Source organism: Nyctibius grandis, chromosome 4 (assembly GCF_013368605.1).
Source record: "Nyctibius grandis isolate bNycGra1 chromosome 4, bNycGra1.pri, whole genome shotgun sequence".
In the NCBI taxonomy this organism is placed as follows: Eukaryota; Metazoa; Chordata; class Aves; order Nyctibiiformes; family Nyctibiidae; genus Nyctibius; species Nyctibius grandis.
In genome coordinates this window covers 6,414,057-6,557,907 of record NC_090661.1, presented here as the reverse complement: position 1 = coordinate 6,557,907, position 143,851 = coordinate 6,414,057, and the positions used below count along the sequence as shown (strand labels likewise).

Here is a 143,851-nt window from a genome sequence, read left to right as displayed (position 1 = left end):
TATAGGAAGAGCTTGAACTAAACTAATCAAGTCCCTTAGCCCTTTTGTGTCACGTTGGCCTAGGAGTCTTTCCCAAAGCATCTAGTTTCACTTTGTGCGATGGTGGTGAATCCTTCAGCTGTGGCTGTGGTACTGATTTGATCCAAGTTACTTCACCTGTCATAATTACTACCATCAGTGGACCCTACTATATGATGATGAGGGTGGTGAGACACTGGAACAGGTTGCCGAGAGAAGTTGTGGATGCCCCATCCCTAGAAGTGTTGAAGGTCAGGCTGGATGAGGCTTTGAGCAACCAGATGTAGTGAAAGATGTCCCAGCCCATGGCAGGGGGGGTTGGACTAGATGATGTTTAAAGGTCCTTTCCAACCCAAAGCACTCTATGATTCTATGACATTATTAGTTGAGCAATGCAGTAGATCTGATACACACAATCACTTGTTTATCTGTTATACCCACTGGCGAGGCTACCGTAGGGGAATGAGACTGTCTCTTGGAAAAATTCATTGAGAAGAAATATATTCCTGTTGTGTTCCAGAGACCAATTTTTTCCTCTTTGGATACAGGTTCTCCTGTTTGACTTGTCCTATATTATCACCACATATATAATGTCTCAGTAATGTTTCTTACTCTGCCAAAACTTCTTAATCTGTTGCCTTTAGTTAGGCTGGTATGTTGAACGCAGCTCTGGATTTTGTTCTGCTAACTGGTCAAATCCTTAGAAAGCGTCTGCAGTCGTGAAAGTGTTTATAATGTGGGTACGATTTGCATATGGCTCTATCTTTGTTTCTGGGGATCTTTCCTTGTAGATATGTCAAGTGCTATTTTTCCAATGGCAGTAACAGCATTTTAAGCTATGGTGATCTTCTCAAAAGGTCATATTAAACTTTTTACACCTACAAGCAAAACCCAAAGTTGCCTCCTCTGAACACACTTGCATTTAATATTATTAGTACCCAAAATCTGCTGCCCTGTGGTTTAGGTGCTACTGCTGTTCGTCCAGTAGTCCTCTTGAACCTCTTTGTGAGGAAACTGAATTCTACCTCTGATGAGAGATGGTCAGAGGGCATCAGGAGCGGGGCCACGTCAGTTAATCTAATAGAAAATAATTAACTTCTTATCAAGATTTGCATCACATGAGAAATAGCCATCATTTTTCTCATGTCTGTGGCTTGCTACCTTAGGTCCACATCCACCACAGCAGGGAAGGTTTGTACTGTGTTCTTGTCCTGTGGGGTAAGCCCTTCACCACCACCATCTACTCCGCTAGCTCAGCGCTTCCTCCAGGCCAGTCGACTTCCTACAGACTTTAGGGTTTAGGTGTTTACTGCCCCTCTGTGCTCAGAGATGATGGTGCCCACCCGCGTGGTCTGCTCCCAGGGCTGGGACCTGCCCGTGCTGGGGCAGGCATGCTGTGACGCGTGCCCATGCAGGAGGTACGTCACTCTGCTTACTGAGTCGTTTTCATAGACGATTCTCCCTTTTCCAGCCACTGGCACGGCATGTTCGGTATTTGAAGTAGTTTGTTGCTTCTGACGGCTGCTTGGTTAAACGTCATTTATTACACTGCACCGATGCTCCCCATGAAGCAGCCTCTGAGGTGCAAATCCTACAGCTGTGCCTTGCATAAAATACAGGTGAAGCCCTTGACTGGTGGAACGTAACAGGAAAAATAAACGGAGACGACTTCCAAGCTAAAAACCTTAACCACCTCAGAAAAATCCAATAAGTGTTTATGCTCTTTCCTTTTAAGCAATTCAGTCTGCTTATTTTAAACCCAGAGTTAGTACGGACATGTCCTGTAGAGCCATAAATCAGAGCGGTCTGTCTCTGTGCCAGTACGAGATGGATGCCTGCTTCGTGTTAATGAGTATTCAAACTGTACTCAGGCTCTGAAAAGCAGTGTCGAAGCGCAGGGCTGTCAAGGCACGGTGCTGAGCGTGTATCATCTGGTTCTCTTCATCCCGTGGAGCAGGAATATACCAGCAGCTGCCTTGGCCGTCTGGCCCCGGAGAGGCTCCCAGGCTGCTCCAGCGCGGCTCCGTAGCTTGTTCAGTGCCTCTCACTGAGCATCTGCTTGTTACTCGCCCAGTAACTATCCCTTAGTGTTTTCCTTCCAATTATTTCCATTTCCTGGATCCTGTATGATTGCTCACATACACGTTAGTTCCATTATGTGCATGGCTGGGGCAATTTCTGCAGCTCCCCCGTGTAACTGGTGTGCCCCCGCTCCACCAACAAGCATTTCTGGTGGGTTTTTATTGCTGCGAACCTGGTGCACAGCTGCTGGAGGATGGCAGAAGCCTAGGTGAAAGGAGCACAAGGAGCATAACCATCTTTTCCCAAAACTGAGCCTTTACTGAAATGCCAGGTACGAGAGCTAAACTTTCCCTGAGGCTGTGAGAGTTCCCTGATAAGATCCTGCTGGATAAAGACATGGGGCAGGCTCGTTCCTCGCCTCACGAAATGAAATTAGTGGAGGTTTCACAATGTATAAAATAACAGAGAAAATACGCCAGTGGGTGGCAGGGAATGGTGCTTAGTCACTGGATATTAAGCAACGCAGGGCAAGACAAACAAGGGCTGCAGACTCTTTGGGGATGACACGGCAAGGAACCATCTGGAGGCAAGTGGGAGCCCTCGCCTGACGCACGCAGGCACAGGCGTCTGTCACCGCAGTCCTGCTCCGGCCCAGGGCAGGGAGGGAAGAAAGGAGAGCAACTCAAAGGCAAAATGGCTAAATGCATCTCAGCAGAGTCTTGTTACTCACCTGGGGAAGGTAACAGGAAAAGACAGAAAAGTTTATCTTAAAACAGAGCTAGAAATGCAGCCGGCTATTCCAACAAATCCTGATCTTATTTTATTTTTTACTTTATTTTATTTAAGACAGACATATGTCTTTTATTCAGTAAAAATTAACATCACCCGGATTTCTATCAATGTGGAAATTTTTTGGGTTTTTTAAACCTTATAATGGACACTTTATTGCTAAATTTCAGCTCAGGTATTTAAACACAACCTTCAGTATACCTTCAGCTACATATTTTTTTTTTTTTATGTTCCCTTCTGAAATACTAATATATTCAGGCATGAACAGAGGATGTCCTCAGATGTCTTCATCAGAAAACATTAAATGCTAAAGGTATGTGGTAATTAACTTGCGCTTAGAGAACTTCCTATGAAGCTGTTGCATAAATCCAAAATTACAGCAGCCAGAATGACTTCAGAGTTTATTTCATTACATAAATATGCATCAGCAGATCCTGACTTTTTACTCCTGTGGACAGAAATAGTCAGAGTTTTAGCTAACATTTCTTACGTGTGGTTTTGGAAGAGCATAATGTTATAGATGCTAGAAACAAGAGAGAGTCCTTAGTTACCACAGAAGCTGGGTAGCAAATTGGCTTGGAAGGAAAAAAAGCATATTCTGAGAAATTGCCATTGTCAGACTTGCTAACTGTCGGGCTTCTGTGGAGAAAAGCACCAAGAAGTCTTCTGAAAACAAGTTAGAGACAATTTTAGTACGGATTTCTTCAGCCTCACACAGCCAGGCTCTGGGCTGTGAAATAAATTGAACGTGGCTGTGCTCAGTGTGAAACGGCACGTGCAGAGAAAACAGCCATGAAACGGCCATTTGAACGCACGAAGGTTTATTGAGCATATGAGGGCCCCTAACCTTCCTCTAAATTTAAGTGCCATTGGATTACAAAAACCCCCTCTGAAAACAAAATACAGCCTCCCAACATTAGGCCACAGCAGCATTTCCAGGCCCTTAAAATGTTTTGAATTGAGTTAAAAGGTGCCCTTGCTGTGCAGCTCTGGATTTTTGGGTGCCCTGCTCTTGGGGAACACCCATGTGTGAGATGGCATCATGCCTCACCTGAACCCATGACCAACTCAACTCCACACGTACCGCTCCCAGCTTTCAAAGATTTAGGAAAGCAGGCCCTTAAGGAAACGTTGTCAACAGAAATACAGAGAATACAATTGCGCTGCTGCCCCACAAACACACCACTGAGTAAACAGCAATGAGAAGTGATACCAAAATAACCGAGGGGTCACCACCTACCCAGTCACCCTGTGTGTGGCAGGAAGGAAATGGGCTCTTTTTCCCAAGCTTTCTCAGCAAGCTCAGCATACTACTCCTTCCTTACCTGTAAAAAATCACTTTAAGCCCATAGCAATGAACATCCAACACTTTCTTAGAATGGCTTGGTCTTTTTGCCACAATTTAACCCATCAGCTTTTTACCAGTACCTGATACATAACTGAACTCCTTCCTCTGCTTCTGTCTATCTGTTTTGGTTTTGTACCTTCACGTGCAGCTGGTCTATTTTGACTCACTGGCTTACTGAATTTATTTTGCCTTTAAAAGAGAAATAGTTTGGAAAATATTTTGGTACACGTCTCTTGGGTCTAGCTAGAAATGGTAGATCAACCTTTTCACATAAATAAGAAAAGAATAAGTGCGTTACTAACCAAATTTCTATTCCTTAGAAATATGTTTACTACTAAGTTGCTGGGCTCGAGCAAGAATTTCTGGTCAAAACAAGAGGTATGAGAAAGAGGGGAAACGATGGAGCAGTTCCGGAACAGGCAATATCCTCATGATTACTTTATTCACCCGGTAAGAGGTAGCTTAGAATCCTAATTTGGAACAAGAACTAGGTTGGGGGGCTATAGATATTTATATGATTTCTGTAACTGCTGGTATTCTTACTTCTTCTTTGAATGGAGCTATTTAATTTTGCCTATATACATCAATATACATTGAGCCAAAGACTACAAATTACTCTTAGTTATTTTCAAACAAAAAAAAAGAAGAAAGAAATCTGTGATTCTTGTAGTTGGTTTTGATCTGCACTGTAACAAAAGCAAGCATTTAAGAGGGTAGGGGCAACTTACAAAAAGGCAATGGATGGTAGAAAAGCCTTACAATATACACTAGCCCCATGGTTAGTGTGCTGACCTCAGATGTGGCACATGCAGGTTTGACTCCCTGCTTTGTACCACATCTCCTAGGGAGCTTCCTAGCCTCAAACTTCCTAGATATTCTGGAGTCTCTTTCTCTCATTCTGGTTTATTGTTAAAAATGTTAAGCATCTTGGTTTCATCTTAATGCAAATGAAATTAAGTGCAAAGCCTTTTTAGTTTGTTTGTTTTTTATTTAAATTAAATACCAATTTTTCCAACCAAACCTGCTCCTTCACATTCACTTCTAAACACATCAGACTCTTGCTGGAGTGCCAGAGACCGGGTCTGGTTTTTCTAGTTTTTCCTCTTCTAGAAAATCCTTTACACTTCAAGCACCACAAACCTTTTAATCCTTCTTTTAATATTTGAAACGTCTTATGTAACCTTTAATAAAAGTGTGGATATAGAAATCTGCATCGTACTGCCTACACTTGTGGGTGGTAGCTTGGAGTAGGACTTCTTGTTGTTCTCTGCTACCAGCATGTTTTGTAAATGAGGAGGAATATCTCGGACTTTGGGCTCAGGTAGGGTGTTCTTCACAATTCTCCGAGCAGAAGGGATTTGTCCCGGTTGTTTTGGGAACAAACGGACACAAAACAAGATGAAGTCTATCACTGAGTATTTTGGAGCTGAGTCAGGCTCAGTACTGCCTTACCGCACGCCAGAGGGTTGGTAAATCCAGCCACTGACGGACCCTTACTCCTCTCAGATTTATCCATCATCAACCCCATAATAAGTTTGTGTTGTTAATGCATATGAATACTCTTTCACCCTGAGGACATCATAGAATAACATACGGTAACCTGTTTAGGATGATGATTTTGAGGACCATTACACCTGCAGAGATGGGACAATTCACTATGTGTTAGACCATTCTGTAAGTTTTAACGTGCGGTGAGTTTTAATGATAAAAGTATGTGCTCACTGTAAAAAGTGTGGATTTGCACTATGAGAACAAATATAAAACAATAAATCTCACCATTATGATTATGCTCAATATTAAAATGTCTTTCCTCTTGCAGCTAACTCACCTTTTCTTTTTTTTTTTTAAGCCAGAATCTCCATAGCATCAAGACATCTAAGCCATAATCCAAAGCACAATGCTACTGAACATTATTGAAATCTGCTTAATTAAAAACTTCTCCTTCTGAGAAGTTCTCCTCAGGAGGAGAAATGCTTTTGAGAGAGGTCTCTGGGCACTGCAAGCAACCTGCAGAAAAGCAGGACTCCTCACATCTACTCCACGGGAGTCCCTGGGAGCTTCCTAAGCATTTTCTGACAAGCATAACAGAAATAGGAAGCAAGGTTTTGTCTTTATGAGATTCCCATCTGGAAAATAGAGGAAAACTCAATGGATAAATAAAATGTGCCTGAATTCAAAGATTCTTGCCAATTTGGCAAGATGGTCATTGGCCAGGTTGTGACTATTGTTGTGTATTATAAAGTACACGCTATTGTTGTGTATTATAAAGTACACGCTATTGTTGTGTATTATAAAGTACACGCTATTGTGTATTATAAAGTACACGCTATTGTTGTGTATTATAAAACAAGACAAACTGAATGTGTCTAGATGTATATTGTCTCCAGCTGAATGTTGTCAAAAACCCTTGTGCTCTAAAATCTATGTTGTCCTTTAATAGCATGCATTATCTTTAATGATGCAGTTCTTTTAGCTGTGGAGGAATAGTAGCGGCAATTGGACAAGCTTAGCTGTCCTCAAAGTGTGGCATTCTCTATTTTTCTTGTGTGGCTCAGTGCAAAATCCTTTTTTATTTCTTGCTAAACAGAAATGGCAGGGTGTGGAGAAGAGGCGGTGTGTTTGCACTCGAGGATGGGAGCTGACTGTACTCCTTTTGAACCACTATAAATTACTAAGAGCAGAAGAAGGAGATGAAAGCTACCTATAGCTCTCCCTGCATAGCTGAGAGATGGTTTTATTGTATTTTATTATATTTTTTATTTTATTTTAATATCAGGGCCACGTATTTGTCATCATAAAACTCATAGCACCCAAGTAAAGGGCATAAAGCCTGGATCTCATCAGGGTTTGTATATGTAAATTTAGGGTTTCTATATGTGTATTTACTAACACAATCTTAGGGAAATCTTCAGGTCCAAGATACATTCAGGGCTCCGGATCAGTTTATCTGCTGATTTTTTTTTTCATTTTTATTTTCCTTCATGTTTTTAAATGAAAGCATTTTACTATTGCCTCCTGACTTTTAAGTGTATTTACTCAGTATACAAAGACTTTTAAAATATGTTCATAAAGTTTACTTTCTAATTGTGTGAGTTATTCCCTTGCAGATGTCCCTGCCATGATGGGTATTTCCATTCCTGCTCTGCCATATTTAATGTAGTAAAGCTGAACTACTTGCGGATGAAGGTGATTATTGGTTGTTGGAAAGCTGCTAGAACGGCTTCACAGAGGAACTGATGGAAACTCGTTTGAGACCACTGGAACCGAATGTTGCCAGGACAGTGTAAGAGGCTCTAAAATCATAAAAAGTAGAGTTAAAATGCAGACATCAGTCCTGAGGACCTACCTGTTGGAGGCTTATGTAGCTTAAAAAGCAGGTGTGTTCAATCAAAGGTTAAAAGTACGAGGCAGAACATGGACTTAGGTCTTCTGAAGAGAACAACTATTTTATCTGCTGTCCTGCAAGGAGAAAGGGCAACTATGAATAAAAGTAAGGCTGGTGTTCATGAGCCTTGGAATTATTAGCTCCAAGGCTTTTTGTCAGGAGGGGAAGAAGACAAGGGGTTAGCTCGCAACAGGCTTTGTTTCAGAAGTTCGATGGGGCTAAGGAAAGTGCTTACCCTGAGCTGGAAGCACACCCCGGCTTCACCATAGGAGAGGTTTGTCTCCCGAGTCACATTTAGCACCTGGGGGAAGATGGGCAAAAAATAATTCATCCTACAGAAAAATGGATAGTGTGGTAAGTTGAATTTGATTTGCCAGAATTGAGCTTAAGATGAAGAAGGGAGGCAAGCGTGTGATTTGCCATTACTGGTGCTTTCTGCTCTGCCGATAGACAAGGGAAGGACTGTCACTTGCTAGGGACAGTCACACTGGGAAAGCTGCTTTGGAGAGCCCAGCTGTCTGACTGTGCGTCACGCAGGGGCTAAAGAGAGGCAAAAAATGGTTCCTCAAAAAGCACAGTGGGCTTGCAGGAAATCCAATCTCTTGCTGTTTCAGGAACCACGTCATGACCTCTTTCAGAAATGAGCTGATCTTCCTTGTAAAGGCATGTTTGGGGGGGGTTTCGCCTGTTTCAGCTGCAAAGCTTCCTCAGAATCAGGTTTCGTTAATGGCAGGGAGCTTGTTGATAATTCCTAACTTTGTCACTGGCCAGTCTGTATCTCTTTGTTGTCATATATCTCTGTTGCCCTCCCTCAAACTCTAGTATATATTCCCCAATATACTCAAAGAAAGTAATCCTCTTCTCACCCCTCCTTGTAAGTTAGGCTCTCCTTTCACCTAATCATCCAAGCAGCTTTTCCTCCCATCTGTTACAAATCACTGTTTTAAACATGTTTGACAGGAGCAAGAGACAGTGGAGGTCTTTTTTTTTTTTTTACAAAGGTTGGAGGAATCTGTTTTCTTTCGTGTTACAGGAACTTGTATCTCAACTTCTGGTACTAACTCTGATTTTGAAGTTTTTTTCATGCTGGGACTCTTCAAATGGGTGCTCCTCAGCAGGTCAGGGACATCATGCAGAAGAATTTTCACTGAATTGCAAGGCTAAAACCTATGGGGCATGCATCACTGAAACCACAGACCAAACAGGACCTAGGGAACACCATCCCAGTCTGTAAACACTAATGCACTGCTCTGATTAAAGTGTTTACATCATAGGTGCATAAACCCATATTAAAATGTTTCAGAAGTGCCTAGGTTGCCAAATCTCACTGTCTTGAAGCGGGACTTAGGTTCTTCCACCATTTATTTGCTTTTGATATTACTTGAAGTTCTAAATTTCATGAATTTACAAGCTGCCATGGAAATTCATTTTGTCATAGGCTGAAAATAAGGAGCAGTTGCATGTACTCATAAACCCCTTTTATTGGCTTCCTACACAAATTTAATTTCAGTCCTTCGGCTGAAATGTAAAACACAAGGAAGTACACTTTAAGAAAATTAAAACCCCATGTTTCTAAAATGTGCAAATGCAAACAAATAAATGTGTTTCAAATTTCATGCTGTACCGATCACTAAAATATGGCTTGACAAATCATATTACGAATTGAATCGCTGCTTCCATTTTTTTTTTAAAAAAATAATTTTAAATGTCAAATCAGTTGTAATCCTTTATTCTTTGAGCACAGAGAACACTTTTCTCACCAAACTACCAAATATTTTTCCCATGTGCATCATGCTCCCCATATGTGTAACTACAAAACAGATCAGAAGGAAACAGGAAAAGATAAAACCAGACAAAAAAGACATATTTCTTCCTTCAAAATATAATCCTGAATGCAGAATCTGGAATAACTAGCAGCCTTGTAGACTCAGAAACAATTTTAATATAAATGATATTGTAACCTGGGGCCCAAGCCTGCAAACATTAAAGAATATAAGGTTATTTTATGCATGTGAGTAATTCCTCTTGAGAATATTTGCAAGATTAGAAACCAGAGTAATGTGATAAAATAGTATGGAAGGGCATTGTGTTACATCTGTGCAGGATGTACCAGTTAGATACCACTAACATAGTCTATATAATATTAGTCAGACTCACTGGCTTTGTAAAGATGACAAGATCAGATACTTTAACAAAACAAAATTAATCTCTCTCTAGCACTGGCAGGTTGGCACCTTTGACAAGGAGAAGAAAGTAGCTAAAGACTCCGTTTTGGGAGACAATCACTGTATATTCTTCAGTATATAGAAGGTAAGCTCTGAAAATCCTTACTGATGTGGAGAAAATATATTAATGGTATATATCACACCACATAGACAAAGCAGTAGCCTACCTACTTGTTAGCTGTTCAGAGCAGTCCAGGCCTACTACTATTGCAATTAACAGCAAAACTCCTGGGATTGTAGGAACCAAACCCTGCCTATATTGTCACTGCAGCTATAAGACACCAGTGAGCCAGAGACTTAAGGGATAACAGGGTTGTGTGCATCTGCATCAGCAAGTGATCTGGCTCTATGCAAGTCTACAGGAAGATAATGTTAATTTTTTATTATTCAAATGTTTATAAAGGAAATTTTACGTATACACTTTAAGTGCTTTTCTCTGCGTTTTAAATGTGCAGTGATGTGCAACAAAACACTTCCAGAGCTCGTTAAACTTCTGTGATATTACTAAAACCACAGTCAATGTCTTTGAAACTTACATTCCTTTCTGTACAGGAGGACCTCATTATGTGGAGATGGAGAATCTGCTGGGGACCCTAAATGGTGGATCCATTTCTGTAAGCATAAACAGTTTGAGAGTAATTTCACTTTAATGTTATGTTAGCAGTTTGTATCCATTTTGTTACAATCAGACCTTTGAGAAGTACTATTTACACATCATTTTTGGCCAAAAACACTGGAGGAAAAAAGTCTCTTTACAAAGCCAGAAATGTGTTACCCACCATACAGCCAAGTCTGTCTGCTCTTCAGTGTGAAGTCCTAAATATATATCTTAAGTACATTCACATTTTCTCACTTGCACCAGAGCAAGAACCACTTTACTGAACTTGAATGGTCTTCTGGGGTTTAGTCCAGCTCCCGCTTAGGTCAACGGGACACATTTAATGACTTAAGCAAAGCTTAAACAGAACCGTTTCAGATTTTAGGGGTCAAACCAGTGCTTTCTTGAGACTTTTCTGATCCCAGTGAGATTTCTTCTGAGATAGCTCATCTAAAGGTACACAGAGACATGGTTCATTGCAGAAGGACTAGCCAAGGAACACTGGAGTCAGTGAAAGACTCAAATGCAGCCTGAGACAGCAAAGAAATTACCACGATGCAGGGAAAAAAGCCAAAAGGTGAAATTAAATTCCAGTCCAAACACTCACAAGGTCCTGAACAGCACAGATGCTTATTCTGTACTGTGACGCTTGCCGATCATAACAGTTCATCTGCTCAGGACAGCTATTCTCAAAAGATCTGAAACAGCAAACTTTGCATTGCCTGATGAAGACATACAATGTAAGATTTCATATAACACTGATGAGTGTTGGTTCCTGCTCAGTTGTTTTCTTCTGTAAAGAGGAAAATCTCTCATACGTACTGGAGAAATAATATATAGTAGACTAACATAAAGTCTACTCTGTGTTATAAAACACTGAAATTATTACATACAGCTAGTCGTTGTCTAATATGTAGTAAAAATATTTTCCTACGATTATTTTTGTGTGATTTTTTGTGTTTGTGTGTGGTAAACAAGATCTGGAAAGTTTTCGTTAAGTCTCTTTATGAAAGGCTTTGTGGATATTTGTATTATATTTTAGGGGGAAACATTCTCTCCTTACAAACTACTCCCTTGCAGTGCAGTCTAAATTCAATAAAAGCTGATCTTTGGATTTCACTGCTAACTCACGCCTGTGTTTGTGCAGGGGACACACTGAATTTGTGACTTCCACCCCTTTGCTACTCAGAAAGCCCTGCCAAGTTGATGTGGGAAGAAGCGCATACTGCAGAGGCAGCGTTTCTTCTTTTGACCACCCTTCCCAGAGGCTGAGGCCACATGTTGCTTCATGAAGTGATGCAAAGCAGAGGGAGGAGACTCAGCATGTTTATACTCTTCTATCAAAAGGCTGTTCTGACAAATTTATTTTGGGTAGCTTTAGTTCAACGCTAGTTCTTTTTTTAAAGTAAACTCAAAGCTTTAAGGATTCAAATAACTTTTCATAGAGTAAAATGAGATTTTTTTTTTAATGTTGCCATCTGTTTGCCCACCACCTTGTCTTGTAAACTACTTTAACAGGACATTAAGCAAACCACTTGAAATGCAGGCAAATGTTGCTAATGCAACCTTTAACTTCTCTCTGTGACTGTACAGAAAGACACAACTTCATAGCAGTCTTTTCCAAAACATTCCTGTCCCATTCAAGGTGAAATTAAACAGCCTGTGTTTCTTCTGAAATTCACCAGTTAACACAATTTCATTCCCTGAATGATTTCAATTGTGTACCAAGGAAACTGTGCTTATTATAGGTGACAATGGTGCCAGCTGTATTATTGTATAATAATTGTATTATGTATGGTCATAATTATTGTATTATGACCACTTGCATATGGGAAGTGGTAAATTCTGTCCAGGAGGTTTTGTTTCTGCATAGAATACTATGCTATATAATAATACTATTAATATATAATTATATATTAATATAATACTATTTACATCTAATAATACTATTCTATTTTGTAAACAGAAGTTTGCTGTCCTTCAAAACGTAATAGTGAAGGGGTTCCTGCGTAGCTGTACTACAGAGTGCATGCTTACTACAGCATACAGTAAGGTGAGTCCGTGCCATCTGTATGAGGCCTTTCATAGAAACTATACATTTTATTAAAAAGGAGCATTTGCAAGATCGAGTATTTTCCTCTGGAAAAAAAACAGCAGAAGCATTTATTTATTTCTGAGTATTAATTGTAATTAACATTTAGATGCATCCAGCCTTTTCATCTATAGAAAAGGCCAGGGGAGATGATAATGACAAGATTTCCAAAAAAACTGAGTAACAGGCAGGGCTTTCTTGTATGCCTGCTACGCGCTCCCCCGTTCATCAGGAATGACTAGAAAATTTCAGAGACAACTCACATAGTCAAATTTTCTGTGGAAAAAATAATTGGCGTGGAGATTAGGTGGCACATACCAAAACGCTGGACTCTCTACATGTTAATCAGTGTGTGAGAGATTAATCAAAATACATATTCTGTAATGTGTAACACAGCAAAAATCTCTTCTGTCATATGAAGACAGAAGAAATTGCTAGTATGTGCATGACCAAAAAGGTACGAAGTTCTTCAATAGGTATAAAAGCCTGGACTTTGACGGGGACAATAGCAATCAATCACAGTGTGTGGCAGACCATGAAACTCACTCTGGACTAGGCCAATGAATCAAAGTATTGCTGAAATTGCAAATACTAATGCAACTGTCAAAGATTTAAAGTGATTAAATTCAGCGGTATTAAAGCAATAAAATTCTACCAACATGGTATTCCTGAGGCAGAGGGATGTCTTAATAACCTAAAATTTGAATTTGCACTCTCTTCTCTGCCCTGAATCATAAATAAAAGTCCTATCATGGTTAATTTGGCCTTTCAGGTTTCCAAGGCAGACATTGTTCTTTGTGGACAGCAGAGACCCCTCTGCAATTTTTATAAGCATATATTGTGTCCTGATACCCATTTCAGGCCAACTTTTTTTTCCCCACATTGGTGTACTGTGTTACATGATTGCCATTTTCCCCTTAAAGGTAACTGGATGCATCCATACCTTCTACAGCAATTAGCTAGGTAATTATTTAAGTAAAATTCCTTTCAGTTTGGACTTAATGTTTGCCTAATAATGTTAAAAGCTCTTTGAGATCATTCTTGACCATAAATGCTCTGTGTGTGTGATTTGTACTATCTGTGCATTAAAATAATGCACTAACTAGCACTGTTACACTTCTAAAGATGTTATTGGGATGATGAAATTTTAGAAAACTGTGCTCCAGTGTTTTCTATAGCATCTGAAGAATCTTCTAGTCCCTCCTTGTGACTAAATTCGTGTCAGCTGGATGTGAAGGAAAATATTACCTAGCTATAAGACCACTATGGACTGGTCCTGTTAACACAAGAACACCTATACACACGTATAGGTCCATACACAGGGAAAGTAATTTTCCAATAGAACGAAGAGATAAGTTTACACACTGATAGAATTGTACAGAGACAAAGCCAGCCACAATGCATGTGCACTTTCTTACTCTTCTGATGGCTTTTTGGGTTTAGCACAGCCAGTAACAAAGTATTTAAGCTAGACCAAATCAAGGTATTCTTGTGTAAAAAAAAAAAGTCCATGTGAGAGAGGTCCATGAGAACAGCTGTGAACAGTGTCTCTTTCTCATGCGAAGCTTGAGCCCGAACCTTACACCCAAGCAGAAGCCTGAAGGAAAGCGAACAAAGTTTCCTGAACCACTCTTCTCCCTGCATTTTGCCCAGCTAATCATAAGAGTATATCCTGTCATATTTGCATTCGCTCCACCTGTGTCTAATGTCTAGGATAAAAGAGCCCCATGTTTGGCTGCCTGTTAAAAACTATCATAAAAATATTAAGACTTTACTAATTAATTTATAAAGAAAGCATATCCTCTTACTCAGTTATAGATTAACTTCTTATACACTAAGACCTTTCACCTAAAACAAACTGTGCTTTCATTTTAAGTTAGCCTACAGTAGAGACTGAATTCCTTTTTCTCTTGGACTGGTAATGCAACGATTTTCCAAAGACGACGTAGGCTATATCACTTGATTATTGATAATCCTTCAACAGTAACTCTAGAGTGTCACCGCACACACAAAAACCTGCAGGATGTTCTTGCTCCCAGAAGCCCTACTGACATATGCTACAGCACACAGCACCAATATTTCATGTGGCATTAAAGTGCAGCTGCTAAAACTTAGACTAATTCATCAATGAAGATATAAGTAGAGTAACTCTGGTAAAAATGTCACAAGCTTGAGTGACACAGACAAATGGGTCTGAATGAATAATTTCATTACAGTTAGCAAAATACATCAATTGAAGTTTAATGCTTAGATCTTTCATGCTTCTCAGTCACTACTGTGCAAATACATTTACCTAGTCATTCAGGAGGAGTACCCCCCACTCTTTGAGAATCGCTTCTGGGACCTGTTTTTCCTCCAAACGCTTACCAGGATAGGGATTTCCTGACTAGGATGTGCACAAAGTTTGTCATGTTAATACTGAAACTGTCAGTATCCACCTCTGTTTTGAATTTTTCTTGAGAAAAAATATAGCATGCTACAGACTCAGCAGTTCATTCCCTTCTAGTGGGACAGGATTAGACTTCTGACTTACGCAGTGGTTATTTCTTTAACTCAAATACATTTTCTTATTCTTGAAGACAAAAAAAATGCGCTAAAATACCTCTGGCTTTGTAACTTAAGACACCACTGCAAAATTGTGGCAGTCCAGCATAAATACAGCAGTGCGCTTAAATGTTACCTCAGAAAGGAAAAAGCAAATGGATATGCATGTTTTTTCTTTTTCTATATAACCTGTAGCCTTATTTTCCTTCCCTCTGGTTGTAGCCTGGCACTGGCATTCCACCTCTTCCATTGGAATATGAAGCCTGTCATTCTTTGGTTCTCCTGGAGGACACAGAAAAGGCATACATCCCAACTTTTAGCTTTTTTATTAAAACAGATAGCAATGTCAAATTTTATACCAAAGTTTTCTTTCTCTCAGATATTTTTCAGTTGGTTGAGTTCCACAGGTGTTACAAAAAAGCAAACACAAAACATAATAAGCAGTCACTTCGACGACTTCTTTTACATTCTTTTGTAAGATTATAACCCCACTAGTTTTCCTGCTATCCACAGAACTTCTGGTGTAGAAAGACCTAGCTTTCTCAAGTAAAAGATATCAGAGAAATTAAGTTTCTTTTTGGAAACAAATAACAAAAAAAAACAAGTAACTATTACATTATCAACATTCTTCACAAATCACAAATTAGAAACCCAGATTTTGTTGATTTTTTTTTTCTGCAGGTATAAATCAGTGCAAATTCCTGGAGCAACATGGTTTAAGTTGGACAGCACTATGAAGTAGACAGTGGAAGCACTACATATAATTTGCTTTTCAGATTTTCTTATTCTCCTAATGTCATTGTCCAGTTCACTAGGTCTACAGGAAAGTTAAAGCAGCTGCTCTAACTTCTGAATATTTAGTCTTTACTGAAGTCAGAATAATGCTACTTTGAAGATATCTTTAAACATGCCTTTTTATCACATCGTTTGGAAAAACCTTAAGATTTATGAAATATTGCTGAACACATTTTTCTCCATTGGCTCATCTGTCCAAAATTAGAGCAGGCTATTTAAAATTTCAATCACTTGTAAGAGAATGGTAGTTCCTGCAGCCACTATGGCAGAAACATCTGGATTTTATTCCAGAAACATTCTACAGTTCCAGCTGCTAAAACACTTTTTTCTCACTGGAAACTAGTCTGTGAGGATTTAATTTTGTTCACCTGCAAAATTCCATTCGTGTGACCTTTTCATTGAAACGCACATGCAGCATCCTTCAAACTGAGAGGAACTGGCATTAAAATGAATCACAGAAAGGAAAGACCACATCACTGTCACATTAGCTGACACTTTGAGACCTGTTGAGATCGATTCTCTTTCAAAGCAAAAAAGCATAAAACGCAGACAAAATCAAAGCTGAACATGAGGAACAGAATGAATTAAGAATATACAAAGACACGTCCTGAAGTAGTCCCCTACTCTTTTCCAGAAAAAGCCTCACAATGTGTCATATTTAGAATCATAGAAATAGAATCACAGAATGGTTTGGGTTGGAAGGGACTTTAAAGATCATCTAGTTCCAACCCCCCTGCCACAGGCAGGGACACCTTCCACTAGACCAGGTTGCTCAAAGCCCCATGCAACCTGGCCTTGAACACTGCCAGGGAGGGGGCAGCCACAGCTTCTCTGGGCAACCTGTTCCAGAGTCTCACCACTCTCACGGTCAAGAATTTCTTCCTAATATCTAATGTAAATCTCTAAATGTTAAACCCTCTTTCAGTTTAAAACCATTCCCCCTTGTTCTATCACTACATGCCCTTGTCAAAAGCCCCTCTCCCACTTTCCCGTAGGCCCCCTTCAGGTACTGGAAGGCTGCTATAAGGTCTCCCCGGAGCCTTCTCTTCTCCAGGCTGAACAGCCCCAACTCTCTCAGCCTCTCTTCATAGAAGAGGTGCTCCAGCCCTCTGATCATCTTCGTGGCCTCCTCTGGACTAGTTCCAACAGCTCCATGTCCTTCTTATGGTGGGGGCCCCAGAGCTGAACACAGTACTCCAGGTGGGGTCTCACGAGAGCAGAGTAAAGGGGCAGAATACTTGTCCTTGCATCGATCTAATAGGGAAGGTGAATGCAATACATTAACCCCACGCATAGATTAAATTGATGCCAAACAAGAAACGTAAAGCACATGCTTCACCATTTCCCACAAGCAGCACGATGTTTATATATATTCCATCTCCAGGGGCACGCGGGGAGATACGTGCTCCCTGTGTGGTGTTTTTTGCCTGTAAAGAGTCCTCGGCAATGTCAAGGGGTGGGACAAAAAAAAGGAGAGGGCGTTCTCTGGGGACCCTGCCCAGGTTCTGGCCGGCCCCTCGGGAGCGCAGCGCCAGCCGAGGGCACCCGCGCCCCCCCACACCGCCGGGCCCCGCCGCGGCTCTGCGCTCCCCATGCGCCCCCGCGGTGAACGCTGCGATGCCTCCTGCGCCGCTCACAAGGCAGCTGCGGGCTGCTACCGCCATTACCCCCGCTGCCGCGACCGGCGCCGCCATACCGCCCCGTCGGCGCCAGCCCCGCCCCGCCCCGCCGCCCTTCCGGCAGCCCTGCGTCACTTCCTGTGCTGGCCGTAGCGAGGAGAAGATGGCGGCGTTGGGCGAGCCGGTGCGGCTGGAGCGAGGTGAGCGCAGCTCGGGCCGCGGGACGGGCGCTCCTGACCGCCTTGTGCCGTGGGCGAGCTGGGGCGGTGGAGCTGCTGGCCCACCTGCGCCTGGCCCTGGGGCGCGTTGCCGGGGGCCTGTCCCGAGCTCCTGAGGCGGTCTTCCACGTCCCTCCCCGGGCCTGAGGCCTCAGGGAGCGGCGCGCTGCGGCCGCGGTGGAGGCGAGAGCGGGCGGCGGTGGTGGTGCTGCCCTGTCCGGCCCTCTCTGCCGGAGACAGCCGGGGAGCAGCCGAGCGGTGGCTGATTTGAAAAGGTTTCCCTTCGGTAGCTGCTTTGAACAGGTTTCCCTTCGCCTCTGGTTCTGTCAGTGCGTTGGTGGGACTCGCTTCTTCGCCTTGTCTTTATGCAGCCCGCAAGGATTTTTCTCGCCCGTCAGTTTGTGGCTGGGTTTCCATGGACGCACTCGCCCCAGGCCTTCTGTAGCTGCGTCTGCTGTGCCTTCGCTAGTGTCAACGCTTCTGCCAGCTCTTAACTCAGCCTGCTTACTCCCTGTTTGTGTTTCTCTCCTGGGAAAACTTACTCTTGAACAAAGCTGAATTCTTAGCTTTAAGTTCAATCTGTTAGGCGGTGTCTTAGCAACAATAATTTACTTGTTTTTATAGAAGAGAACTGACACATGCAGGATTCCTTCAACACTTGTTCATGGTTCTGCTCAACTCTATTACCCTCTCACATCTATGTTTTCATCCCGATTTTCCAGTTTATAGTCTTCATTTGTATTGTTAATACTGTGCATGTGCAGTGTGTAACTAGAATTAGTAGGGAAACAGATAAAACACAAAACCTAGTTGTGTCTTTTTTCTGCAGTATGTCTGTGGTTTTTATCCAGGGCTTTTAAGAAACAATGATAAACTTCCTTCAGGGTGGTTCTTCAGAACTGTGCAAGGTCCACAGTAGCTCAGAGAATACAGGCCTGTATAAACAGTATATACAATTGGTTTATTAGTATGTATTTAGGAAAATAGGGATGGGAAAATGGAATTTAAATGGGAAAAGAATACTGAGAATGAGAAATCCTGTTCTTGAAAAGGAAGGCAGTTAAGTGGAGTGTAGGTGACTGGATGAACTGTTTTCCTACTGCCATTCCCATTGGGACTACCACCTTTGCTCACAGTGCTAGATGCTTTTCTGTAGATGTATAACATGCTGTATGTACCCACTTTACTGTGTTTGGTACTATCACGTTACCTACCACAGAATTCAGTTTTTCTGTTTCCCTAACCCTCTTCCCTATTCCACAAGTGAAGCACTTGAAACATGTGAGAGAAGGCCTGTGAATAGGGACTTATGTAAGAACTTTTCTTCCCACTCTGCAGCTCATCTACCCTCCCTACTCCAAAGCTTGTTAATTAGGGCAGCTGCTTTGGCAGTAGATTAGTTGCTCTTGGTAGGTCTGCTGAGTTAAACCTCAGGCAGCATCCTCCTCCACCTCATTACCCTGCCACTATGCTCTATCCATGAAAGCAAACAAATCTGCAGAGTTACTTGGGATCAGTGGAACAAAGGAGCTATTTAGTCTTCTGGCATATTGGTCTCTTTAAGAAAAGAAGAAAAAAGGGAGCACAATGTAATGGACCTACAAAAGCAAGAGCTTTATTTACAGAAATAAATACCCTCTGTTAATTGTATGAGGTTGACTGCAGATAACCTGATGATGAATCATCATCAGCTTGAAAGTGAGCATCACTAATGTTGTTGGCATATAATATAAGAAAAGAGAGAATAGTGTAGAAAATTAGTTGATTTAAAATGGTTACCATATGCTTATCATCAGGGCAATTGAAAATTCTCTCTGTCTGTTCTATCCTCTAAGCCATATTGCAGACACCACCCCCCAAATTCACTGGAGTGCAGGGGTGAAAAAACATTTAACATTTCAAAGTTATTCTTACGGTTTGGTGGTGATGTGTGGTAACTCTGCGTACACCTTGGAAATCCAGACTGTTTGAACACAAGCAGCGGAGGTGGTTAATCAGGAGTATCTATGAGGACACTGCATTTTTCCTTGTTCTGTGTTTTGTTCACACATATGCTTGGAGTGTTGGCATCTGCTGGCTTTTTTTCCATATTCTTTTAGTTTAAATGTATCTTTTTTTTCAGAACTTCAATCCAGTATCCTGTGATCACAAAAAACAATTTGTGAAGAACAGGCAACTGATTCAAAAAGGATGAAAAGGTTAAAAGAAAATATTTTTTTTAATTATGTCTAGATTCCATATCACAGTGAGTTTATGTTTTTTTAATCACTTACCTCTGGAGTTATTTCTACATTGTTCCTTGTTGAAATCCATCATGGAAACAATTATGTAGTGTTCATTTCGGTCTCTGGTTTGGAACAGCTGGCCGAACTATAGTGTTAATATTGCAAGGAAGACAGCTTTCAGCTGACCGTACCCCAAGCAGTAGTTCAGGAGGAAGCAAACTACATCAGCAGAGCAGTCAGCAACTACCCATTTCAGCTCTTAGGAGATCCAGGCAGGAAATATATCTAGTTTATTGATGAAACATGGAGGTCAGAAGAGAGGAGAAATTAGCAAATGGAGTTCTGGAGTCTTGATTTCCGCAGCTGCTCTTTGGATCAGTAGATTGCCGTCACCCTTTAAAATTTCTTGCAGTATCCTAATCAAACTGTTAGATAACAAGTTCATGCACCTTACAGCTTAACATGGTTCATGGGCCACAGACTCAAGAACGGCTGCGTAGGTCTGTACTCGTTATGTGCATGAAATAGTCATTTGTCTGCAAAAGTCTGGAAGTATTTAAATGACAGCTGTATTGTAATTTACATACATACTAGATTTTTTTCATGAATATATGGAGTGTTGCAGGATTGGAGTTGCTGCTGTTGCCATTTGTTGATCCATTCTACTTCAAGCTGTTCGGTGTGAGACTTCATGAAATTAAGATAATTTGTGCTGCTGTTGCTGAACAAAAAGATTACTAAGAGTGTTGGTGTTTTTGCGTCATAAAAAGATTGAAAGATTAATAAACAATCACATCTGGGCTATCTTCAATTTCATCGAATATTTTGTATGTTAAATACAAAATGCGTGTCAGGAAATTAAAAGCATTAGAAGCATTTTTAAAATTATCTATTTGTAATTATTGTACAAATAGCGAATATGCATGCCAGTGTGAAATGAGTTCTCTGTAGACTTGGGATTAGTAATAGCTGAAGTTTAGGGTTTGATATATCTTTGCTTTAGATACCTGATGCTTGTAAAGCTTGAAAAAAGCTTGCCAAAAAATGCCGAGTTCTCATGGCACGTAGAGACCTTAACTCCCATCTGAAATAATTTGTGTCTTGCGCCTGTAGTGATAATACTTAGATGTTCTTCCATGAAGGGTTTGTTTCCAGTCTGTGATACAGACCCAGCTTTAACAGTGCTGGTGACTGACCAGTCTGTGAGGTTAAGTCCTACCTTGTTTAAGTGACTGCAGCACCTGATCTCAATGTAGCAGTCGGTAAGTTGTGTCTGACTGATAATTTATGGAAGTGGACAGAACGTAACTGTGGGTTGTCTATTGCCAGTGCACTTCACCTTCATTTCAGAAGATACACCCCACTGTTTTTTCATCCTGTTACGTAAATTCTCTCTTTTTACACTTAGGAGAAGTTCGTGGCTCTTGCACGTCTTCTGTGCTGACGTGATGCCATTGAGTAGACGTGCATTCACATGAAAAATGATTGCATAAAGGTTAATTACTGAAAAAAGGAAGTAATGTGTCTGGGATGTAGCAGTGTCCCAGACTTCATCCTTTTCTAAAATAATCTGTGCCTTATTTGTATAGTAGATTAATCACTGCTGCTTTGCCTTTGTGATAATGAAGGTAATCCTTTCTATCTGCTTTTCTGAGGGACTGTTCTACTTCTGTTCAAGGACTTGCATGATTCAGAATCATCACTAATGTAACACTTTGGAAATACAAGTGAGGGATATTAACGTATTCTACTCTTGTAGAGCTGCCAGGAGCATGTCACATAGCGTTTGATGTCGTGTTTGATGCCCGTCTTGAGTCGTACTGGTCTGGAATCAAATCCTTCACACGGATTTCAGTTTCACAAAGCAGCATCTGCATTTATGAGAATATGGACAACATGAATTCTTAGGAACAAATTTCTAGGAACTCGAACAAAGAGGTTTGAGGTTGAGGATTCTAGACTACAGATATTTCTCTTTCAACTGAGAATATCAAAAGGAGTTTGGTTGTTTTTCTGAGCACTTTAGAGAAAAAAATAGGCCAGATAGTTCTCAACCCTGTTGTAGGGAAAGCATCGAGTGTACTCTTGCTGAATTAATTCTTTGAATATAAAAGGAATGTTAGCATATTTGACAATATTCTAGCTGGTTTTAACAAAATGTTATCCATGCAGTAGATAAATTATGAAGTTATGCATATGACATGTTGATAGTGTGTAGATCACTGAAATATTTCAGCCTGATTTAAACTTCAAGGAAAAATCAGATTCTTTAAAATATACATAATGGCAGTGATACCTCCAGATATGTTACAGAGTTGGATTGCTGTGTCTGACTTAAAAATAGTGGGGAAAATACTGTGTTTTATTGTAACATTTTGTAGATACATAGTTTTGTGCGGGAAATTAAACTAATAGGTAGTTTTAAGGTGTATATAAGTGTGTGCACACACAGAGACTGCTCCGTTAACTTAATTTAAAACAAAAAAATCAAAAAAAACCCAACAAAAAACCCTTTGTATTTCCTCAGGCATTCCTCATTGCTAGTGCTTTTTTTTTTTCTGTAGACATCTGCAGAGCAATTGAGTTACTGGAAAAATTACAGAGAAGTGGAGAAGTGCCACCACAAAAGCTACAGGCTTTGCAAAGAGTCCTTCAAAGTGAATTCTGTAATGCTGTAAGGGAGGTAAGTGAACTTGACGTAAGCAGTTACCTTGAGTTAAAAAACAGTTTTACTTTTTTGTGTTCAATACAATAATCTGATTTTGTTCTTTCCAAAAGCTGAATTTGTCTTAGAGTTTAATAGAACAAGACTTATTGTTAAAAGTTCAAAAGAAGATAATTTGGGATAGCATAGGTTTATTGAACAAGAGTCAGGAGCAAATCCCTTTTTAGAGGTTATTTAGGGAGTCTGTCCTTACTGGCAGCTAGAAGGCTGTTACTGTCTCGGAATGTAAGAATGGACAAAGTATGAATTGCCTCTGTTTCTCTTAAGCCAAATCCACATCACCTTGAGGTGGAGCCTTGCACCACCTTATCTTCATTCCAGATGCTCTTTCGAAGATTTTTTAGGTAATTGACTATGCCTTGCTGTTGCTGTTGGTGCTACCACTGATGGTAACACCTGGAATGATTGAAAAGATCTGCTTGTAAACACAGGTGTCGTCTTAATGTTTTCATCCTATCGAGGACAGTTATTGCTTTGCAAGTCCAAATGGTTGGCAGGTAGATGTGAGTATGTGGGTTAGCTCTCAGTGTAAGCACCCTCTTAGTATTAGTCTTCTTACTGCCTCTGTGTTTTTGATACCCTTTTTTTCTTGAGATATTCAGTCAGTTGCATCAGTTGAAGGAAAATATGGGGTTTTGGGGGAGAGCTGGGTCGTTGGGAGAGCTTTGAAGAGCTGTCCTTAAGTGATTTTGCATGCATCCTTATTAAAGAGTTCCAGCTTGAATCAAACAAGAGAAGGTAGTCATCCATGTCTTCAGTCAGGTGTGTTAGACTAGCCATGAGCATTTCTAAATTAATGGTGAGGTTTGCATGCTGTGGAAGGAGAGAAGATTTAGGTTGAGACCTAGATATGTGTGGATTAACTGAGCAATAAAGATGCTGAGGGAGTTGTTTCTTCATAGTATGGTAGATTGTCACTTGACACTTTGTAGTGAATCAGAGAGTTAACCTCTTATTAGAGGTGTGTACTTTCTAATTTACACATTTTTAAGTTGTAGCTGATACTTTGTTATATTATCTAAGCAGAAAAAGATCTGTTTTCACCATACTTAAACTGTTTTGTCTCTAAAGGTGTATGAACACGTGTACGAAACTGTGGATATCAGCAGTAGCCCAGAAGTTAGAGCTAATGCAACAGCAAAGGTAAAAGCCAAACTGTAACTTGTGTAAAATACAGTAGTTTGCTACTTTAGAAGCAGAAGAAGATTATTTAAAGTTCAGAAGGATATTATCTAGATGTCTGCTAAAATGGATAAGCTTAACGGGTTATTAAAAGGTGTAACAAAAGACTTGTTATTTTTAAGTTTCTTCCGTTTTAATTTTATTTTTGGGAGTTCTAAATTTTTCATACTAGTATTAGTATCTAGAGAATTAATCTAATTTGTCTTAATATTTTAATGCTTTGAGATAAAAATACTTTTTCAGCCTTCTCACTGTGTCTAGCTAAGGGGTCTATATTTAGTTTGATATAAATAAGAAAATCTTCTTTCTTACAGGCCACTGTAGCTGCATTTGCTGCTAGTGAAGGTCATTCCCACCCCAGAGTGGTTGAACTACCCAAAACCGACGAAGGGCTTGGATTCAACATCATGGGAGGCAAAGAGCAAAATTCTCCAATCTACATCTCTCGAATTATCCCTGGCGGTACAGCTGATAGGCATGGAGGCCTGAAACGCGGAGACCAGCTGCTTTCCGTAAACGGAGTGGTAGGAATTTTTCTTATGTAGCAGTAACTACTTGTTTCCACGTGGGGGCATACAGAGAATATACATGGCACAAGCTCCGTGTCTTTTAGTCTTGGCAAAATAGCTTCTTTTTGGCCTTGCGAGAACAACTTGCTTAGGTTTCTGTAGAGTTGTGTGCATTGAGAGTTCTAGGATTATACTTTGGTTATCTGTCTCAGCTGGGAACTGTGCTATTTATGTCAGTATTTCAGATTCTGAGGGGTTGTAGAAATCTAGTCAAAGTATTGTGTTGTGAAACAGTATTAAACTGCCATTATGGCTTGCTCTTTCATCTGAGTTTCATGATGCAGATTTTAATTAATATAGTTTTCTGCACCTTCTAAGGTAAGTAGTGAATTATGCTCTGTTGCATTAGACTGACCAGATTCTCATTATCCCAATAAAAATGCTACTGCATGATGAAAGCTGTAATAAGATGGAGCTACAAGGTGGTGTTATCTTCAGTTGTGTGATTTTTATTTTTTTCATCCACTTAAATGTACTGAGCTTCAAAAACAGAGACTTCCTAACATATTTTAAGGAGTATGTGTCTAAAGTGCTGTTGTAGATATTTATTTTTAATAGGTATCCTCTTCTGAAGAGTGACAATACAAAAAGCAAAACGCAGGGTGACTGGAAAGAGGAGACTGTGGACAGGCTTTGAGTTAAGGCAGCTGCTAGTCAAATGCATGTAAATATCCCTCAGACTCTTGCTTCTGTTGACAGAGAAGCTGTATGCTAGCTTAAAATTAAATGTTTTCATCATTACATCTGCAAACTCAATTTTATTTTAAGACTGAGGGTTGAACTAAATCTTGTGCTCTTTAACTCGAGTGGGGTTTTTTGAAACATGAAAGGAATAGATATTTACTGGGTGTCTGTACTGTGAGAAGTCCCTGCTAGCACAGATCTCTAACATACTTGGCTCTTGACTGTTCCCTAGGAGTCAAACTGTCCTTTTTGGGAGATATAAGAGAAATCATGGCCATAGTGATGCAGCTGTCCTTGGCCTAGCCTTCCTAGTGTTTTGAAGCATTGAGGGACAGGTGTAGAACTCTCTTCAGATGAGGTCTTCCTCACCCACAGACCCTCTTAAAGAAAACAAAACCACCACTCCACCCCAAACTGAAGCTGACCATCAGAGAGTCTGTAGAGCTAACAGTGACTGTGTGTGTGTGCATGCACTTGTATAAATATATATAGCCATTGTAAGAATACAGTGAGTGAGTCCATAAAATACTGTTGAGAATGCTAATGTGGTCTCAGAAGAAGAATCTGTTGATGTTTGCAGGTGGAATCCTGTCATCTTAATACATATGACAGGCATTTTCTTGTAATGGTAATTTCTAATTTAATACTACTTAAAAAAAAAAAAAGTGCCACTGCCAAGACTGCAGTGAATGTGCCTTAAAACAAGTTGGTTTTTTTTTTCCACTGGGAAATCTTGAGTGTACTCCAGAATTTTAGGTCTTTTGATACAATTAAACTTTACAAACCTTTTATTACCAGTTTTAAACAGAACAGCCTACACATCCACTTGAATAACAAAAATGAAAACATTCACATGTATGTGTTGTCTAAGTCTGACAGAAGAGAAATAACTTGGGTTTTTTTAACTGTTGTCTTTCTTTCTGTAAGTAACTTTATAGTAACGGGGAAACCCTCCAATCAACAGGTACATCACCTGCCTTCTAGCTTCTAATAGCACCAGTGGGAGGTAGGCTTGGGGTAGTCCCGTCATTGTGTTTAATAAGTTTGGGAGAAATAAGTTTTGCTGATGAAATGTATGCTGTCCAGGAATGTATATTTGGATGCAGTTTTTGGGAATTGTTGCTTAAAATTTGAAATTAGATGAATCTAATATAACCCTAATAAATTCTGAGAGTTGTTTTAGGAAAGTATTTTTATTCTGTTTTTACTGAGTTGGCTTAGGCTGTTCTTAATCAATGTAGAGGAAATTAATTTGAATGCCTTGCATTTACTGAGAGATGAGTGGAGCACTAAGATAAGCAACATACTGCGTGTTAGCTGCTCTATTGCAGGTGCCCAGTATGCGCTGTTTTGCCTTGTAACAAAGGGTAGCATCAAGAAGGCAACTATCTTGCAGTTGTCTGTGACAACTTATTAGGCAAATTGAGGATGACTACTGAACTTAGAATGCATGCTGGAAGAAGAAAAACCTTGAATTTTAAATAAGTGTCCGCCTGAAGTTGTTGGATTTTAAGTGTAATTTTGTAATTGCCTAACGTTATCCTTATTTCACTTACTGTATGTAAATACCGAATTTAATTGTTCAGCATAAACCTAACCAAAAGTTTGCACTACTCTTTTGTTAATACTAATTAGTATATTTATCATCACCTCTCATTGATTTGCTGAAGAACAAATCCTGAACTTGGGTGACGTTTTCCTTGTGCAGTCTTCAAACTAGAATACTTCAATATTTGATTATGTAGAAGTTGTACAAAAAATTAAAAAAATCTGTTTTCAGTATGTGTCTTTACTAATATTATACTTAATGGTTTATGCTTTGCAGAGCGTCGAAGGTGAACACCATGAAAAAGCAGTAGAACTGCTGAAGGCGGCTCAAGGAAAGGTTAAATTAGTTGTGCGATACACACCAAAGGTCCTGGAAGAAATGGAGTTGAGATTTGAAAAAATGAGATCAGCAAAACGCAGGCAGCAAAATTAACATTGTATGCAATAACTTAAAATATATTCTATTTGCATTTGAGAGTTTGCTTTGTGACTCAGTTGATCCAATGCCTGGGCTACAGAAGACACTGTCCTTTTCATTGAATCGCAGAATGATTGAGGTTGGAGGGGCTCCTGGAGGTCGTCTAGTCCACCCCCCTACACTCCGCCCCAGCTAAGAGGAGGGTTAGCTAGAGAAGGTTGCTCAGGACTGTGACAAGCTGGGGTTTTGAGCATCTCTAAGCATGGAGACACCAGAAGATCTCTGGGCAGCCTGTTCTAGTGTTTTGATCTCCCTCACACTGTGAAGGTCCATTCTTATGTTTAAATGGAGCTTCCTGTGTTTCCCTTTGTGCCCATTGCCTCTTGTCCTGTCACTGGATGCTACTGAGAAGAGTCTGGCTCTTTTTTTACTCCTCCCTACCAGGCATTTACACACATTGGTAAGATCACCCCTGAGCCTTCTCTTCTCCAGGCTAGGCAGTCCCAGTTCTCTCAGCCTCTCCTTGTCTGTCAGATGCTCCAGTCATTTAATCACCTTTGTTGCCCTTCACTGGATTTGTTTTTTATGCCCATGTCTGTATTGAACTGGGGAGCCCAAAACTGGACTCAGCACTTGAGTTGTGTCTCATCAGGGCTGAGTAGAGGGGAAGAATCACCTCCCTCAGCTTGCTGGGAATGTTCTTCCTAATGCAGACCAGGAGGCTGCTGGGCTTCTTTGCTGCAAGGGCGCATCAGTGGCTCACGGTCAGCTTGGTATTGTTCTCTGCCAGGCTGCTTTGCAGCTGGTTGGCCCCCCAGCCTGTACTGGTGCATGGGGTTATTCCTCCCCAGCTGTAGGACTTTGCACTTTTCCTTTGCTGAACTTTGAAATTCTTGTTTGCCCATTTCTCCAGCCTGCTGAGGTCCCTCTGAATGGCTCGCTGAGAGTGTGCTCTGTCCCATCACCCGTGTTGCTAATGCAAATGTTAAACAGTACGGACCCCTGGGGTGCATCAGTAGTGACTGGCATCCAGCAGGACTTTGTGCCACTGATCACAACAACCCTTGGCAGTTCAGACATTTTCAGAGTGTTTTCAGTCTCCGTGCGTTTCACAGTTTAAGAGGAATGTGTACTTTTAAAACGGCCTAAGATACCCTGAAAAAGGCATGTATGTTGGTATTTCTATTGATATTTTTTTTTTAGTAAGTCTCTTTTATGTCAGACCTTTAAGCATGAAAGTGAACTTAAAGATTTTTCAAAGACATTTAATAAGATATTTCTACAATTGGTGTCCCTTTTTTCCTGTTTTCTTTTGGCATTACTTAACATAGAATCTGCAGGGTTTTTTTGCTGAATGATTTTAGAAAAAACGATTCTTATGTAGCAGTATTTTGGCACTTTTCTTAAGAATATGTTGTATATCAACTACAAAACCTAATCATGATCTACTGTGTAGCTGATAATGATACCAGATTTTGTAATGTTTTGGTGAGTACGTTATTTTTACACTTCTGCTAAATTGTAATTCCTTACTCTGGAAATTGTATTACCTCGCCTGTAAATAATTTACAGTTGGTGTTCTCATATAATGATTTTGTAATCGCTGACTTTTACAAATTTGCAACAATCATTCCTGTAACTTATATTATTTTGTACTAATTTTAAAGCAGTAAGGGAAAAAATGTAATTGTGTATGCAGTTCTGGATTGACTCTCTAGATGTATTTTTATATTCAGAAACAGAAGATATGTTAATGCTGTGCAGAAGAATTCCAGATGTTTCCCTGACTTTCTGCTGTTTAAAAGAAACACTCATCTTAATTGTCATACCTCTCTTGTGGTTTTTAGTATGTGCTATTGTAGTCTTATCTACAGACTGACTGTATTAGTCTTGGAATGGTTAGTACGTAAATTATTATTACATTTGTGAGAGTAAAATGTTCTGAGGCTTATATGCCAGGTTACCCTGACATGTGAACTTGTCTGGGGTTTTCTTACTGACTGCTTCTGACTTGGAGGGTTCTTGTTTGTACTACGGAAGTGCTACATCACCATTGCTGTAACACTTTATGTGGAATGGTGCTGTGGTGGCAATAAGGAAATCTCCAAGTATAAGGGATTAATGTCTTATGTAGAGTGTAGGTGGTGGTGGCATGTTTTTTGTGTGCCATTTTGAACAAACTCTTTCTGGACAGAGGTCCATGTCTTGGAATCTACCAGGTTTGAGGCTGTACTTGTGTAGTTTAGGTTTTGGGTTCTTTTTTTTTTTTTTTTTTTTTAAAGCTTCACCTTTTGTTATATATCTAGAATTAACTTGATTGTCTACTGGGTGTCCGTTCACTTGTATGGCAGCTATGAGTGCATCCTAATTGACTGTTAGTAATTTGATTCTTAGAGGCTTAAACTGAAAAGTGCAGTTCTTACTATGTGGCTAATCCCTAGTCTTTTCACACGGAGGGGTATGATCCATTGTGAAATAATTCAGTATGTGAAAGAAAGGAAAAGATTAGCGATCTAAAAATGACAGCATGAAGTTTGTGCTTTGTCAGTTGATCTATTGGAAAAGAAAAAAATGTGATTGCTACAGGCAAGTGAGAAATGTGATTGCTCTCTGCATGTTTGTAAGCATGGTAAGCTTGCAAAGAGAAATTTGGATTTTAAAGATATTGATAGTTTGAATATGCAGTATAAATATTTATCAGTTAGATGACACTGAGCACTGAATTGTGTGGTTGATTATCTGTCATAGGCCTCTTCCAAAAGGTCTCATGGTACTGATACAACCATGTTGTTGAATTGTATATTTTTATGGAACGACTAATGTTTAAAGTATTGAGACCAAAATCACTAGTTAGACCAATTGTGGATGTGTTTTAATTTAATTGTAAAATAGTAGAGATTTGTTTTAGAGCTATAAATAAATATATATATATTAAAGAACGGTATGGATACAAGATAGAAATGTGCATTTTAAAACCTGTATCCCTTGTCTTACTGAGCAAAGAGGTGTTCTGTTACTCTAAGGAAATACTTACTCTAGTGCCGGTAGAGCTGCTCAATGCAGTAGCATTTTTATTCTGAATTTGTAGCATTTGGATACAGTTTGTCAACTACAATGTGGGAAGGTGTATCTGGGCATATAAATTGTACGTGTAGGATTTAATGAAAAGATTTTAAATTGCAACAGCAACAAAAAATCCAATAAACAGACAAGTCATTAACAGCTGTCTTTAATCCTATGAAACCCCTATGATGTTAAGGAAAGGATTCATTAAAATATGCCAAGAAACTTGATCTCTGTTACTACTGAGCAGTGCCTGTACTGTGTTAATATGCAGTCCCTACACACTTGGCATACTTGGGTGTGCAAACAGATTGAGAAGAGATAGAACTTCTGCAGATAACTTCTGCATCTATTGCTGCTGTGAGGGATCTTTGGGTTTGTTCAACAGAAAAATAAAAGTTAAATTTCATGTACATTGTGTTTGTGCGTTTATCTCCTGACTTTCCATTTTGAGTACTGTTTTCAGACTGCTGTAATTGGGTGTTTTTAATCTCTAGGGCATAACTTAAAACACCTTCCATGTGTGTGGGCGTCCGAAGAGAGAAGCTTTAAATCTGTTCTTAGTTTTTTCTCCTCATTGTTTACGGATCTTCCCTTTTCTACCCCAATGTTTTTTGAGTTGTTGGAGAAGAAAATCAGAATGCTATGAAGTATCTACAGTACCTTGGACCTCTTGTGTTTTTGAGACCTCCTTAATCTCAGCTGCATAAACTTACATGATGCATATTATTCTGAGCCAGATACTATCTTTTAATTGTTCGAAGCAAGTACCTCTAGTAATGAGGTGTTGAATTTCTGTAATTCCTTGTTTAAAGACCTTGTAAGGTTGTCAGCTCCTCAGAAAAAAGTGCCTGGAGTTATGAACTGAGATAAAGGTAGGAGAAAATGCTTCAGTTCTGAATGTAAAAAGGCTTTTTTTTTTTTCTTTTCAAGTGTAGGTAGGCTGGACTGCGAATTGAAAATATATGCAAAAATATTTATGTGAATATTTTTATTTGATGTAGAGGACTGATAACACGTGAACTGGAAATAAAAACTTTTCAATTTTCTGTTAAATCATTTCCATGATCTGCCTTACTCCGTGGCGCTCTCTGTTCTGCTCAATGTCATTCAGACTTAGAGAGGTAAACTGTGAATTTCAACATAAAGGCTTATAACACTGAACAAAAGACTGACTGAAGGTGATGTAATTTCCTAACTTAAAACCCAGTAGTTTATCTACCTCATGTTTTTCATTGAAATTACAGGCATAACTGACTTTAAAACAACTGAAAAAGTTGGTGGAACATACTTTATTTCTGATTTCAACTGTGATCTAGCAATCTATATCCAAACAAGCTGGAAAAGTGTTTTGTCCAAGCTAGTATCCCACCTTAAACGTGCATGGACTGAGAGAACCAAACTTACTCATAAATTAAACAAAAGAAGAAGCAACTTCAGTGTTTTACTGCAAAATTATTTACCTCTTATTATTGTTTTTTCTGGAGACTGATGCTGGATGCAAAAAAAAAAAAAAAGTGTTTTCATCTTAATTTAAAACCAAATATGCTAATTTGAAAAAGCAAAACGTCCGTCTATCTGAAGCTGCCTACGTATTGGCATAAACTGATGAAACTTGGCACGCCTGTCACCCTCTTGTCCTCAACTGGGTATACTTGCTTGTGCTGGCATTCACTGGTTTCTGACCACGAATGGAGCTGTTTCAGTGCAGTAAGTTAGCAGTAACCAGTGAATTACATGTCAGGTTTTGAATCTATTTCCATTGATGAAGGTGAACTCAAAAGGTGAAGCGCATAGTCAAAGGAACTGCGCTGGTGGAAGGAAAGGGTGAGACCATGGTAGGCAGACAAACTGATTGGAATTACCTGGAAGCCCAAGCTAAGGAGCAGTCTGGGTTCCTGTGATCTTTTGTCTTGTAAAATCCTGATTAGAAGCTGGTTTTTGAGAAGAGCCTGGCTTTCAGTCCTCACTTTTATGGAGAAGTTGTCCTTTGTCTGCAGGGTCTGAGGCTAAGACAGCACACTCAACAAAAGACATCTGAAATTCGGAGGTGTGCCTCAGGATAAAATCAGTAGCTAGTTCTAATCGTAAAAAAACAAGCCAAGAAAATGCCACAAAAGTTCCAGGGAAGCCTTTTAAAATTAAGTTAGCGTTGAATGTAAAGTTTTGATGTGCTACTGTTTCATGTTGTTTTAGAGACCCATCTTAGGTCTAGAGTGACAAAATCTTGGAAAGTAAACCAAACTTTGCATCCCTCACCTTTTTTTGTTGGGTTTTATTGGATTGGGTGTTTTGTTTTGTTTTAAGTAAATTGGGTATTTTATTGGTAACAAAGTCTTAAAAGGTTTAAAATAAAGTCTTCCGCTCAGACACATGCTAATCATTGCTTCCAGACTCCTCAAAGAAAAATGAAGGAGCCTTGTCACACATTGCAAGACTTGGGAAACTGGATCTGTTAATTCCAAAATGAATAATCCTCAGATACCTATATGACCTTTGTATCTGTTTAATTGTATAGTTTGATGTATTGATGTATCTTGGCTATACAGAAAGGCTTCTGCTAAAAAAGCTGGAGTAAGATGGACACATTCCAATATTGCTGGGTGTTCATGTTCAGTCTTATAAAACCTTACATTGAAATTGTGTCCTGTAGAGAAATGGTGATATTTACACAGTCATTTTCTCCCTCTAAAGTAAATTCCGCCCCCCTTCTTTTCACCAGTTTTTTTAAAACAGTCTATTTTCCTGGTTGGTTAATCTGATTTCATAGCATAGAAGGCAAACAAGGCTACCTAAGAGTTACCCAGGTTTTTGTATGAAGTTACTGGATTTTTTTCCATCATATCATCTGTTTTAGGCACTCGGACGTATATTCTTCCATGTTTCTTTCTGATTTCTCCTTGGCTATCTAGAAAATAGATCTGTAGAGGGGGAAAAAAACCCAAAACACCCCACCACCAAAAAGTCATCTTCCCGAACACTGCAAGAGTTTTGAGCTGTGTACTTCCAAAGGTAAGTAAAACCACCTGTACCTGGGCCTTATCTAATCGCAGCTCAGCGTCTCTACCCCAGCAGTACAGTAGCATTGTCTGAATCCAATCTAATCTGCGTTGGAGACTGGATGGCGAACAGCAGGGAAATAAGTCGTCAGGCCTTTCACCTACTTCAAGTGGCTGTAAGCAGAAGGCAAAAAATTAGTGATTTATTGTATTACCGGCATTGCAGTAGCGCCTGGAAGTCCCGGGCTGGAATAGGGATCCTATTGTATTTTGCAGTGTACAAACACAGAACAAATAGTTTGGCTCCAGAGAGCCTCAATCTATTGCTAAGAAATCATAGGTTTTGTGGCTGGTGTTGTAAGATAAGTGCTTCTGAGAAGTGGAAAAAAGAATACAGTAGAAAATTAAGTAAAACTTTCTGTAGTTTCCTCTGCAATTTCATTTGCGTTAATTTTTTTCCCCCTCTGAGGAGTACAAAAGAGACCCTGCCCCTCCGCACGAGCAGACAGCTCAAGATGCAAATACCCACTCTGGTACTTGTATTAAAACTTGCTGGTTTTTTTGGCAGGCTCCTGACTGTCATCTTACTGAAGCCAAGAGCCTGCAATAGCCATGATTTTTTTTCAGTCATCTCCATGATAAATGCACAGTCCTTGAGAAATTGTATTTGTGTTGCTTTTGCGTGAAAGTATTAAACCAGTGTAATGTATCTGAGCTGCTGCTGGCGTTAGACATGGGTCACGCTGCAATTTAACCACGTACAGCAATCGCTTTAGATACGTGTGAGGACATACTCAAATGAAAGGGCAAGAGTAATTCTAATTAGACAAGCAGAATGCAACTAGGTAAGTAAAAAGAAAAAAAGGATCATGATGATAAAGGATTGCAGTTACTTACAAAAAGTGACAATTGTGTCTTTGAAGTTTCTGTCATCTGTTAAGCGTGGCCGAATAGGTTTGTTGCTTCATTCTAAGCGTTCCCAAAAGTTTTCACAGTAATTTCCATGTCCTCTCTGGCATGCTAGGCATTAATATTGTGGTGTTTGGTCATTCTTGGGATGGTGGCCAGTAGAGATATGTCCCAAGTAGCAATTCATCAGTGGCTGATATGTTTGCTTCTCTCCACCAAAAGTATCTTTGAAAAGTGCCTGGTCCCCTTGGAGAGCATCAGCATTAATGTGTGTCAGTTTTTGAATGGGCACCAGCCCCTCCGCAGTGGAAACACGGTGACCTTTAGCCTTGGTTGTGATTGCAAAACTTGAAGGATTTGTTTCAGCTTTTATGTACCTTTCTCAATATCTAATGACAGAGAAGACATCATAAAAATATTTCCAAAACTGAGCTGGCTGCCTCCAAACAAGCCGATCCCCAAGGTGGAGAAACGCTCATGGCTTCTAAAGGATTTATTGGTCTGGATTTTGTTGTGCGGCGTAGACCCCATCTGCAAATACTGAAGGCAAGCTTTGAGTTAAGCCTGGCTTGGTGAGGGGTGCTGCCTGGCAGAAGAACCCTAACAGCCTGTCTCCTGTGAGTTAAGAGCAGGACTGTTCCCTGGGCGAACAACAGTGCTCTGGCATTTGCAGCTCTTCGGTTTGCGTTGCAGGTGCAGTCATTTTTGCATTAACCTCACGCTACAGAACAAAGCTTGAACCTCTCTGCAAGGAAAGCCAGACAGACATTGTGGGAAATGACTCAGCAGTGGCCAAAAAACACATGGATGAAAAATTAGCAGGGAGAATAAAATAGGATAAACTAGGCCCAAAATGACTAGTGTGTGCTTATGCTCCAAATTTTGAAGACAGCTTGGTATCTGATAGCTCAACTTGATGATAAATCTTCATTACTTAGCAGTTCACTTCCCTTCCTCCCCCACAAGATACAAACTACATAGAATAAGGCTTGGATCCCTCAGTTACTCTGGTAACAACGACTCTGCCGAGGCCTGTTGAGTCAGTGGCCTTGTAACTGTAAGAGCTTTTCAAAAGGACGATCTAAAGTCAATCCTACAGAAATGAAGGCATCCACAGATTAGGAATCTTTATACTGCTTCAAAATATGAATAAAAATTAATGTTTTCTTCCACTGCGGTGTTTGAGTGAGAGACAAAGACCAATACAAAGTGTTAGATAGCGATGAGGAGTCGCGTGCTATAACAAAACAAACCAAAAAGTTGTGTTCATCTTCAAGGCTCCACATACAGGAAGAAATCAGTCTTGTGCAGTGACCTAATCAGAGCACATGCCAAAATTAGGTATCCGGCATGTGCACAACATGATTTAAATCAATACATTGCATCTGGGAATGTTATTGGGTTAATTTATACTAATAGAAAATTCAACTCAAAACCTATGGGGAGTGTATCCCCTTGGTCTTCATCAGGGATATTCTCATATCTATGACTTGTTAGCACTGCACTGAAAATCGTTCCTTACCAAATGATTACGTTATGATTAATCTTTCCCTTATAAGACCCCATGTATTTCTCCATGTGTATTTTTTTTTCCAGAGCATCTGGATTATTCTGTGGTGATGACAGGTAATGTATCAAATTGAGTTTTCTTTGATAAAGAACTTAAACAAAAGGATTTTATTCACTCTAACATGGGAGCTTTAATAATATTTTGCTTAACAGCTTAGGATCGAGGGCATGTTCTGGGAACAATATATCATCGAAGTTAAGTTTACTCCTTTACATTGCTTGGGCTTCACTATAATTCTTCAAAATAGGGTTTATGTAGGATTTAAAGCTACATAAGCCTTAAGCTGGTCCTCTGCAAAGTCAGGTTTCACCCTTAAAGCACAGCTTTGGTTTGTTTTTTTAACACCTATGATAATGTCTTGCCTTACATTTTATACTGGTCAGCGCTTCAGCGGCTCATTAAAATAAGAGTTTAAAATAGGCTGCGTGACTTCAAAAATAAAATTCTTGTTGTTTCTTCTGGAGGATCTGGGGAGAAGGGGGGTCCGCAGGGCAGCCGCTGCTCCCGTGCGGCGGGGCGGGCTGGGCCAGCGCTCGCCCCCGCTAGATGCTGCCGGAGAGCCGCCGCCGGGGCTCCCTGCCCGCCCCTGCTGCTCCCGCCCCTGCTGCTCCTGCCCCTGCGCCTGCCGCTACTGCTCCTGCCCCTGCTCCTGCCCCTGCCCGCTCCTGCTCCTGCCGCACCTGCCCGCTCCTGCCCCTGCCCGCCCCTGCTACTCTTGCCAGCCCTGCTGCCCCTGCCCGCTCCTGCCCTCCCCTGCCTGCTCCTGCTGCCCCCGCTCCTGCTGCCCCTGCCCGCTCTTGCTGCCCCTGCTTCTGCCCCTGCCAGCCCCTGCTGTCTCTACCTGCTCCTGCTGCCCCTGCCCACTCCTGCTGCCCCTGCTTCTGCCCCTGCCCACCCCTGCTGCTCCTGCTGCCCCTTCCTGCCCCTGCCCGCTCCTACCCGCTCCTGACTATTTCTGCCTGCCCCTGCCCGCCTTCTCACCTAAAGCGCTCTTCTCACTACTCTCAGCTGGCCACATATCGTGAAATACACCAAACTGGTTAAAATCCTGATCAGTGGATGTGTACGCTGCCTTTTTAGCCATTGACTTGGTGGGTAGGCTTGGCTTTGAGCTCCTAGGCTTTGTTCTGGCAGGTTGTTTCCCTCTCCAGCCCTTAGTAACAGTGGCTCTGTCTTCATTGAATTACATGTACTTCTTTGTAACCTCTTCCCTGCGAAGTATCTGCTCATCATATATAAACCTTCTGGTCATGAGCTGATTTCACTTTGGCTATCATTTGATTTGTTTTAATGTTAAAAGTATTTCGTGCTACAATGTCTGTAGAAAATCTTGATCGTGCTTGTAACGAGTATTTTACAGAAGAAAATTAAAACTATCACCCACCTGCATTTTAGCACAGATCATTCCCGTTCCTTTAAAATGAGTGAGGGTCCATCAGCTCAGTGTAACTCAGAAACTTGTTGAATTACTGCAAAGTGCACGCAAAGTCAAGTGATGCTCAAATCTCAACCAGCATATCAGGGAGGAGGCAAGTGGTGGGACAGAGGGGCGAGGGGCACAGAGTCTGCCCATCGAGGTGCTCTGCCAAAGGCCCGTGGTTTGGAGGGGATTCATCCCAAAGCGGGAGAAGTTGGGATCCTGCCTGGGGGATCAGACTGCCCATCGCTGCTCCAGGTTGGGTGGGAGTGGGCAGGAGGGGAAGGTGCCTGAGGGACAGGTACTCGACGCTCCCTGCCTTACGCCTAATTTCATACAGTAAGACAAAGATGTGCTGTACTCACACTGGAATATCCTACTGCCTTTAGAAGATACACAATAGCAATTAAAGCCTGGTTTAGCATATTTTATTACAACAATTTCTAGATGGAATACAGATTGACGTGAACATTGGGTTAAAACCTAACCTTATTTTGCCCCAAATCACTTCTTCATTCCTGTCTCGTTACCTGTTTTCGGCTGATCATTGGGTTAGAGTGCTAAGATAAAATGAATTTGTTATGTTATGATGCTATTACATTACAGTGGGAACTGGTCTTCCTTTTATTTAAAAGGGAATACATAGGAGGAGCTAATTATAGACAGAAGAAGAGGTAACACTTCTAGGCTAAAAAAAAAACCAAACCAAACCAAACAAAAAAGCAACAACAAAACCTGCCACTCTCTGGGCTGCCCTCCCTTTCAGCTTTGCTCTATTCAATTTACTGCAGGTGTTGGAATAAACTGTCTGGCATTCTTCTCTTGCATTTATGGTGTAACATCCCTTCTCTATTCACAGCCCAGCTCACTGGATCCCGGAGGCAGCTTTTGGGATAACTGAGCAAGGACAGATCCACCAGGCCAGGCTGCAAAATACATTACAGCCCAGATCATCCAGGCAATCCATACACAGAAATAGTGTTAAAGGCACTGTACCACTGGTAGTTAAGTATTGTTTACATACAGAGGTAACATTTAATTATGAGCATTTTTAAAATTAATTTTCTCTCCTGTTTTTATCCAATATTTAATTTGTGTATTTCTTTCCTTTACTCTCCATGTGCTGTTTTCAAACTATAGATCTTATTTGTCTTCATTAATCTTGCATTATAGAGATGTAAAGTAGGTATTGACAAAGTAACTTTCTGGGCAAGCTTTTGGCCCTACCAAAATAATTCTGAATTTTTTTCAATCTAATAATTTTTCTGAAGTCTTAAATTGTTCCTGTGTTTCTGCTCTATCAAGGTTGGAATCTTTACCTTCATTTTCTTAACAAAACTCTGAACTCGGTTTAGCCTCTCTCCTTCATTTGACACTTTTCAGTTCTTCTTCAATTCAGTAAAAGTTTCAGCCTCCTTTCTGGGAAGGAGTGTGCTTTAATTTTTAAGAGAACTTGCTTTGTCAGTGCAGATATTCCAGACTTTGTTCTTTTTCTACTCCCAGCTGCTCTATGTGATGATCTCCCGCATACCGTTAACTGCCTTGGAACTAGAATCAGTGTGTTAACTAATTTCTCAACAATACGGGACTCGCATGGAGGGACGGAGCAGCTCACAATGCAGGACCAACACACCAACAGCGTGTCAGTCCCAGACCTCTCACCCCCTTCAGACCAATATTGGCACTAACCATTTGCACAATTCTGTCTTACATTGGCGCTGCTTTCACGGCACCAATTGGCAAAAACAGCGCCGGAGAAAAAAAATCCGAGGATGATGTTGCTGGTCCAATCCTGGTGAGCTATCTGGTTTATAAAGTCTAATCATTTCTTAAAGCAAAACAGATATTTTATCGTGACTATGAGCTTGACATTCTTGTTCACCTGCCATCGTCCCATGGCACAGCTCCAGCCCCGAGGAGTTCTGCTGCTCCAGTGAAACTTGTATTTATTTTTGTGTCTGTGCTTTGGGTCTTGCTCTGCATGCTCTTTCACATTGAACTCCCACCAAATCCAAATGAATTCGTGGCTTTGAAGTGTTGCTAGAGAGTTTCGTGGCAATAGCAGAAAAAAATCTTATGTTCAGATTTTTGTAATTTTTCCCTGCATTTTTCAAGCTTTCGTAATGTCTTTTCAGCAAACTCCTGACAAAAGTTTCACAAACACCTGCCTGTACATTGGGCTTTAAATCCTGAACATCTTACGCAGCGATAGACCGGTTTATGGTGCTTTCCAGTTGCCCTGAACAACGGAGCGTAGTTTCTCCACAGCTCAACTGAAGCAAATCTTTCATTTTTTTTTTTAATTGATTTGGTTGTTAGATCCTCATCTCCTTCACCTGGTTTAAAGCACACCTTGGGGCTTTTCTCTCCTTTGCAGGTTGTTTTTTTTTTATATTAAACACTGTAATTGCTGCCTTATGCTGTATTTTGGAGGATTTTTCTTGGAATTTGTGGCGTTGAGGATTGTTTCAGACTAGATTTTTTAACCGTGATAATTTCAAAGTCCATGGGTATAATTTTTAGTTAAATAGGTCATTTAATAAAATGTACCCATTCTTTTTTTTCAGCTTAAAAATACCTTAGCATGCAGATCTTTATTACATAAATTAACCAGTTTTGCAACAAACATTAGGGGTTTCCTTATAAAGGAAAATAAAACCAATAAGTGGCTGCAAACATGTGGCTGCAAAAGAAGAAAGGGAGAGAACTGTGGGATGTGGATGGAGAGGAGAGAGCAGTGCTCCAACAGTGCTAGCGAGGGAGAGGCAGAGGTTGAAAAAATAAGGAAAGGGTTGAAGTTAATTTGCCAGAACAACTTATGGATTAACTGGAAGCAGCAAAGTGATATTGTCTGAAGGAAAAGGACAAGTGGGTTGCTCCTAGGACAGGAGTTTGGAAGATGGAGACTTGAAATAGCTCCACTAAGGAAAATACACCGAAGCGATGCTGGGAAAAGAAATCCAAAGATTGAAACCAGGCAGGGATTGAGAGGAAAAGCTAAACTATTCCAGTGTTTCAAAGGCTGAAAAAGAACTGCTTTGTTGTTCTGCTTTTACGAGAAATCTTTTGTCCCTTTTTTTCCAGAAGAGAAGTCCTGCGAGCGTTGCAAGTCACCACAGCTGCAGTACAAAGTACGCTCTGTGTTACTATTCGCCTTCTGAACGCCGTGCAGCCACCGAGGGCCACTTCTGCTCCCATTATTTTTGGTTAGTGGAGTGAAACTATTTGTAGAGTGTAAGTACTTTGCTATTTTTCTTTGCCAGTTGGGGAAAAAAAAAGGTCACTTTTTCTTATCTGGATTGGTTCGAGTCTGTTTTGTAAAAGTATATCTAGAAAATCATTCCTTTTAACTTCTTTTTCCCCTGCTATATTCTGTTTTCTACTCCTTCATCGCTGTCCCTGACCGCAGGCGCAGAGACAGTGACATGAACGTGCAGCCTCTTTGGCCCTGACAGTTGTTACAACAACATGGTTTTGACTTGATGTTTCCCCTGCCAAGATCAACCAGGGAGAAGGACAAGAGATAACCATATGTGTCTATATACCCATGGCGAAGCTTTATCTACGTCAGTAAATTCAACTTTGGTGAGAACTTTGTTCTACTCACAAGGTATAGGACAAGCACACAGCAGGTTATCAAAATGACCTTATTTTTGCAGTGATGAATGATGATGATCGTAAAAAATCAGTGCATCAGGGATGGGATTCCCGGTATGGAAGAGCATAATATTTTTAGTAACTAGGAAAAATAGTGTTATCATTTTTAGAAGGCAATTAACAGTTGAAAAAACGATGGGGAGAAATGTAGGAGGTGGAGGCGGTGGCTGGAAGATCTGTATTTCTAGGGTCCTCAGTGTGTACTCTGCCTTCTTGAGCACAGATGGTTTTAAATCTTCAGGTCTCCACTATTTACATGCCTGATTTTTAAACTTCACCAAATGACCGCTTTTAGGCTGATAGTTTTCTTCTTATCCCCCACCTCAGTCAGTGCAAGGAAGGTGCGATTAGCCCAGACCTCAGCCCCGCATGGAGAGTGTCCCCTGCGATGTCCGTGTCAGTAAGGTGTGAGCCCCTCAACTCCTGACCCCCTGCATGTGCACCGGAGCACCGGCACCAGGCCAGGGTTGCTGTGAACGCTGCCACTTCACTGCATGTCTGCTGGGAGAGAGCGTGCCTCATCCCCAACGTGTTTTACTTGCCGTGCGTGTGCGGGTATTTGGGATTTTTCGGACGCGATTGCAGTAACTTGAAGTAAGCGCCACCACATCGTGTGAAATCCTTGCACGGTTGCTCTTGCTTTGGATTGAGTGTTCAATCACCGTTGCAAATCTGCTCCTGGTTTCGGGGAAGTCAGTGGAGCTCGGTGTGGTCCACCCCATTTCCATGCTACAGCGGAGGCAGGTTGTCAGTCACTTACCTGTTTCTGTGTTCCTCCGTCATCCATCCACGAAATGAACAGAATGATACCTACCTACGTACGTAGTGGCAGAAGGGCTTAGGAAAGCTCCGGTCTTGCAGATGGCTCTCTGGGTGGCTGTGGTGTTGAGGTTGGGCTGCACAGGCACCTGCCTGCGTGTGATTCAGGCTGCAGCTGGGGGCTGTGTCGGCGGCGGAGACGGGCAGGCAACTCCTCAGGCAGGTTCACAGCATCCAAACAAGACATGTAAAGTAGATGGTGTGAGTGTTTGCCATCAGGGCAGGCTCTGGTGCCTTTGCAGTGCTCGCTTCAGCCAGGTCCATCTGCTCAGAGCCCGTTACGGGGTCTGGGCCAGAGAGAGCCAACAGCGAGAGGTCCCAACTGGTGTTACCTGAGTGCTGCCATGACATCCTCGGTACGATACGGTGATTGCATGGAGCATGATGCGTGGGTAAGCTGAGCTGAACTCGTAGCAGGCTCATTCCTGGTGGTGGCTGAAAATCAGAAGCATCCAAAAGAAAGCACATAAAAAAAAAACCTGATTAAAGAGAAAAGCAGCACACACATGGTGATGGAGGGTCCTAATCGCCAGCATAGATGGGTGTTGAGTTTTGTTTATTATTTTCTTAAGGCAGTAAGGAAAAGAGGACACAGACTGGCTGCTGGAACAGGCTGGGTTACGATGTACAGGTTTCATAAACGCCAGATACCGTCGGTGGTGTTTTGTGGGTCAGGGAAGGAGTTCTTTAAAAACAAATCAGTTTTGAGAAGACTTTGTGATGCAGTTGCACCTGAGTTGGTAACGGGAGAGTGAAATGCTTAAGGTCTATGAGGACCTGTTTAAGAAGAGACTGGATGTGGCACTTAGTGCCATGGTCTAGTTGACATGGTGGTGTCAGGGCAATGGTTGGACTCGATGATCCCAGAGGTCTCTTCCAACCTGATTGATTCTGTGATTCTGTGATTCTGTGATACTGTGACAAGAGGCTCCGTGGCACCGTGTCCCTGCTCCAAGGTGGACGTGTGATGCCAGCTGGGATCCTCTTGCACTGGACCGCGCACGGGGCACAGGAGCCGGCTGCTGCCTTTGCTCCCTCTCAGGGCAGGACCGAGGGTCACTTCACACCGGTGCTGGTCGGCTGCGGTGCGGGGTGAGGCTGCGGGAGCGGGCACGGGTCGGGTCGGGCCGGAGCAGGGGGAAATGGTGGCCTGGGGCGGCGGGGCCGGGCGCTGCCCTCGTTCACAGGGCCCGGGCCCGGCCCCGCGGCTCCCCTGGTCATTCCGCCACGTCTCCGTAACCAGGCGCACCCCGGCGGGCGCCGGGCCGGGAGCTCCCGGCGGGTCCCGGCGGCGCGGCCCCGGGGGCGCGGTGGGAGCGCGGGGCGGGGCCGGCCCCCGCCTCCAGGCAGCCCCGCCCCCCGCGCCCGTTGGCTGCGGCCGAGCTGCGCTTTGCATATTCCCCAGCCCCGCGCCCGCTCTGCGCCAATAGGAGCGCGGGGGCGGCCGCCTCATTAGCATATGCACCTCGGCACTGGGCGCAGAGCAGCCGCCGCCGCAGCGAGTGAGGGCCGGGAGGGCGCCGAGGGCAGCCCCGCCGCAGGCAGCCGTAGGGCCGGGGCGCACGGCCGCCGGCGCGCTCCCTGGGCACCGCCACCCGCCGGCAGCGGCGCGGGCGAGCCGGCCATGGCCGCCCCCGCGCGGTACCTGCTGGGCTGAGATGAGCGGCGGCGGCGACGGGCGCTGCGGGCGTTGGATGGGGCGGGCGGGCGGCGGAGGGCTGGCTTCCCGGGCGCGCCGCTGAGGCAGCCCCAGGGCCGCACCGCGCCGGCCGGAGGCGCCTTTTTATTTTTTTTTTTGTCGTTATTATTATTATTTTTATATTTTTCCGCCAGCCGGGGGGAGGGGCTCGGTGAGCAGAAGGCGGCGGCGGAGAGCGGCAGGCCGAGCCGAGCCGGGGGAGGCTGGCCGGCGGTCGGCGGGGGCCGGCGATGCGGTGCCTCGCTCTGCTCGGCCTCGTCGCCTGGGGCCTGGGGAGCTGGGCTGGGCCCAGCGGCGGAGCGTCCCCCCCGCCCTGCCCGGCCTCCTGCAGCTGCGACGGCGACCGCGGCGTGGACTGCTCCGGGCGGGGGCTGGCCGCCGTGCCCCCGGGACTCAGCGCCTTCACGCACGCCCTGTGAGTCGGGCTGGGGCGGGCAGGTAGCGGCAGCGGGCGGGGGGGGGTGGGTGCTTTGTCCCCCTCTTATTTAAGAACAACCCCAATAATTGTGTGTTTATGTATTTGTTGTCGCTGCTGCGGGTGTAACGCGGCCGCCCCCGCCGCGCTCCCCACTGGCCCGTCCCGTCCCGCGGGGGACGGCCTGTGGGCAGCGGCGGGGCCCGCCGGGCCGCACGCAGGGCCCGGCCCCGCTGGGGCAGGTGAGGGCGGCCCGGGGCCTGAGGCAGCACCTGGCCCCGGGCTCGGCCGCCGCCCCGCTCCTCGGAGCCCCGCGGGGGGCCTGGCCCGACCCGGCGCCCCTGGGCTCCGGTGGGCGGAGGTGAGCCGTCCGGGCAGAGCCCCAAGGGCTCGGCCTCGGAGATGGACAAGGCCGGGAGGGTCAGCGGCGTGAGGCGGGGAGAGCTGCTGGGGTCCTGTGGGGGCGAGGGGGCAGATCCCGGTGGGGTTTGGTGCGGTCCGAGCGGGTCCCGGTGCCGTCCTGAGGCGGGGGGGACACCGCTGTCCCATGGTGTGCCTCTGCGCGACGTCCTCCCACGGACGCTTTCTCTTCAGTTTTCTTCAGAAACCAGTTCGCAGGCTAGCCGGTCTTCTCCCAAAAGTCAAGGCGTTTTCAGTCCACAGCATGGGTAAATCCAGTTAACTAAGGATGCCTTCACCTTTACAGAATCTCTCGGTATGGGATGCACAGCTGAACTTTGAAAAAACAGCGTAAATAAAGCTGAGGAGCTTTGTCGAGTTTTGCTTGTGGATGGGGAAAAATATAAACTCTTAAAACATTTTCTCTGGTGTCCTGTGGTATTGTAAACTAGGCACAAACTGGTGGATCTTGCGTTGAGTTTTGGTAACTTTAATAATAAAATTTTAATTGAGGAATGAACGCTCTCTTCCATAGAGACATGACCGAAGAGGGATTTGCAGCTTTCAGTATGGTAGTTTTGCTAATCCACAAACCTGTTAAGTTTCACAATAAAACCTGTCAGTCTTGCCCTAGTTCTCAAGCAAAGATTTCACAGGCTGGAGCGAGGTCTTGTAAGGGCCAGTGGTCAGGTCTGCTATTACTAAAGCTTCGCTGCGTTTACAACATATAGCACAGAGCGCGATACAGCAAATTACGGCGCGTGGTTTCAGGTCGGTACTGGACTGCTGTGTTGTCAAAATGTGGTGGTGGTGTGTGTCTTCGAAAATGTCACTTCTTTTTTTTTTTTCCCCTTTGTTTGCCTACACTTACTTGATATGCAAAGGGCGTCTGATTTTTTTAGTTACTGGAGGTTTTGTTTACTGAGCAGGTTTCCAATTTCTCTTACCTGTTTGGACTTTTTTTTTTTCCTTTTAATTGTTCAAGCTGGGTGGACAATGATTACTGGGCCTTTCCCTTGTGTGGTACTTGATGAACAGCAAAAGTTACAGGTCTCGGTTGTAACCTGTGCTTAAATATTTTGTTCCTTTTTGTGCTCATGGGTATGAGTGGGAGCTTCGTGGTGGCTTTTCTTTTGTGAGTGTTTGGGGTAGGGAGTCAGGAGCTGCCCTTGTGAAGCCTTGCACTCACTGGTAAGCTGTCTTCTCTTTCCTCCACAGGTAAACCAGGGATGTTACCCAATTTCATAAAGTACTTGAGGCCTGTCTAGTAAAAAGTTGCTTTTAAGCATAAGGTTTTATGGCTGCTGCGTTGTCTGGCTGTCTTGTAAAATGGGCTGGGTGCATCCCTGCATGTCTGCAACATGGCATTCATTGTCTAATGGGTACAAGTCGTCAGAGCCAACACCCATTAGAGATAAGGTTGCCAAAGAGTTTCAGTTTGTAAGTTCCTCCTTCCTGTGCAGGTAAATTTTCAGAAGCCGACTTAATGCTTACGGCAAAAGTGAGGGGAGACCTGCACGTGCTTCAGCGTGTTTTGGGATGAGTTTGTGTCGCTGTTGGTTTTGTGCTCTTTAAACTTGAGCAGAAGCTTTTAGCTATCTCGTTCTGTGGCAGTGATGGATATTCTTGGTCCCCATTTGTGTTTAGTTCCTGCTTCTTTATTTACAAAAGGAAAAAAAATGAGTGACTTCTTGGCACTTCTGCGCTTGAGTAGTCTCTGTTGTAGCGAGGCCACTGGAAGTTTAGGGTGTGTAGAAAATAGTTTTGTAGGCAATAGAAGACTCATTTCTGACTTGCTTGGGCTGGGCAGTGTATCGTTTTGCCAGGGAAGCTGAGTTGGCTTGTGTGGAGGGGAAGGAAAAAAAAAAAAAAAAAAAGAAAATAAACTCACACCCCCTAGCTGACATGTCTGTGTCATGGCAAAGCGTCTTTGCTACGTGAAGAGAAGAAAGCTTTTCTGTGCTTCGTGTCAGGCAGCGTAACGCTGCCAGGAAATCCCCTCAGCATCGCTATGGGGCTTTTTTTGATTATAGCCATAGCAGCAGAGAGTCCATAGTGTGGAGATGGCTGAGAGAGTGTTACAAGCGATGTTCTGCGATACTGAAGCAAAGTCGTGCCTACATTTTGGCTTTGGCCAGGAGAGAGCAACTAAGGAAATGTTGCTCGCAATTAACCCAAGTTGGCAGTGAATGAGTTTCAAGGCAATTGAGAACCATGGAAGGGGGTTGGTATTTAATTTTTACTACTTCTGTTCTCCTGTAATCTTAATTTCTTTGCATTCATTTTAATAATTTAACTTCCAAGGTGTTTTTTTACAATACAGCCGTGTTTCTTGGGCTGCCACGAATGGTCAGGCAGTGATTTCTGTAGAGCATCAAAAGCATACCCTTTCAGATTCCCCTTCTCTTTCCTTATTTCTCTTTCTTCAGCTCTTGACTGATCTGCTCATTCCTTGCTTACTGTGGTGGTTAGAAAGCTCCTCCAAACACAGCAGATTATTCAATGCACATTCCACAAAAAAAAAAAACAACAAAAAAAACCCCCAAACAAACCAAAAACAGACACTCTGGTGCATTCATACCTGGCTAAATGCATTATACCCATAATGCTGGGGTGCAGGGAGAGAAGGACTGGGGTCGTAGCAGGAGGGTTATGTGGTTACCGAAGTACTGTGTGGTCACATGAGGATAGTTGCATCAGACCAAGCAGCTTGGAAAGACAGAGTATCTACTCATTACTTTTGAGTCATCAGTGTGCTTTGGAAGATGGAATTTGAATAAAGAAAGGTGAGTACGTCGTCCCAACCACAGTCATCTTGGTGAAGAGATTTTTGGGAGGTGTGCAAGTGCTCAGAAGAGAGGAGTGGCAGCACTAGATCCAAACTCTCTGAGGGGCTGGAGGGGAAGGGATGGATGGGAGGAACGCAGAGGGAGTCAGGAGGACATGACCAGGGATAATTACTTGATACTTTTACTGTAGGCGGCCATTTGTTCTGTATAATTTAGGTAGGTGTTTATGTAACTCTTAATTACCAGCTGCCTGTTTTTCTGTTTATGAGGGTTGTGATTTTGCTTTGTTGCAAAATAACTGTTGTCTAGCAAGTTGAGGTGCCTATGCAAGAATGTGAAAATGTTGTTTGTTTGGGTTTTTTAATCAATGCAGTATGCATCTGATCTTTGCTATGATATTTCACGTGCCATGTGCTAGAAAACATCCATGTTAGTGGAAGAAAGTCATAATAGGGCATACTCATGTTTCTCATGGGTGTCAGTTTGAGAACTGAAATTCCAGCTTTGGGGGTTTAATACTTGTGTGAGTCTTGTGCAGGAGAAGAAAAGCAGATAATTCTAGATAATGACTTTGTAGACATCTTACATGGGCCTGGCTGTTTTAGGGGCTTGCCTGACAGCCATGAGGAATGTAGTCCCTTCTCAGTGCCTGCTATTATGTTTTGGGCACTTGAAATATGAAAATAGTACAGATAATTTTCTTTCTAGTGCTTCTTGCTTGTATTTTCAGGGAACGACAGGGTCCCTTGATTTAATTTTACTTTCTTTGAGTTGTGAAAGGAGAGCTTGCAAGCCCCGGCTGCCCTGGAGGATGGACCTTCAGAATGAAATGGTGATCTTAGTCTTTTGTTTTTTATTACTCATTTAACCTAATACTGGCTGTCATTCTGTGTGCTGTGTTATGCACTAGCTTTATAAGATCAAGATGTGGCGGTTGAGAAAGATCCTTTTTTTTGACTTGTTTCATACCACAGGTTGCTTCAGCAATTGCAGAGAGTTGATGGTCTTCTTTTCAGGATGCAGGCTATGTGGAAGTACCTACCCTGTCTCACGTTTAAGTTAATTTCCTACTCCATTTATGTATAAATGACAAAATGATATGGTTCTGTCTGGGTTCAGCAGAGCTTGCACATTTTTTTTTCTGTCCTTTCATCTGTCACTTTTATTTTTTGTAGACTGGTGATGAAACACAGTAGGTAGATGTGAGATGTCATCTTCTAATATGTCCGGTACTGACACGCAGATATTGAGCATCCTGCTATGGTCAGATAAGCACAGTAAGGACCTGGCTAAGGTTTTGTGAGTGCTGTCTAGCAGACTCGTTATGGTGAAAAGTAAAGATGTCCAGACATGACCTTGAGTCTGGAAAATGTAGCATAATTGCAGTCCTCCTGAGATAGAAGAGCGTTATCTAATTAGAGGTTTGAAGGTTTTACAGTTACACTGTTTAGTTTTTCACTTGCCTGTGCCCTATGCTGGTGATGTGATGGCAAGTAATAAAAGGCTTATTCTGTCTTTTTAAAAACATACTTTCCATACTTCTTTTGGAAAGAGAGGATCATGTCATTTTAATATGAATAGTCCTATTAGTTGGCGGAAACATCGTTACGTTTGTACAGGCCTGTGAAATCCCATGGCAGGAGGGGGACTTAAGTTCACGGGTGCAGCATCCAGCGCCTGGACCAGAGCCCAGCAGCTCCAGTGGCAGTCTCTCCAGCAGATTTCACCCAAGGATTGGAGTCTTTATGATCAATTTTAAACTGGCTGATTTGTCTGTTGTTCATGGGGAAAAAGTAGATGCTCTTAGTGCACAGAAGAGTGAAGTTGTTGTTGTTGTTTCAGAGTTTGTTAAATATTTTTTACCCTTTTTATGTTCTATATTGGCAGCAAATGTGGTGTTTTCCTCTTCTCCTTTTCTTCCTTCCCCCAAAAAAGCCCAGTGCCCTGCCATAGCACGTAATTTGTCAGGTATTTGGCATTTATTTTGTACGTTGAGCTCATTTGTATCAGCAATGTGTCATTTCTTGTTTGATGCTTACTGGCAGAGTCTCCCGACTTTGGGGAATAAATCCTAAGATAAGTCTGCAGCACGGAAAAAAGTTGGACATTAGTGTAAGCAAGTTTATGTTAGTAAATAATTATCTTTTCAGTTCTTGAGAGGAATTTACTAGTAACTATCTGCTTGAGATGGAAAATATGGAAGCTGTAATATAAGGACTGAAAACAAAACAAAACCCAAAGAAACCTCCTCCGCAAGGATCTTTGTTTGTTTTGTATTCTACATCTAAGCCAGCAATTTTTGCAGAACACAGGCTCTTATTTACCCAGAGAAAATTACTGGCCTAGATTTCAGAAGGGCTGAGCACCCATATCTCATTTTGGAGAGCATGGGAGCTGCGAGGCTCCGGGAGCATCTCTCAATGTCAGAGACCCTCCTCTCAGCCACCCTTGTGCTTTTCCTAAAAGCTTGTTCCTAAAGGTGGTCCTTTTGTTGGGAATGGGCAGGAGCTGCTGTTGTGTTTATGTTCTGGAGAGTTTGCCAACAACTCAGGTTTGCCTGCCTCTTGTTTTGCAAACAAGCAGGGGAGTGAAGTGGATGGGGCTGGTTGGCTTCAGCATGGCCGCATGGGACTCCGTGGCCAGCAGTTATTCTATTAAGGGATGAATGTGTTTCAGGCTGCAGCTCTGTGCTGCCAAGTTGTGGTTTTGGGGTTCTTTACGGAAGAAGCTGAAAGTCAAAAATAGCTTGAGGAAGAATAAGAGAGATCTGTATGATGCTAGAAATAGGAGACAAAGGTGGCAGAGGGTACATAAGAGAGGAGAAGCCATCCCTATTTGAAGAAACCTGTGAATTGCTGAAACAGAGATCGAAACGTTATGAGACCTTTGTTAACAGGTATCAGCAACATTTCATGGGTTAGAGGACCCTGGCCATCCTCCCCACCTGGCAGACTCACCATCTGCCACAGCGGTGACCTAGGATTTTACTACAGGGAAATGCTCTTCCGTAGTATTTTGTACCTGCCTTTAAGGTACCGCTGCAGTTTTCTGATAAGATGTTCTCAAACTTTGGTCTGAAAAGAGATTTCTGGTCATGTGATGTTGGTTCTTAGTGCTCTCCCACCGCCAGCTTGCCCTGCACAGTCCTTTTGGGAACGTGGAGGTAGCTGTTGATATTTCCTTTGCTGATAGACGAGCAGCCGGTTCAGTTGATGCAGAGTGACACGTGGTGATGGGTGTCATGATAGCTCACACAGCGGGGAGGAGGATCTTGGCATTACTATAGAAGTACTGTCCTTAATATGAACATGTTTGAAAGCCCTTGTTCCAGAATCGGGCCCAGATTTATTCAGTTTTGTGTTCCAAATAAATCTGGGATGTCCAAATCGGAAACATCTAGCATTAGATGTGTGAATGCCTGGAAAGTGTAATTAAATCATGCAGAAACGGCACGTGATCTACCTGGCAAAACTGTTGACCTTTTTGCTTTTCTTTTTTTAAAGTGCTGAGTTACTGCAGCTGTTGGTGAGTTTCACTGAAGTTGAAAGTTTCCAATATTTTCAAATCGTACGTCATTTATTTTAAAATACATAGCTGAAATAGCAGAAAGCATCTTATTTTACTGTTGAATGATTGAACTGTTACAAGATTGCGACAAGGTCAGAACTTCCCACTTCCCAGAAACGGAAAGATTAGGGGAAAAGAAATCTGTATTTCGGCTTCAACCTGACTTTGAAAGCACGTTCTGCATACAGCCAGTCAACTTACATTATTAATGATATACATCTTTTGCAAAACAATAGAGGACTGTAGTGATCTCAAAAATAGCACTTTAAAGTAGGTGTCTGAAAACTATTGTTGAATTTGGATGTATAACAGCTAACTGATGGCATTGTACATTATGTCAGTCAGTATGATAACATTTTAAAAGACGCAGATAGCTATTTCTGAACAGGTGATATCGATACATATTCCCTGGTGGGCTGGGGTCTGACACTGTGAGGGATGTGTTTGTTTTGGGGAGGTAAGAATATCACTTCATGAGCTTTTGTCAGCCTCACTTTCCTGGTGTTTTTTGTATTCTCTGTTTATACTTGCTGAGTTACAGGGAAGTCGTATTTTCTTAGGTGGCCTGTTTCAGTCACACAGTATGTTTTGGAGTCAGCAAAACTTTGTCGGCTGAGCTTTTGACATTAATTTTTTAGAATATATTGAAAAGTGTATTAATCAATATATCTTGTTTAATTTGGTGTCTTCTCAAAGGAAGAATGGTCTTCATAGCATGTCAGAAATGAAAATGAATTCCCCATAGGCTTCCCGTGTGTGCTTTTTGCATTTCTGTTTGACGGATGCAATTCAGTAAGGAAATCTGAAAAATGACGAGTGTGTGGAAGATAAGAGCAACACATATTTCACTATTGAAAAAAGTTTCTTGCGTTTCTCAAGTGATAGCGGTTTTAAATGTAGCCAGATGTTTGGTGTACCATGAGATAACTTTGAAACATGTAAGGTCTGTTGTTGGAATTTGATGCTCAGTGTGCATCAACTTTTTTTTGTTGATGTTGTTCAAATCTAATATTGATAAGTACACATGTAATTAAAAATCTTGGTTTATAACTTTGTTACCTGTAGGTAATTCAGACAATGGTTGTTTTTTGACAACTCAGCCTCAAGGTCTTGGTGCAGTGAAGATATAATGGAAGTAGTTTTTGATTCTGAAAAATTTTTTGGTATTTCTTGATCTGAAGTTAAGACAATATTTAAGTCAATTATTTTCTTTAGGGGTAGCAAACCTATTACAAAGCTTACGACTATCACTTTTTTAAAATACAGTAACTAATTCCTGTAAGCTTTGCATTAAAAAATGCAAGAGGAGCCTCAAACCATCAGTGTGGTCTGGAAGGAGCGATAAAAGCGACGCAGAAGGTGCCGTCCTTGCGACAGAGAAAAATATTTTTCTCTCTCCCAGAGAGCAAGTACTAATTATTTATCTTGAGGAAAAGATGAGAAAAAAAACAAAGTCAGGTGAAATTGTTGAGAGCACTCTGAAGAGCACCCTGAGAAGTCAGGCCCTCAGAGAGTGAATAGCCATCTTTGCAGCTCTCAGTTGAGCACTTTCTTACTAAAACATAAAGACTTTTTTTTTTTTTAGGTGGTGTACCTCTTCCTTTTCTCTCCCCAACCAATCCTGGAGGAACTCTAGGGTCTTGCAAAGACTTTTTTCGCCCTAGAATTTTTGAGCAAATGTGTTTGGACTTTTAAATGATATACAATTAGCAATGAATCATAACTGGATGTGCAATTTCTGAGGTATGCAGGGGAGGCCTAAACCTGTTTTAATTTAGCTTCATAATGCTGCAAATGCCGTTGTGTATTTTATAACCTTGTCCTGTGAAAATGTGTTTTTGTTTGGGAGTTTTCTCATTACCTTCTTGACGTCTGCATGGTTACAGATGAATAGCCTGACCCAGTAACCCCGGCGGGGAGAGCGGCATGGCTGTGCTTTCAATAGGCATGTCGCTGACAAAGGAAACATATGGGATATTTCATTCCTGTCCTTGCAAGCGGTGTGCAGGGCTGTAAGGGCACAGGGCTGGGGGCTTCGAACTTCATGGTAGATCGGTAGGCTAGCCACAAGGTTTGCTGTGAGCCATCCAAATGCTCTTGCCGAAGGCGGCGTTCTTTGTGTGCTGCTGTGTTTTTGCTGTGGGACCAGAACCCCAGATGCAAAGCAAAGCCACGTTGGCAACGCAGTATTAATAATGCGACCACACAGTAGAGTTCACCGTGGTCCCGTTTCATTCCGCCCAATTCATGATGCTAAGTGATGTTTTTTTCCGAACCAATTGGGCACTGTGGTGGTTGGTATTTGGTCTTCCGTAGGTGCAGATGTGATCTCAGATACGAGGGTCCCACTGGAATGTGCCTTGGGGTCTGTCTCCCCTTACGCCCTTTACTTCCCCTTCCAGAGCACAAAATGGGACCAGCTGTTGCCTGTCATGCAAACTGGACACTGCAGTGTGTTAGCTTGTAAAGCGAGAGTTTGTTTTGCCTGCACTCAGGGCTTTGGGGTCGCAGCAGGAAAGCCGGGATGGTTTGCTCCTCTTGTGGCACCGCCTTGGAGGAGAAGATGGTGTGAGTCAAGAGAGGACGTCTGGGGAAGCTTGCTGCTCCCTGTCAGTTAAAAGGACTTGGTGGTGTCTAGCTTCAATCCTTTCTTCGTTACTAAAATTACATGTCAGGGGTGTCCTGGTTATACTTTTTAAAATTCCCTTTCATGTGGTTTTAAAAATAACTCTTGCTTCAGAAGTTTCTGGGCTGTTTTTCTAAATGCTGATCTGGAACAGTAGTGGATAGAATTGATTTATCTGGAAAAGTGAAGGGACACTGAAACCTGTGACTTTCGTGTGCAGGCCTCTCTCTCTGGGACAGCGGGTCTTTCTGTGTGGAGACCTGCCTGATGTTCTTCATTTGGCAGGACTGATGGATCTGGCCTTCACTCAATTCTGGCACGTAAAAGCTGTGAAGGAGTCGTCTTCTTTTTCAAGTGCTATGGTTGAAAGCCCTAAAAATGTGTTGGGTTTTTAGCTAGGGGAGACCTTGCCCAGACCAGGAAATGTGCTTTTAGCTCTCTTGGCAGTTCTCTGAGCTGCTCCTCCAAATCAGGAGCCCTTGAACCTACTGAAGGGAGCACTGTGCTGTTGGAAAGATTGATGCATTTAGGCCCAGACTTACACGTTCTTTAAGGGAATTTTGCAAAGCCACCACCAGCAGCAATCCACAAACTCCTTGTTCGTCTCTTTTAGCGGCAGTTTCACTCAAATGGCTGCCTGCTGTGTCTCCTCTGGGTGTCTCCTTGGAGGCTTGGTGGCCTTCATGGAACTGGAAGGGGGAAAGCTGAGCTGGGGAGAGAAAAGGATATGGTCCTGTGTAAGGGGCCCTACTCTGAGAACATAGTTGTTGGTGGTTTGGACCTGGACAGGCTTCTTCCTTTTAGTACTTTTTTTACTGCTGTTGGTTTTAACACTTGGGTTTAAAAAAAAAAAAAAAAAAAGTACGTGCTAATATTGACCAAACTGTTAATATTTTACAGAACTAGTAAGAGTCTTGCTAGGTGTTGAAAATCCATGTCTTTTCCAAGGGCAAATCTGCTGGCTCTATGCTAAATGTTTAATGGAGGCATTAGATCTCTTCAATATCCAAGTCAATTAATCATTTATTTAGAATTGACTTGTTCTTACTTGACATCTCATTTTCAAAAATTTCAACTAGCTTGTTTACGTGGGTTTTTTTTAATCTGCTTCCTGCAAAAACAAGTCTCTAGTTTCCAGAACAAAAATGTGCAGTACCTCAATGTTTAGGAGTTTTAAGCAGGGTTTTGATTTGTTTTGAGGATAATAAATGGCAGTTGTTTATTGTGTCAGCAGAAGCCTCTGCAATTGTGAAGCAAGGCCAGTTTTTCCTTTTAAAAAAAAAACCCAGTTTTTTTCAACTCTCCTAAGTAATTGTGCCACTAAAATAAATCTACAATGTGTTCAGAAAAGAAGGCTGTTGTTTAAACAATAATATATCAGAAATCCTGCTTAAGAGTAGGACTGTTTGCACTGTTATTGTGTCTTCAGTCACATAAGACAATTTTTTTTTTGTCCTCATAACTAACTGTGTTGAGGGGAGAAATCCTGTAACACACATCAGGTTGAGAAATATATCCAAATACCCTGGATATTTGTCTCACCAAATATATTCCCCATTTCCTTTGGGCAAAGTGCGTCACCTGGTCTCAGTTGATTCAGTGCCATCGGGAATAAAGAATAGTGGAATAATAACCTAAACATAAAAAAATATTCCTTCCTAATGTCATTTTTCAGTGAATGGAGGTATGAGAATTTGGTGTCAGGTCTGATTTATTTTACTATAAAAGGGTCAGATTGATATTGTAGGCCACTTGGCTTTACAAATTGCTCTGCCCACCAGTTTGTCCTTTGGCATCTTCAGTGGGATTAGACAGCTTCTGTTTCATCTCTGTCCTGCGAGTGCCTGGCAGGAGACACAGCTCGGGGCTTGCTCCTCACTCAGAGTTTGTATGGAGCCACTGAGACCCTTCGGGCTTTTCTGTATAAGGTATTTGGGAGGGCTGGGGGAGCTTTGTACGGTTTGATCCTTGGCTGATTGCTGTCTTAATGTCTGTGCCAGACTAATAATTTTTTGCCCATGTAAGCTTTGTTACCATAATAAATGTAATAGAAACAAATGCTTCAAAGCTTAAGGAATGGAATGTGCAAGTAATCACTGAGTTGAGAAATTCTGCCATACTGTGGCTATATGAAATCTTCCTCCATGAACTTCAGTAGTGCAAGTGGAGAATACGTAGCTGTAAATGTCCAACAATATGGAAGGGCAATGTTTGGTTCACGTGCTTTGTTTCCTGGTGACTGTAAGATGTGTACTTGAACACTTGGGACTTGGGCATTGTACCTGCACTGTCCAGCAGCCTGCTCGGCCAGAATATACATACTGTTGTGGGTTCCCATTGCCCATCTGGTTTTGGGCTGGTTTATAGAATACCATGCAAATTGGCAAACATTGTGGATGTCTCTGTTTTGCTATGTCTGATAAAACCATGTTATGCTCACTGGACACCCCCCCCCTCTTGTTGATAGTACAGCTGGACTTTGATTTATTTTCTACAATTTCGGAGTAGTAAATATTATTCATGGCAAAAATGGGTATGGCGTCACCTATGTGGAGATGGACCTGGTGAATGGCTAAACGTGCGACAGGTGCTATTCTGAACTTTAGCCGGCTTTTTAAAATAAGAATTTGTGCCTTTTTTTCCTGCCCTGTTTGTGTATTGCAGCATTCAGGACTGACGGCACCACTGAGGAGTTATCCCTGTTCCAGAGTACTTCTCTTCAACAGGCACTGGTTGAATGTGGGAGTTTCACTGATAGCTCCTGCGCGACCAGTCCCTGCTTGGTTTTTCACACTTTAGAGGTACTGGGGAAACTGAGGATTCTATATGGTGTTTGATACATGTACATTTTTCAAAAAAACCCACTTCTTTCAAAAGACGATGCATTAGTTGCATTGTGCTGTTACAGAGAAAAAGGACAAGTATGTAGTGCCTACAGTCAGTGATTCCATGTGCTAAGTAAGTTTTAATTGTTGGTGCCATTCTTAAACTACCACGTCAGATTGAAAGTCTCTTCTGATTTTAAGAGAACAGGTGAATCACAGTGTGAATCAGCAGTGAAAATGCAGGGGTATTTTTACATTTTCAGTATTATAAAAGTCTTTTGCATCTCTGATTTAAAGAAAGAAAAACTATTGAGTAGTTGGTAGGATTTGAGCCCTGCCTGTATGTTTGCATTGCAGTGCAAGCCTTGTGTGTGATAGTGGTGAGGATCCCTGCCTAGACACTGTTCTGTTTAGCTCTGTTGTACATTGGTGGAGATCTGTTGGTATGTAGAGATATCCGGCTTTGAAGGTTAATCTACGGGCTTTGCTAAAAGGGTTAAGAGACAAGTTATGGAGTTTTAAAGTTTGGTAAAGGAGGCAGAAGGGTTCTCGCAGCAGAACAGTGCTGGCAGACGCTGCTTTTGAGGCTGGTAGCAGATCTCTTAATGCATATCTGCAAAATCATTGGGAAAGCCTTAAGGTCTGTCTATGTTACACATTTTGGTTCTCTCCTTTTTGAGCTCAAACACACAAGCATGGCCTTAAATGGAATTGCTTCTTAACCTGTCATTATGAAGTAGTCTCTTTTTCGTTTAGATCTCCCTGAAGTGCACAGGATGGAAGAAGAATGGAGTATTGCTCTGTATTTGCTTTACACTTTAGAAGCAGTTAGCACATAGTTTATTTTCAGAGAATACACGCAGATCATCCAGAAGCTTCAGCAAATAACCAAGAGTTTGTGTGATTAAAAACGCAAACAATCCTTATTCTGCTGCCATCTTGTCAGCAGCAACAGAGCAATCCTGATGTCTTAGGAAGGCTCTTTTCCCCAGATACACAACTCAGAAGGTGGAGATACTGTTACAGCTTTTCTTCACCAGCTTTTCAGAGTTGTGCAAATGACTTTCATTAAGTTTTCACACAATAGCCCAAGGCTTTTGAGGAAGGACTAGACTACAAACTCATCACACTTATTCCTGTATGCTGCATTCATTTAGACAAGGCAGTTTCCAAACACTATGGCATTCGAAGCACAAGAGGCCTCTCAAACATCGAAAATCTTGCTCATATTTTAAGCATTTTTAACTGTTTTAAAGATATTATCTGCGGAGAGATTAATGAGCAATAAGTAAACTATGTTGGATCCAGGCTTGCAGAATGCAGTTCAACTGCTTTAGGTTTCAGCACACTCATTTAATTACTGGGTTACTGAACACTTTCTCTGCTGTGGGGGGATATGCACGCGTGTGTATGGGAAGTGTGTACGTTTATACAAAGAACCGTGAATGAAGTTTGGGGATCCTGCCTTCGTGTTGCCTAAACAATCCCACTTTAGATTACCCCCTGCCTTAATTTCCTTTCAAGAAGATTGTGGATAAGTCTTGCTATCGCTTACACTCGATTGCTTCAGTGTTCACTTCCCCTGTGTGATTTAACATGCACAAGCTTAATTATTCTTTTCTGGCCTAGGGAGAGATTTCCTTCCAATAATTACCTTCACTGCCCTTTACCCTTCTGCACATTAGTTTGTTTGGAGAAACGTAGTTGCTCGGTAAGCAACTCCAAACAAGGCAGTGCCTGGAGCTGTCTGGGAAACGTAAATTATACCTTTTACATAGCATGTTAAGCTTCAGTTTGCTGAAACCCAGCTACTCAATGTACTGAATTAGCAAGCTCTGAACATTTCTCCCTTAAGTAAAGGCAGTAGGAGTTCAGCAGAAAAGCACCAGTTTACACTGCACTTTGATACCGTAGTGGGGTGATACAGGTAAAAAGGAAAGGACATTTAAGTTAGCAAATAACATCCATTAATTCAACCATTTCTTTTTTACTAGCAGCTGTTGTTTAGTCATACACTATTTAAATGTGAAAAGAGAATGACTCCTTATGAGATGAACGTGATGCAATGCTGCCAGACTCATTGCTCCTGGGATAGCAAAGAAATACATATTTAATCGTGTGGAAATTTCTCAGGATTATATCCTTCTGGTTGCTCCTCATGCTGTCCTTCTTAATACGTGGTATGGAGGAAAAAAAAAAGAAAACACGAATAGTAAAGACCAACAGGAATAAAGCACATAAATTCCTTGTTAAAATCTTTTTTACTTTAAGTCAGTGGTAGTTAGAGGAGGTATGACTCGTAATTTATTGGAATGGATGATACAGAATTAGTTCTAAAAGGTTTGTGTTCTGCAACTTATATTTCTCTGTATGTTATACAAAATACAATCTGATATGTCAAAGGGTTGGGGATGCCTCCTCTCTACATTGTTTACTGTAAATAGTGCTTACATTATTATAACTATTTTGTGGTAAATATAATGAAAAGTAGCAAAAGGTTCCATTTGTCTTGGACCCCTGAATATCTAGTGCTCTTATTAAGATGGAATAATTATTTAACTCTACTATTAATTACACAGTAGGTAAATATATTTGTAAAATTGACTGTTTTCACATATGTGGAAAAAATAAACTATTTTGAACATGACAAAGCTATGTGTGTTATTACATTACACTGCCTTCTTCATTATAGCCTGATGTTTGTTTAAAAACAGACAAAGAGATCATGTTCTGAATGTTTTCTCGCCTTTTATTTTAAGGTAATCTCTTAAAGCTCTAATCTCTGATCCATTGCAGGATTACTTGTCCCTCCACCAGCAGTTAAAATAAATTACTACATCTGCTTTATACTTTTCAGATTTGGAGTGAATATAAGATGCGTTGGTACTTATTGTGGCATCTGACACCATAATTGCAGAGCACTGCTTCATTTCTGGTAGCTTAAATATTGATGTCAATAGGTGTATTGTTATTAAAAATGAAACAAGGATAAGGTTTGCCAGTTTCAATAAAAACCTTTTCACCCTCTCAACTTTCAGGGAGTTAATTTATTTTTTTTAATAGTATCTTCACAGTTTTGCTGGTGATAGATGGGAAAAATTGATGTGTTGATGGTAGTAAATGATGAAATTGTTAATGGGGAAAACAGGGTGTCAGTAGCACCAAGGTGTCCGTATTAGGGGCAGGTTTCAAGCTGCATGGCAAGTTTTACTGGCCCCAATTTACTGATTCAGTAAACCCCATAGTCTCTCAAGGCAAAAGAAACCAGACTTCTTTGAAATAAGCGAGAGCAAGAAAAGCCAGATCTTTTTATTAATGGAGCTTGGGAGGGGTGTTCTTTGTCCACCTTGTATCCATTATAGTAGCCTTCACTGCAGCATAGGTTTATACATCAAAAAGGAATTTACATTGACCGGTGGCCTTTAGGTAAGAGCTAGAGTGTGTTTCCTTGCCTGTAGGATAGCTATGATGAAGTAAAAATACACTCATGTTTATTGTGTGGAGATAGCCAAGGAGACAAGGGTTCACAAGCCCCATTTTCTTGGAGTTCATCTGTAAAATGCATATTGCCAGAAAGATGCATGTGCTATTTCTCTCTACAGGCAGGCTAGAAATACAGGCGGGTTACTTGATTGCCTTTTGTGGGTCTCTTGCTTTTCCATCACACATGCTTTGGATGTGTTTATATAAAAAAATTGATCCTATGTACATGATTAAACTTGACAAGCCTTAATCTCTGTTGCTAAGAGTGTGGGCTGGATAGTTAATGTGGTAGGTCTTTGTTTTTTGTGTAAATACTTGTAATGTTCTGTTGGCTTTAAGTATGCCGTTTTTTTCTTGACAGTTTAGTGATTAAAATCTACTCAGTTTTAAATAGGTGTAGTCATGTAAATACTGAGAACAGAGTTAAACTGAAGAGAGAACTTGACCTTTTCAAGAAAATTGCTAGTAATAAGTGCTGCTTTGACCTCTTTTATTTATAGTGGCAAACGATGGCTATCAGGCTTTTTTGGCTGAGGATTTCTGTGAAAGATTTCATTTGCTTGTATACATTTTCCTTAAAAATTAGAAAATATGCTAATTTTTTATTGGTTTATATACTTGGGTCAGCAATGGTAAGCATTATTGTTTTCATTCGTGTGAGGGCAGAATCCAGAAGTCCAGAGCTGTACTACTAAATTTGGTCAGCACGACTATCCAGTTTGGGATGCGATTTGTAACCAACAAAGTCGTGCTGGCGAGTGCCTCTGTTGTCCGGACAGGTTTTTTTTGGGGGGGAGGGTTGTTGTGTTGTTTTGTTTTTTTAAGACCATAGCAGTTGAGGTGCTGAGATTCCCCTGTCCTGGATGCTGAGCCATGCAACTGGTGAGAGGCAAGCCTTACCCTTTGCGTGTGCTACTTGGAGCTGGGGCTTTGCGGGGCATGGGAGGGATTGGGTCTTGTTTTGCTTTTTTACATTATGTTGCAGTGGCATATTTTAATGTTAGATTGCCGTTTTATCAGATACTCTTGTGAGATTTTTTGTCAGCACAGCATGAATTTGGGTTGTAGCTGATGCATTGAGTGCACTTAGGATGCCATTTCATGCTCGTTTTCAGAATTTAAATTACTTTTCTTGCTCTTTGCTGCTGGAGAGGAGTCTGTCTTGAACTGCTGTGCTAAATAATAACAGAAATTGTCAATAATATAACAGAACTTGAGAGTAAACTCCTGCTTGGTTGATGTTGAAGCTCTGGCAAGGTCGGTTATACAACACGCTCTGATAAAGGCTTGTGAACAGGCTTTCCAAAAATGTGTGCTTGCAGCTAGGCCTTCAAAACAAAGCCATGCAGACACTGTCCTTTTTTTTTTTCCTTATCTTTTAGTACGATTACATTTTTCTACAAGAACACCATGTAGGACAGGTGATAGTCATGTATTATTTGTTAGGGCCTTAATTCAGTGGTCTAAGGTAAAGACTAGAAGAGATTTTGGTGTATAATACCTAAATAGGCATATATAATACCCGATTTTGAAAAGCAGAATTGCTGAGTACTGCTGCTAGATTACAGTTTCTGAAAGGCAAGTTACTTCCTTGACTGTGTCAATTCAGACACAAGCAGCTCTTTGGTATATTTTAAAAAAATCAATTAAAAAAATCTAAGCTGATTTATACCCGGTTGCGTTTTGCCTAGATGCATGAAATCTTTGTAGCAAGTGATGCTTGTTAAAGAATGCCTGCTGGGTACGTAGGTAGCGCAGGGAGAAGGATTTTAAACCATTGATTTTTATGTTCACTCAGATGCGTGTTAGTAATAAAAACGTCTTTGTTCTGCTCCCTCTTCCTGTCGTGTGGGGTTTCTGTCAGTCATAAAAAGGCGATTCCATTTTCTTGCAGGAGAGAGAGTGTTTTGGAGGTTACCAGAGCCTCAGCCTGTGGTTCTTTGACATGAAAAATACCCTCTGCTAATGATGGTGGTAGTTTTTGGCTGCACCTTCTATTGCTGGGCCGGTCTCCTGCGAGGAAGCTGCCCATATGCCGCCTTTCACAGGATCAGGGCATTTACAAGACAACAGAGGGAGACGGCAGCGTGGCGGAGGGGTTGGACCATCACTGGCCGGGTGATGGCTTTGTTAGGTGGTGGTTGTACCTGGTGCTCCCCTCTCACCCCTGCTCCCTTCACCACACACGCTGGGTGCCCCACAAAAACCAGTGGCCACGCTCGGGTGGTTTGGAGTGGGAAGGGGCTAGATGACTAGGTTTCCCCAAACTAGCCTGCACCTATGAGGATGGCGTTCCAATGATGTTTTCTTAAAACTGTTGTGTGTCCTATTTGTGGCTGGAGGAGAAGTCCTTCAAGAAAAGAGCCGCTGTGGTTTGCTCTAACAGTGCAAGTTTCTATAGCATTTCGATTAAGCAGAGACTGCCTACGCTGCTGAAAAGCAGAGGTAGTCCTCAAGTGTCCTGTTTAATATTCAAACATTGGTATTACATCAGTTTTGTCATAAATAATGGAGTACAGATTACCTTCACGTGTGTCAAATGCAAGCAGATATTTAATGGTACACGAGGCCACTAAACCCAGCAGGGTATATACCTTCGTCTTCCCGAGCTCTGATTTTTCAGACAATGCCAGTGCGTCATGTGCAGTCTCAACAAATTAGTTCCCCGTGTTCCCCGGTCCTTTCTCAGCTGTCTGCTTCAGGATGCCCAGGGATGTTTCATCAACATGCGTCGTTCCACTTGCCTTCGCTTTGGGAGCTGCTGCCTGGCGATGGATTTGGGTGAGCTGTTGCAGTTACGCCAGATTTATGACCGCCTGTATTTATTTTTTTTTTCTTGACGTAGCGAAGGACGTACGGCAAAGAGCAGGCACAGGAAGCTTGAGCTTCTTTTTATTGACGATAATATTTAAAAGCTAAAATGTAACAGTATTTCAGTTGTGAATACATGAAGTTGTGTGTACTGCTTAATGTGTTTCAGAAATCCCTGTTACTTTTCTTCCTTAAATACAAGAAAACAGGCATGTAATGCCTCATTGAAAGGAGCCTGTAGGGGTGCTTTGTCAGGGTCTTAATTAAGGGCTTTGAAAGACTAAACAAAAGGAAAAAGAAAATGCTACAGGGTTATTGTTATTCCAGCCCATTGGCTCAGCGAGCTGACCATCCATTGGTGCCTTCTGTCCATTTGGGAGCTGAATGACACTTTTGTTCGTGGTTAACAGAGGTGAAAGAAGCCAATTATTGGCTGTCTTTTCCACAGGGCAGCTGCAGACGGATTTCACTGCAGGCAAATATGGACTTTTCTGCCACAAGGATGGTTGTGATGACAGTTATTTTTGTGGAATTGTATGAAAGAAAACAGATTTTTTTTTTTTTTTTCTTCCCTCTCCAGTGACTTGTGTAGATGTTTATTGAAAACTACTGTGAATATGCTGGCGTGGAATGGGAATGTGTAAAGGACTGGATTCCCCACGCTAACAGTGTACTCAGCTTTTTCTCTGGGCATGTGAGAGTGTGAGGGTTTTTAGGCTGCTTTTTCTCCTCTTATTTTCTTTTTTTTCTGTGCAATTGCAGTTAATTTTAACTATAGGGTTTTTCTAATTGGTGTGCAGTGTGCATTAACCCTCTACCCTCTTATGGCTGCCAGCTCAGACTGTGTTGGCTGCTTTGTGTGCTGTAGTGACGGAGAGACAACCTTTGCAGGGTACTAGGAGGTCCTACAACAGCAAAATAAATATCTGCGTGCCATTAGGGACCTCAGAAAGTGTCTCTGTGCCTGAAACTTGCCACCCCTTCTCCTACATATCTCTGTTGGTCTGGTACATTATACAATCTTTTGCCAGAGCTCTTGCTTTTAAAATTTTAAATTTATTCCTTTCTCCGCAAATTTTCTTTGCTTGAGCCTCTAGTTTTAGTTTAAACATGTGAAAAGACTTGGATGACGAAGAACCAGGTTCACTGACTCTTTTGATTCTGGAGAAGTCTCCTCCAGTTTGCGGCAAATTTTGGGTAAGGACCCACATCTCAGTCAGACTTGATCCATCTTGGTGCATTACGCTGAAAGAACTTCTCGGCAGGTTAGCTGCTCAGGGGGCCTGTTGGTGGTTGTGGTAGGGTTGCTTGTGGTGGCCTCTTTGCATAGCCATCTAAAATCTGCATTTAGGCATAGTTCATAGCAGTATAAAAAAGAAAAAGGTGGTTTTCCTGATCTTATGGGGCTTTCTCCTGCCAGTTTCCACTGTATTGCCAACCCACAATGATTGAAGTTAGCCGTGCCCCACTTGGGCTTAGCACAGCACAGGCAACCTTGCTTGAGGCTCTCGAACCGTCTGAGGATGCGGCCCTGTGGGCACTTGTCATCTGCTGGCTGGTGTCAGCGGTAGGGCCGTGCCTCTGCCAAGTTCCCGAGAACGTGAGAGATGTGGACGCGCGCCGTGCAGTTGCCCGCGCACCGCTGGCAGCGATGGCTGCGCACACAGAGCTATCGGCCATGACAAGGGTGACCGTCCCCTGGGCACAGTGACCTGGCTCACCTGTTGGAGGGTGCGAGCGAGCAGCCCGGCTCTCGGGAAAGCAACATCCTGGAATCTGATGTTCCAGCAAAGGGAAGTCTCTGGGTGCGAGACCCTGCTTTGTCTGGTGGGAGGCTGGGGTAGAAGGCTTTGTCCGAGGGTTACTTGCAGAAGTAGAACTAGCCTGTTTGTCTTCTGGGAGAGAGGACGAGTTGGTGGCCGGATTTGGAAAGCAATAGAGTAATGACTTGTCTTTTTTTTTTTTTCTTCCCCAAATGCCATACCACTAGCTAATTTTTTACTGCAGACTTTGGGGGAGAAAACCCACTGTTATGTATATGCACACCACAGGTGCTGCTGTCACTGTAGATCCTGAACTTTGATGCATATCATGTTGCTTTAAGATGACAGCAAATGCAGGTTGGTGAGGGGGGGTTGGAATAAAAGCTACACAACTTTGACCACCGAGGAAAGAGTTGTGTTTTTTCTCAATGCAAAACATACACGAAGTTTTGCTTCTTGAAATGAAATAATGAGCTCTGTGATAAGTCAGATAAGAACAAGGTAATTCCTGATGCTTTCATTATACAAGAAGAAATAGAATTGGTTTCAAATACTTCCTTGACGTCCCCTTTTCAGTCCTGTGCTGTTGAAGTAGAAGCTGAATCTGTAGCTCCTCTCTAAGAGTGTTCTGGCAGACATTTTGTGCAGCTTTCATTTCAATTCATATCTAAGGTTCACTGGAAGGTAAGGTGGATTCTCAACCTGTGTCTTCATGCATGTAACGGACCTGGCCATACATCTCAAATAAGTCAAAAAGAGGAATGTAGCTGAAACCAGTATAACTCAAAAGGGTGGGAAGCTCATAAGAAGCTAGTGAAGCTGTTTGGATTCTGGTATTTAGCTACATGTCTTGTCAATAAGCAGCAGCCCTCACTTTACTATTTGTTGAAGGTACTGTTTCACAGAATCACAATCAGTCAGGTTGGAAGAGACCTCTGGGATCATCGAGTCCAACCACTGCCCTGACACCACCATGTCAACTAGACCATGGCACTAAGTGCCATGTCCAGTCTTTTTTTAAACACATCCAGAGATGGTGACTCCACCACCTCCCTGGGCAGCCTGTTCCAATGTCTAATGACCCTTGCTGAGAAGAAATTCTTCCTAATGTCCAACCTGAACCTCCCCTGGCGAAGCTTGAGGCTGTGTCCTCTTGTCCTATCACTAGTTGCCTGGGAGAAGAGGCCGACTCCCACTCCACTACAACCTCCCTTCAGGTAGTTGTAGACTGCAATAAGGTCACTGAGTGAACGCAAGGGTTGTATGTTAGCACGCATGAGTGCTGCCATGCGGGAAACCAGAAGACTTTGGGAAGACTTAAATCCTTCAAATGTCATAAAGTGGAAATTACTCTTCTGTTACAGTACTGTGCGATAATTGATGATCAAGAATTTCCAAAACTTACGTTTTACGGCTTATCAAAACTGCTTATGCTTCATCAGCTACTTTAAGATGCTTTGAAAATTGCTATGTAAAACCATGTTTGGTTCTATAAAGGCCATTCCAGGTGCTGCCATGGAATCTATTTTGACGCTAGAATGCTTTACTCTGTGCTTTTAGTTTTCCCACAGTATATAGATAATTATAGTGCTGTGTTGCAGAAAAAGATTTTTTTTTTTTTGCCAGAAATACTTTTTAGTTACACCTAGGTTACATGTTACACGCAAGTGAAAAAAAATTCTTAAATACTAAAGGTGTTGTATATAGGTTTGGACTGATTGAGATGTTTACATTTCGTCTTCTGGTTTTATCCTGTCAGTGACTGTGTTCATACACTGATTTTTATTTTGCTTTTTTGCTTTTAGCCTTCTAAAAATGTAGGGCTTGCCCAGACTTTTGAGGCTCAGGTTGCTTTCTAAACATTGGGTGGGACAGACTAGGAGACCAAAATAAACCAGAAGAAAATGAATAAAATTCAAAGTACTTAGAGTTACTAAAGTTGGCATTTTTATGAAATTGGATTTGTAGCTGTTCATGTTCTCTTTTTGCAACACGGCAAAACCACAGAGTGAAAATGCACCAGAAGATTTTTATATGAATGTATGTGTGTAATGATAGCACTGCTTTTCTATCAGTGTAAACAGATTTAAGTGCTGGGCTTTGCCTGGACAGCTCAGAAACATTGGTAGCTTTATCCTCCCCCTTCCTCGCAGAGATGCAGAAAAGATTATTCTCCTTTGAACCTGCGGTTTGGGAAGGGGAAGCAACCTGTCCAAACCCACAAAATGACGCTGTGCTGGGGCGAGGAACTGAACCTTGTCGAATCTGTGTCCGGAGTTGTAATGGGGAGGTTTTGGTGTGAAATGTTTGTTGTAGTAAATACTGTGTTGCTAGGTGGAGCGAGATGTGGTGTTCTTGGAGTCCAAAGGGTGAGCGTGGCTCCCTACACTCCTGTTGAGGTGGTTTAGGTTTTATGGAATTGTCCTTGAAGCTGTTAAATGGAACAAAACGTGCCTTGTAGGTGTTCATGGTTGTGCAGCAAGGACCTGAGACTGGGGAGGACGACACCCAGATCTCATTAAACTGGTTTGATGACATAGTTTGGTGATGTTCCTAGTGTTTCAGCAATGGTTGTTCACGGAAGTTTTCGATAAGGAAAAAATGCTTGAGAACTTCCTTAATAGTAATGAACAAAACCTTGGCTGCGTCATGCGTGAAGTGTCTGCGTTGGGTTTAGCAATGTGTGCTTTAAATTAAAACTCGGATATGTCTCTAACCTGGGGCTGACTTAACTCATTGAAGAAAAATCAAAGTTAGAGTAATTTAAAAATGACATAGTTACCTTGGTGGTTGATGGTTCAGTATGACTCCGCGATGGTAAGGGCAATTGTTGCAACTGGCAATTCTGCCCTATTTTAGCTTCGTTGCAAACATCATGTTAAACTTGATTTAGGTAAAACATGACAAATAGTTTCTGTAAAACTCCTTTAGGGAATCTGGTGTCAGTTTCATTGAAGGTGTAGCTACATGTTACGTTTCCTTTTGGTGCACAGTTCCCACCATCCCTTTCAGTACCTTTCCTCATTCCTACTGCCACTTCAGTTCGCTGCCCCATGATTGTGCTGATACAGCTCTCAGGGAGGCTGTGCTATATAGAGGACTGCTAACCCTATCTGATCTTAAAAAAACAAAAACAAAAAACCCAAAAAAAGCAAAAACCAGAACTGCTTTTGTTTAAATCCAGATTATTACAATAATCTGATTCCAGCATGCTGCCCGTAAAGCATTCCACCATGGAGGTGGAAAGTGATGAGTATAATCCAGTTTTCTTAATCAGAAAGAAAACGTATACTGTAACTACACCTTGGTGTAGTTGGTTGAAACCTTAAGCAAGTAACCTGTTGCTACATTCTCCTTTTCCCTTTGTGTGTGAAGACCTATGGATTAAAAAAACCTTCTGCTTACCTTTTACTGGCTTTTACAAATAATCTCAAGTCTTGCCAAAAATGATGGTTGTAAATGAGTAGTTTAGACACACATGTTTGGGCTAAGATGATCCCAGGTTCAGGCCCCTTACCTGGAGAGTTGTCATTCCAGACGGTTTACTGGCACTATCATTAAATGAAATGAAGGCGTTAAAGTATTCCTCACAGTTTCCCATATCTGGAAGACGTGTCAGTGAAATACAAAAGTGTCCCTAACAGGAGGACAGCATTTTGAACATTTGCACCCAGACCCTCCACTGCCAGGTTTACAACATGCCTCAGCTTTCCCTGTAGCCCCAGCTGTGCCGTCTGGAGACAGGAGACAAGCTGGATAAAGTGCAGAAGACATGCAATTGGCATAAAATAGTTATATTGCTTAGATTTGATCCCCCTCAACAACTGCCACGCTAGTTGCAGGGCATGATGAGTCTGCTTGGCAAAGATGCTTTGCAGTGGTCCTTTGAAAAATGTTGGTGCTTACAGGTTTTAACCGCTCTGCTGAAGTCCCCTGTAGTCTGTGTTACTGTAATATCACCAAATACTTATAATGACTTTTCTGACATTTTCGTCTGTAGTTACTTTTGGAGTCTTGGATAACCATGTTACTTTTTATAAATGATTTTCAAAAGCTTTCAAGTCAGAGGGTATCTGTGATGTAGCCATGCTGAGAGCTTCCCTACCAGGAGTTTGGGTGGTAGCAGGACGTGCAAGGTTTGTTACAGATCAGGGATGTGGATGACCCAAGTTGCCACTCGGTTTTGTCCATGGACTTCTTTGTGGTCTTGCACAGGTTGGTTATTTGCATTTTGTGAGGGATACCCATAGGTATAGGGGTAGTATCTTGGCACAGGCTTGCCCTCACACTGCCTGACTAACGTGCCTGTCACACTCACAGCCTGATTTTTTTTTTTTTGTACTTAATTCCCTTGCTTTACTGTACTCCGGAGAGTAAATAATTATAAAACCATGAATAATGCATCATGGTACTCTCTGCTAATAACCTCTAACTGTGTTAGGAGAATACTCTTGCACTGAAGGACATTTTGTTTCCTCCTCCAGTTTACAATAAGCCCTTCCTTCAGCCCGTAATCTGCACCAAACGTGTGGCTCTTAAAAATTAACCAAAGAGCATGTTAACTTGCACTGTATTCCTATTCCAGGATACAATCTCTTTCATAATAATGCAGTGGAATTTTTTTTTTCTGGGTTAATTCCCCACCATGTGTCAACAGAGTCCATTAACCGTACGTGTGATTGCTTAATGGCTGGCCTGCAGTGACTCAGATGCCAGTTCAAAATAGGTCTTTGCATACAAGTATTGTTCTCTCTAAGATCTCGATGATGGCTTGATTGGCACATGAATAGGGTACATTAGAGCTAGTTACTGTGTCTGAAAGAAAGCTAAGACATCAAGTTGGAAGGAAAAAAAAAAACAGGTTGATGTGACATGGGAAGGAGGAGGCAGGAGCAATGACTTACAAATATGGTGGGGGGAGAGGGGGATGTTACTTCTCTTGCATGAACAGACCTGTTTGAAATTTTTCAGCCTTTCTGTGGCTGTCAGTGAAAACGTTGTAGGTCCTGCTTCAGCAAAATGCTAAAAGCTTACTGGAATCAACAGGATTTATATGCTTTTTTTCGTATTTGTACTGAAAAAGGACTCCACGTACCACTGTTCTCTAAAACGACTGAATATCTCAATCCCCTCTAATAGCCAGGGTTGGTGGGTAGTCTGAAGTTGGATTGCTTCCATGAAAAAGCAGGTTAAGTGCTTCATCCCCAAGTGAGCGGTCACACAAATGTTCCAGTTTGAGCCACGGAACAGTGGATGGAAACATTCCATATAAGCTGCTTGCATAGCTGTTAGAGCGTAATTGCTTTCCATCGCTTTCTAGTGGAGTTACCTACACATCTAGCAAATGAGAAACTGTTGGAGCAGTCTCCTGTCCTGTTTCCTGGCTTAAAAAAAATGAAGGGAAAAAAGAAAGGTAGTTCTTATTTTCCCTCCCTTTTTGTTTTGCCATTTGGATATAATTTACTTCTACAGTCCCTGCCTTTGTTTTGAGAAGGACATGGTGGGTAGCAGCTGGGCGTAGCGCAGGAGAGCAGCATTGGGCAGCTGGAGGGGGCTCCGCTGGTGACTTTGAGCAGGTTACTTCACCTCCGCGTGCCAGTTTTCCCTCCCATGCTGTTTGTCTTGTCCATTTAAGCAGCAAACTTTTGCAGGTGAGGAGTGTCTCCAACTGTGTATTTGTACAGCCCCAGTCACGTTGACACGTTGAACTAGGGCCCTTAGCTTCTTGTTGCAGTACAAACAGCAGATGATAAGGCGTTGTGCTCATTAGAGAGATAGCGTGGGTACTTAGGAAATGGCAAGTGTATTTGCTGGGTGGGAATGCAACCTGGGTCTTGTTTGGCCAGTCACAGCAGATGTTGACTAAGGCTTTAACTATTTGGATATTTCCTTTCTTACAAGAATGTTTCCTAGAAGAAGTGGAAAAGGAAACATGCTCATAAAAGAAGAAATGGCATGGCTGATCGGCTTTTTGGGACTGCAAAATGGGCTGTGAATACAGAACAGATTTCTGTGCTTTGTGAGTGCTGGAGGTCTCTGTGATCATGTCAGAAGCAGCAGGACTATACTTAAGATTGTTGGGAAGAGATAGAATCACAATGAGAAAAATCCACATTAATATGAAAATTGGTTTAAAATATTCCATTTTGTTTTATCATTAACAACTTTGTCCATGTTAAAAAGAACAGTAGATGATGATCAGAGGGAGAAAAATGTGTTGGGGTGTGGCAGTAATGATTAGAGGATATGGGATGGTTAATACTGCAGAGTCCTGGCTGTTGGCATACCCAGAGGTGCCCTCGAGCTGGGCCCTTCCAGCTGGGAGATGGGCACTGGTAGTTGTGCAGACTGTCAGGAATTGGAGAATGTAAGTTTTAAATACGATACCAGTCTAACATATTGGGGCATCGATGTGCTATTACCATACAAATGTTAGCTGATTGTATAGGCTGAGGCAGCCAAACCTTGCAGTAGTAGATATCTAGTACATAAAAGGTAAGAAATTAATTACTCAGCATATTACTTTAACTTTTTTTTTAAATTCAAACACCATTGCAAGCTCAAACACTTCCCAAATATAGGCTCCTTTGTAAACATCATCTTTCCTTTGCCTGATATTTGTTTGCCTCCTGTTCATGATTTGTAGCTGTTGGGGTTGGCGTGTCTGCATGTAATATATGTCCTTAAATTTTAGCTGCATTCATTGGATTCACAGTGCAGGCAATTACTGTTGAAAGCAGTAGTTGTGAAACGGTGCTTCTGGAACAGAATTGTTTGCTTCTTGTTATCAGGAAGATACAGTAAAACAAACAAAAAAACCTAAACCTTTTCCTTTTTAATTGAATTAATTTAATTAGAATTTACTTGCTCATCCTCTAGGCTTTCTATACTTTCATTACATACCAAATACGATTAAGACATGGGACAGTATTAATGCAAACTCATTGACTCTGCTCCTTCAGTGGTTTTATGTTCATCCTGAAGGAATTGGCTAAATGGGAAAGTAGGTCTAAACCAGGGATGTAATTCAGCTCCCGGTCTACCCTGGCTGCTGAGGTGTGTGATTTGGTGGAAAATTACATTGGTTTTCATCATGTGAGCGTGTTCCTACAAGGAGTTCAGCACTGAATGTGTTTCCTCAAGACCGTAGCACTGCAGTACAACTTAGATTGGTCTAACCTTGGGTCTCCCTGGTTTCTCCTCTCCCCGCTGCCCACCCTTTGCTCCAGCTCCTCTGCCTCTCCCTGCTGCCACACCACCAGGCAGTTCTCCTGGTTAATTCACATGTGACCTGGACCAAATTCAAAGCACTGACCATCACCATATGGCTAAATATACTTCTGTCCCTTTTTGGATAGTTGGCAAAGAACTGTTGGTCTGGTGTACTAAGAAAAACATCTGTTGCTTTGGTCTCGTTGATCTTCACTGATGTTAACGTAATCGGGACATTATCCACGTATTAATGGCCCCGGTGGTAATGGATGGCTAATTGTTGCCGAGTATTTTCCAGCATCACGTTGACTTTTGTTTGTAATAACTTAGCTTATTTAACATAGTTTCTAAAAATATTAACAGCTCCAGCTTTTCCTAGTACTACTGAAGCTGGATCAGGGTTACTACCTGGGGAATTTTATGTAAGATTAAGACCTTTTACCTAATGGTTTTGTACAAGTAGGTAGGAGGGCTTTATTCAAATATAGATAGCTCTGCCTAAATCATTTTGTAAGTGTTATAATTAAATAACTCGGTGGCAGAGGGCCCAGACCTTGGAAAAGACTGAATGGAGCCTACAGTATTACATGCTATTATCTATCAGCAAACAGGTTAAGCTTGCTCAGAGGGAGTATTTTATAGGATTTTAAAGGTGCCTTGTTGAAACATGATCTTTCCTTCAGCAAACACTCCTCTCTCTCTTTCTCTCCCCCTTCCCTTCCCTCTCCCCCTTCCCTTCTAAGCTTCACAAAACATAGAGCTTAGGTGGAGAGCTGAAAAGAAGTTAGCTATTAATGAAGTGACAGGGAGCACAGGGGAGCATTTTGATTTTAGTTTTTCAGCAACCAATCTCAGTTGGGTTTGGCCGAGATCTAATTTTCCTTTTCTACAACTAGATATTTCATGTTTTTCCGGCTTAAGGTCTTTTTTACAAAGTGGAGTGTTTTAGGTCGTTAGCACGCCTTTGGATGCAGTACAGGAACGTGGTGGGAAGGTGCGTGTGCCCCCAGCTCAGTGCAGAGCCAAGTGCTGATAGCCGAAGCTGCAATGTAGGACAGAAAGCCTGGCCTCGGCATCGCCTGGGAGTTGTAGGAGACGTGCCAGCACACCAGAGCTGGGTAGCGAGGAAGGTTTCTTTGCATAAAGTGTTCACACCTCTTACCTGTGGAGATACAGTGAAGAACGGTCGGTATTGTCAAAAAAAAACCCCAAACAGGCTGTTGCAGCTAAATGGCCCCCAGTCCAGAGAGACCTGCATCGTTTTCCTTTTCAGTGCCCATCAGCCCATCGTTAGCTTTCATTCTCTGCCTATATCTTGGGCTAATTTGTTTATCGTTTTTGCCTGTCCTTATTGTAGCCCTCTACCTGAAGTCTGTTTTTCCCATTTTGTGGTCCCTCTTAGTCATTGCAGGTTCTCTTCTTGTGCAAGAATTATTGTTGCCCTCCTCCATTTCTGTTGTCTCTAATCAGCTGTCCTTTCTAGCCAGAATCCCGCTCTGGCAACCAGTAAGAAAGATGTTTAGGGTAAATCTAAGAAGGGTCAGGCTGCTTTATGGTAGAAGCAGTACTTTAAAATGAGAGAGAGATCTGTGCCATACAGGAGACGCCCGAGACATGCTGTGCATTTTATCTAATTCTCATTTGCGTGATATCACTGACAAAAGCTGTGGCTTAAGCCACTGTCTAAAGATAAGCAAGAATTTCTTCTTTTAAAATGTGAAAGAATTAGTAAGTTGGCATCCAAGATATGAAAAGCAGAGTCAAGTTTGGCGCAGCAAAGCTGGCCAGAATTTAAGATGAAATTCCCTAGTAAATATGAAGGGGACTGTGGGGAAGAGCAGCCACATGACAGGGAGTTTGTCAGGCTGGAAGCAACCTGGAGTGCTGGATCCTGAAAGGAACAGGAATTATTGGGAGATTGGATGGGCTTTGCTTCCAGATGCCTGCGAAGTTGGAGGTGGGGTATTTCTGCTCATCCTGGAGCCTGGGGAAGTTTTGCCTTTGGGTAGTGGTAGAATAAAGAATCCTTAAAAATAAAAAAACAACCAAAACTTTCCCTCAGGAACTTGAATTCTTGCACAGAAGGAGTGTAGTAAAAACTTTTAAGTGCATTATATTGCCTAGTTGAGGTTTCTGAAATCTCCACTGCTCGTTGCTTTAAGAGCAGTTTACATCCCCTGCTTTATGCAGAGAGGAGATGTGGTGCTGTGTGTTTTTACTGCGTCCAGCAAAGGTGCTTTCCTCTCCCAAGTTATTTTATTTCATTTAAGGCCTGTTTTCATAGCTTTTAGCGTCCTTGCTGGCTAGTATATGTACAAGTATTTTTAAAGATGCGTCGTTTCTGTGTTAGGTGAAAGCAAGGGACTTAGCTAAACCAAGCTGGCAATGAAGATTAAAGTAGTTGTCAGAATAACCTGAAGGGATCTACTGAAGACAGCAAATAACTGCTGGAGTACCGTGGCTTGATTTTTCACAGTTGGCCTGTAAAAATTACTCTCTGCAGTGCTTGGGATGGTGAAATAACACTTTCAGTAGGTTTCTTCAAGCTACTATAGTTGTGTGTTTTTTTTTTTTCTTTTCTGTAGTACCTTCCTGGAAGAAGGACAAAACTTCTGAGCGAGCCTTATTTATTGTTCAAACCTGCACCCGTGGCAGCAATAATGCTGTAGGAGGGAGTATGGTTGTGTTTGTGTTCTGGCGTTACATCTCTCCTACCTGAAATGGCGAAACTAACTGTAACTATAAGGCTGTGATTCATGTTATCCCCGAAATGCAGCCTCCTCTTGCTGAAGAGGTTACCACCTTCGGCTGCTCATCATTTTAGTTTCGATGCCAGCTCCTTGCCCGATCACGCCCTGACCTGCCTCGGTTCAAGTTGGTTCGCGAGCGAAGGTTTAGCCTGGCTGCTTAGCACAGATAAGCCCAGTTAATGGCTAACTGCTCAAAGGTGCAGGTCTACCCTTGCCTTCTCCTTTGTTTTCCTGACAAATCTACAGTGTTTAAAACATGGAATCTCTGTCCTCATCTTTTCCCTCTTAAAGCTGTTGTATCTGTTTTGCGCTTCCCAGGGAAAACGTCCCAAATACAAGCGTGAGTCTGAGTTTAATTACAAGACAGAGTTGTAGGTTGCTGGGGCTGACAGATCATACTGTGAAGTGATGAAAGAACAAGAAATTTAAGATAAGCTGTTTTTAGGGGACTTAGGATATAATAACCCAATCCAGAACGGGTCCTTCAGCGTAGCCCTGCTGAAATGGGGCATTAGGCAGCTGCTGACGTGATCCTTCTGTTGTGTGATAGCATCGTTCCCAGTGGACACTGCTAGAGGTTGGGAAAGTACTCTTAGGTATTCCTTTTGTTCGTTCTTAGAACTTTATTTTATATATTAGGACCTTAAAAGAGCTCTGGGCTCATAGGCCTGAAGTCTTTCTGGTAGAGGTAGAGGAACATATGGAGTAGGGCAGCTTCTCAGTGGAGATCTCTTTGATGTATCCAAGGCCTGTTCTAATATTTTATCTTTGTTACATGGACAGGCTCCTTGATTCTTCATAGACTGATTTGTTTTTTTAAATTTTAGGGATAGTAAAATGAATATTTTCCAAAACAAAGGCAGTTTATTGGCAAGGGCTATTTTTGTTTCGGGCAATGTTTTGTGGGGGGAATATTTACAATTACTTTGTCACAATATATGGTGCTAGTCCATTTTCGTTGTAATTCTTCTATAAAGCATGTGTTATTAAAAGCATCTTACAGATTAACCAGGCAAACTTTTTGGAGAGTAGTTCAGTCATCTAATTTTAGTGATACAGGTGTTTGCTAATATTGTTTGTAAGTTCTTGCATTGAAGCTCATGAATTACTTAATATTTTATTACCAGCAAATGCTGCCCATGAGCTCATTTTTTTAACTGAGGATATTTTGTAGACTGAAATAAAAAGAAAATAAAAAATGAAAATGAAATAAAAAAAAAATAAAAAACAAGTGTCTGAATTTTGGCTTCTACAATTACCTGTTTTTTTCCCTTCTGTATTGGTTGCTTTTTTGCTGATGGTGCACTTCAGGTAGGAGTAGTGTGTTATCACCTTCTCATCTCCTATGTTGCAACTTACTTTCTTCTAGCAGTTTTTCAAAGCGTGATCTACCCAAGTCTATTGATTGGTGAGGCATTGGCAATCAGTTTGTGATTTCTGCAGCAAAACTGCTTTTACATTATGTCTTTAATTAAACAAAAATTGATTTGAAACTTGTATGGTATCAGTAAGAAATTTTGAAAGTTGGTGGCTTGGTGTTCCCCAAAGTCTGTGAATCAGTGCTATACAGATTGGGTTATTTACTGAGTAAGAGTTACTATCACGTGTAATGAAGGCAAATACAGCAACTTTGTAATAATTCCAGCTTTTTAGCAAGGCATCATGATAAGAAGTCCCTGAAGATTCACATGATAATGCTAAAGACAGAATTGCAATGCGTCTGTGTGCCTGTTCTTGTTACAAATGCAGTTTCGCTGAAAAGAAATTTCAGTAGAATTGGTGATGCTTCTCAAGTCTTCATTATTAAGGTGTTCTGTTTCGTGCTTACACCTGAAGAGTCTACTCCCTGTATTAAAATTGTAGATGCTAGCAGTTGAAGCTACAGGCCAAAACCCATTCTTTGCTAATTTCAGATCCCAGAGAAAGCCAAAATTGCGTAGAATTTGGATGTCAGCCCTGCCGTATGTCCTCATGATTCCCATTGACTTTGTTTAGGATGCATATGACACTTGTGAAAATCAGGCATATAGCTCTAGAAATTTCAAGACCATTGCTTCCAGATGGATGTGATTTCTTGATACTTCTGCCCTGTTCATAAATGCTTCCCAGTTGATACTGGAAGGGGTTGTGTAGTCCTCTGGAAAGGAGAGGACTTGCCTGGATGTGTGAAACGTGTGTATTCATGACAATTTGAAAAATGTATATGGGGGGCAGGGAGAATGAAAGTTGCAGTCTCCCATGGAGCAGACAGCTGACAATTCATGTATCTGATACTTTTATTTACTTTCCTGCACAAGCAGAAAAATGTCCCCCCGCAGCAACTGCAGCATCTCACGGTACCCAAGCTGCTGCTGAGACACAAAGCACCTCTTAAACCACGCGGGCGGTAGAATTCAGAAATAAATCATCTCCAGTCCAGCTCCTTCTGGAGCTTAGTGAAGGAGTCTGTTGTGCCGCAGTGGATTTTCCTGTTCATATCTCAGAATTGGGTTTGTTTTGTATGTGCTGAACCTTATTTTGATCTCCATTGCTCTTGACTTATGTTAGTATGCTCTTAACAACTGCTGAGGAGTAACTCTCTTGGTTTCCATTGAGGTATGAGAAGTGAAGATTTGGCTTGCTATTTAATAAATGTTTAGTTTAAAGAAGCAATTGCATCTAGATTAATGTAAGAGTGCAGTGTTCCCGTCGGTGACAGTGGGGGGCCTGTGCTGCTCGGTCGGGGCAGCAGACCAGTTGCCAGTTACTTGTTAATCTCAACATAAATTCACTGACATCCGTTGAGGGGAAAAAATATTTTTTTCCCAGTAACTAGGGGTTTTTTTATATAGTGCTTTCTGTTGTTAGTATAAATAAGGAAACTTTTTTTTTTTTTTAATGAGCTATGTTAGACATTATGGTCTGGCAACTGGAGGAATAATTTGGGCACTCTTTGCAAAAAGTGGTTTAATCAGCTGCTGCATCATTTTTGGTAGGTTATATAGTACTGACATGGCATTTGGTTCGTCACAGCATGAAAGAAGGCACAAATGTCCTGAGACAGCATTTCCTCAGAAGCAGCACCGACCCCTCCACGTGCTCCTTTCTCCCCTTAGGGGCCTGACTCTGAACCTCCTAAGGTCAGCGCTGAGTCCTGTCGTGGGTGGGAGCTGTGGAAGACATCCTGAACGTGGAACTTCTTAATTTCTCAAGGGGGCTGCTTTTGCTGCTGCAGGATGGTTCTTCAGGGACTTGTACCTTTCCAGTATAGCAGAGTCTAAATTGACCTTTCTGTGCCTCATCAGAAGAAGTGATAATTCCAGTTGAGTCAAATGTTTGAAAAACAGCGGTGGCTGTGGATGGGCTCAGAACATCTGCCCCAGCAGTAGGCAAGGGCTGGTACTTTCTTCTGAGGTCAAGCTTTTTAGGTGGCAAACAAAATCCGCTGTCCTGCGTGCAGTCACCAGCCCTTCAGATCTTCAGTGGTGCTTGTTGACTATCAGTGAGATGGTAGGGGTGGTTTGGTCTTGTTTGTTTGCTTTTTACCCGAAATACATGGGGAGGTGGCACACAGATGGTCGTGAACAACGTATGGAAGACAGCAAGCAGAAGGAGGCTGGGAGGGGTGTAGTAACGAGTCTCACTGAATTGCTTGTTAAACTACATATTAAAGAAAAAAAAGGCAGTAACGAAGTGGAAAGTAAGAACTTGAGTTATGTCATGAATTGTTAGGCAGTTATTAGTTTAATTATCAAACTGAATTGTTTTCGTGCTACTTTTACTCACATTGAGTAATAACTTGCTTTAGGACTGGATTATCCGTGATGGTTATGTAGGTGTGAACTGAGGTGATGGCACCAAGTTTGCCACTTACTGCTCCTTCAGAAAGAAAAAAGCTGAACAGGTCTGCATACCTATCATGTAAGCACTTGCTGCCGGCCTGTCTCTGCTCACGGACTGAGAATGAAATCTGCTTAAAACTATTACCTCGAGGACTTCTATAGGTTTTGTAGGAAAAAAAAAAAAAAAGCCTGTGGTAGAGCTAGGACATGTTTCTGCTATTCTTGTCAGTTGTTCCAGAAGCCATGTTTGCCAGAAGCTCTTTATTAAGTCCCAATGAATGTATTCTTTTATTTTTTTTTTAAAGACATTGTGGGATGAAAATTTGCGTGGTGGGTGGTCACAATCTTCTTTTTAATTTTTTCCTATGCTGTGGTTTTAGAGCAGTCTTAATCATCTGTGTGAAAATTGTATGCATATGTAAGTTGGTAAAAATTAGTACTGGGGATAACAGTACTGTAGAGCCTCTTCCATACATGAATATCCTGTAGTTTCACAGTAACTTTTTTGCTTAGAGGTGTCAGAAAACTTTTTTACCAGCTTCCCATTATATAGGTCTTTACTGTGACTGGATTCGCAAATTGCTATGCTTTGAAAGTTTAGCATGCAAATTTTTAGAAAGAGATGTTACTGTATGATGCTAGAATACTTTTTTCTATTGTCATACCATCTGATTAGACTTTCTTCTTCTCCTCCTTTTCCTAGAGTGTAAAAATCCCTTACTGTTTATTGATAAATCTGTATTTCTTCTCCAGAGATATCAGCATGAATAACATCACAAGGCTACCAGAGGATGCGTTCAAGAACTTTCCCTACTTGGAAGAGCTGTAAGTATTTTACACAAGTTTTGCTACAACATCAGATGGCTCTGGAAGGTGGGTGGGAAAAGTGTTGAGCTGAGCTGTGGACAGAGAAAGGAGTTATACTTTAAAAAAAATATAATCCTGTACGTGTTTGGAAACAGGAATAGTAAATGCTACTTACAAGGGACTTTTTACGGTAATTATTTTAATCATGGCTAGAGTAATGACACATACTAATTACAGCGTTATCCGAAGATAACACAAGAGGTGTGTAATTACCATTGTTTCCGAAGGAGCTATGGTATAGCTGTTGCATAAGTTCCATAAAATACATATTGTTTCATTTACTGAGCAGCTTGCTCCCATTGTCCCTCTGGGCTGCAGATGCAGCGCTCACAAGCCCATCCTGACCTGCATCAGAAAGTCAAGTTGTGTGGTACAGGGCTTCTTGTTCTCGGCTTCTCTGGCAGAAACTCTTTCTCTAGTTCCCGTCTCCCTCTTGTCACACTGTCTTTTTAGCTTTTTTTTTTTTAGCTTTTACTTAGGTGATACTTGGACTTCTGAACCCTTGAGCTGCACTAAGGCTCACATGCCCATTGTTCTGCTGAACTGAAGTCTTCACTGTGATGCCTTTGCAAAGTTGAAGCACCCTTTCACACCATAGCCCTGAATTAGGTTGGATTTCAGAGTCACTAAACAGGGAGAAGGCTTTGACTTTGAATTACTACTTTAGTGAGTACTGTTATGTGACAAGTGACTTCTGTGTACCTTAGTTTCCTTATCTATGAAGAGAGGGTAATGGGTCAACCTTTGCCAAAGAGCTTTGAGAACTTCCAGTAATAAGCAATAGATAAGAGAAAACCACTGCAATTTGCTTTGCTTCTCTTGCATTTTCACAATGGTCCAAGTAGCATTTCTCATATCAAAGAGCATTTAAAATGCAAAGTAAGGCTGTCCTTATTTGTGACTTCGGCTAGACTGGAACTATGAATGCTGTGTTGAGAGATTTTTCAATAAATGCATCTTAGGGTGCATTTCCCTAAAGAGACAAACCATTATGAAGTAGGGAAGTGTTCTTCTGGCTTTACAGATGAGGAAACTGAAGCAAAGAATGAAAGCCATTTGTAGAGGGCAACACAATAAATTAAACCTATAGCAAAACTGCCGATAACCACAGTTAAAAGGTTCTGGGCTTTATCTGCTATAACCAATACAACCACCACACCTCACTGGAACAAAGATATTGAGAAATTGATAAGAGATGGATCACTTGTTCCTGAAGAAAGGCTTGCATTCCTGAAAGCTTCTCTGTTTTTCTTCCTTGCACCCCAGCTACTCTGGCTGGTCTAATAAGGTGTTCTACCTCTCCTTACAATTTTGGTCTCTCTCTTATGTCCTGATAATGTAGCAGCTACCATTTCTAATACACTTAAATAACTCCATTTTCCCTGGTTCTTAAGTAGTTTTGACTCGGGTCAGTACAATTGTGAAGCGCAGTTGAGCTTATTTATGTCAGATGAATTGTGTGTGATATCTTATTTCATGCTTAACAGGTTCTGGTTTATTCCCTCTGATTTTAGGTATTGCTTAAATTTTCAATATAGTCGAGAATATCTCATGAAGGAAAATAGATTTACCAGGATTTCAGATGGTGCATGGTGACTCAGAATATATACTAGCCAACGTTCCCTATGCGCTTTATAATATGCATTGCTGCATGTCTGTATGTTTTGTTAGATTATATTTGTAATTCATTTTTTTCCAAATTCTTTATAGTCATATTTCACACTAAAAGTTGAAAAACCCAAACAGTTCTGTTTTCCCAACTTCAGATGACTGTGGGAGACTTCATTTTTTTCCCCATAAGTAATTAAGCAATAAAACCTAACTGGTGGGTGTGCACGTTGTGTAACTTCCATAAAGCCTGGGGTGTGTCAGGAGGTAGAGAGAAAAGGCAGAGCCTTCAGCCATCATCTATTGTGCTTATTGCTAAGAGCCATTTGCTATATGTACCTCATTGTCCCCCTAAATTCCAACATTTCAGTTTGACAAAAAATAGGCTAGCGTTAAGTTCAGAATTATTGTGAACACCCAGAAGCTTTAAATCATTCCTAGCATGTTTACTTGATATGTTAAAGCAACTTCTGGGGAAAAAAAAAAAAAAAAAAAAAAACAACAAAACAAACAGAACCCCTCCCCCCAAAACCAAAAAAAAAACCCCAAATCCTCCAAAACAAAAAAAACCAACTTTATAGTAAAAAATGATACTTGCCAAATGATTGGACATATTTGAATCAATCATAATTCCTTAGTACAGTAGGAAAAAAAAAATACAATTTTCATTTTGTTCGAGCTACCTACTACAGCTGCAGAGGTAGGAGAATCTCCAGAAAGATCATAAAGATAAACTCTCTCCAGTTCAACAGGTATCACAGATGCAGAAAACAGGGAAAGGAGCGTGAGAGCAGAGCCATGAGTAGACAGTGTCTATGTACAGTACTTGTTGAAAACCATTAACCGAGACTTGTGAGTTGTTAGTGATGTTTCGCAGCAGCAGCAGCCTGCTCTGAATTTGAAGCCTATTTGCAGAGGCTCTGGCCATGCCACCAGCAGTAAAACGAGGAGGGTTTCTTCCTTGTCTGTAAAGACCTGGTTATGGTCATCCGTGCACAAGTCAACTCCAGGTTCCCTTGCTTCAGTTCGTGTTCTTCCTAGAGGGAATTTAGTATATTAAAGTAGCTCCAAAGAAAAGCAGCTTGCCTTCATATTGGAAATGAGCAGCACCAGACGTGATGCATTTTTGCTTCATTCTGCCCATTCCTTTTTCTCTATGGGACAGGGTACAGAAATTTTTCACTCTTTATTCTTGCTGGTTGTGGACAGAAAAAAAAAAAACCTGTTGTATTTCCCACTGTACAACCACAATTTTCCCTCTCCACTCTAAGATAATTTTCAAACTTTCTTCCTGGCTTTTATTTATAGTTGAACAAATCCAAATTCTGACTGCCAGGCACTAGCAAAGTTGCTTTTTCAGCACAGAAACCTGGGTGTGAGTCTCCACACCAAAGGAAAAAAGACAGAGTTCAAGCAAAGTGGTGTGGAAATCTATGATAGAAGTGACTTTTCCATCTAGAACTTTTCCCAAGAATTAAACGCCAAAGCAAATGAAAATCCCATGAACTTAATGGGAATGCAGTAAGTACCCACACCACCACAGACTCTAGCAGCTGTTCATCCAGGAGGCAGCCCCAGACACCTTTCTCTTTATACTGTGCTTCAGACCTGCCATTTGTCAAATGCTCTGGGAGATTAGCCTCTGACAGAGTGAGTTAGTTAATATTGCAAAATAGTATCACGGAATTTAATTGAATGTAAATGGGAGGCAATTAAATGTATTATGTAGGCAACTGAGTCTTATGGACTCATGCACGTATGGAGAGTATGGGATTAAAAAATGCAGTAGGAGTCATTTAAAATGGGGGTTGTCGTTTCCTTAATGCAATGAATTATTTGGTAGTCTTGAGAGACTTCAGAGGATGACTTTCCAAATCCTAAAATGAACGCTAGTGAATAGAAGTGAAAGCAGCAGTGTACCAGACTTGTGAAATCTGGCTGCTCCGTTAAAAGGAGCCTTCTACGTTACCGAAGGGGGAGCGACCTGGGTGCTTCGATGTATGCATCCCGTGCTGTTTTTAGATGTGCTGGGTTATCAGAGACATCTGCACAAGACTGGCAGGTCTGACACACATGGCAGACCGATGGCCGCCTGGAATGGCAGTTGGGGCCGGGTGGAAGAGGACATCTGAAATGACACGAAATGGCCGTGTTTAGGGAACTGACTCCCTGGCAAAGTATCGAATTTGCAGGTATAATCTGAGTTATTGTACCTTTGAGATGGTGTCCTACCTGAGTATCACTCACAGGTGCAAGCAAAGGGATTCCAGCTTGTCTGTGGGCAGAATCTGCCCATAGGGTTATGTGCTCCACGTGCCCCTCTTCACAGCCTTGTCATGTGTCTCACTGCAGAGCACGCTTATCGTATGTCTGGAGGATTCTTGCACTATTTATAAATGTTATAAAAATTCTCCATCTCAGTGTAACTGATACCCATCTGGAAGTAATTTGCAAATGACTGAAACTGCAATGGTCAGAGTCAGCGAGGAGCAGACCACCAAGAGTTTTGCCACAGCAGTTAATGAAGTGTATTCTCCAGAAAATGCTAATGTAAATATGCTGCAACCCTGAACTTGATATGGAAACTAAAAATCCTTTAAGAACTTGGCCACAGTTTTCTAACCACACCTTACAGTATTTATAGAAAGCTAGAAGAGGGAAATATAGTTAGATAATGCAGTGTTTTTAGAAAGCAGAAACCATTTTCCAGTGTGAATTTTTAATTGGAAGAGCCAGGCTGTGCTATGTTTTGATGCTCTTGTAAATGGTTGCAGTTCCTTCTAATTTTTAAAGTTATCTAAAGTAGTCTGAAGGATTTTAACAATGTGATTTCCATTCACTGTATTTGAGAATGATCTGCTGAACTAATTTAAAAGGTACTCTAATCAAGGCAGGCAAATCAAAATGATTTTTATTCTTGGCCAGTTTTCTAGTCTGGCTTCAGAAATTCGAACCACTTGAATAAAGCAAAAGTCTCCTTGACCTAATGACCTTTTAACCTTGTTTTGATTTCCACTCTTAACCCTTTAAAATGTTGTCGTCTTATTTGCCCTGCACTGATGGGTAAAGTTTAGATGATGGTGTTGGCAGTCTGTCTGTGGGTCCATGTGAGGGCCGGTGGGGAGCTGGAGGACAGCAAGCTGTCCTGCTCTCTCTGTCTGTAGGTTGCCTGTGACACAAGCATGTGGTTGTCCGAAGGGGAGCATCGATGACCTCCCAGCCAGTCACCCTCAGGGCAGAGCTCTGACCTTCTCCAACAAGGGTTAGGGAAGGTGCTCTCTGGCTGTTGGGATTTAGAAGACCGTATCATGGCCAGCAATACTGCAAGGAAAATATTCACTCCTGAAAGCACCAAGAGACAGCAGTGGTCAATTACCTTCCAGATGTGTGCTCATGCCAAGGTCTGTAGTGTTTCTGGTTTTTGTTCAAATATGATTTGAAACAGTCTCTCTTCTGTGACACTACTCTCGTGTGTGTGTGTGTATATATATATTTTTTTTTTTAATCAGTCAAGGACAAACTTTATTAAGGTTTTTATTTAATAGCTGGTGAAAATAGTTAGGGAAATAAAGTGATAAAAGGAAGATTTAGATCAATAAAACTTTTTTCTCAAAGACAACGCTAATCTGCTTTTTGAGAAATGAATCAACAGTGAGCGAGAGACAGCACGTGTGCAACTATAATTTTTCAGGAAAAGAAATAGTACAACTGAGAATTTGCTTGACTATTTGATTATATCCATACTGATTACAGCACTAAGAGATCTCGCTTAAACATCTCAAACCCCTCTTCCCCCTCAGCCAGAGTCTCTGAACATAGCTTTTAATTGACAAAGTATATTTTAAGAACATAAGGATTAATTAAAATCCATACTGGCAGTGAAAATGAGGTGGTTTTGCCATAAGGTTGTAATCAGGAAGTATCTGCAAGGGAAATGTCTAGAGTTATTTTTCCTCTTGCCTGCAGCTGAAGATGACCACCTGGCTGAAATGTCACATCTGCTTGCTTTTGTAGTCTCTGTTTCAGTGTGTAATTTAGATGGTCCCCTTCCTTCTGATTTCTGCATCAGCACCAAGCTGTATTATCCTTGGGGAGAGAGAGGGAGTGTCTATCTCTTTTTATTACTTTGGGTTTATGAATAAGACATATCTGGGAGTTCTGCCAAGGCCACCAAGGCTGAGGTGTTGGTTTGGGATGCAGTGTCTTTCTTCACCTGGCTGTGGAGCATTTGGTGGACGGAGGTTTTTGCCCTTCAGTGCTAAGTCTTTTAAAATAGTATATTCAAGGTAGCATGCGAACGTTGATGAGATGGTACAATTCATCTCCCTCTCATAAACATGAGTAGTCCCAGGATTTGTAGTGGCAGGCTGGAGGCAAAGGGCTTGTTTCGAGTAGAAAAGGTATGGATGAATCTTCATGAGAAAAGTTGTCCTGATGCCTCGTGTTAGCCGACATGTGGTAACTGAGGCTGTGGTTAAACATCCTCTTGTGAAACAAGCTGGTATGATTGGAGACGTTACCGCCCCGTATCTGTCCATTCAACCCTACCAGCAGAGACCAAGGAACAAGCCAAGAGCTCTCTTCAGCTGCTTTGTTATAAAGGCAGCCAGCGTAGACATCCTCTGTTGGTATTTCAAAAATAGCCGGCTGACGTTGGGTTGGAAGCCGATGAGCGCTCTTCATCCGTCTGCCAGCTCCGAATATTTGAACAGCTGGAGGAGGTAATTTCCTCAGTTACTTCAGCTTGAATTCCAAGAGGTAAAGTTCTAATGAAGAAAATGCAAGGTGTAGGTTTCACGTGTGGTAGCAAGTTAAGAGCCTAAGCTTCGACTTGACCAGCAAGCGTACATTAGAAACGTTTGCTGCCTTATGTGCGCTGGAGCTTTAGAAAGTGTGTCGGCATGTTGTAACTTGCACCTTCAAATTCTAGTCAAGACAAACCTTTAGGCAAAGACTCCCAAGTAGAATTAACCACAGTCAGCTAAGATATTTTTAAACATCACCTACTTGGTCTGCACTAGATGCTAAATGATGTTTAAAAAGCCAACCTGTGTTTAATTAATGTTTTCTTATCTATGCGAGTCCTGAATCAATTTGATTCTGGATGAGTTTTAATCCTGCTGATACAAGAATAATATTTCTGTAGCTTAGAAGGTTCTCACCGTGCTTAACAGCTGCATATTTTTCCTGTTTGTGTGGACAGATGCTAGTAGGTTGAGTAAATTCCTTTGTTTTTAGAAGATGAGGAAGTTTCTTTCCAGTTTGTTTCTACATGTTAATTTCAAAAGCTGGCGTGGTTCTGTGTAGGGATCCTGAGACTGGTTATTCTGCTGCAGGTACATTTAGAGGGAAACGAAACTTTTCCCTTATCTGTCGTCTTCGGGTTTCAGTGTTCAGCATTATTTTCACATGCACACAGAAGCTGGCTTAGCTAAATGGCCTGGAGGCTGAACTTTGCTGCGTTACACCAAGACCTGTCTTACGAGCCTGAATTTATTATGCTGCCTGGGCTGCCAGGTTGGGGCTGTCTGAGTGTATAAACCAGATAAGAAACTTCTGGAGGCCGAGCGCTCAGCAGCTCTCAGGCTGGGTCTCTCCGAGTAGAGTCCACCAAATGATGCTCGTACCGTGCAGTCCCCCTCCTCTTTTTGGTTTCAGGAGTTGGAGCATGAGACAAAAGACATGCGTGTGCAAGCAAGCAGGCAGCCAGTTCCAGGCTCAAGCTTCAAGAAGAGTTGCAAAAGCCTTAGATATTCAGATAGAAAAGCAGAAAAATCGAATCCTGTGTGTTGGAGGTAAATGTGTTCTCCCCATACTCTAAGAAAGTAATTGGCTGGTCTGAGTGCATCGTTCTGTCATCATAGTGTCTTGGTATGACACTATATGTTGCCATAAGAAGACATGGTTGAGGAATTAAATCATTCTTTTACCTCCTCTCCTCCCTTTCTCTTGGGTGCTTGTATTTTGGTATATTTCTTGTGAGTACTGGGAGTGCTGAGGTACTCTTGCCTAATTAGCATTGGTAGATTTTTCCTGGCATAGAAGAACCTGTACTCATATAAAGTTTTTTTCCTGCCCTTCTTACATAAAAGTAAAATTCCAGATGATTCTGATAAAATATTTGCTTTTTTTTTTTCAGCTGGGGGAAAGTTAACAGTTGACCTGAATCTAAAAATTATTCGCATTTCTCTAAGGTAGTTCATTGTGGAGGTGTCTATAAAACGTGGGTCTTGTATTTACCCAGTATGTATCTGAAGTGGTTAGAAAACTGGTAACAGAGCTTTAATTGCTAAATGTATGTAGATTTAAGCTGCTTCTACATTTTGCAGCATCACTTGCTAGATGTGTGGTCATTCAAAAGATCCCATGCCTGGAAAGCCAATAAATGCCAGGGCAAGAGACAGGCTGTGTGGACAGATAGAAGCAGCTTCAAGGACTTACTATCTCAACAGTCATTTTTCACTCTCTCATGTCTAACCATCAATATACTTCATTATCTTGAAAACCTTCTGAGCATTTGAATAGCACTGCCTGCTAAAAGCAGAGATCTGTTGCATCCCAGTTGATCAGAACTGAGCTTGGTTACTTTCATCTCTGTGCTTTACAGACTAGGTAAGTGGAGTGTATTTATAGCTAGGAAGGAGCATGTTGATGCTGGAAGAGCTCCTGCCAGTTCAGTGTAGCAGCCCACCTGCTGATCCACGCTGGCAGCAGAGAGCCCGTCTCCCTCACGTGCCGCTCTCTGCGCTGGCCTGTGATGAAGTTGGTGTCAAATCCACAGATCCCTCTCAGAGTGTCTGAGTCCTCTGAACTGGAGCTGTCGACTACAAATCCACAACTGCTTTCTCAGCAGCCGGCCCACTGCTGTGGATACCATTCCCATAGCACAGCTAAGTGCCCCCGATCTCTCAGCATCCACAGCGAAAAGGACAAGTTAGTATTAGACGTGGCTTTTTGAGGCGACAGGAAGACAAAATAAAATCCTGAAAACCACCCACCTCCCCTCTACTCCGCTACTGAAGTTTTTAAGTTTGGCCATCATGGTGAGGAACATGGACTGTTTGCCTCATGTAGCTCCTTCTCGAGTAAACACAATGGTGTCTGTAATGATTGCTATTGGTGCAGTAAGAAATTAGAGGGAAATAGAAACCCAGAGTGGCAGAACCTGGATCAGCATGTGCAGACTCACCCGAGTGCCTGGAGGTAGCTATCAAGGGAAAGGTCTACCTGGCCTATGGTAGAGCAAAGGAAAGTTATCACGACACAGTGCAAGATGTGCAAAGGCAATTAGGGAGAGGGCGGCGCATCTTATAAAATGTATTTTGCTTTCTGCTTTGGAGGTGAGAGGAATCAAAGTTGCTCACTGCAACAACTTGTCAGTACTGCTGCAGATTAGGTGTTACCGATTTTCAAGGCGACATGATATTGTTGCTTATTTTTAAGACATGTCTGTGTTAGAAAATTTGTGCAAACTTCTGTTTTTTGCTGGGGAATACTATTTGGGACTGCAAAGACAGCTTGCTTCAACAGCTCATATTGTATAATAATTGTTCTGGGTTATATGTGTTTCCTTCAGTGCACATGTGTTGTAGCCTGTGGGCTCTGCTTCAAGGAGGTCTTAGCCCAGTGCAGATACTGCTTGCAAATTGAACGATAGAGCATATTTTGCATGATGGGAATGCTTGCTTTCTTCAAAATCTGTCATAATTTATTTTCATGTTAACAAGAAAAAAAATATAAATATTCTTTGATAGTCCGTGAAAAGCACTATCATGGAGCCATATTTTGTCTTGCAGTTGGTGCTGGTGACTCTTGCTGGCGATTTAACAGTAGAACTCATGGACAGGCTTTAGACTTCTTTTAATCAGTCCAGTTTACTTAGACGTTTTAAATGTTTAGACCAGGAATGCATTTTGAAAACAAGCTATTACCTTGAAGTTCAGTATAACTTCGAGAAAACTGTAAGTGCTAGGAAGGGAAGGCTCGGGATGAGAAGCGCCTGCTCAGCTGGATGGAGTTGGTGCAGTTTCAGTGCTGGTTGTAGTTACAGGCTTTCCTTTTTCAGTCCTGATGTGTCTTGGCTTACATACTCACGATTTTATAAATAGCGGTTGAGGTTGTATAATACTGAAACCTACTGCAAGAAGAGGAGAAGGGGACAAACGCGTTCTCCATTAGCAGCAGCAGAATAAAGTACCCATTTAGTTATGTTAAATTGGCGTGGAAGAGTTGGGAGTAACTTGTAGGTTATTGATTGGCTTCACAGCAGTGCAGCAGGCTGCAGCTGACAAAAGTCCCGAAAGGGCTGTTTGCTTTGCTTATCTGTGATTAGCAAAGTTTAGTCCAGTGATAGGGCTTCCATTTACCAGCCCGTCCCCTTCTGTAGCTGCCCGGTGTGGGTAGGAGCCGGCTGCACAGGCGTGTGCCCTCGCCAGGCAGGGGATCTCTGCACGGGGGAAGCAGCCAGTCCCTGGTATTCTCCTGCAAATGGTTCTATCTCTTGTGTAAAGCTTCAAACCTTGAATAAATTGTAGCACATAACTGTGAATCATCTGTTAAGAAAACTGAATTCTGTTCCAAAGTGGCTGCTTTTCTGGAATAGGGGGAACATGAAGCTCTTAGGTTTGAGAAAATTTAATCCATGATACCCAGCAAATGTGTCTATAAGGCACTTTCAAAGGTTACTTCTCTTGCAGGAGGACATGGAAGTAAAATTCAAGTTTGTGTGGGAAGCACAAAGAACCCTGAAAAAGTTGATGTTACAGACAGGTGTGTAAGGATGGCAGAATAGTTCGATGTAAGACAGCAAAAAAGTAAAGAAATTGCGAAAGTGCAAGTGGGGAAGCAATGGAGTATTTTTCCAATGGGATGAAAATAGGCAGGTAAAAGTTGGAGAGCTAAAAGGAGATGTTGAGTGGGCAGACAGCCAGTGGTGGATGGTCTGAAGGCGACTGTGGAATGTTCAGCCTTGACTAGGTCTTGGGTCTTACCAGAAAGCAGCTAATGTAGAAATAAAAAATAAGGTATCAGGTGATTTATTATGACATGTCAGGTTTGCAGTCTGTGTCAGTATTTGAATTTTCAGTGAGGAAGTAAGATTACGGTTGATCAGTGGAAAAAGTAGCCAATGTATTGTTATCGGAGGCAAGACAGACAGGTAAGGTTAGGAGGATCCCAGAGTACCGCCAAAGGAAGACAAACCACAGCAAAACCATGTTGTGTATGTGCACAGTTTCTTCAGAAGGACAGAAGGAGACCTAATTCTTTGCTCAAGTAACTTGAGGTTCACCACCATCTGGGACGCAAGGCAAGCAGCAAGGTTTCCAAGAAGTTTGTATTGCATCCTGTCAAAATGAGAGTGATGGCTTTAATTGTTACGGACAAAAATGTATCCCTGGGACATCCTCCCTGATTTTGGAGTGACACCAGTGATAAACTTGGCTCAGTTAACATGCAGCCGGGTTGCCAGACTCATAATTGCAGAAGTTTTAATTTCCCAGAAGAGAGAAAACAGTCTTTACTGCTTTCAGAAGAGTTTCAGTGCAAGAAGCCATGCTTGCTGCGTGCTCTGGGAATGAGATACCATGGAAGATTATTCCCCAGCCAGATTGTATCCTGATTTCTGTAATAACAACAAAGTGTCCTTTACATCTGGAGATCATTTACTGTGTCACTTAAAATAATGATTAGAGGATATTGCTTACCTATGTATGACAGGATAGCAGAAGTATTTTGTCCTCCATATGTCCTACTTTATTATCCTGCTACACTGAAATTGATTTTGCCTATTTGAATTTGGTCAAATTTGCAGAAATTTTGTCCCATTGAAACACTCCATTTTTATTTTTAAAGTAAAAGTAGAGGATTACAATTTTCAATACCAACCAATTACAAGGAGATTGCCAACCTGGAAGAAAGATACTAATGTGGTCACACATTACAACTGTGATTCCACTGCAGAAGCCCCCAAGGTGTTTACTTGTCTGGGCTAATTCAGGATACCTGCGGTCCTGGGCAGAGTTTCCAAACAAGGGGAGTCACAGTTGAGTTAGTAGGAAAACTCTTGGTCAGTGTGATAGACATTTACACCCCACTTCAGATGATGCCTGCTGCTGTGTCTGTGTACCCTGAGAAGTAAAAGACAACAAATTAAGTTTTAGTGGCCTCTAGCATAGCAGGGCACTTTACAGTCGTCTATTAAATTAAGTCTTTACTGTCTTTGTGGATGAATGTGTTTTACAGTCCTCTGCCTTTTGGAAAAAGAGCTCTAACTAATGGTGATGTGCCTTGACTCAGTAACCATAGATGGGCTTTCAGACCCGGTCTGAGACTCTTTCCACTCAAAATGAAGGGAAGGTGGGTACTCAGCTCTTGATAGCATAAATGTAGGGCTGCCTTTGGGTAGCTTCGTAGCAGTGTGGAGTTGTCGCACCATGGGCTGGTCCAAAGCAGGTTAATGAATCTTGTTGCAAGGAGGTGAAGCTTCTTTCCTTTCTCATGAGCTGGAGTTTGGGGCTTGGTAAAACTGTGACTTTCCTTAGCCTATTTAGTGTGTGTGTATGAGAGCCAGAAAGAGAGAAACAGAGGTGCTTTTTAAATATTCAATTGTTTTAAACATTATATTTGAAAAGAGAGTTGGGGCTCTTCAGCTTGGAGAAGAGAAGGCTCTGGGGAGACCTTACAGCAGCCTTCCAGTACCTGAGGGGGGCCTACAGGAAAACTGGAGAGGGACTTTTTACAAGGGCATGTAGTGATAGGACGAGGGGGACGGTTTTAAACTGAAAGAGGGTGGATTTAGATTAGATATTAGGAAGAAATTCTTTACTGTGAGGGTGGTGAGACACTGGAACAGGTTGCCAGAGAAGCTGTGGCTGCCCCCTCCCTGGCAGTGTTCAAGGCCAGGTTGGATGCGGCTTTGAGCAACCTGGTCTAGAGGAAAGGTGTCCCTGCCTGTGGCAGGGGAGTTAAACTAGATGATCTTTAAGGTCCCTTCCAAACCAAACCATTCTATGATTAGAATCTGAATGTGACTATTCTTGAGACCTGCTGAAAGAAGGTAACGTGGAAAACCTGGCTGGACAATTTCAGTGATGTCTTAATTTATATGCTGTATTTACGCTATATTATATGCTATTAATTTTTCGTTTCTTTCTTTAAAATGAACCTGGTTATGTAAAGAGAAATCTTTCCACCCTCTCCCAGATGCTGCGTGCCGCAGCAGAGGGAAGCGTGTTGAGAGCGGCGTTCGATATGTTGGTCTTTGCCTGCTGGAGAGCTGCAGTTGAAACCTCCTAAGGAGCAGCCAGGCTCCCCAAGGCTAGAACGGGAATGATAAATGTATATTTGGCAAACTGATTAGTAAAGCCTTTGCACACTTGGCTAGTTGTATCCTGTTTCCTGGAAGGCTGCCAGATGGAGGAGAAACGGAAATGTAATGGATTGCAGGTTGGAGGTTTTTTTTCTGTTGGTTTGTTGCAAAAAAGGCTGAATAATCAGGAGTTGCCTTGAGGCAGGCGAAGCCTTGCCATGGGGAGTCACGCAAGCCTTGCTCTGGCTCAGCTGTGTTCTGTTTCCAGTGCTCTGTAGGTTGTGTTAGTGATGCTCAGTGAGACTGGGGCAGGCTATTCAACTGGATTTAGTTTAGCTTTTTTTAAAACAAATCCTAATCCCCGGCCTCTTCAGGGGAGAGGGAGAAGTTAGGGCAGATGCCTGCCGAGGCGCACAGCAGCCCCTTTAGCGGGGAGCCTCGGCAGAGCTGCAGCCAGAGCTGCCTGATGGACATTTACCAGGGCTGCCGCTTCTTGAAGCGTGTGGTAGGTAATCAGCGTCAGCTAGCAGTGTTTGAGTGCTAAAATAATGCGGTGCTATAGCCTCAGTTAAATTTCGCTTGATTTGAGGATTTCTATTTTGATGTTTTGAACACTTTTAAAAATGAACATGTGTTTTGCAGATCACTGGCTCTCTGGTGTAGAGACCCAGCATGTTTCATCAATATTTTTTTCTGTTTACAATGAACTTCTTAGGAAATTGTTAAAAAGAAAGCCATGAAATATTGCAAACTCCCCTCCATGTCCCCCCAGATAAAGTTAATACAGTTGATTTGGGCAGCTACTGACAACAAAATTAATTTTAGGGGAGTGTTTAGTTGCCATCTGGAATTTTTCGTTCATGTTAAAAATTCAAAGCGTTCGAAAAATCACATCACAGCTCCGAAATCCTGAGGTTGTTTGCGGGCAGGAGATTTCAAGAACAAGTATACATTGATTCTTTTTATTTTTCTTCTGGTTTCAGAGCTGTTTGGTTATACACAAGTCACACAGGCAAACTTTTCTCAGCAGTCAGGAGATGTCTTCTTTTCTTTTAAGGCAGAAGCAGCTGAGATTTAAGGATGTTTGTAATGAAGTCAGAGCCATAGCTGTGGCGATTGGGGTGTGCGTGAGAATACAAGGACTAAATACCAAGGTCTACTTTATCAAACGATAGTAACACAGTTTTCTAAAATCGAGTAGTATCTGCTGCTTCTGTCACCTTCCTGTTCATGATGGTTTATAAATAAAACCATCTACCTTTGACAAATGGATTTGATAAACATCACTAGCATCCCCTCTATCAGGCAGCATTTTATTGTCATTAGTTCTGTTGCAAGCAGATTTATGTAGGCATCAGCTGCTTTGGGTAATCTCTTTTATGTACATAGAAATAGAGACTAAGATAAAAACGTAATAGCGTTGCTGTGTTCTGGCAAGCTGATGCTTTAGATGATGCTCTTGTTATTTCCTGCATTTGCCTCTTTGAAATAATATTTTCCCCTTAGTGTGGCTGGCTTGGTTCACAGTGCCCTGTAACAGCAGAGGTGGGTTTTGATATTCTGTAACCTTTCTTAAAGCACATTGAGTGTTTTTTAATTATTAACACTTACTGCATTGTACATAGTATTTCCACCGGATGATTTCATTGTACAACGTTCTCCAGCATGGCTTTTGCTTAGCTTGGGTATGAAACCAAGTCTGAATGCATATACTTTGGCTGAAATGATGGTATCTTTTGGCTGCTATGGATTACCAGGTGTTCTGCATTAGTGTCTTTTACCCTTAATAAAATACCTCGTGTCACAACTATTAGCAGCTCAACAAAGGTTGGACCACACAGGGTCTGCTGGTCAGGATAGAGGTAAAAAGGTTGAAGGAAAAAAGGAGTGGGGGAAGGGGGAACGAGCTATTTGAAAGCAGCTGTTTTGGCTGCTGTTTCTGCTTTCCTGCTTTGTGTTCTTTTGTATTTATGACTTTTAATATCACAGTGGTTTTCACAATTTACTTGGTGTTAGTGTCTAGGAGTCCAAGTTTGAAACAGGCCACATCTTGAGAGAGAATGAGTACGGCTGAGAATCCTATTCCCTTTCTCCCTCCCCAAAACAGTTTTCTTTCCTGAAAAGTTTGTCCAAGTAGCTGACCAAAAAGATGAAATATTACCAAGATTATGTCTTGGTAATGTCAGCAGGCGTCCTGTCAACTGTCAGCACTGTGAGCGTACCGCCTGCTTGCGACCATCATCTTCACGTTTGGGATTCTCATAGGAACTTCTCCCTGCCTCATGCTAGTATCTAGCTATTTTTACTTAACTGCATAGTTTCTTTAGAAACTGCTGTATAGATTAAAAACACATGGGTACCAGAGCATGTGTCAGCAGAGCAACGCTGAAAGCCAGAGGATCATGTTAATAGTTGGTAAATGCACTTTTCAAACCTGATACCATAAGAAGATTCTGTGTCATTCTGGGGTGTGTTTTTTCTAGCACATTAGCAGAAGTATATCCACGAGGCTGAGTAATGCATTCTTGTTGTTAAAAATGTGCAATGACTAAAATAACTGTTGTAAACTTGGAAGATCATGAATATGGCATAATCAAATGCAGAATGCATAATTGCTTGCAAGATTTGATTATCGGTGATTTTCCTTGTTAGACCGTTCTAGAAGTACTGTATTTTGTGACTGAAATTATTATTGCAATTTTTTTCCAGGCGACTGGCTGGCAATGACCTTTCTTTTATCCATCCAAAGGCCTTGTCTGGGTTGAAAGAACTCAAAGTTCTGTAAGTAATCGGGTTTTAGAGCTTCATAGCTAGCTGTATGCTTTCATAGTGCACAGCCAGCCTGTTTACTGGTAGGCTGGAGGAAATTTTTTTGAGCCCCTGCCTCAAAATTATAGCTCTCCTACTTTTTTTTTTTTTTTTACAAAGCCTGCTGTAAGTGGTGATGATGAGCAGTGGTGAACTTGACTAAACTGTAATTACTGCATTTAATCAGAATGCTTACTTGCTTCTGAAGTATATTTTGTAGCAGAAGAATCCTAAGAAGGAAAAATCCTGAGAAGGACATGTAAAGCTTTTTGTTGTTCTCTGTCCCCTCAGCTTACTCCATCAGGTGCCCCGACATTATCAGGTAGTACTAGTACTTACAGAGGTTTAAAACTCTGACCTTTGAATCATCCCCTACCAGCGATAGAAAAAATTCTGTAGTTTGCTTCTTTAGGTGAAAACGACTTACTATTATTAAAAAAAGTTTTAATAAAAAAAATTAGAATTATGTGTCCTGTTTCCCATATCCTGTTTTTCTTTGATAAGAATATTTGTTTCAACTGTTTTTTCATAGCTAAGGATAAAAAGAGCTCTCTGTTGTTTGGGGTTTTAAAAACCTGTATCCAGAAATTGTAGCATTTATGTAGGTGTAAAAATTTCCAATTGCTAGTAGGGTAATAGATAGTTAAACAGATATTTGAAAAAATAGTGGAAAAGGACCCCTGAGGTTGTAAAGAAAGAAGCATAAACAGCATAAGCAGGGTACAGATTAGGAAACTGCCCATCTGCAATACCATTTAATATGATGTTTTGTAAATTGAATGCAGAGTGTCAAGGCTCTTGAAGGTATCTCCATCAGGATACTCAACACTGGAGGTGCATGAAATTCTGCCAGTCCTTGAAAAAATGGGGACCTGAATATTAATTAACAGTTAACTTACGTGTCCACTTGCATTTTATCCCAGTATGCACCAAAATCTAATAAGATTTTGTAATGTGTGAGATCTCAGTTACTTACATTCTCTTTATAGAACTCCTCATGCAATATGTTGTTCCGTAAGAGAAGTTTTTGAAAAAAACTCAGTATAAAATAACTCAGCTTGGCTCTAGTTTAATTTTGTGTCTTTTTAATGTTGTGCCCAGAGGTGCTTTGTTGTGAACACACTTTGTAAATTAGATTGTTAGTGCATTGTGTATTGATGCGGCTTTAAGAAAAATTAGAGGTTTGTGTATTTTGTAGCATGTATAGGATGATTTCACAAGAAAATAATAAAATATCATTCATTGTAGCAAATTTGTACTAGTGTTAAGTTGCTTAACCTCTTCAGTGAGTTCTCGGGAGAATTTCAGCATATTATGTCCGAGGCTTGTTCTCTGCAAATTAATGCAGTTAATTAATGAATTAAAATAAAACTGAAACAGACCATTTTCTTGTTTCATTGTTGCCTTTGGGTACCTGGTCTTGATAATTCTACATGCTTTTATGTACACTAGAAATCTGTGAAACCATAACAGGACCATGGGCTCTTCTGTCACCTCTACTGTTAGTAAAGATTATTGTCAAATTCTGCTTTACTAACACAGTGGATTTTTACAGAACCCTACAGAACAATCAGCTGAAGACTGTACCTAATGAGGCCATCAGAGGATTAAGCGGTTTACAGTCCTTGTAAGTTTTCTTACTTTGCTTTTGTTCTTGTATTGTTCTCCAAGTTCTACTTTCAGTCACTTTGTACACGTTTGCTTCAGTGTATAGAGTTTTGAATTATAATCATGTAAGTATAATAACGTACCTGGATTTTCTGATATTGCAGTTTCAGCTGGAGAAAAGTTTCCCAACTTAAGTTCATAAGGAATTTTGTCATCTTTGGTGGGGTGACCCAAATCCAAACTCTTTCAAAACCCAAACGCAAGTACAAGATTGCTGTATAAATGCAGTGGCGGTGGAGCTAAACATTTATCATCCTTCTTGCATGTCCTGAGGTGTTTAAGCAATTTTAAAATGTTGTGCAAAAATGAATCATGCCCAAGTCTTTTGTATCTGGAGGAGGAAGAGGGGTTTCTGGGAAGGAGTATTGCTTGAGACACACATAGTATTGGTTTTACTGGAAGGTGTTGAAATCACACAGACAGTTATGAACACCTCAGCCATTATTGCTAGCTGCTCATAAAATACTTCATATGTGCTTGTACTATCTCATGGCTTATTATGTTTTATAAAGCATCTTAATCAGACCTTAATAGTTAGTTACAGCTCTCTAGGTGGTAGATGCTTATCACTGTGATGAGGAGGTGGAGGGGGGAAGGGCTTCAAAATTTTTCCTCCTTTCTGCTACCTACAGAGAGAGGGCAGATTATCTATTCCCTCTGTGCCAAAATTTAGGTTTCTGGAAGAAACAGATCCCGCTTGTTTCAGTGTTGCATCAGATTATGGAATAGTTTTGCAAAAAAAAAAAATTAGTTTTGCAAAATAGCTTTGCCAAACTATTGCACAACTTTTGCAAAGGTGCTTTCTGCATTCCCTGAAGCTGGATCATGGCTACTACGTTCTCATAGTTGCTCGGGCATTCCTGCCTTTTCCATCTGAAGAAAGCACAGCGAGCAGCACGGATCTCCTGCACGCGACGGCGAGCGTGGGAAGCTTTGATGCCACGAGCTGGCACGGACTTCTCTAGGTTTTTGGATCCAAGAGTAGGAGAGATGCAGGTTTCCATTTGCAGCCATTTTTCAAATTTAATGTCCACGTGTCCCTCTTGCTTTAGAGTGTGCATAGAAGAGAGAATACCTTGGTTCGAGGGCCCCAGTCTGCTTTGTGCAAATACTATGAGTTGTAATAAAAATCCTTCAAATTACATGATGTGAATAACCCTTTAGCAATTATTTAAAAAAAAAACAAAACAAAACTCCTTCCTGGCTTCTAGCATTTCTGTGATGCCAAAAAAAAAGAAACTACTTTAGTAAATACTTTTGTTGTCTACAAATCATCCATTTCATTTTCAATGAACATGTTTTTTTTTCTCTACTTATTTACAGTAATGTTTATTCTCTAAAGTTGAAAATATTAAATCTCCAGTTGCTGGTTTGATGATAATTTTATGTGCAGAAGGGAAGGGACAAAATTAAGGGAAAAATAATGAATGTATAAATTAAGCGGCATCTCTCTTTTTTTTTTTAAATTCATATATTTTTAATATGATTGGAAAGAAGATGATGTTAGCCATTTAAAAAAAGCAACATTTTAGTTATTGAAAAAAATCGTGGAATGATTATGTAATATTGTATAATGTAACCAGTATAATAGCTTGACATAGCATCATTGTAATTAAAATACAATAGTAACAGTTTAAAGTGTGGTGAGGTTTCCCTTTCTGGGAGCTTCTTTTTCATATTTAAATGATAAACTGTATCAATTTGAGGAAGGTGAAAAAGGAAGAAATTGGGTTAATAAGTAGCAAGCTACTTATTACTTCTTTTTCTGAGGAAAACGAAATTGAGATTTCAGAATAGCTGTTAGAAATATGGTGGGCAAATGCAGTCTGGGAGTCATCGCTGTCAGAAGCTCAGGAAGATTAATTTTTTTTCTTCCACAGATGTGGATCTCTCTGTTCCTGAGAAGGGTATCTGTCTGCATTGCAAGATCACCATCATTTGTTAGAATTGACAGCAATTTGACAATAAACTGTTTTTTTGAGACAAGCATAGTGAGAAATGTAAAGCATTTTTTCCTATGCAGTTTGTTTACTGCACCGGAATGCATTTCTGTCATTTCAGAGAATTTCAGGAAAACTTTTTGTTTATTGCATCACTCACAAAATTACAGTGTGATTTTGCATATCCCCTACTAACATAGGGAGCACCTTCTGGCAAAGGAATGTAGGACTGGTCCTCTGAATTTTGTGTGTGAGCATGGAATCATAAGGGTCAGCATGCTGCTTTATTAATTTTGAAAAAGAGGGGGGGGGAAGGGATTTTTTTTTTTTTAAGGAATTTGTGTCAAAAATTCATTTAAAGCTCCTGAGCTTCTGTGACCTTCTTGTAAAATAACTCTTTGCAGAATATATGTTAAAAAACCTGCTTCTACCTTTTTAGTATATAATCTCCATCCAAAACCTGCAAGTTCAAACATCACGTAACTGACTCTCTTTTGGCAGTTTCCCAGTTTGCTCTGAAGCAGGCTTTAGGGGGATTTTTTTCTTGGTGAAGACACAAATTACTTGCTCATAAAACTTTATAGTATATTGATAATCATTTGGTTTGCAGCTCCTGGAGAACTATCTCAATTTCTCTCTTAATGCGCTCCAATTTCTAGCTGCGTAGGAAGATGGTTGCCACACTGTATGTATTAACAAGCCCAGTAAACATACCTGGGTGGAAATAAAGAAGATGGTTACAGGAGCTTCAGGATCTCTAATGTTTATATTATAGCTGGCAAGTAGCCAGCCTGGTTCAGAATGCTAAACGACAGCTCTTTATTTTCTGTTTACATTGGATATATTCCCAGCTCTGGCCTCTGAAAGAGAGTTAGAATAAAGTCCTTATTTATGGAGATGAAATTTAGCAAAATGAAAGGGTTTTAGTGAGTGGAAGCTCGCTGTCTAGCACCCCAGAAAGGTTTATCTGGCAGGATGTATTCTCACATTGCAAGACGCCGTGATATCTGGGACCGTGGGACTGCACTACCGAGACAGGAGGCACTAGTTGCCCAGCTTGTGCCCGCGGCTTTTGGTAGCAGAAAAACCTGACAAATAAGGAGCTTCACAAATGTAAACAATAGTCTTGATGCATTTCAATTACTGCAAAGCATCAACAGTCTATTTTTGTTATCGCAAGGTAATGAAGCGGCGTACTTTGTACTTTAGATCTGGAAATGGTGTTGGTGAGGTTTATTGGCGATCCCAGGGTCGTCCGGAGAGCCGGAGGTAGTAAAGCGGTGTGTGGCTCCAGCAGCGTGTGCAGGGCCTGGGAGGACCGGGGAGCCATTTCAGAGGGTCACTTCGTTAAGTGCCTTAGCGTGTTTGACTGCGATGGCTTATTTTGGTAACATTTCTTCTGAGCTTTGACTCAGAATGTGGGGATTTGTAAAATGGTTCTGTACAGCAGCTTCAAGGGTTGCTCTAATTCACCCCAGAAACCCAGCTACATGTGAATTTTAAGTCATAGCACAGAATATTCTAGTACAGTCCTCAGTGTGCAACGAATACTGGAACTACGTTATTTAAACAGACTTTCAGATGCTTTGGCGAGGAGAACTGTGTTCCGTTTAAACTCAAAAAACCCTAACTGCCGCTAATTTTAGCGGGCGTTTGCCATCACATCCAGGAGTCATTTCTGAAAGCCTGTCAATAGCTGCTAACATATCGGAGATGATTTATTATAATGGTAGCTCAGGAATCGCCGAGTTACTCTCCCTGCACGTGTGTGCACATGCCCCCGTGCAGGGAATATTAGAGCGTTCTGCAGCAATAGTTCAAAGCACTGCAGCTACGCTGTTGTGCCAGATTCCCAAATTGTGGGTGTTGGGATCATGCCAGCGTGGTACTCAACTGTGATAGCTCCTGCCTGTCTCTTTGTGTGGGTGTTCACCTGCGCTGCAGGGTGTGTGTCTTCGCGCGTGGTCAGCAGTGATTTTCTGCGGTCCCTGGTAGCAGTTCTGGCTCCCTAAGCCTGGTCTGCAGCATCAGAACCAGTTTTGCAGTCTGCCTTCCTATCTCAGGAGGCTGGAGCGGGCTTGAGGTGTGAACGTGCTGAACCGGAATGTGATTCTGTTTTCTGGGAGAGGGAATCAGCTTGGCCCAGGCAGGAAAGATTGGGGTCCTAGTGTGGGACTGAGAAATGGGAGCAGGAGCTTTCTTTGCAGGGTAAAAATGTATGAAAAAAGGATGGGGACAGAGGATTGAGGCGTGTTTCAGTCAGTCAGGACACATTTTAAGTCTGCTATATATATATTTATAGCACATATCTGCTATAGCCTTGCATTTCTAGCTTTTTCTTATTTTAGGAGGGATTGCTTATACAGATCAAGTTACATCTGTACTTATTAAAAAAAGAAAGCAAAACTCAAATCAAATCTAGAAACGTTCTGCTGTTACCATAATGAAACCGCACAGCTTTAAGCGGTAGTTCACGTTGGTGACAACAATTTTAGTAATGTAAACCATAAGCATGTTGGTAGGTGTCAGAAGGGAAGATCCCTGAATTTGGAGAGGATAATGCAAACACTGTATGTATCAAAAAATACACTAGCTCTGTTCTAAATCTGCTATTTTTTTCTTAAAGTGTGTTTTATGGTTTCTGTTGATGATTTTTGTGACTTTGGATTAGAGAGTTTTGAAGGACAGGGCTATCTGGAGGGATAATCTTGTCTGGGAGACTGTTGAAGATGTTCCTTAACAGCAATGACTAGATGAAGTTAAGAGGCATTATATGGTCTTATATGTAGTATGCACCTTTAATAGTGGCAGGTGAACTTGTAATGGGTCATGTTCTCCAGAGCCTTTAGGTCCCTGCTTCACTGTTATTAAAGGGTTAAAGGGGACCAGCCCTCAAGTGAGTCTGTGTTAAGATGTAGAATTAAACTAGCAGCACCAGAATGAGAAAGGGAGAAATTCACACACGTTTCTTTTTAACCTGCAGAAACAATACAAACTTAAATATGCTCAATATACTTTCCTCCCTTGCATTTTTTTTAGTGAAGAATGTGTAAGAGCTCTCCTGAGCATGTTTGGTTGTGCTGAAAAATCTTTAAATATGCAGCAGTTTAAATATACTGCTTCATGAACTTTACATACTTGCTGAATGACAAGAATCTCATTTTTCTGTGCCACGTTCACCTTCAGAAGCTGTTCTGTTTTTCTTGAAAGTTGAGGTATGGGTATTTCTTGTGAGCTTCAGGAATCTGAGATTTTTGTAGCCTTTTTTTTTTTAACTGTCTGGGCTTAAGGAATTACTAATGTTTAAATAAAAATGGGGAAATTATTTAGAAATAGAATGATCAGAAACTTCACCAGGATGGTGGAAATTACACAGCATGTAGGTAAAGATCAGCTGAATCCTCTGTGGGTGATTTGCAGCAAACTGTGTGATCTCTGACTGGTACCATCTTAAATGTTTGAATGGAAGAAATAGATACGCTGGCACATCAATACTGGTGGTTGAAGTAGCTTTGACATGTATCATTAGTTTCTGAGAGCTGCTGTAGATTTGTCCTTGAATAAAGCAAATCCTCGTATTGATGTTCTCAACACATACGGTACAGAGAACTGCTGCTTGATACAATGAGCAAACGTGCTGAGTATTTTAAAGTACCTCTGTTAACATGGTAGGATTATTGCCTTGCATTGTAGCAGAATTTCCTAGGTACCAGGCTTATCAGTACTCAACTTCAAAACCTAAAAATCTACTCCAGTGTTTTTTGAGTGATTTCTTTGTGGTTTTTGAAGGAGCACTTTAAAGAGCAAAGTTCTTTAATGATTGCCATTGAGCAGAAGTGGTTTAACACAAGAGTCAGGATTGATTTTCCTTTTATTAACATCAACGTTAAACTCTTGCTATTAGTACAAGGCTGTTAAAATTTCGCAGTTGCTGAAGCCTGGGAGGCCAAGTGTGGTCACGGATGAGAGCTGGCGAGGCTGGGATAGTAGCTGCAAACAAATCTGCGATGGTCTTCTCTTCCCAGGCAAAAAGCATTAACAAAATCTGTGGCAGTTACATTCATAGTGAATATTATTACTAAGATGACATTTATGAGATGTATCTCACATCTGCAACAACACCCAGGTGGCCTTTGTGGCGAGGAGTGTGGCTGGCTCCTCGGGGGGAGCATCTACAGCAATGGCCACTGGCGTGCTGGTGGTGGTTTGTCCCAGCAGAGGGAGGGACTGGGCAGCCGGAGGAGATGTGCGAGCATGGTCCTGGAGGCCTCCCTGGCACTACCCAGGAGGGACGCAGGCTGTAGGGCGCCTGCTCTAAGCAGCGCTGCTGCCCAGCCCAAATGGGGCCATGAGTGTCCTTGCCTTTTAGCCTTTTTAACCGTGTAAGCAGATGCTGTGCCCAGTAACAGTGCTGCCGTGCCCGCTTCGTTGGCAAACACCTGCTTTTGTGCAAGTCTCCGGCACAGCCATTTCCATTGTGGTTTGGTGTGGTGCAGGGACACTTCTGAGACCAGGGGAGGAGGGGGATTGCCTGGCTCCTGGGAGCTGCCAAGGAAACACTGAGGAGATTTGGTGGTTTTTTTTCTTAAGCTCCCAGTGCTCTAGAAATGAATAAATTTATCAAAGCTTTTTTCCTGACTTCCCTCCCCACTGTAATATATTAAAAAAGCTGGATGCCATGCCAGTCCATGCTACCTCCCAAGTATCTGCTCTCCATACACTAGTGTGCTCCTGGCAGGCCTGGCCTGAGGTTTTAAGAAAAAACTTGATGAAAATTTGAAATATACTGGAGTCAGGATGGTAATTTTGTATGTGTTTATATTTCTATATAAATATAAAAAAATTCCTACAAATGCATGTGTTAGACTTTGGAACTTTTATTCATTTGAATTGAGGTAGGAGTTCATATTAGTTGTACAGTTTCCTTAAAGCTGAGTTAATTATTTGAAGACCTTTAAGTTGCTATGTTCTTTACTTGTTTTAACAATATGTCAAATACTGATATAAGAGCTGCTGAATATATAGGTTTCTATCATGCTCCTGCTCTTCTTGTGCAGTTGGAGTTTGTGTGAGGAGGGAACCTGACAGGTAATAAAAGTGAAGATGACAGTTCTGCAAGTGAACTCTGAATTTATAGACTAACAGTAAAGGTCTTGCACAAGCCAATGCCTATGGGGAAGCTGGAATTGGAGTAGCTTCTGAAAGATTAAGGAATTTAAACACATGCTGCAAGCTCTAATTCCAAGAAGATAGTCTTATCTTTAACACTTTAATGGAAAAGGACAGTCTTGGTAAAAGTTCAGTCCAAGTAAAGAATATTACTTGCTATTTGCTAGTTGTTGGAGCTGGTGAATACTCCCTTATCCCATCTTAAAGAAAAGGTGTGGTCCATAGTTGTAATATTTTGTGGAAGTTGTCAAACATTGTAGGTTTGCTTTTCAGTTGTTTTACTAAGTACTCTACTATGTGCATTTCACATTAAATAAAAGCATTTCAGCTGTGTTTTGTGCATTGAACATAATGTGGATAAGCTTTGACTGTTTAAAAGAGGGGAAAAAAGAAAAAACTGTGGCACATCAGGCTTACACTGAGGCATGAAGGAACCCCCAAAATGTGAATGAGACAGAAATGGCTGAATTAGTTAAAAATAAGTCTTGAGGTATGACAACTAATAGCAGAAATCCAGCACCAATGAATATTTATTGTGTAATCATAATAATGCCCACTTTGGTTCTTTTGATGCTGTGCTTGTTCCTGTAACATTTGTAAATCACAGGTTTTCCCTTTAAAACTGTAAACGCAGCGCGATGAAAACTCTGGGCAAACCGTCTGTTTTCAGTTGTTTTATTGATACATCTGTTGGCCTCTTGGGCTAGCACAGTGATCTTCAGACGCAGAGATCGGGAAGTCGCGCTGTGAATGGAGAGTGGGAGACGCAAATAATCACAGCATGATGTCCCATCTTTCTCCTTGACATTGGCCTTATGATTTGGCATCGCTAATTACTTTCAGCTGTATTCAGACATTGTGTTTGTTAAGATGATGCCAAATGTTTGCAAAGAAGTGACAGAGAGCCAGAAAAGCACCGTTTTTCACCGTCCAAACCTCCCTGCTCGGTGACAACGGTGGATGGTGGTCGTCTTTCCCCTCTCAGTTTTACTGGTGTGGGCTTGACTCCCTTGTGTATGTCCATCCTTCCTCTGGTCATCTTCTGCTTTAACTGTGGGAGAGGAGGAGCAGGGCTTGGGGCTTTGCTGTGTGTTTTTGTTTTCCAAAGTCTGCCTGAGTAAATAGAATTTAGCAAGGAGCACAGTGAACGGACAAACATAGGCATAGACATGTAGTCACAAGGACTGAGACCTGCCTCTCGAGTATGCTGCTTGGCTTAAAAAAAAAAGGGCGGGGGGAAAGATAGGCAGGGAGAAATTAGTTGAAGAGAAGACTCGGATATGTTTATTCCACTGGAAAATTAATTCTTTTGATCTTCAGGGAGGTGTGTGAATTTAGGAGAGAGAAGAAAGACAGGTAATTTCTAGTTTTGTTTTGTGTTTTTTTTTTTGAAGCAGAGCCGCAGGCTTTTTTCCTTACCCCCCCTTATTTTTTTTTCTTTATTATCATCAGACATTTAATTTCTCTGTAACGTTCCAGTCTCAGTGCAGCCTAAAAGGATTCAAACAGAGTAGCTTACACACCTGTCAGACCATGGGGCAAATGATAAGGGGATGCCAGTATATGAACCATAGGAATTAGCTCTTTGATGTACAGCTTTAGCACTAAGGGCACCTCACTCATCTTAGGAGAGAGCCTTTGACTGCAGACACTTTTCCAAGTCCCCGCTTATATTGATGTATTTGTTACTTAATTTGATGCATTTCTTGACTTTTTTTTACATGAAAACTCAGCTGCTGACTTTTTTGCCTAATAATTTGAAATATTTAAACCACGTGCATCACAACAATGAAACTCTCACAGAAATCGATTAAGTGCGTTAATTCTTGATCAAGCTTGTCTTCTCTCTTTGAATTTGGCACGGCCTTTAAGTGTTGGGGTCCAGAAGCACTTTCGCTACTATTTAAGCTGTTGTGACTGTGCTCGGGGACAAATGTAGCACAGTCACTCGGTCCAGTCTGCCAGCCCAGAGAGGGACGGGATGAACGGCTGGAGGCAACGACTTCTTAAACTAACCCAGCTAGACTTTCAAGAGCGTGTCTGGTCATGGCTTTAGAAACATGGTAAATGCTTAATATAACTCAAATCCTGTGCTGATTTGTATTGTAGTGAATATCGATGCCAATGGAGGAGCCTATACGTGTTTTGACTCCCCAGACAGCAGCATACATACCGTGGCTGGTACACCAGTCATTTCAAAGCAGTTATGCAAGGTGTTTTCTTCCATGTTTGCGGCGGAGTCACCACGGTTCAGCTGTGTGTTGACCTAGAGAAGACGGCCTCTAGGTCAGAGGACAGTCAAATGTTGCCTGTTGCTGTCAGCCCTGCGCTGGCTTGGATTTGTTACTATGCATTTTTTTCGTCTCGTGGGCTGTCACTGCTGACCTTTCCTCTTGTCACCTTAAGAAGAATAGCACTTTATTAATGTTTTGCTGGGCCGTCCCTTGCTTCTGCCCATTCCTGGGGCTTCTGTCTGTGTAAACCCAAGCTTACGCTTTTAGTATGGCTGGTTTCCCACTTTCGCCCCCAATGCATCTGGTTGCGTGGTATAGTGTAGACAAACTTGAACCAGTCCCTGCTGTGCCTTTTGCCTGCCCTGGTTGCCAGGGATGCTATCCAAGTAACTTTGCTGCTAATGTAGGAAGATGAAAAACCAAATTGATTCAGAGCGTGCTGCATGAGGAAGGAGCACATGTCGTTTTTGCACAAGAGTTTCTGTTGTCGCTGCCAAAGCCATCGGACAAGGAGTGCAGTGTCAGGTTTGTCAGTTGTCATGGATAAAGATTCTAGGCGAGACTCTGACAGCAACACCTGCACCTCCCGTTGTGAGGGCTTCACATCTGGAGTCGGAGCTGAGGACGTGCAGTTTAGCCTCCTAGGTTTCCAGGTGTGAAGTTCTTTTTTTGATGCTTTGAAACCTGAAGAAGCGGTGAAACCCAATAGCGTAGGTGAGCCGGTAACCGTAGCAGAGCTAATTGTCACACGTGGCTTGGCTTTCTGTATGAAAGATAGCGAAGTCACTAAGTCACTGTGTCACTACTGCTGATGTTTGCAGTCGGAGTTCATTTGGGGAAAGAGAGTGATGGCAAATCCAGTAACGTACAATAGTCAACAGTGCTCGTGTGCTATCTTGCATTTATTTTGTGGAGCATGCTAGAAAGGATCAGGTGCAAGAGTGAAAGAAATTCCTCAGTTTCAGTTGAGGATATAATATTTTATTTGCCGGGATGATTCATAACTGATTTCACTCAAGAACTGCTTTTAATAATCCTGTTCTCTAACGTAGTCGCTTCAGGTGTATAGTGGTACCACAAGACAAAGCATATAACAGCATACGATGCTATCGACAACGTGGCTATAGGGATAATCAGTTCAAATGAGTAAACGCCTCTGTAATCTCTGATACACTGTCAAGCTACCATTTTAAAGACTTGTTCCTGTGTTAGCAGCTGGGGGGTTTGTGCGGGAGAGGTGTCTATAGAGTTACCCATTCAGTTGGTTAAGCTGATTATAAGCATATGAATTTGTTATAATGTTTTATTAAAAATGTCTAGAGAGGAAATTTTTATGAACCTTTCTTATATGGGCTCTTCATTTGCCTTGAAAGGGTGTTCATGCATCATTCAGTAAACCTTCAAACTTTCTGATATTAAATTATTTCAGTAAAACATATTTAAGCTTAAAAAAATATTTAGGAGTAATAGGACTTTAAACAACATTTTTACTTATCTGTAGTTTGTGTGATTACTTTGTGAATTCTTTTTGTTTTAATGTAGGCGTTTAGATGCGAACCATATTACTGCCATACCAGAAGACAGTTTTGAGGGTCTGGTGCAGTTGCGTCACCTTTGGCTGGATGACAACAGTTTGACAGAAGTCCCCATCTACCCGCTCAGCAACCTCCCCTCTCTGCAGGCGTTAACGCTGGCTCTTAACAAAATAACACACATTCCTGACTATGCATTTACAAATCTTTCAAGTCTTGTTGTTCTGTGAGTATTTGTAACTGTATTTCATAGGTCACTCTGATTCTCTCCTCAGTTACAGTTTTGATTAAGCCAGGATGGCACTGAAAATGGTATTTTGCTACGTTTTAGCTCAGTTGTCTAGTAACAGCCTATACTGCCAACACAAGATGATATAATGTATGGGCAACCCGCTGAAGGTTTGCTGAAGACCTTTTCCTGAACAGAAAGTCAAATGGGCTATGGATAGTGAGATTGCCATATATTTTCCTGACATCTCATTTTAGTATTGAATATTTCAAACCAATGGTTGTCAGAGAAGGCTATCAGAGATATCAAAAGAAGAAAATGTTATCTGCCACAGACCTGTTTCTGTGTAGTCTTAAATATCTCCAAGGATGAATATGAAAAATTACTTCGATTTATATGTTTAAATTTGTATCACCCTCCTGGATAGTGAGTAAAGGTTTAAAATAGTTTGTCTTGACTGTGGGCAATCTATTCTGTTCCCATATGAGGATGAAATATTTCTGTCTAGAAGTGAAAGACATTCTTCTGTATAATCCACCTCATGTAATGTTTTTTTGTAAACCATTTAACTGTCTTGATTTCATAGAAATATCTGCTAATTTGTTAACTTATATGAAATCATTCACTTATTTTCATACTTGGTTTTGTTTTTTAGACATCTTCATAATAATAAAATAAAAACTATAGGAAAACACTGCTTTGATGGATTAGACAACCTTGAAACCTTGTAAGTATGCTTCTTCAAGTAATTCGTTGTTCAGTGTTTGTCTCATTCCCAGCTTAATCAAGGTTACTTTACTGGTATGGTGGAGATTTTGCAAAGAAGGCATGTGTGCACAGCACAACACGTACCACCGACACAGGTCCAGCTCAGGTTTTGGAACTGAAGGCTAGTATCAGTGCAGTGCTCCACCAAAACCAATTAACTATGTTGAGAAGAAGGTAAATACTAGCCTGGGTGAAATGTCACACTGGATGATGTGTCTCTAATGTTCCTAGCCCTGATCTAGCTGGTATATCTTTGCATAGCACTCCACTGAGTCAGGTGGAGGTATCAGAAGTGTTTGAGTGGCCCTGTGGGTGATAAGGGACAAATATTTGTTTCTCAGATTTACTGTAGGATTAAACATATTTAAGATACACTGCCAAAACTGGTGTGTGATGATAGGAGGTTTCTCAGAGGGCTGCCGTGGGCTGTTTCTCCGCTGCTCCTCTCTTACTGGATGGGCCCCACTGCCTGCCAAGGAGACTTGCTCACATGTCCCTGCAGCTCCTGAACCGATCCTCTGCAGGCTGGTAGAAAACAGCCCAGCTCCTGGTTCCCAGCCTCTCACGCAAGAGATTCACCTGAGTTCACTTCAAATACTGGCAGATATTAAGATGACGGACTGGTTGATCTGAAGCAGTGAGCCTTATGCTCCTTCGGACAGAAGCAGGGGGTGGGGGTGGGAAGCATCACCTTCCCCTCGCCTCGTGTCTGTCGCCCCCACTGACAGTCCATGCTCCCCCCTGAACTGGGTGTCCATAGTGGCCAGATCCGAGCTCCACAGCACTCCTTGGCGAGGAACGGCTTTCAGCCGCTTGCGTTACACTCCCCACTTCCCTTCAGCTCGCTCAGTGAATGCGCTGTTTCCTTCAGCAGTGCCTTTTGTTATGCTTAGGGGAATGCTGAATAAATAGAACAAATGAAGAGGGCGAGGGCACGGTAAAGCCAGTGACAACCTCTGTTAACATGAGGCGTTTGGATGAGTCCTGGAATGCTCCTTACTCCAACTATCTTGTCATTCTCTTAGAACCTCGATTAAGTAATAATTAGATGCCATGTAAATGCGCACAGCTGATGTAAGACTCTCAGAATGTTTTTCCCTCTCATAAGGAATCCCTTTTGCAGAAAAGACTGTAGCCAGTCCTGACCTTATAGCTAGAACGGTGACAGGTTAACTGAGACTTCAACATACCCCTGTCGCTGATGCGTAGTGATTCAGTGTGATGAGATTTCCTTCTGCTTCTGTTCAGTATTTATGATTAGTTTTGCTGCAAGGTCTGCTGTTACTGAATGGCTTATTTACTGTTTGTTTTATAAAACCTAAAAGAAAAGTTTTCTTAGTAAGCTAATAAAGAGCAGTCATTTGTATCTACTTCTTTTTTTTTAAACTTTGAAATCTTAGTTCATTTCCATGTAAATTCTCTTGAAGAAAAATCTATGAGTTGTTGAAAAATACTGAGCTTTGCTGTAAGGAAATGTCATTTGACTTAATATGAATAATCTTCTGGATAATATTTAATATCTCACCTGAGTTATGAGCTGGTTATAAAGCGTGTACAACATCAGAAGACTAAATCTAAGTTAAAAATCAAGTTATTCTATGGTCTAGTTAAAGATGTTGTGAGAACTTTTTACTTTCATTGAATTGTGTTAAATAAAAATTATTTTAACAATTCATGATCACTATTAACAATTTTATAATTTTCCTATATTGTTTCTTCTAGGGATTTAAATTATAATAACATGGTAGAGTTCCCTGAAGCCATAAAAGCACTCCCAAGTCTAAAGGAGTTGTGAGTATTACTTATTCTCCCTTTTTACAAGTTTTCTTTCTCCTTTCCATAAATACAAAGGGAAAAGAAATTCCCAGATTTAAGAATGATTTTTCTCATTACGCAGCAACCTAGATCAGATTAAGTTATGCTAAGTGATGCTATAATTAAAGGAAGATATAATCATCAGCTAGAGAGGGAACCTATTGAACATGATTTTGGAGTTATATAAGCAGGCAATTTATTCAGGAGAACCATTAGCATAGATCTTAATCATGAGCTGTTTTTGGCCTCCAGTAGCAGAATTAAGTATTCACTGATCACATGTGTTTTCCTTGTCCCCTCCTTAAGAGGGGGAGAAAGAAGAGAGAAAGCACAGGATCATGTTTTGGACAGAACAGTTTCTTTCTAATGAAATATTTTTAGTTTAGCTGATGTGCAGCAGGCAGAAGTCATGCCTTCAAAGTCACTCCTGCAGTCTGACTTACTCCTGTTTAAGTACAATCCTATTTTTGGCAGGATTGGGAATCGAGTAGGTGTGAAGAAAATGACTATTGGTTGAATCTACTGGCAGTATATTTTTAAATGTTGGTTTTCTTCTTTGCTAATATCTTTAGGGGATTTCACAGTAACTACATTTCCATAATTCCTGATGGTGCATTTGCAGGAAACCCCCTTCTAAGAACGATGTAAGTAATTTTCATGCATCTATTTTTAGTCTTTAGCAGACAGTGACTGTAAGAACAGCGACTGAAACATGTTTTTCATTTCCCAGACACTTGTATGATAATCCTTTGTCTTTTGTGGGGAACTCAGCATTTCAGAATCTGTCAGATCTGCATTCCCTGTAAGTATCATAGTACAATAAATGGATATGAAATGTGGCTAAGAACTCAAAATAACTAAATTTTCTTACTGCCTTTTACCTTATTTTTTTTGCAATAAGCTTTTATAAACATTGTTATTGTTGGGAATATCCAGTTTCTTAAGAAGTTCTAGTAAATATGTTCTACAACCTTTTTTTTTTTTTATCTTCGTTACCTTGCATAAGACACATAACCTCAGGCCAAATGCTCAGGTTCTTACTTAAACAAACTGCAATATGTCCTAGGTGACTTTTGAACAGGGATGTACATTGTGAGAATGTTTTGCAGGTTAGTGCATGCAGGCTCTCAAAAGATACCAGTTCTGGGGGTGACAAGAAAGCAAAATGGAGTGAGACTTCAAACTTTGAACTACAAACTACCTAAGGGTTTATGCCCTTTTCATACGTGTGTTGATACGACTCTTTCCAGCTTGATGAATTCCAGTTGTTTGCTAATGGAGGAGTAATTTAATAAGCAAATTACTGGTGTAAGAAGCAGTGGAAAGACTATCTTCATGTGTAAAATTTAAACAAAAGCAATAAGGATGTTAGAATGTCTCCTTAGTGAAAATATCCACCTGATAGCAGGATTGAATGGCACAATTCTTGGCATAATAGTTTACAGATAATTTTTGTGGGATTTTTTTTTTAGGGTCATTCGTGGTGCCAGCATGGTGCAGTGGTTTCCTAATTTGACAGGAACTGTTAATCTGGAGAGTTTGTAAGTATCTTCTACAGCAATAACTTCCATTAATTTCTTGGTTTTGCCTCTTGTGAAGTGATTGAAATATGATTTATGGATCTGGAGAGCAACTAGCTATATGTTCTCTTCCTGTCAATAAATATATAGCTTTCCTTACTGTGATACGTGAGTGCCTCTTAATTTTTTTTTAATATGATAAGCTGACAACAGCCTATGAAAAGGCCATTGATACTAACCCCCCTCTCACAGACCTGAAAAGCAGAAAAATTAGCCTCTTGGGGAAAAAACCAACCAAACAAACAAAAAATTTGGTGGGCAAATCTAGCATCCCAGTAGCTGAGACACCATCTTTATTCTGCTCTTACGTATGTTTATTATGCCATCTACCATCAACAATGCAAACATTTATATACCTTTTTTTTTTTCACAGAACTCTAACAGGGACCAAGATAAACAGTATTCCTGTTAATTTATGCCAAGAGCAAAAGGTGCTACGAACTTTGTAAGTATACACATTGTGCTCCTATTTTCATCTGCATCAACATGTTTTAAAAGAAACTTAAATCTTGTTTAAAGCAAAAATGTTGGTTAGAATTGGTCATCCTAGTAGCTCTACCAAAAGCTGAAAATCTGATTTCTGGTTTCTTGAGTCTTCAAATCAAGACTCATGGCAGAGTTGATGTAATGCCTTATATTCCTGAATCAGGGTCCCCTTTATAGGGATGCACTGTATTTCTTTCATATTTCATGAAAGATGTGTAAGGTGATGCTGCAGAACAGTCTTTGCATCTTCAAGTTCACTCTGTCACCATTCGTTCTTAACACAACAGTAATCATCTACATTCAGAGGTTAAGGAGGAGTTTAGTTGTGGTGCTTTGACTTTGTGTGTTTGGGAACACAAGAGAGAGCATCAGGAACCAAGAGAAATGGAGGTGAGGATTAGGAAGAGGATAGTAATATAAAGGCAAGATGGAAAAAAGCAGTAAGGATGTGTTATTGCAAAAAAAAAAAAACCCCACAAACAAACAAACAAAAAACAAAACAAAACAAAATAAACAAAAAACAAACTGGAAAATTAAACTGCTGGGAGGAGAGGCAAAGTCATGTTTACAAAGGATACATGCAGGAAAATTTGGAACAAGTTTTCTGAAAAATGGAGGAAAAAAGAGTTCTGTTTTATAGAAGAAAAACTAGGGAAAAAGAATGATGAGATAAACTGGCATTTGAAAATAAATCCTATCTTTTGAATAGAAATGTGAAGATTGCTTTCAGGTTTCTAGTCTCTTTTTGCTGCATAGTTTCACAGGAAAATCTGCACTTTCCTAGCTCTGCTTAGGGAGGTACCAACATGCTAAATAAAAATTTGCACCGAATTCCTGCATTGCATACCATCTATCCAGATTATTCTAAAAAAGCAGATTATCAGTAAACCTTTTTAGATTACAGCTCTCAGAATTCAGGGGGTTTGTACAGCATGGTTTTGGGGTATGAGCTGAAAGCCGTGGCTATAGAACAAAAAATGTCAGTTGGGAGGGATCTCATGAGCTGTTGAAGCCACTACAAAAGCACGACCTATTTCTCCATTACTTTTCAATTACAGAACACTAGTTTCAGTTGTTAATGTTTGCCAAATAGAGAGTTTTGGGATGAATTTTTTTTTCACGCTTGCTTGCTTTACATCACTGGCTGAATATTTCAGGAAAGTAAAAAAAAAAAAAAAAAAAAAGCAAAAAAACCTGTTCACTGAATTCAGAGACAAAAAGGGGGAGAGATACAGAAATGTAGTTTTTAAAAGGATTACATGGATATAGTGAATAAAAGGCAAGGAATCAACATTTTACAGAGTTATACAGACAGCCTTACTTCTGCTATTTGCTGACTGTTGCAAGCTTGACATAGCAGTTATGTCTTTCTGTGTTTTTGGGTGTATATAATACATATAATCAAAGTGGGGCTGGTTAGGATGGCTGTGGAGAGATCACACTTGTGATTCCACTCAAGATTTTCTCTAAACTGCCCTTAGTTTTTCTGCAGAATGTTACTAACAGGAAGACTTTTCTGCCAGTCCATTTAATGGTTACAAGTGATGAGATGTTTCAAGTAGAAAAGAGCTGAACTAAGCAACTTTCTCCCATTTTCTATTTTGAAGGGACTTGTCTTATAACAATATAAAGGACCTCCCAAGTTTTAAGGGTTGCCACTCCTTGGAAGAAATGTAAGTAGAAATACGCGTTGTTTATCTTTACTACCTCCTTAGTATGCAGAGTCTGAGTCTCTAGAAACTTTTTTGCTTCATGTTTGATCATAAGTTTCTAAGATTAAGGACAGAGAGAGAGAATACGACCATCTCATGTGAGGAGCGTGGTGGACAGAGAATTCAACCACTTGTGTTTTCCTCAATTAGCTACAGTTTAATTGTTCCTATGGCACAAAAAAGAATGAAGGACAACTTGATCCTGCATTTCATAGTAGTATTGCTATATGCATAAATGGAATGAGCATTTGTGTGTTTTCCTTCTTCCCTCTTATCTCTTCCACTCTTCTTCAGTTTCCTCCAACCATCAGCCTATGCTTGTGTAAAATGTTTTTTCCTCTAGTCCCTGTAAGACACATTCAAAACAAGTCTTTGCTTTTCCTTACTTCATTGTTTTAAAGCTTAAGCTTCATTTCCAGACCCTACACAATTTTTCTGCCTGCATTATGTTGCTACTTCTACCTCTACTGCTCTTAAGCTTATTTCCCCATAACCAGAGTGGGGCTAATAGACTTCTCACAGGCCTTTGCTGTTATGCTTTTGACGTCTTTGGGCTCATTGTACACATGGTTCATTGTAAAGAGAGCTAGTGAACTGGAAGGGTAATTTGCTCATTAGCTCTTCTCAGCATTTTCCTTCCATAAATCCGTATTTGAAGAAGTGGAAGTGCACACAGGGTAAGAATATGGCCTGAAGATTCCTTCAGAATTAAGTAGATTTGTTTTAAATCTCAGTGTGGCTCTTCAAAGTTCACAAAGTGTTACTTCTATCTTGGAAATAATTCAGTCCACACTTAAGTCTCTTCTAAATTAAATGAGTTGTGAGTTGGGATTGGACAGAGGCGCCACGAAAGAGCTTCATGGTTGTATTAACATGACTAATGTGAAGTGTAGAGCAGATACTTAAACAGTTTGCCTACAAGGGGAAACGAGAAAAATCTTGCCATCAGTAAGGCTAAATCTATGTATTGGCAGGCACCGAGCTATCCTTTGAAGTCAGCTCAGTTTGCCAGTAAAGTTCTGTTTCTATTTCTTCACTTTGCAGTTCCTTACAGCATAATCAAATCCATGAAATCACAGAGGATACCTTTCAAGGACTGTCCTCCCTTCGTATCCTGTAAGTGTACATAGTTGCATACTTCAGTAAAAGAAGATAATCGTTTTGATTCCTGTGTAAACTGGTGTCAGGGTGTTTGGTGTTACAAATCTGATTGCTAGCAAAAGGCCAGGTATGCTGGATCCTAAGGTGAAGCAAACCATATACAAGAGATACTAGCAGCAGCCAGTTTCAGTCCCATTCTTTCTATTCCTCATTTTGCTTTTATAGACTATAAACATATTTTTTATATATATGGATGATAATTTTTTTTTTCAGTAGTCTACTATTTTGCATTATATTATTCCATTACGTAGTGTTTCTTGGAGAGATCCTACCTGTTTTCCTCAAGAGGAGCATACCAGTAAACAAAATTATCCCTTCCCTTTACATCTCCAGCTATATGAAGATTATATAGGAACATTGAAATTATCAGGAAAAAAAATCCACAAATTGTCAGGTGTTTTAAAAGGAATGTCATAATAGAAGTCATGGTGGTCCAGCAGGAGCTGGATCTGGATTTTGAAATCCAAGAAAGCAGATGCCCTTCTGCTTGTTCTTCTGTTGACTTCCCCGACCTCTGCTGACATGCTCTGCCACAGGTTGTCAGAGCACATCAGGGTGGGGAACAAGAAGAACAATCATTTACTCTCCTTTCCTTTCACTGCTCAGGGATGTAAAGACAAAGGTTGCCACTGACGGGATCACCCTGGCACCTTCAGCTCCGGAGTGGGTGGTGCCAGAGCTGGCCTCTGCCTTGGGAGTGCAGGCTGAGCTGCTAGCGCAAGAAGGAAGGGAAAGGAGGCAGGAATGGGAGGTGGATGCTACCTTGGGGATGAGGTGAAGTGGGATACAGCTGCCTTACCAAGGGATTTGGCTGCTACTGCATCTGGCTGACTGGGGAGAGAGGGGGAATGGGAGGGTGGTTTGGTTTTACTGACAAAGGCATAATGTATTTGTCACTTTAGCTTTTCTCTCGGTACACTGGCTGTTACAAAGTTTTGATGAAACTGCTAAAATAATCTCATTTGGCATTCATTGCAGCGACCTCAGTAGAAATCGGATCCATCAGATCCATAAGGAAGCTTTCACCACTGTTGGAGCTATTGTTAACTTGTAAGTAGGCTATTCTGTGCAGCGACCTCCCCTCTCTGCCATTAAATTGCTGAGATAGTAAATATTTTTAGCTTAAAATTGATATGTGCCCATCATGTGTTTCATCTCTGGATCATGAAACCTCTCGCTAGCTGAACATATGCAGGGCATGCTTCTCTAAAGTGCCTGCTGCACTGACAGGTATTTGCCAGACCACAGCCTTGGTATGAGACTTTAAAAAGCCTTCCTGCTTCAATGAAATGTATGCTATAGGATCTTCGAACTTACCTTTTTGTAACACTGCCTTAATATTGACATTTCAGAGACCTAAGTTTCAATGAACTCACTTCAGTTCCAACTGAAGGATTGAGTGGACTGAACCAGCTTAAACTTGCAGGCAATTCTGAGTTGAAAGAAGCTTTGGCAGCAAAGAACTTCGCAAAGCTCCGGTACGTTGGTAAATCACAGAGTGCCTCACTTATTTTGACAGTAATGAGCAATGTGACAACAAATGAAGCCAGTTTAGATAATACTCGTGACAAACGATCAGGCCCTTTGCTGAGTCCTGTAGGGTCTTGATGTTGGCGTATATGAAAGGGCATTTGATTGTTCTGGTATGGAAACCATTTGCAGACAATTTTCTTGGAACTTTTTATAGTTTTCTTCCACCTCTTTTCAGGCAGATATCACCTGACTTTGGAGCAGTGGTTTGGGTGGATTCCATTTGTTATTGAACTGAGCGCATCTGTCTTTCAGAGTGTGGAAAACAGGAGCAGACACGCAGGTGTCTGATTCCATAATCACCACGCTTTATACATATGCTGTTTATTCTTGGAGACAAATGATAAGAGTAACAGTAATCATTCAAATGGAAACCTGGTGCTCATTTCAGTGGGAGGTGGATCAGACAGTGATTAACTGTTGTGCATTTTCAAAGATCTTTCTGCACATGAATATTTCAGTCCTCAAGAAGCAGTTAAAAATTGTTTCCCATACTGTCCAACGGAAAAATGGAGATTAAGATACTGTTAATTTGTATAAGGCCAGCAAAGGAATCCATGTCACACTTAGAACCAAGCCTCAGCAGACTGGTTGGTTGGTTTTGTTCTGTGTTTGAGAACTAATGCATTGTGGGATCCTTTAGACTGATGTTCCCCCTAAATATTTACAAGAACAGAATTCAGGAACAATAATGCAGATAGTTGATATTGGAGCCTTGAGTCAGAAAACTTAGCTTCTGGACTGCTATCATCTCGTTGTTTACATGGACTTTTTAAAACTCTGTATGCAGCTGTACTTCTCTGCTAGGATTAATAGTACGTACCATTTCTGTCAAACACACAAAGACAACAGCAAAAAAAAAAAAATCTTATTTTGGGGCCACAAAATGAAGCGTGAGAAGGGAAGATTTTTAGCATTGTGGTCATCTGGGAATTAACTTCGTTACAAAACAGTTACTCTTTAATTAACTTGCTCCATTAGTTTTCAGTTTAAGTTGTACAGCAATGCCACAAACAATGATCAGAATTTGTTTTGTATATGGAGTAGAATGAGTAGTAAAGAGCTAAACATCACAGAATTTTCTTTGTACTCCTTGCACAGACAAGACTTGGATGCATCACTTATCGTTTATCTCAGTGCAGACGTCCATCAGAAATGGTTACAACTGATCCAATTGGAAATAGCTTTTTATTAGCAACCATGACAAAAAGAAGCTTCAATTTTAGTACTGAAGTGTGCCACTTAAATATTTTTAGTAGACGGTAATCTTAACTCAGGTTACAATGGGTAACACTCTTTGTTCTGCCCATGTTCCAGGTCACTCTCTGTACCATATGCTTACCAGTGCTGTGCGTTTTGGGGTTGTGATTCTTATTTGAACTCTAATGCTGAAGATTCCAGTCACCAAGATCAAAGTGCCTTGATGGATCGTGAGAAGGGTAAGTGTTTCATTGTACTAAACCAGCAGTATTATTTTGGGCCAGACTAGACTGAATAAAGATGTATGTTGTCTTTGAATAAGGAAATTTGGAAAATGTAAATCTTTATAGGGATACAAAAGCTGTCTCTGAAAGCGCTTAGCGGCTGCTTACAGAAAGGCAGTGCCATGTTCTTTCTAAATGTGTAAGATTTGCGTGTTTAAGGAAAAAAAAAAAAATCAATTTTTTTTTTTTAAATTCTAAACCGCCAGTATTGTTTCTGTGATGTTCTGCTGGAATGAAAATGTTTTATGGTTCTCAGTATTTCAGCCTTCCTATTCAGAAAGGGTTTGTCCTTCCACTGTCTATTTCAAGGCCCGTAGATCTTTCCCTGTGATGAAAGATGTTGCTGCTTTGTCATAAAGCATTGTGTGTAGCTGGGACAGGCAGTAGTAACTCAGACTGCTGCAGCGATTTCCACACTGAGCAGACCAGAACAGCTCCACTTGTTAAAGGCTTGAATGCTGGTGAAGTGTTAGGCCTTTGATCTTTCAAAGGACTACTTCTATCCTAGGCAGCTTCACTGTATTTCACATTCTATTTTCTTCCTACAACTAACCTGTTTTTCATTTTTACTTGGATACAGCTGATGCAGATGTTCTAAGAAATGAGGAAAATGAGGAACTGGGACAGACTATTATTCACTGTACACCAGCAACAGGTAAATCTTATAATGTGCTTTAGCCACACTGGGAACTCCAGGCATGGTGTTATGCAAATAGCTGTCTGCAGAATTACATGTTTCATTCCTCGTAGTCATTCTGTACACAGAAGATTAAATTCTACAATGCTTGGGTGAAACTTCATTTGATGTCAGTGTTGTTTTGGATGAGCAATCAGAAAGATTTGCCTGAGCTTTAGACACACAGCACTATATTGGAGAAGTAAGCATAAGCAGAACACACAAGATTGTAATACTTTTATTTGGAGCTTACAGTGTTTAATGCACTGTCCCCTAATTCTGCATTATTCTTGCCAAAGAGATGTCTGTGGAGCAGACTGTACGAGTACTCATCTGTTTCAGTGAGAAGTCAGCCTATGCTTTAAAAGCTTAACTCCAACTGCTGTCGTTGGTGGTTTTAACTAAACCTGGTGTCTTTGCAGGAGAGAGGAGGAGGAACGCTTACATGGTCTGTTCCCCAGCCCTGCTATAGCTGCATTAATAGACAGCACAGGGCTGTTACAAGTAGCTGGAGCAGGCAGTAGTATCTTAAACTGCTACAGATATGTGTGCAATGAGTAGTCTTATTGCCATACCAGAACTACTCCAATTCAGGCTTGAGTAGTCCAGGAGTGTTGAAAGTCTTTGATCTTGCAAACAAATATTTTCATTCTAGGCAACTTCATTGCTGCCCTTCTCATTGCTGCCTATCTTCCTCATACTGCCGATTTCCACACACGGTTCTACTCAGCTCCTAAAGCGCTGGCTGTGGTGCCTCCTGCTTCCTTGCCTTTGTCACAGGCTCTCCAGAGGATTCCTTCTATACATCTTGTACCCTTCTGTTTTCATAAACGCGAACACATAGATGGGGGGAACAGAATGCTTCCAGTGAAGTTACTTCTGGATGAACAGGGGTTTTCCAAGTCATCTTTCATTCTCTTCTCCTAAATTGCTATTTTACATCCATTATGAAAATCTGTTCACTCTTCATTTTTTTGGGCTAGCTCCAGCTTTAGTATATAGAATATCACAAGGATTTCTTGATCACAGCCAAAAAATTGTGGTCAGAAGTCACATACATTATTAATGTAACTGTACATGATCTGAGAATTAATTTGACCAGTGCTGCTTATTTGCTTTTGATCCTGTTCACAGAATGAGAATTCAGGTGGTGTCTTACATGGGTTAAATCTTTAAAGCCTTTAGCTCTCTCTTTTTGCCCGTGCCAGAGATGCTGTAGCTCTAAAAGGAAATAAGAGCTTGTTTTACAAGTTCACAGTTTGCCTTGTTTTTCACCCGTCCCTCCCATACTAACAACTTGTTTTCTATGCCATGCTGTCGTCTGGTCATAAGTAGGACACTCCACCCACCATGTAAGTTCTGAATCATGGCTCATCTCGTAGATCCACTTTCTGCCTTGCCTAATGGCAGGAATGGATTGCTGAACAGTGGAACTCCAATAGCATAGCACTGAAAGCTGCGAAACTCATCCTTCAGGGCATGAATTTCCCTCGGTGGGCTGGGAACATTAGCGAGAGAGGAGGGTAACTTCGAACTCTAAGGATGGTTAGACCTTGGGAGAAAGATGGGAAAGTGTGATGGGTTTTGTTGTTTGTCTAAAGATACCTCACTGTACAGCTACTAGAAAACAGACTTCAAATCGATTGTGGAAGCACAGCATTGACGTTTTTACATTTCTTAAGTAGGAAGTTGTTTTTATTTTTAAGTAGATTCAGCTTAGCAGGTATTGCTGCATCATGTGAATGTACTGTAAAGATAATTATTCTGGCAAGGATGTGTTACTCAGGAATATCTGAAAAAAAAAAAAAAGGGATTTTACTGCTGATTTTACTGGTCTGATAATCCACTTAGCACCATTATTTCTTGCCCAGAAATGAAGCTTGCTCATTTAAACAAAAAGATTATTTTTTTTGACTTGTCAGTTCGGTAATTTCTGGAAGTTGCTTTGGGAGATTTTTGCACTGACATTTAATCGTTCTGCGCAGTTGCTGTTCCAGCCCACGTTAGGGATGGGTTGTACTTACCTTTCACCTGCCTGAAGGGAGGGCAGGAGCTGTGCAGAGCTGGGAGTCACAGGCTGAACCCGGTTCAAAAGCTCCAGCCTGAGGTAGCAGCAGAGTCTGGCATTTTTCTGCTCTGCCTTCAGCTTCCAGAGTGCCCGACTGCAGGGAGAGATCCCCAGCGATTGTGCTTTGGACAATTAGCAGTGCCTAATGGGGATGTAGGAGAGCTTAAACTCTTCTAATTGTTACTTAAAATCAGTAGGATTTCCCTATGGAATAAATAGCAATTAGAAGGATTAGAAGGGTAGTAGTGACCTTTTTTCCTTGTTTGGCCTCATACTGTTTTGCTTGTTGGATGTTTTTTGTTATTTCAGCTTTTTTAAGTGGCAAAAGAAGAAGAAAAAAATAATTTTCCCTATATGACTTTCCAAGCTCACAGTGCCTTTCAGTGCCGAGGGTGGGGGAGAGGGCTTGTGGTGAATTCCTGTCCCTATTAAAGCCGATTAAACTGAATTTGTGGGCTGTTTTACAGATGTTTCCTTGTGACCAAAAGTTACTCCAGAAGGCATGTTTGTGAATCATTTTTGAGAAAACATGTTACTTCTAAGAAAATTCTTTCCCCTTACAAGTCGGTTGTGAACGTTTGCTTTTATTTTGTTACCAACTTTTTCATGAAGTATAAAATCTAAAGAAACTAAAATGTACTTAGGTGGCACTAATAAAAGCTATTTTGAGTAGCTAAAAGGTAATTAAGTTTGTTTAGCTAGCTTGTTTATACAAAGTATTCTCAAGTGACCATTCATTGCAGTAATTACTTTTTCAGGCATAATTAATTAGTAAATAGCTTCAGCAGAATAGTTTACTTTCAACTGACCTATTTAGCAGCTCAGCTGTGTACTCTGTTCATGAATTAATGAGTGCTCTTGTAATACCTTTTGAAAATCTCACTTATTAAGGCACGATTTTTTTTTTTCCTAAATTGGTTGTCCTTCTGTTTTTTTTTCTTTTAGGTGCTTTTAAACCTTGTGAATATTTATTGGGCAGCTGGATGATTCGACTTACTGTCTGGTTTATTTTTTTGGTTGCTTTATTCTTCAACCTGCTTGTCATGTTAACAATATTTGCATCCTGTACTCCATTGCCATCTTCCAAACTGTTTATAGGCCTGATTTCTGTCTCTAACTTATTTATGGGAGTCTATACTGGTATTTTAACTTTCCTGGATGCTGTTTCTTGGGGAAGATTTGCTGAATTTGGCATATGGTGGGAGACTGGCAGTGGTTGCAGAGTTGCTGGGTTTCTTGCAGTCTTTTCATCCGAAAGTGCCATTTTTTTCCTGATGTTGGCAGCTGTTGAACGGAGCTTCTCTGCAAAGGAGATCATTAAAAAGGGGAAAAGCAATCGCCAAAAACAATTTCAAATTGCGGCAGTTCTTGCTTTCCTGTGTGCTGTGGTAGCGGGATGCTTACCACTCTTTTATAAAGCGGAGTACTCAGCATCACCCCTTTGCTTGCCCTTCCCCACTGGAGAGACACCTTCGTTGGGCTTCACGGTAACTTTAGTGCTCCTGAATTCATTAGCGTTTTTGCTAATGGCTGTTATCTACACTAAACTGTATTGCAACTTGGAAAAAGAGGACCTCTCCGAAAACTCGCAGTCCAGCATGATTAAGCATGTCGCTTGGCTAATCTTCACGAACTGCATCTTTTTCTGCCCTGTTGCATTTTTCTCGTTTGCACCGTTGATCACTGCGATTTCTATCAGCCCTGAAATCATGAAGTCTGTTACTTTGATATTTTTCCCGTTACCTGCTTGCCTGAACCCAGTGCTGTACGTATTCTTCAACCCAAAGTTCAAGGAAGACTGGAAGTTGCTCAGGCGCCATATGACCAGGAAGAACGGAGCGGTGGCAATGGCTGTCAGCGCTCAAGGGGGCTGCGTGACGCAGGATTTTTACTACGACTGTGGCGTGTACACCCACTTGCAGGGTAACATCGCCGTGTGTGAATGTTGCGAATCGCTCCTGTTATCCAAGCCCATGCCCTGTAAACATTTAATAAAATCACACAGCTGCCCCGCGCTGGCAGTGGTGCCTTGCCAAAGGCCGGATGGCTACTGGTCGGACTGCGGCACCCAGTCAGCCCACTCCGACTACGCGGACGAGGACGACTCCTTCGTGTCGGACAGCTCAGACCAAGTGCAGGCCTGCGGCCGTGCGTGTTTCTACCAAAGCCGAGGATTCCCTTTGGTTCGTTATGCCTACAACATACCGAGAATTAAAGACTGAAAGGCTTTCTGCCATCAGCTGTTCTAAGAGAGAGGTGTAACGCTTCGTAGACCGTTGCCTGTTTTGACCTTTCCAGCAGGAAGCACTTTTGTAATCATCGTTTAGTGTCATTTGTAAAGAAGGGAAGCGGGCAGTAACTTCTTGAGCCATACATTTAAAAACAATTAAGCAAATAAATCAATTGCCCTGACTGTAAATAATCGGTAAACCAAATTTGTTACCCAATATTTTTACTCTTTCCACGCAATAGTGGTTTCTTTTATACAGTTTTTTACGTGCTAATGGTGTGTTTCCACATTGTACTCGAATTGTACTTTGCTTCTGCTGTTGGCAAGGTAAGTTCTGTTGATTTTTTTTCTTTTTCTGCCAAAGCACAATATACAGGACAGCTGTTTAATATTAAAGAAATTATTTTTAAATGTGACTTTTCTATAATTAAGCAAAAAACTCTCTTGCTAGCTTTGTATAGTGTATTCAGCATTGAATCTCAGGATGAATTTTACTGCAGGGCCAAAAAAGGGATTAATTCTCCCATATGTAACTGTGACAGCAATATAGGAATACCATGTTTGTTTTGTATTTCAAGCCAACGTTCAATTTTTAAAAAAGGCTTTGTTACAATAAAGCACTTGTGATCCACAATATCTGTAGACTATGAAACAAGAATATTAACAGCTGTCAGGAATAATGGGGTTGAACACCTTCTTCCAGTGATGATGCATTACTTCAGGTGAACCACAGCAACTTTCTTCAGTATTATGCAGTCGGGTCACACTGTTGGAAGGAATATCGATGCATTGGTGGGTTGTTAGCAGTGCTGTCAATGTACACAGCTCGTGTCTTTGCAGAGAGACTGGCTAATGCTCTGCAGCCTGTTGAATGTCACAGCACCCCAATAATATCTATGAACAGACTGAGATTTTAGCAAATGGAGGGAAAACAGAAAGCAATTTTGCAATAAAGAAAAGCATTTTTACAATTATTTTACTGAGAGTGAAGTACACTGTGCAAAGTCACTGATTTTCATGTAAATCAGTGCCATATTTTTAAACCATTCAAGTCCTGAGACCCAAATGATTTAAGTACATCAGTGATCCGTTTATATTCAGTTTGAAATCTGATCGATAGAAAGTTACGAATGCATGATAATTATGTATGTTTCTTGAACAATACGCTAAATCAAGAGCAAATCCACTGCCACCCAGTTACTCTGGAGACATTCTCGTTAAGATTTAAAGCTAGATTGCTGTTTTGAGAATTAAACTGTATATACTGTTCATACAATGAATTTTTATCTTTGTATTGTAAATTATTTGATAGAACACATGATGGGAAATGTGGCTTCAGTTCATTTTGTTAATTAAAGCTACCTCCTAAACAATAGTGGCTGCCAGTAGCAGAATGTTTAAAATGTGGTTTATATACTTTTTGCGTTGTAAATAGACATGGTTGTATATTGTCACTGTAATAAAAACAGAATCCTTGTATATCAAAATCATGTAGTTTGTACAAAGTATGGGAGGATTATTTACTGTATGCCAAAATATTCACATGTAAAAAACAAAAGAGAAGAAAACCAACCCAGAGTTGTTAAATCTTACATTTACACTCATGAATATTACATCTGCAATTAGCATGGAATGTTACACTGAAAGCAAATAAAGGGTACATGAATATTGATTGTTATTTATCTCTTTTTCAAAAGTTAAGGCTGAAAATGGTGCACATGTAAAATTATTAAGCATAAATAGCATGTCCTCTGCTCTCCACTACATATGGTGAGAGTTTTGGGAAAGAATTGCCAGCGAAGTAAGAAAGTTGCAAATTTACAAGTGGATTTATGATCTCGGACTAATACTGACTCTTGGCATGCAAAAGGTTACAACCTTCAGAGAAGTGTTTGCCCTCTTATAAAGCAATCTCTTTATTAAAGACATTATTATGTATTGAATTTGAGTTGAAATGTTTTTAGTATAGCTTGGAAAATTATACAGATGATGATTTTAGTTTTGATACTATTTCCATGCTGAGAGTTGTGGGGGGGTTTTTCACCATAGTTTTATAAGAGTCCCAGTCTGCTCCACACTCCGTCTGTTGGCCAGCCAGTCACAGGTAACAAGAATACTTCTAACAAAAACACTTCTCAAAAAGGACAATAAATGTCAGATGCCATTTCGTAATTGGTAGGGAAGGAAATCCAACTACCAATTTCAAACAACGTTCTTGAGTATGGATTTATTTCCTCTTCTGTTTCACAAATGAGTCTTCACTGAAATGCTACTAAAATGGTCAGATGCGATCCATTTGGAGTTACAGTATTTAATTTATACATCAATATGTTTTTGAAGTTACAGTTACCCTAACAGTTAATTTTTAATGCCGTCAGTCCAACACACGCAGGTTTTATCTGCTGGTAGAGGTGAAAGAATCCAGACCCTGGCTACTAAAATCAGCCCGTCAAGAAGCAGTGCTGCAAAACTTGCCTGTCTTAACATCACCGCATGCCCATGGACGATCACATAAGGGGAACCTGGAGAAATCCAGCCACCAGGTACTTAACACCTCCTTTGTCATGTCTTTGCTGGACAAGCTGATCTCGATAGCAGGGCATCGTGTTCAGATGTTCACAGCCGCAATAGGAAAGCCGTCCACTGAGAACTTGCTCCCTCTCCTACAGGCTCCAAAAGTGGTACCAAATACGTGGGGACAACTTGCCTTAAAGCTGTGCTGTGTTAGTAATGCGTGCGGTTCTTTGGTTACCTCTGTTCAAGTGGCTTTCAGAGCTGTCATCCAGGCAGCCATCGCCTCAGCTAGGCAAAGCATCCTAATTTCAGTTTTGATAAAAAAATGAAACTTCACAAGTTACACTCTTCTGGGCTGTCCGTGGGAAATAAATCCTCTGATTTCCTAGAGGCTAAAGCTAGCTCAAACTGTTCTTACAGTGACTGTCACACACCTTGCTTCTAAACCCCTTTAAACAACTGTTGTTTTGAGCTCCAGCACTGGATTTAGCAGACAAAAAGAATTTGCTGTTGACTTTAAATAATGGAAAACTTAGGGCAAGGAGAACATTTTGTTTGTTTGTTCGTTTTCCCTCCTCATCTTCTGTTGTGAGGAAGCAGCTTTCTGCAGGGGGCCAGAGTCACAAATAAAAGAGCTGAAGTTGTGGCTAAGGTATTCCTTTCCCCCCATTAAGGGTAATTTCTTATGGACAGCAGTTAGCCTGCTCTGTGGCAGTATGCTGGTGAGATCTCTTAGTTTGAAATGGAGCCTTTTTATTCTCTTGCAAAAATAATGCATCTACTTAGCAACTTGTTGGTCTAGATTCCTTTTGCCTGTTTTCATTTCTTTCCAGTAGAATTTCCTGTGTTGAATCATAAATTTACTCAGAAATTTCAAAGTTATATCCAATAATTCTTTTGAGCTTGATTACTATTTTTAAGCCTTCAGTTTTAATTTACAGGGTAATATTTTTAATTAAAAGCACAATGCAGAGTTTGTTCCATACATACTCTCAATTTAATAATTTTTAATTACGTAGATGCTTTTGATCTTTTACTGCTAGCATAATAAGTTTATTTTTAGCAAGAGATTTTTTTTAATGTTACCTTTCACATATTGTACAGTAGAATCTGACCGATTTACTCTTAGCACTAGAGTTCAGTTGAAGATAATTCAGTAAATAAGGAAATGAATTAAATCTGAAATGGGATAATACATCACAAATTGCTGTTTTCTTGACTGTTGTATACTGTAAGATCTTGGAGGGTGAATGGATGCATTTCATACATTGTATTCATGGCTCTACACTACTATAAAATACCATCATTTAGGTTTTACCTCAGAAATACTAGTTAATGGTCACTGTGGTGTTTACAGTGGGGAAATTATTTAGATTTGAGGGTAGCAAAATTTGAAGTGTGTCACTGGTTTCCAGTAACAAAAGTATAGCCTGTAAGCGTCTTTTGAAAATTTCAGTCCAAAAATGAACAACTAAATCTGTTAATAAACTGAAGCTTTAAAAGAGAGAAATACTTTGTGCAGAAGCGTAAACTATCTGAGCAGGCGAAGGCTGTTCAGAAGCAGCAGGGCCATGATCTCCAACTAACGTAAAACAGCTGAGTTGAGGAGATCCTGCTATTGATTCAAAAAGATGGGATTTGACTATAAATGTGTTTCATAGAGTTCTTGCACATTCCCTGAACCAAGAGAGAAACTCTCACCTTCTCAAGGCCGCGCTCTTTGAAAGCAGGTGGCTCCACATCCGCAGTCGACAGAACCTGGACTGGGACTAGCCGTGGGTACAGTGTATTGCAAAGATGAGAGTACACTGTACCGCGAAGGAAAACTGAAGCAATCCAAGACCTCTCGGATTTCACAGCCTCTAGTCAAGCCAGAACTACAAATGCAGGCACAAAAATAGCCAGTAGATGAGTTAGGTAGTGCTCGTTCAGCTCTGACACAGAGTGTGGAGCCCAGTAGCTTTCTTCCTCACTGCGATGCCTGCTGCGCTGTTTTTCTCCACACTGGAAAATCTGAAGACTATTTAAATTTGACTACATTGGGTTCAAAGCTTCTATTTTTTTATTCAGGTTGCAAGTAAAATTAAGATATACGTTCTTTTCTTCATAAATGTATGCTCAGACAAGAAGCTTAAGGCGTGTTTTCTAAGCCTTAGTTTCTGGCTAAATTTAGTAAGTTTTTCAGTAGGATTATTTTTAGGCTTTTTCTGTGTTCCCGAGTGCAAGCGTGGAACTCTACATTACATCTGAAAGCAATCTTACCTGATTCTTATTAAATCTGGCTAGTATTGATCGAGTTGAACTGAGAGGTTTCTTTCTGATGGCTCTTACGTTTTCAGAGACTGAGTTGATCAGATTCATAAAGACTCTGTTTCATAAAGAAGAGCTGGCAAGTTCAGGTATTTTGGAGAGTTGTCAAATCAAGGTAGTTAGTGATTCAGGGTAGTTAATTTATGCCTAGAATTTAATTCATTTCTATGATCATTACCTGTAAAATGGCTTTTTTGACATCATTTTCTATGTAAAATGGTTTTTCAAATACTGTGGATGGCAATTAGGGATTACTGCTGAGCAATTTGTCAGGAGCATTTGGATGTTCAGACACGCTGATTGGCATGACTGAATGAACAAAGTATAGGTCTGGGAATATATCGCTCTGTGTTTACACTGAATTTAATTCCCTGTTGCTACGTAGCTTAAAGGACTTATTCCACAGTCTGTGATGGTGTTGATTCAGTTAGCACTGAGAGACTGAATACAGTTTTTGTCATTTTTGCTGGGAAATTAGGGTGATTTTTCTCAGTGATAACAAGGGGTGTATGTATATGTATTTATCCACTACAGTCAGTTGTTTGTGGCAACTTTTGTGCTCCATCTTGTCAGTTTGATTTTGCCGATAGGGTTTTAGCAGTGTTGGCACTTAATTCCTGCCACAGCAGATGCTTTTTAGAGGCAGTCATTCCTATTATGGCACTAACTAATTCTAAAACACAGAATTACAGTTTTGCTAGGAAGCATGTCCTTGTAATGTACCATTTGTCTGCTTGTCTGTCCTTCCATGGCCATAGTTGTGTACCTGAACCTGCAGGGTTGTTGTTTCAGTCGTTAGTATTTTAGCCCAAAATGACATTGTTTGGGCTCTTACCTTGCAGTATTAACTAGGGTGCAGTGACTGTGGAGCTGGCTTGACAAGTTGGTCAGAATGGTAAGAAGAGGGATAATGGCGATATTATTTTATACTTTCACTTCCCTTCAAAGTTGGATGCTTCTGCTGTTACACTAACGGTGCTTTAATTCCCTCAAAGGTGAAATGGCCTTTGCCACCCTCTGTATAGGCAGACTCAATGCATAAACTCCTATACCTTGTCACAATACTAAGGTTTGTTAACAGAAGCTATTTGCCCAATTCCTGTTCTCAAATCCTTAAGGCATTATCTTATTCTGTATGATAATATAAGGAGGGAAGAGAAAGACTCAAATATTAGTGTCTTTGGCAAAAGCGCAGCTGGCTGCTGCCTTGCCTTGAGACATCCATTTCATAGGTTCTGGCCATCCTGGATGAGCAGCTGTGGGGCTTCGTCAGAAGTGAGAGATGCCCAGTGCAGGGAGGTCCAGAATTCTGCAGTTCATTGAGACAGGACGTTTGTTTTCTTTTTTCTATTCACTTAAGACTGTTGCCAGTTTTTGCTATGAAATTGACTTTAAGGTCAGGGGAGGTTTCCAACCCTTCATAAGATGTTTGGAAATTACCTTGGTGTGCAACCTGTTGAAATATTTGAAGTTTTCATGCCTGCCATGATGTGAAGCTTTGCTCACAGTGCTTGTTTAGCCATGTTTTACACTTTTTACTTCTTAGTAAAATATACATACATACACAGACGTTCATGTAGAACCATAGATGGTTTGTGTTTAACAAAGCTGAGGCATGGCATTGTGCACCTTGTATCATAAGAATTCAGTCCGATTGGAAATCTTCTTGTTGTAACTTTACTTGGCCTGAAATTTAGGTTCTAGTGATATTCTGCTGTTTCAAATACCTGAATCATCAGCTTAAATTATCTTAACAGGTGTAATTTGTTGTCTATTAGAGACTGTAGCTAGTAATACTTGAGTCTTTAGTTGATGATGATCAGCTCAACAATTTACCACAAGTGGCTAGAGTTATTTTAACATCATGAATATCAATTTGCTGCATAGCGATGTAGTCAGTACTATAGGAGTGCTTAGGTCAGAGATGCATTCAGACCTTTTTTGTATTTTTCAGCTTGCTGGAAAACCGTTCCAGATGATCAGCTGGTTATCAGCACATATTATCAGCAATAGGATAACATTTGTGTTTTTTTTTTTCCTTACAGGAACCATAATATTTCTCTAAGCTGGCAAAACTGCAGTTTCCATGAGAAGGTAAGCCAAATTATGAAGCTTCACCGCTGAAAGGGGGAAATCCCTCACACCTCACCTCTGCCTCTCCTTCCCCTTTGTGGCCATGCACTCCTGGCGCTTGTCTTATTTTGGCCTCGGTGTTTGTCAGACATCTCCCTGAGCTTTAACTTGCTCAGACCACGAGTTGCTTGGCCAACTTGGTTTGTTTTCTACTACATCAGTAGGGTAAGGTGGCTCGGTGAAGGGTCCGGTAAGCAAGAGGGAGGGAGAAGTATGTACTCCTGAGAAACAGGAGAGATGCAGCCCTTTTGGTAATGATGGACTCAGGTGCCCAAGCGCCGAACAGCCCATCTTAAAATTCCCAAGTATGATCATTTGGGCATTCATTAGGACTGTTAATGATAGCGTTGAAATGTCTCCCACCTCATGGCACTATTTTTGGTGTGTCTAGGCACATATAATGGTTGTGTAGGTTTGATGGCCTTTTTATATCATTGAACCAGTGAAATTCAATTTGTATGGCAAGTCAATTACCTCAAATGTCACAAACTACTTTCCCATTTTAGACAAAGCATTTTTAATACTGTTGCTTATTTTTCAACTTGCCTATTCAACTAGAAATATATTTCTTGTTAAACTCACCTACCTGGAGAATCTTGGCAAGAACAGTTGTTATCAATATCACAACCAAATTTACAATCGCTTTTAAACTTTTATATCTTGTGTTAATATCAGTAACGCTTCTGCTCAGTCAGCCACAGCAAAATGACTCAATGAAGTTACAAAAATCTACCTGCTGCTAGTCAGCGGTTATGTCCTTGGTAGATGAGATTCAAAGGCAATGAAAAGCTTTGGTGATACATATGGTTGTTGCTGATCCTGCTTCAGGATTTGGCTGAAAAGGCAGTCAAGGTGGTCCAACGTCGGCAGCGAAGAGGGACTGTGTTCCCAGGATTAGGAACCACAAGTGAATATTGACAAAGTATCTAGTGGCAAACAAGAAAGGACAAGAATGTATTAAAAAAAAATCTTTTAATTAGAACATACAGTTGTAGAGTCAGTGGAGAATTAACAGATAGGAAGGAAGGGAAAGGACAGCATTAGCCTAGCAGAGGTGTATAAAAAAACAAAAGCCTTTAGAACTTTAAATCAGAAACAGAATTCTAATTGTGGGGACTGAAATGGAATGTTGCAGTTTAACGTAATGATAGATTACAAACCGTGACTTGGCCGTTATAAAATGCTAAGCTACCTTCTGACATACTGGAATCACCATCTGCAGGTGAGCTTGCTGGTTCCTGTTTATTGAACTGGTAAATGTGCAAAAATGTTATTAAGAACGAACAGCTGTAACGAGTTCATGTAAATTAACACACGAGAGCGTTCGTGATCACTGTGGCGCTGGCCAGGGCCAGGCAGGCGTTGCAGGGCCTGCTGCCCTCCCTGGGCCGGCGTTCCTCCCTCGCTCTGGGAGAGCCTGTGCAGGGCTTCACTGGTCAACACAAAACCAGCGGCCGCCGGTTCTGACCCCGTGTTTTCCCGGTGTGTGCTCCCCGGCGCTGCCCCAGCCCTCCCCGCGGGGGAGCGGCGGCTGGACCGGGGGGGCCGGAGCCGCCCGCGCGTCCCTCAGCCGGGGCGGGAGGCGATTGGCGGGAGGCGATTGGCGCGCGGCGGCGCGGTTGCTATGGCGGCGGAGGGGGGGTGGGGAGACCCGCGGGGGCCGCCGGGAGCGCGGGCCGTGCTGCGGCGTCTGCGCGTGCCGGGAGCCGCCGCGCTGTGGTGGCGGGGGGGAGGCGGTTGTTCACCGCCGCCCTCTCCCTCAGGTGCCACCCGCCGGCATGAGCAGCGGCGACCAGACCCGCATCAGGAGGAGGAAGGCCGTCCTCCCCAGCCCGCCGTCCTCCGCCAGCTCCGAGGGCGAGGAGCTCCTCAGTCCCTCCGCCTGCTCCCCGCTCTCCTCCGCGTCCCGCCTCAGCTCCCCGAGCGGCGAGGAGGAGCGGGCGGCGGCCTCCCGGAGCCCGCGAGGCGATAGGTAACCCCTGCGTCTGGGCCCAGGTTCGAGCGGGGAGCTCGGGGCCGGCCCTTGCGTGAGGAGCCGGGCTCCCGTACTCAGCTCTCTCCACTTGCGGCCTTGTTGGGGACGGAAGGTTATTTCACATAAATACAGATTTTTATTGCATAGATAAGCGCTTTAGGTGCCTTGTTCCTGGTTTACTGTATCTTAAGAAGTTGCAGGTTACTGCAGTCTGTTCTGTGGGCAGCTGAGTATTTTCATGGGTTTATAAAATATAAGTAAGCTGTTGACCTGAGCCTCAGTGTCTTTGCAAGTTAAAAGGGTACAGCCATTCCTGTCATCCTTTTAAATATTTTTAGAGTCTAAAGGGCTGTTTTGCCTAGTGTATATAGCTATATCCAGAGTCAGTTTCATGTGTATGCATTGCACAGTTCTTGTTCCCGTGGCTTAATTTAATTCCCTTTTAATTATATGCAAACTTAATAGGTCTTTTTCCCCTCGGGTTCTCCTCTGGTTGACAGGAGAATAAATAATCCTTACTCCTCACTTCAAAATAGAAGGGAGAAGAGCAGGGAGTGCCTGTCTCATTCTGGAATACAACCTTTGTAATGGACACTTTGCAGATCTGTGTAGTAGCTGATGATGGATGTAAGTAGCAAGACTGAACTGAGCTAAAAGTGCCAGTGGGATAAGAGAAGGAGAGTTGAGCTTCATGGGAGTGCAGGGTTCCAGTGCGGGGCTCAGACTCCCATGGAGAGCAGCGCACACCTCCCAGGAGGACTGAAGGACTGTGGGCCATACTGAACTTTTCTTACAAGCATTTCTTGAAAAAGGTGCTAAAAGTCCAGGGAAAGTGTTCAAATGTGGTCAGAAATAGAAGCTTCAGAGTGAAAACCATATTAGCCTGTTTATGGTCCCTCCTGTTTCAGATTTTCTGTTAACTCCTCTGTCACTCCCAATAAGCAATTTTGTTCACGTACCTTGAAGTTCTGTAGCGCTCAGTTCAAACGACTACATGTCTTCGCAGCTTGAGATGCTACTTGAAGCAGCTCTCAGTTTTGGGGCCTGCTGCTGCAGTATTCCCTGGCAGCTGTTATGATGCAACTGAAGATGACCTCTGTTAGGGCCTGAGTTGGAACAAACCCATTAAGCTCTGCGGGCACAATGTATACTTCACTCATGCAGACACTGCATCTGAATAATACTGCTGCTGTGTTGTAATAAGTGTCTACCAAGTGTTCATTTAGCTGCTTCCGTGTAGAACTGCCAAGATCTCAAAGGTATAATAATAAAAAACACCTCTTCTTACACAGCCACTACCCCCCGCCATAAGCACACACTCTCTCAAAGAGTCTTTTTGTTGTTGTTGTCCTCTTAAAACTGCACAAAAATTAGCCGGAGGCAGACATTTAATGTGGGAAATACAATATTTGCAAAAGAGAAAAGCTGAAAACAAGGCCTTGTGAAACGGTGTTAGGCATTTTCAGACTTTCATTATGGATCAGTGTTACGTTTGATGGCATGACTTAAGTGAATGTACGGTAAATGATAATCACAGTGTTTTCTATTAATCAGACTTCAGTTCTAATGCCAAATGTATCTAATTCAATTTGACATATTTAAATACAAATGTGCACTTGAGAATGTGGTACTTTGAGAAGTCTGTTCTTTTAATTATTCTGAGGAAGGTCATAGCTGTGGACATGCTGGCACTTCAGAAAATGGTCCCATGAAATTCAAGGTCTGTGTAGCTCAAAGTACATGATCAGTGTGCCAGGGAGAGTGTGACCACTGGCTGGGGTGCAGACTGAGAAGGATTGGGTTCCAGTCTGTGCTCCAGTGCCATCTGAGAACTTTAGGCCCAGTACTGCAGAAGAGGAGAAATGTTTCTCCTAACAGGTCTTTGTATTCAGCTTGTGTTTTCCTCTGTTTAAACTTCATTTTCTCTTATTTCTTACTTGTATACAATGTTTTTAATTTATTACTGTGAATTATTTTTTTGAGAAGTTAACAGCTTGAACTGTATAATGACTGATACAAGAAAACACATAGTAAATATTATTTTTCTTAATTCATTCCTTCTACTAGTACTTTTTCTCAGGTTTGTCTAATATGTCAGCATTATTCTAGTACAAAGTGCCATAATGCAAATTGTGCATAGCGAAAGAATGTATTGAGGAAGTATCCCTGCCCAAAACGTCAAGTCTGGACAAAGTTGTGTCGGTTTCCTGAATTTGAATGCGTACTACTTTTATCCTTATCTTTAATAAACTTTCAGAGAGTTATTTTCTAACAAAGTGTGTTATTATGCATTCTTAAGTTGCATCCCTTATTATATGTACCTGTTTAAAAACTGTCTCTGTTAGATTTTTGGTCTGTGTTAGCACTGTGGTATAAAAGCCCTGGGGTGCAGCAGAATGTGTCGGACAACACTGGGCTTGGGAGTGCTTGTCCTGCTCTGCTGCTGTCTGTGTGCTCTCTGTGTGTCAGGGTGTTCCCTCAGTTCTGTTGTGCTACATCTCTGTGGCAGCATGGTTGGGGAAAACAACCCTTTCCAGGTTAGTTTCAAGGTCGGTTCCCCTGGACATGTCACAGCATGACAAGTGAACGGTCATGTTAGCGCGCGTGTGTGGGTAACAGCAATGGAGAAGAGTAGGACAAAACTCCTTAGCACTGACATTGTCCCCAAATGCTTTGTATCACAGAAACATATTCTAAAGATTACTGGGACGTAAAATGTTTTGCAACAGAGTATTGCTGTTCCCTGTGAACGCATACTTTTATATTGATAAAAAACAGATATGCTTAAAAGAATTTATTTCAGGAGCATAATATGCTTTTTTTAGATGCCTCTTCTGTAGCTTGAATTTAGCAAACAGAATTACTGTAGTGGAGTATGTGGGGTAGGTATTTCTGGAGCTCATACATCCATATAAAATACTAAAGTGAAGTCTAGTTTCAACTGTTGTTGAGAAAAAAATCTGTATAAGATAGAAGAAATCTTATAAAGAAATCTATTGGCATGTTTTCAATTTTCATTGACTTAGAGCCTAATATACTGTCTTACTTATGAGCTAGTACATGTATAGAATATTATAAAAGATATTTCTGGCCTGGGGCTAGGATTGCTGCATTATTCATGAGTAAAGAAGTTATGAGTGAGTTATGCAAGGTGTCCTGTTAAAAGTCTAATAGAACCTTGTATAATATCATCAAGTATTGTATGCAAGCCATTTTTCTTAAGTATGTTTCCTGTGAAAGCTTTTTAGGGTGGAAAACTTTACCTATTAGAGTGAATTTAATTAGAGTGAAATTAGAGTGAATTTCAAAGTCCTATAGGACTTTGAAAGAAGAAAAAAATATTCTTGATTATCCTTTGCTTATGCTAAAGGCCACTTGATACATGGAGCCTCTCTGTGACCAAGGACAGCATGTTAATGTTACATCTCTGATTTCCCTTAGTTTCCATATGTGAGAAGGAAGGTGACCCTTTGATGTTTCTGGTGTTAGTTTTTGTTTAGATCATAAAAGATCTAAAAAAAAAAGATTAAAAAAAAATGCTTGAATCGGTTCCACAGTTTGGAATGGGGAAAAAAAATCACTAAAAAGCTAGGATTTCATAAGTAGAATGTAAGGGAGGTGGTCAGAGGTACACTATAAATGCCATTTATCCATTCCAGAGATTACTAAGCAAGTAGAAAAATAACGTCATTGTTGTCACAATGTACCGTAAATGTCATTTTTCAAGGCAGTAGCACCGCTTTAACTTTTCAATCAAATATATTACAGATAACACTCTTTTACATTTCTCATTTTTAATTCAGGAAGGCTGAAGACTCTGAAACAGCAGGGGGAAAAAGAGAGTCACCTTTGAAAGATAATCTCTCACCATGGGAAGAATGGTTCATTGGCAAAGAGAAGGAACTACGTGCCCGCTTGCAAGCTAGAGCTGCAGAGGTGAATACATCCAATTAGCTTGATGTTAAGTCTAATAGAAGATAGCAAGCACCAAAATACAGATTTTTTTTTTTTTTTTTTTTTTTTGTGGTTGGGGAAACAAGTAGTTTTGTCCCATTATTTTTTAGTGTCTTGGGCCTCCATAATGTTTGTGTTTGACAGTGCTGACGTGATTCATGGCGTATGCGTTCTCTTTTGCTAAATGTTGTGCTTCATTGAAGTAGTGCTGTATAATATTTTGCTTATCCAACTGTCAGATAATGGTTCAAGTTTAAAGGATTAAAACATTTATATAATTGGTACCTTGATTTTCATCATGGGTACATACGCCTGCATGTAGGTAGTAAAAACACGACAGGGCGTGTGCTGGGAGTAAGCATGCCAAGCTGCTTGGTTAGATATGAGGCACAGTGTTGTTCCCCACTTAGTGTGTAATTATACAACTGTTTGGTGTCCTTTCCCAGGATACGTTTCTGTGTCCCAGCATTTTTTCCCCTCCTTCCATCTTTTGCCCCCTTGCGAATGAACAGTTCTTGAATACTGGGGCTGGGGCAGAATTAAGTGAGCGCGCTATATCTTTTCTTGATTAATATGTTTGTAGTTGCAGTTGATTAAATGATGCTGTTGTTTAAAGTCAAATTGGAAGTATTTGGTAGTGGTTAGAAAAATCACATCAAAGTTAGATCATTTCTCGCTTTAGTTACTGATTTAGTGTTTGACCTTGAGCGGTGTCCTAACTTTTCTGTGATTCACTTTATCTGTAAAGTGAATATAACATACAGCTATTTTATGTGGGCTACCTCATGCTGTTTATAAAACATGCACCACTGGAAGATTCTGGACCAGTCTTTTAGATGTCAGCATAACACCAAAATAGTTTGTTAAACTTGAGGAATATGTTCTGATCCATTAATACTCACCACACGTTTCATGACTTCCCGTCTAGATTTCAGTTTGGTAACTGTCTCTCCCTGTTTTGATTTTTTAAGTACAAAAAAATGAGCCAAAGTAATTTCTGGTGTCATGTAGAAAATGTGGTTTGCGCATGGCCTTCTCATGCGGTCTTGATGAGGAACCAAAGCAATTTATTCGTGTGTATCACACAATAGCATTTATACAGTACTAAATGTAATTTAGACGATGTCTCTCTCAAATATGTATTAGGAGCAGTCATAGGACAAGCATTATTTAAAGCCGTGTAGAAATTGATGGAATAGGTAAATGTTTTATTTTTAATTTGTAAGATTTTGAAAATGTTAGATGTTAAACTGCAATGCAGGCAACTCAAATAGCTTATATCAGGGGAAAAAAATACAATCAACTTTTTTGTAAAATGCCAGAAGAGAACAAAGTATGTGATTGTGACATAAAACTGTATTACTACATTTGCATATAAAAAGTATTCTAAACTGATATCCTGAGAAACAACTGTGAAGTCCCAGATCTTTGGCTGACAGCAGCACCGAGTCTGCTCTGAATGTCAGAAAATTGGATAAACATTTGGAGTGGATAGTTGATGGGGTCTTCTGAGGTACTTACAGTGCCATCACCTTTTACAGAAACCAGGATCCCCGCAATACAGGTGTCTCCAAACTCAAAGGAGGTGTTAGTTGCTGTAACTTTGCCTCAATACAGCAACAACTGTATTTTCAAACTATGTCTGTATTTTGAGTGTTTTCTTTGAGCTCTCTGTAGGCTCCTGGTTTTTCTTGATGTCTTACTAAATTCAAATTCAATGTCATAAGAGGGGGTTCTCTCTGAAACTGATGGCAGTGTAGGGACCGTAAAATCTAGTTTCATGGAAATAGTTCCATTTATGTTTGAAGGTATGAATTTTCATTGAAAAATAGCACTTCGTGCTAATGCTACCGTTAGAGAAGCAAAGCGTCTCAAATTGTCATCTTAGTCATGTTTTTTCTTTATCGATTCATTTCCTTGAAGAGATATAAGTGATTGCATATATACTGTATGTCCTGTAAAGATAAAATACTTCAGAATTTCTTCTCTCGTCTTCAAAATAAAGCTCCTGTTTCACAGTTTGCTAAAATCTGCAATAATTTTGGCTTTAATAAGCTTTAGGTTAAGCCCTGAGGTTCCTGTAGTTCTGGTACTAAACATCACAAGTGAGTAATATTTCACTTAGCTTTTGATACCTTCCTGAATGCAGAGCAATACACCATGTAAACTTAAGTATTGTAGAGAAGTACTGCTGCAAATTAAGATCCTACTGACTGAAAGGACATTTAAATAAGCTGAGGAGTGATTTGTTATGTTGAATTGTTTCCAGAGCCTAATTAAAATACATATTTCCAGTTCATATTCTAAAAATTGTACGTTTCCATTGATTGTATTTCATAATATTTCTGTCATCCATCTTTTCCAAAGTCTTGCTGAAGGAAAAATTTCAAAACCTAATGCTTACATTGTTTTAACTTCAGTGCTATTTCCAGTATTGAGTGTACTGGTGTAGATGATCACCACAGATTTAAGATGTATACTTTTTCTTTAATTAGGAAATGAATATACAGCTTGAGAAGATGAAGCAAAAGCAAGAACATGAAAGGAGGAAAAGGATAGCTGAAGAGAAGCATAAGGAATGGGTCCAAAAAAAAAGAGAAGAGGTAAATATTAGTTTCGCTGCAAATATTCTAGCACATACCATGCTTAAGTAAACCTATGTAAAATTTACTTAGGCTGTTTGGACAACCGTGTTTTTAGTTTGCTGAATGAATGGCTATTTTAATTGAAAATTATAAAACCATGCCAACACAGTTAAACATTTTTCCGAGACTGATTTCTTTTTTTCTTCCATAAAGAGGTTTGTTTTCTGAGTAGTCAGATAACTGACAACTGGCCTACATCTTGTGCAGTAGCCTTCTGCTAATTATAGCTGGGGTTCTGGTCTTCAGTATACCCTACTCTTTCTGACTTCCTAGGTTCAATGTCCAAGCATCTTGGGTAAAGTGTACATCTTAAATGTCTGCAATGTCTTGTACACCAAGTAGAGCCAGAGGAAGGGTTTAGTTAAGTACCATTGTGGACAGGCAAATAGTATGGTAGAGTTTAGAGGGATAATTGAGGTGTGAGGCCAGATTCAGGAAATTCTCAGTAGACCACAGTTAGCAATTAGGAATCCCTTCATCCAAAAAGTAATTTCTGAGTGGGATCAAAAATTTTTTCTCTTGAAAGCTCTCTTGAGAGGGATGCGTAAGTCCAGGGTCAGAAGCAGACAGAATCTTGACCTCAGTGGGGCACTGTACAGCTCTGTGTCACACAGAGCAAGCATGTGCACTGAGTGGCAAAAATGGGAACGTTTGGGAGGCTTGGGCTTGTTCAGGCCCTGGTAGTTCATGGGCGTATGCATTCCTTGTCTTACGGTCTGTAGCAATACCAGTTGCTTACTGTTCTGTACTTCTGGTTCTGAATAAAATTGGATGAAAATTAATTAAAAATATCACAGTGGACTAGCTGGGCTAGATATCCAGACCCTCATACGTTTATCTTCACCATTTCAGAACTCCTTCTTCAGATTCAGTGTATAACCACTAGAATAACCTGTGTTTGGGTCTAACCTAATTACTTTTAGTCTCAGTGCTGACTGGATGATTGGCATAAACCCGCCCCAAAACCAGTCCTGCTCTAAGCATTTATTATGTAGAAAGGGTCCTTCCTTATTAAAGTACACAGCAAAAAGTAGCAGATTTATTGTTCAGCACAAACACTGCCATTTTTCTCTTCTAAAATGCAAATTAAATTATAGGTGTCCGTAACTATTCATTGGCTTGAAAGAGTTTGGCCTGCCTATTAAAATTGTCCACAGTTCAAAACTGTGAAAGTTCCTGTTCTCTGTGTCCATCCCCCTACTCCGCTTCAACTTCTGTAAGCTTCTACCTATTTGGGTCTTTCAAAGACGTTTGTTTTTGTGGATTTACTGATTAATTACTTCTTTTCTATTGTCAATGGTAATAGGAGGTCTCTTTTATGGTGACCACATAAGCCCAGAGGACAAGGGAAAAAATGTATTTGTGTCTGGACTTTATCATATTATATTTTGGAAGGATAAGGTCATCCTTAGGCCATGTCCCAAGCTTTTACCAAAAGTAATCTGATTTTCATTTAAATCAGATGATTCATTGGCTAGTCTTTTCTGTAAACCACACTCAAATCAAGAACAAACGGAACTTAAAAGCTTAGCTGTCTTTAGGATATTAACAGTTGTGCTGCATAGACCTTACCACTTCAAGTTTCCACAAGATTATCTGTGGATCTGGACACAGACTGAAGGATAAATATGTCAATTCAATGACTAAGAAGGTGTTTAAAATTGAATGAAGATTTCACATGAAGTTTAAGGTTAGATTTGTGAGTACTGACATCTGCTATGATTTTCTTGGGGAGCGTGTATACATCTCATATTTGGGAAAGCTCACATTTCCTCCTAGGAGCATCAAAAGGTGAAACTCGCAGTATTCTTCACTGAAATATGCGTTAAGCACTCACCTTTTTCATATGCAGTTACTGGTTCTGAGCCCCTGTGTGTAGACTCCAGAAAATGCTTTCCTTGACAGGAAGCAGTACTTCTGGAGATGTTACCTCTATGATCTCCACAAGTCTGTATCCTTTCCCATTGCTGAATCCTGTACTGACGAAGGAAGTAAGGGGTGGTTGAGCAAACATGAAGCTTTTTCCTTCATCTTGGGCATCCAGCACCAGGAGATACTGCTGGAAAAATCTCCATGCTATGAATGTGAGATACATTTATGTCAGAAGTAGAATGTTTGTATATGCATAAAAGAATTCTACTGTTTTTCTGTATGCCAAGCCAGTTTTGTTGCATGGCAATGTCAGTTGTGATGCTCTGACTGTTAAATATAGTCCTTTAGAGACAGGTTAGGAAGCAAAGCTTGAGCACAATTTTTGTTCACTGGCAGTTTCATTTTTTATTGTTTAATATATATGTAAAACTATATGCTGTGAAGTTTTTTTTATGCTTCCAATCATTTTGCATAAACTATATTTGAAAATAAAGGGATCATAACCATTTAATATTCTTCTATATTATGCTATGTAAATAGCTTCTGTGATTTTAAAGGTTGTAAATGAACTAGAAGTAATATATTGAAATATGAGCTAACAAAGAACATTCTAAGCTGTGAAATATATTTATGCAAATATGGCAAAATTTTGCAGCTCACTAGGAATTAAAAGCTTAATAAAATCAACTGTCAGGTGCTATCCTGGGTTCTACTAATGCCTTTCAGTTTTTGGTAAGATACTAGATCCCTGCTGGACAAAAAGAGTCTTACTTTCTCTCTCTTCTAAGGTTCAGTCATTCGTGGTCAAACAGTAAATTGTCAATTTGACTTGTTTTGGTTTAGATGTAATAGAGCTCTGTTTTTAACAAGTGACAGGAATATCAATCAAAATATTTTAACTCTAAAATACCTCCAAACATGCTTTTGATTCCAGAAGAAAATTTACTTGAACCCCACATGATTTTGTAGGTAACTAAAGCTTTTATTTCTGCATTACTGTTAGGTTTATTGATAAAAATGAGGGGGACATGATTATAAACGCTGAGCAAGCGAAGTTGGTGTTCAGTGTCCTGTTTTCAGTATTAAAGTAGCCTTGATTTGAGTGGTGTGCAGAACTGGACATAGATCAGCAAAGCCATTAGAATATGTCTTAATCCTTCTGGTATGTTAAAATGTTTGCTTGATTGCTAATTGCTGTATTTAGGCTCAAGTTTGCTAAGGAGCTCTGCGTAGGCAACGCATAGCTGAACTGTAAAGTTTAAAAAGAAAGGAATTGATGTCCTTGTTCCCCATCTCGTTATAGAGCTAAATCTTAAATAGGTATTGAAAACTAACTGCTGTATCATTTCAGCAGGTTAGAATTAATGCTTGTGAAAGCTTATTTTCTCCATGTCTGTTCATTCTGGCACTTTATGTGTTTTTTTTCTTTTTTTTTTTAATTTTTATTTTTAAAGTTACACTAACCACAAACAGGTAAATCTATTAACATTATGTGGAGGAGTAAAGCTGTTAAGAGGTGAAATTGGCCTATATATGTATCATTTATTTTGTATTGAAACGGTGTAGCTCTGTTGAAAGCTTATAATTCTATGATATAATAGTTTATGCTATATTCATGTGATATCTAGCAAAGTTGTAAGAGCGTAAGTGGTGAAGTTACACATTTTACATTGGAAAAACTAATTATTCTAATACCAATGTTAATTTGACTGTAGCATTTCAAAGACTCTGCATTGTTGAATAGAGAGTAAGGCATCGCTTTTTATTTTTTCTTAAAAGTAAATATGAGCAAAGCAGGCATTAATCATAGAACTTTAATGTACAACTGTTTTTGTTGTTCATTTTTTCTTTCAGTAATTTCCCATTACTTACTGAAAAATTTAATTTTAAGGGAAAGCAGGTACAGGATGGGAGAATTCTGTTTTGATGCTTTTCCATTGAAAATTTTGTTCTTATAATTTACTTTGCTGTTGACTGATAGTGTTTATAAGAAGGAAAAAGTAGTAAGAAATACGAAAGCCTAGAAGCAACGCCCTGTAAAATAATGAATGACAATGTTCTTGGAGCAGACTCCCCTTTCTTGGTGTGCTGCGTGATTCTTCCCGGAAGAAAGACTCAGATTCCAACTCTTACTCCAAAGACTTTGTTTAATTGCGTACTTTATCTCACCATTGCTAATATAGAACTCAGATTGTTAGGCAGCTTGAGCATGACTTTCAAGTTAAAAAGTCATGCTCACTCATGCTCTCTTTCTTTCATCCAATGAATTGTTAATTATTTTGTGAGGAGTGGTACAGCTTCAACAGAAAGGGTGGAGAATCCTGTCATCCCAGCCTGCAGCCTGGTAGACCGGAGTCTTCTCCCCACAGTGGGACACGGTTAGTTTGAATCCCCTCAGGCAGAGAGGTAATGAAATCCGGATCTTCCCTCTCCTAGGTTAATGTTCTAACAGCTGAGCTATTGTTCTGAGTCAAAGCTGTGGTTGCTGCTACGTTTTATATAGAGCCTGATGTGCTATGGTTTTTGCTGACGGTTGAGACTTGAGACGCTGAGATGTTCACCTTTTTCAAGACTGAACCCTTTCAAGAAATGTATTTGTGAGGGAAGCTTAAATATCTACCATAAATACCTTCCAACCTTGAGAACCAATGTCATTTAAGAATTTAAGTTTTCTGTTTAGGTGTCCCAAGTCTGTCTTTACATAGCTAGACTTTTTTTTGTAACCCTGGGCTTAATGTCTTAAGGGGTTTTTTTCTACATATTGTGGGTTTTTCAGCATCTAGACGTGGAGTACTTTACAAGACAGTCTTTTTTTTTTTTCTTTTTTTTTAAGCACAGTGTTGATGTGTCTTTACACAAAACTTTTCTGTGAGGTCAAGCATGGCCAGTGCCATGGGTATAATTTTACCTGGTTGTACCTGAATCTTAATGATGTGCAGACTTACCTTTAGATTTCTGTAAGCAGAATGAACTAATTTCTCATGGTTTGTGTTAGAATGAGTTTTAGATAGACTTGTGGAGGAGGAATTCAGAGTGGCAGATGATTAAAATACGTGTATTTCAGCAGCATTTATGGAGGCTGCCTCCTTCTGAAGACCCTGACAGTGTTCAGGGACCAAGTACACTAAGACTTTCTCCTTGTCGCATATATTGAGTACCCACACGAAAGGAACACAGTCTGGGAGAAAGATCCATGTGTGTAACCATCTTACAATTCTCCAGTTACTAGACTGCAGTGGGGTCTACGTTGACTTTGTGTGAACTTGAGCAGTAAATTGTAAACCTGCTGCTTGTCAGTAGACAACTGCAGCTCAGTGTTTCCCTGACCTCCTTTCTAGCCTCTTGTTCTTTTCGGATGCCAGTTCTGTAGAGATTAAAGAAGCGTTTCTGTGGTCTAGGCTTGGTGACTGAGCTGTGTAATAGGGCTAAATTGAAAAGATAATAACAATTGGCCAAACAACACAGATTTTTGAGGCTTCTAAATGTGACTGACATTCAGGATTATTATGAGGATAAATGAGGAAATTTGAATGTATGTTCTGATGTTGGCAGTGTGGACTTTTCCTGTATTTTGCCATCGGTCAGCATAAAAAGATGCTATAATATGGTAGCTAAGATGTAAGACCAAACAGCTGTGACATAGAACCATCGGTTATCTATGAAAAGAAAAATGTTGTCACATTCTACAGACCAGAAAATGGGAAAGGATTGCTGTGAGAAGTATCTTAAAAATATAAACCACAAGACTGACTTCTGGAAATATCTCTGTTCAGTGACACTCTACATAGAAAATCCAAACCTGAAAGCAGCTCTGCTCTTTACCCTTTCCAGCCTCTCTTTTAATCATTGATATGAAAACACAGAAATATAAATTTTATTAATTTTCTTTCACTTGGATATAGTTTCTCTGTTTCGCCTGGAAAATTATTTAGTATCTCTACCTTCTGTAGAAAAAATATTTAGTATCTGGAAAATTA

At 41.1% G+C, this 143,851-nt stretch overlaps 3 protein-coding genes across 3 annotated transcripts in view; all 3 read left to right on the top strand.

Annotated features, from left to right (window-relative positions):
• The first annotated feature begins 17,565 nt into the window (after positions 1–17,565).
• LIN7C (lin-7 homolog C, crumbs cell polarity complex component) lies at positions 17,566–30,476 on the top strand. The gene is made up of 5 exons (XM_068399936.1): positions 17,566–17,635; positions 22,443–22,561; positions 23,675–23,746; positions 24,100–24,309; positions 26,864–30,476. Exons 1-5 carry the CDS (start codon positions 17,599–17,601, stop codon positions 27,017–27,019), a joined length of 594 nt encoding a protein of 197 aa, XP_068256037.1. The 5' UTR covers positions 17,566–17,598; the 3' UTR covers positions 27,020–30,476.
• A 12,677-nt stretch (positions 30,477–43,153) lies between these two features.
• Positions 43,154–124,268, top strand: LGR4 (leucine rich repeat containing G protein-coupled receptor 4). The gene is made up of 18 exons (XM_068397949.1): positions 43,154–43,552; positions 78,352–78,423; positions 94,091–94,162; positions 95,745–95,816; positions 106,743–106,958; positions 107,617–107,688; positions 109,452–109,520; positions 110,117–110,188; positions 110,275–110,346; positions 111,017–111,085; positions 111,498–111,569; positions 113,218–113,283; positions 114,367–114,438; positions 115,462–115,533; positions 115,836–115,961; positions 117,331–117,452; positions 118,078–118,152; positions 121,187–124,268. Exons 1-18 carry the CDS (start codon positions 43,368–43,370, stop codon positions 122,461–122,463), a joined length of 2,853 nt encoding a protein of 950 aa, XP_068254050.1. The 5' UTR covers positions 43,154–43,367; the 3' UTR covers positions 122,464–124,268.
• A 6,849-nt stretch (positions 124,269–131,117) lies between these two features.
• CCDC34 (coiled-coil domain containing 34) overlaps positions 131,118–143,851 on the top strand; it is an 18,669-nt gene continuing 5,935 nt past the window's right edge. The window contains exons 1-3 of the mRNA XM_068399490.1: positions 131,118–131,400; positions 135,207–135,339; positions 137,853–137,960. Of these exons, the coding sequence (XP_068255591.1) occupies positions 131,207–131,400; positions 135,207–135,339; positions 137,853–137,960 (435 nt within the window). The 5' untranslated portion in view covers positions 131,118–131,206. The remainder of the gene's footprint in view (positions 131,401–135,206; positions 135,340–137,852; positions 137,961–143,851) is intronic.

Excerpts from the sequence above, each read along its gene's own strand:
- LIN7C (XM_068399936.1), top strand. The coding sequence starts at position 17,599 with ATGGCGGCGTTGGGCGAGCCGGTGCGGCTGGAGCGAG. Across the intron at positions 17,636-22,442 it reads GCCGGTGCGGCTGGAGCGAG|ACATCTGCAGAGCAATTGAG; the intron begins GTGAGCGCAGCT and ends TTTTTTCTGTAG. Across the intron at positions 24,310-26,863 it reads TGCTTTCCGTAAACGGAGTG|AGCGTCGAAGGTGAACACCA; the intron begins GTAGGAATTTTT and ends TATGCTTTGCAG.
- LGR4 (XM_068397949.1), top strand. The coding sequence starts at position 43,368 with ATGCGGTGCCTCGCTCTGCTCGGCCTCGTCGCCTGGGGCCTGGGGAGC. Across the intron at positions 114,439-115,461 it reads CTGTCCTCCCTTCGTATCCT|CGACCTCAGTAGAAATCGGA; the intron begins GTAAGTGTACAT and ends CATTCATTGCAG. Across the intron at positions 115,534-115,835 it reads GTTGGAGCTATTGTTAACTT|AGACCTAAGTTTCAATGAAC; the intron begins GTAAGTAGGCTA and ends TTGACATTTCAG.